The 138263-nt window shown below is 56.3% G+C and overlaps 3 protein-coding genes and 3 long non-coding RNA genes across 16 annotated transcripts in view; 3 read left to right on the top strand and 3 right to left on the bottom strand.

Moving 5' to 3' along the window:
- Positions 1-8154, bottom strand: part of MRGPRF (MAS related GPR family member F) — an 8291-nt gene extending 137 nt beyond the window's left edge. Inside the window, exons 1-3 of one of the 7 annotated variants that reach the window (XM_025451754.3) lie at positions 7888-8152; positions 4705-4812; positions 1-1719 (exon numbers count right to left, since the gene is read on the bottom strand). The exon at positions 1-1719 is cut by the window's left edge and continues 137 nt beyond it. In XM_025451754.3, coding sequence (XP_025307539.3) covers positions 736-1719; positions 4705-4752 — 1032 coding nt within the window. In that variant the 5' untranslated portion in view covers positions 4753-4812; positions 7888-8152 and the 3' untranslated portion in view covers positions 1-735. Of the gene's footprint in view, positions 1720-4571; positions 4818-4926; positions 5078-5542; positions 6148-7389; positions 7751-7887 lie in introns of those variants that run through there. The other 6 variants (XM_025451752.3, XM_035701848.2, XM_035701849.2 and 3 more) reach the window with 6 other exon arrangements.
- A 21497-nt stretch (positions 8155-29651) lies between these two features.
- TPCN2 (two pore segment channel 2) lies at positions 29652-62431 on the top strand. 5 transcript variants are annotated; one of them, XM_025451757.3, is made up of 25 exons: positions 30436-30597; positions 34331-34395; positions 35141-35217; positions 35809-35986; positions 37358-37474; positions 41166-41272; positions 41827-41899; positions 43107-43206; positions 44202-44267; positions 45193-45257; positions 45698-45795; positions 46394-46475; positions 46694-46780; positions 47562-47681; positions 47830-47889; positions 49723-49851; positions 50561-50610; positions 52007-52106; positions 54050-54121; positions 55223-55299; positions 55743-55824; positions 55914-55996; positions 56399-56480; positions 56914-57008; positions 57593-62431. In XM_025451757.3, the coding sequence occupies exons 1-25, from the start codon at positions 30486-30488 to the stop codon at positions 57669-57671; spliced, it is 2256 nt and encodes a 751-aa protein (XP_025307542.3). In that variant the 5' UTR covers positions 30436-30485; the 3' UTR covers positions 57672-62431. The 5 variants fall into 5 exon arrangements, 4 of the variants coding, with proteins under 4 accessions (XP_048952648.1, XP_048952646.1, XP_025307542.3 ...); XM_025451756.3 differs by having other exon boundaries at positions 43104-43206; XM_049096691.1 differs by lacking the exons at positions 30436-30597; positions 35141-35217 and adding an exon at positions 29652-29693 and having other exon boundaries at positions 43104-43206.
- LOC125752956 (uncharacterized) lies at positions 60678-66371 on the bottom strand. Its single transcript, XR_007403648.1, has 2 exons — positions 62658-66371; positions 60678-61421 (listed from the first exon to the last, which is right to left on the bottom strand). It is a non-coding gene; the product is annotated as an uncharacterized LOC125752956 (long non-coding RNA).
- Positions 66372-69244: 2873 nt separating this feature from the next.
- Positions 69245-81072, bottom strand: LOC112663180 (uncharacterized). Its single transcript, XR_003139034.3, has 4 exons — positions 80102-81072; positions 75513-75612; positions 72760-72953; positions 69245-72431 (listed from the first exon to the last, which is right to left on the bottom strand). It is a non-coding gene; the product is annotated as an uncharacterized LOC112663180 (long non-coding RNA).
- A 25545-nt stretch (positions 81073-106617) lies between these two features.
- Positions 106618-107843, top strand: LOC112663572 (uncharacterized). The gene is made up of 3 exons (XR_003139332.3): positions 106618-106774; positions 106863-107003; positions 107459-107843. It is a non-coding gene; the product is annotated as an uncharacterized LOC112663572 (long non-coding RNA).
- Positions 107844-108368: 525 nt separating this feature from the next.
- Positions 108369-112415, top strand: SMIM38 (small integral membrane protein 38). The gene has a single exon (XM_049096622.1). It carries the CDS (start codon positions 108577-108579, stop codon positions 108706-108708), a length of 132 nt encoding a protein of 43 aa, XP_048952579.1. The 5' UTR covers positions 108369-108576; the 3' UTR covers positions 108709-112415.
- Positions 112416-138263: the final 25848 nt, after the last annotated feature.

Here is a 138263-nt window from a genome sequence, read left to right as displayed (position 1 = left end):
GGGGCTGGAGCCTAGAGGCCCCGGACAGTCGGCCGAGTCTCGAGGACCGACACACCGTGCCCTCCGGGAGGCTGCCCAGGGGCTGGCCCGCGGGGAGTCAGAGAGCAGTGGCCTGCCCGAGCTGGCCAGAGCTCCTTCCTGCCCAGCTGCTGGCCGTGACCCGAGACTCCTCCACTGAAGTCAGCAAAGGATTCATCGAGACATCGTGTGCAGAAGGACGGAGCTGCAGGGCGGGTGAGCCAGAGCCCTCTCCCACATAGCACCATTTCGTTCCGGTCGGCTCGCCAGCACTGCTCGGAGGGCACAACGGAGAGACCGGTGCCCTGATGGGGCGAAGCTGCCGCCCTAAGGGGCGGTGGGGGCGGCTGTGTCATCTTCAAGGAGGGCTGATTTAAAGGGGCAGGAGGTGGATGGGGCCGGGTGACCCCCGCGTCTCCTTTCCTGACCAGCCTGGGGGGAGGAGGAGCCCCACCCTCCGGGGGCAACTTCCCAACCATGGGCCTCTGACCATAGAGAATTGCTGCGGGAGCCTGTCCGGGTCCCAGGGCCTGTTGGCAGGGGGCTGCTCAGTCCACCAGCCACCCCCAGAGCCTCCGGCCCACGGAGAAGGAGGCATGAGGGGCGGGAAGCAGACTCTCCTCCTTGTGCCTGGGCACCGGGGCACTTGCCAAGCTCCTGTCCTGTGGCAAAGGGTCTCTGGGGGCCACGGCCCCTGCCCCCTCCGGGTCCTGGCTCTCAGGAGGCGTTCCCGGAGGGGCACTGCATCTCCATGGTGACCGTGTTGGGGGTGCCACCCCCCGCCTCCCCCAGCTCGGCGCCGTCCCGCAGGGCCCGCTGGAAGACCACCCTGAGCGGCTCCCACAGCCGCTGAGACTTGTCCCTCCCGGCCAGGAAGTAGATGACCGGCTTGGCACTGCTGTTGATGCAGATGCATAGGTCGGTGACATACTCGGGGAAGGGGGCCGGGATCTGGAAGACCCAAAAGAGGAACCAGTCGATCCCCAAGTAGATGGAGGACACGAGGAAAACCGAGACCATGGCCAGGATGACGTGGTTGAGCTTCGCGGAGCGCTGGCGCCGCCGGGCCCGGCACTCGACGCGCAGGATGAGCAGCAGGCAGGGCAGCACCATCAGTGGGCAGAAGACCAGGAAAAGCAGGATTCCCAGAAAGATGTCCACGTGCCTGCAGGCCGCGCCCGAGCCCTGCCGGCCCAGGAACACGCACAAGTAGTTGTGGATGCTGGTGACCAGGAGCGACAGGGTCCAGAGCAGGGTGCACACCACGGCCGACAGGCGCTTGGGCCGCCGGCGCCAGTACCAGACCGGGAAGAGGACGGACAGGCAGCGCTCCGAGCTGATGGCCGGCAGGAGGCTTACACCGGCGACAAAGGTGCAGAGCCCCAGGACCCGGGACACGGCGCGGATGTAGTCGGCGAACGTGCCCAGGAAGCCCCCCGTGTTCAGGATGGAGAACACGGCCTTGCTGAAGAGGTAGCCGACGTCGGCGCCGGCCAGGTGCAGGAAGTAGACGGAGAAGGGGGTCCTCTTGATGGAGAAGCCGAAAAACCAGAGGACCAGCCCGTTGCCCACCAGGCCGCAGAGACAAAGGAGCAGGAAGATGTAGTTCATGACGGCCGGCGGTGGCAGCAAGGCGATCTGCTCGATGGTCAGGAAGCCGCGGCTGTAGAGCTCCGGGGCCTCACTCCCGCCGGGACACATCTGTGCAGGTGCAGAGGGGAGACACCTGTGATGCCGGCCGGGCCCCACTCCCCAGCCTGCACCTGCGTCCGGGTGCGCTGGTCCTGAGTCTGGGCTTGTAGGGTCCCTGGTCTCTGTAACCAGAGCCAAAGACAACCCTGCTCCCACGTAGTGCCACCACCCTGTGCCCCAGAGGCTGCTGCCAGCGGCCTAGAGGAGTGACAGTGAGAACCGTCAGTCCCCAGTAGAGGCACAGGACTGACCCCCAGTCAGAATAAACTCTGGTCAAAAAGTGTCCGTGTCAGGAAAGTTAAAGAACAGCTGAGGGACCTTTCTAGATTGAAGGAGAATGGAGAGCCATGACCAAGAAATGTGATGCTGTGTCCTAGATTTTAGAAGGGCCCTGGTGGTTGTTGTAAAGTATGTTAGCGGGGTGACGGGGAAATGTGGGTAGGGTCTGTATGTGTGTATCCTGGTCCTGCCCCAACGTTAGATGTTCTGAGCAGGAACATGCCCTGTGGCTCTGCACTGGAGGGTCCTTGTTCTCACAGGGCTACTTGGGCCCCAAGGGGCTTGGTGGCTGCAACTAATTTTCCAGCAGTTCTGGAAGAGTCTACCATGAGGTGCATAGAGGGGAAGCACAGGTGGCAAAGGCTAACGCTTGGTGAGGGGCATATGGGTCAGCCCGGGGCTGTCCTGGCACGTTTTCTGTACATTTGCCATGTTCCACACTAACACATGAAAATATTTATTCAAAAAAAAATTAAATAGGTGCACCTGGGTGGCTCAGTGGTTGAGCATCTGCCTTCCACTCAGGTCATGATCCCTGGAGTCCCGGGATCAAGTCCTGCATTGGGCTCCCTGCAGGGAGCCTGCTTCTCCCTCTGCCTGTGTCTCTGCCTCTCTCTTTCTGTCTCTCATGAATAAATAAATAAAATCTTTTAAAGAAAGTAAAACAATTAAGTAAAATAATTGACTAAAAAAATGGACGTTGGCCCTGACTGGAGCAGGAACCTAGGTGTCCCATAGCGGGATCAGAGAGACCTGGGGATGAAGAGGTGGTCCCTGCAGGGCCAGGGTGAATCTGGGTTTCTGGATCAAGAGGGATCTGGATGCACCTCGGGGCCTCCCTGGGGAGGTGGAGACCCCAGGCTCTGGGGAAGCACTTTGATACTTGAGCTGAGTATCCTGCCTGCAGGGTGTGGGCTGGGGACAAATGCGTGAAGGTGGGCCCTGTGCAAAGGACCATGGGGGGGCAGGCGGTGTTGCAAAGTGGAGAACACCCGTCCTGAGCACAGTGAGCAACTGCTCTGCTCCAGCCGGTGGGTGCTGGGGGGCAGGGGGGCAGCTTGGAACGGACCACAGGCTGAGCAGCCCGTCATCCTTCCTTCCCTCCCCAGAGAAGCCAGAACTCTAGATGGTACTATGAACTACCCTGATCTTTAAAGGGTCACATTTAGAAAAACATCGTGTAGGCCAAATATAACCCATCTACAAGCTGGATTCATTCTCGGGCTATCATTTTGACCTCCTGTTCCAAGCGACAGGGCTGCCCAAGCACTGTCACTCCCTCCCCTCAGCCTGGCGGGCGTCACTGGTCCCCCCAGCCCTCCTTCCCACAGAGCCTGAACCTGACGCCCCCACCCCCTCCGATACCCCCCGCCCCAGTCTAAGGCTAGGTATCATTCCCATCGCTCATGACTCTCCCCAGAAGAAAACAAATGGAAAGGTTCTTGAGGCTGGGACAGTCTGTCACCTTCCAGAAGTCTGCCAGCTTTGCCAGATACCCCATAACACGGGTGTGTGTGTGTGTGTGTGTGTGTGTGTGTGTGTGCTTCTATCAGGGGAGTCTGCGAGCAGAGAGTGGGGGTGTTGGCCAAACTTCTGTGAGGTCAGGGCAAGCACGCTAAGGGGGTCCTGTTAGCCCCCCATCTCCCTCTAGGCACACTTATTGGCTCGGCATCTCTGTCTGTCTATCTGTCTGTCAACCCCCCACTGGCTGAGGCTGCTTTTTACTCAGGCTTTCCTGTTGGTGGCTTTGACGACTCCGGCCACAGCCACGGAGCACCAGACAAGCCCACGCCGAGGGATCGCTCAGAGCTTCTCGCAGGCTGGAAAAAGTCTGCAATCCCCTCCTGGGAGTCGGAGCGGGAGGGCCGGGTGAGTCACTGGGCGTGTAGCTGCCATCCCCGGCCACATACTGCCTTGTAAAATGCGGGCTCTGGAGCCTGGCCCCCCTCCCGGGGCTCTGTCTTTCCTCCGGGGATTTCTGGAGACTTCTCCCCAGCCAGTCCCATCTCTGCCTCTTGTGGCTGCTGTTCCACAGTGGTCTCTGGGGAAGGAGGCCAAGGGCCACAGGCCCCGGGCAGGAGTCCAGGCTCTGTCCCCACCTCTGGGCTCATCCCAGTCAGGTTCCTATGCTGGCATGGGCCTCAGTTTCCTCAGATGTGAATAAGGCTGCACTAGACAGACTCCAAGGGTCCTTCCAACTGGGAGAGTGTTCTGCCCAGGATTTCGAAGGGAATCCCAGAATTTTCAAGGACCTCAGGGAAGGAGGGGGCTGGGAAGTCCAGAAGGGGCAGCGTGGCCTGATGTGATGTCAGGGTCTTGGCCACAGCTGGTGCCCGGATATATGCCCTGATCCAGACCCTGGCCTTGGGCGGGTGGTGCTCCGGAGGGCACATGACATCAGGGCCACTTTGGTGCCAGCTTCTCAGGCCTCCTGGCAAGGCCTGGCCATGGGACGTAGCTGACCACCCCACCTCTGCAGGGGGGAGACAGAACACGGGCCCTCGAGGTTGTAACAGCTCACAGGGTGGGCTCGGGAAGGGATCCGGTTGGGGGACCACATAGCCCTGAGGGTTGCTGCCCACCTCTTAGTCCTGAGACAGGGGATGGGCCCCGGTGGCAGAGTGCAGGGTGAGCAGATGCTGGGCTGAGCCTGCCCCTCCCGCCACACCCGGCCCCGCAGGGCTCCGAGCCCCCTCCGCTGCCTGGAGCACTTGCCTTGCCCCTGGCTCCAGGATGGGCCTCCCAGGAACAGTTCCCCACCATCTCCAGGCCTGGCCCGTCCAGACTCCTCACGGCTCTGCTCACCGTGCGCCGCCCGCACACCTGCCCTGGCAAAGGCAGAAAGGGTCTTGTCAGGGCAACAGGGTTCTCCACCTGCCCCAAAGCCCCCTCCACCTTCCAGACCCCTGTGCCCTCCGGCCCCCCAAGGGCTCTCACTTTGGAGGAAAAGCAGGCAAACCAGCACCCAGCTCACTCAGAGCCTCCGAGGCTGTGTGGAAGGCACGGGGACTGTCCTGTGGAGTCCAGGGCGGTAACATCTGCTGCACCACCCTTTCCTGCCTGGACTCCTTATGCACCCCTTCATCACACCCTAGATGCTCACTGATGCTTCCTTGGGCAGAAACCCCACTCCTCACCCCTTCTTGCTTGATCTGTGAGACTTCTGAAGCCACATGGCTTCTGGGGACATGCATTTATATACACACAGATTTGCCGTGTGCCTCCTTTGTGCCAGCCCTTGGTGGGATGGGGTTCCTGGCAGCCAGGCCCAGCAACCTGGTCGGGCCCTGTGTTTGTAACTCCTGAAGGTGTCTGGTCCTTCCACAACACGTGACTGCAAGGCAGGATAACCTGGTCATCCTCAGTATCACTGTCACCACCATTGACCCCTCAGATAGTGACTCCCCGCCAGGAGTGGAATGCCATGCCAGCCAGTCCATGGCCATCATCCCACTTGGTCTTCATTACCAGCCATGATGGGGGCGGGGGGGTTCCAAGGCCCAGGAAGGTGCAGTCACCTGCCCAGAGCTCACGTGGTAACAGTTGTACCCACCGTAGTTTGGGAGATTTGTGTATCATTGAGCCCAGAGAGGCTGTGGAGGAGGAGCAGCTGGAGGGAGCAGGCCGGGAGGGCACTGCCATGGCCCCGGCTCCAGGCGGGAGGAAGGGCAGCTGTACGCAGCTAGGACTGCAAGTCAGAAGGCCTGGGAGTGGTGACAGCCCCCAGGAGGGGCATCCCTGCCTGATGGAGACTGCTCCACCCTGGCCAGGCAGAGGTCACTGGCCCACGTGCTCCAGGTCCCCTTTGAATTGAGTCTGGTCCCTCAGTCTGAGCCCTGTCCCAGCAGGCAAGCCCCTAGTCCTCCCACTGTGCAGGTGGGGAAACTGAGGCTGAACCACAGTGTGCTGGGACTGCCCTCCACCCAGAGGGAATGCTGGGCTGCTCAGCCAGCCTCCCCTGGAGTTCCTTCCCAGACCACAGCGGCCCTGCGCTTCCCTCCACACCCCGGCTCAGGTGAGACCCAGGCAGGCATGCCTGTCATCAGCAGGGAAGGGTGGCCAATTGCACGCAGCTGGCACCCTCTTTAATGCTTGACCTTCTGGAGCCGAGGCAGGGGGTGTGCAGAGACCTGCACTTGCACCTGGACCTGCACCTGGACCCAGGCCCCCCACCCCCTGCAGCCTGGCTCCCCTCCTGGCCTTCCCCCCAGAGTGCTCTTTGCCCCTACTCTTGCACAGTGTGGCCATGAGCCTTGTGGGTGTGTGGCTTGTGGGTGTGGTGAGCGCACATGTATGCCCAGTGTGCGGGTCACAGCACCGCCTGCGGTGACAGTGTGGGCAGCACCAGTGGCCTAGGTGGCTGTCCACGGGGTGGGAGCCCTGGTGCCCCAGAGGAAGTGGGTGAGTCTGGTGCATGTGTAGTGTGTGCAGACAGATAGCATAGGCTACCAAATGTGTGTCTAGAGCCCCACGCCTCCTCCAAACATAATCTTGATTCCAGCCAGGCCACGGTCACCACTGCCTGGGACAGGCCTTATGCTCACCTGCACACTGGGCTGCAAGCTACTGGCCTCCACCATCCCTCCTGGTCCCCGATGGATTCCCACTGTACTTGGTGGCCCTTCTGGTTGCCCACCACCCCTAGGCCTGGGCCCTCAGGGATGTCCTGACTGCCGGCCTTGCCCTCTCACCTCAGCCAAGCTAGACACCCTCCCGCCCACCCCCCCACCCCCCGGTACAGAGACGCCTCCCGGGGCAGCCAGCTTAGGGTCGGCCTGTGATGACCAGCTGAGCCCAGGCATGAAGTAAGGGCTCCTACCTCACCCCGCCGATTGCTTCCATGTGTGGATGCCCCTAGTGTGTCCCCGAACTCTCCTGCCACCTTGCCACGGGTAGTCTGGAAGGCGATTGCCCTCATACAGGGATCTAGAAGCCAAGTGGACCCTAGATGGGCCACAAAAAGACCCGTGTGTGATGCGTGTGACGTGTGTGAGCAGCGTGTGTGAGCACGGGGGAGTGTGTGTACTCCCTGGGTTGGGATCTGGCCTATGACAGAAGTAGCTCCTACTAAAGCAAACAGAAAAAGCAGTCAGCTCTGCGCACTCCTGACCCCCCCTGCAAAGCACAAGGCCTCAAAGGGTCCGGTCACCTATCCACCTTCTCTCCTTTCACCCCACCGTACCACAGCCCAGTGCCAGATCTGCCGGGGACCCTGATGGTGACAGTGAACCTGACGGTGAAGGCGGTGAGGCTGTCCTGCAGGAGGCCTAGGTGGGCACACTCAGGCTGCAATCCCCCAACCCGGCTTCCCGGCCCCTCCCTCCCAGGTGTCACAGCCGCCCTCCACCCCAGGGATGCTGCGGTTCCCATTCCAGGGCCAGGGTCCCCAGCTCAGCTCACAGCTCCGATGGAAGAGACTAATCTGGGGACTCAAGAGCCAACAGCGCACCAGGCGCCTGGGACAAGGTGGGATTGCAGCCGCTCCGCCTCCTGTAGACGCGGCGGCCAGCGAGCTGCCTGCGCACAGTGGGAGCAGTCTCTCTGCACTTGGGATGCTGCCGGCTGGGTGTTCCCTTCCCGCCCTTCCAGAAAGCAGACTTGGATGGCGGGCGAGGGTGGGGGTAGGGACAGAGGGCGAGCCCCCACCCCTCCCACCGGGAGGACAGAGCAGGAGTGGGAGGTGGAGGCCAGGGTGGGGGACAGGCAATGCCAGGATGCCAGGGCCGGTCACCGGTCACCGAGGCTGGGGCTGTCAGAGCCTCAGAGCGTGCTGGAGTCTTCTCTGGGGCCTCAGGCTTCCTGCTCGGAGCCACGTGATTCCTGGGGGCTGAGCGCCCCGACAGCACCCACCTCCTTCTCCCTCCCTGCAGCCTTCCCTGGGCCCGGCCGTGCAGCTACCTGCGCTGTCCTGAGCGTCCCAGGTCTCCCCTTCACGGAGCGCGCACCCGCCTCTGGCCGGGGAGCCGCGGGGCGGCAGGGCAGCCCCGGAGCCTCAGAAAATGGGAGCTCGGGGCGGAGGACAGCCTTTGCCTGCCTGTCCGCCTGCCTGCCCGCCTGCGGAGGAGATGGCTTGGGGAGCAGAACCCGCCCCAAACCCAATTCCAGGCCAGGAGGGAGGGGGAAGGAGAGGAGGACAGGAGGAGGGGCTGAGCCAGGGCTGGGATGAAGCTTCGGGAAGGAATGCCGGGCTCGGGCTCGGGAGCAACCCCTCTTCCCCCAGCCTCACTGGGAACTCAACTCCCCGTCTGGTGACGTCATGTTGGCCCGAGCACTGCTGCCAGAGTCCAGCTGTTAATTTCAGTTGCATCCTGCAGCTCAGCTCCGCAGGGCTGCCCCCCAGAAAGCTCGGGGCTGTGCACTTGCTTGGTTCCTTCCTTCTGCTCCCACTGGGTCTTTCGGGGGCGTGCAGGCCACGAGGGACAGACCCCCACCCGCTTGTTTAAACGTCTTCAGGAGCTGTTACAGAGAAGCCGGGAGGTAGCAAGGTGAGGGCTCCATGGAGAGGGAGGTGTAGGCACTTTTGAGACGTAGACTGGCAGCAGGACAGCAGTGCCACCCAGGGGTCAGCCCATTCCCCTTCCCACCTGGAATCTGCCTAGGGCCCCCTGTCGGCTCATGGAACCAGGAACCCCCTTTCCCTAGCCCTAATAGCAATCAGATGGCGCAAGTGGAAAATCACAGCACTTTCCTTGGGGAGGGGGGGTGCGGTTGGCGGGCTGTGTGTGCCTGCTCCGCGGGAGGATGAGTCAGGCCTCCCCCCTACCCTGCGAGCCTTCTCAGGGTCCTGGGAGCAGCAAGCCAAAGTCTGAAAGGGGATTCAGGAGCCTCCAGGTGGAGGACGGAGGTGGTGAGGACTGGCTTCCCAGGATGCTACCTGGGAAGGCCCCCCCCCCCCCCAGCCCGGCACCAACTTTCTCATGGCCCCGGGGAGCGCAAGGGAATTCCCCTCTGCGCCATCCCTGTGGGAGCAAATAGTGCCCAGACTGGGGGTGGGGTGGGCATCTGGAAGAGAACCCAGAAACAGAGCTTCCCTTGCACCTGCCCGGGGAAATACAGCCTCCTGCCCCTGGAGGAACCTGGTGTCCCTGTCCAAGTGCAAACCTCAGAGTCGAGGGGGCAGTCTGGGACTGTTCTCTGCATGGTCCAGCTGGCCTTCTGGGGCCTTTGTTTTTAAGGAGAGCATGAGGGGAGGGCTCCAGGATGCTGAAGCTCTTGGCCCCGCCCAGGGCTGAGAGAGGGGCTGGGCCTGGAGCAGGCCGCGTGGTGACCCTCCCGCCTCTCCCCTCCTCTGGGGCAGGCCAGCTGGGGCCCAGCTGGATTGCTTGTTTACGTGGGGAGGCCAGGGCAGTGCGGGGGGGGGGGGGGGGGGGCAGGGGAGGCCGGGGGAGGCCGAATCCAGGCAAGTTCCAAGCGTAATTGCATTTGGACACTTAAAAGGAATCGTGTGAAGTGGGCAACGGCTCCCAAGTCCGCGCCTTATTTGGTCTGGAAATGTGTTTCTTTCAAAACTAATGAGAGGTGCTTGTACATGGGAGTGCCATCCTCTGCCTGGTTGGCTGGGTCCCATTGCCACGCAGCGTCCCCAGCCGGTGTCCCCGCGTGGAACAGTATGTCGGGGCCGTGGGGGACAGGTCTGCAGGCCCGGCTCCTGCAGGGACAGAGGGCCCCTGTCCCTGGCCCGCGAAGCCACCACCTTGGGCTCCGTGTGTGGGCCTCGCGTCATTCACTCATTCGTGCCTGTCTTTCCTCTGCGAGCTTTGGGCCTCCGTGCTGAGGTGACATGGCCACAATCCCCACTCCCTCACATCCTGTCCTCCTGCTGGAGCCGCCACCTCCCTGCCACCCTCCCAGGGGAGAGGAATTACAATTCCTTTGTAATCATCCTGGCCTCCAGCCTCACCATGCCACACCACACCCCACCCCACGCGCCCTCCCCGGGGGGCAGGCGGGGACCCTCCTCTGCTTGGGTCCCCAGGGGCAGGAGGCAGATTGTGACAGGACTAGCTCCTGACCCGGCCCTTCTGTGCTGCACCCTTGGCCTCCTGCTCCTGGATGGGGGGCCAGGTGTGGAACAGACCTCCTGTGGCCCCTCCTGTGGCCCCTCCAGCTCCTCAGGTGTATTGCCCTGCAGGTGTTCCCTGACCATATGCTAAGTGCTGGGCACCAGCCCCAGGCTGATGAACAGGACAGTCTCTCCCCTCAGGGAGCAGTAGTCAAGCAGGTGCAGATCCAGATCAGATGACCCAAACACGCATAAAACCTCACCTGGACAGGAGATCAGGTAGACCAGGAGCCCATGGGAAGGCTGGGCAGGAGTGACTCTGGTGGGAAGGGGAAAGGGAAGGGAGGCAAGCCCAGCAGAGGAAATGGCACGAGCAAAGGCCCTGGGGCAGGGAGATGAGTTGGGGTGGATGAGATCCCAGCCACCAGGCAGCTCCAAATGGCCCCTGTGGGCTCAGGACCTCGCCCTCCTTGTGCTGTCTTCATGTTTCTTCGGCCATTTGTGCTGTGTGCTCAGAAGACAGGTACAGGGCTGACAGTGACAACTACAGCTGCCCACCCCCCTCGTGTCCTGTGAGCCAGGGCCTGCCTCAGTTCCATCATTCAGTCCTCACAACATCCCTTGTTCTATGGATTCATCCCACACATCCGTAGGGCACTGACCAGGCACTGATCTCGGCTCTGGGAACCCACTGACGAATGAGACAGATAGTGATCCCTGTCTGCAATGGGCCCAGGTCCTGGCATCAGAGGCCCAAGGAGCCACTCCGTGTTTCCCTAGGACACCCGCGCCCTCACCGCAGGACCTGAGCTGGGGGCAGGGTCCGAGTCACCTCTGCATCCCCAGCACTGGACATGGAGGCGTCGGGGTGTGAGGAGAGGTCCAGAGCCCTGGGGTCTCATCCTGGAGTTGTCTCTGATGAACCGAGGGAAACCAAGCCTCGGTTTCCCCAGTTGTAGCATTGAGGGGTGGCGGGGGGACCTCTGCTCCCTGCCCCATGCTCACCCTTCACTCAGCTCTGGTAGGGCTGGTTCTTTTTCCTCAGCAGGGCTGCTGAGACATATTCCCCGTACCTGACAATTCCCTTCTTTACAGTGTACCGTGGTTTTAGCTTTTTCTCAGGGCTGTGGGGCCATCACCATGATCCCATCAGGGAACATTCTGTTGCCACCGCCCCCCCCCAAAGAAACCCGGTACCTGTGAATAGTCACTCCACATCCTTCCCTGCCCTCAGCCCCTGGCGACTGCGAATCTACTGTCTCCATGGATTTGCCTGTTCTGGACATTTCAGTGAAGTGGAATCACACACCGAGTGGCCTTTTGTATCTTGTGTATTCCACTCGGTATAAAGTCTTCAAGGTTCATCCATGTGTGGCATATGCCAGTGTCCCTTTTTATGGTGAGAGGCTGGTTCCTGGGGCCCATGTGGTCTAGGACCTGTTTTCTTCCAATTGGCTAAGATCCTCCAGGAGACAAGGCAGGTGTAGGCTTGGTCTGGGTCTCCCAGTCTAGCCCCATCACCCTTTTGGTTTCAGCTCTGGAGATTAAAAAAAAGGTCTCCAGGTCTCGTTGGCTTTCCTGATGGGCAGAGGTGAGTGGGGCCCGCTCTCCTTCCATTCTCCCCCTTCTCCAGCCAGGCTGGACCATCAGTGATGGAAGTGCATCTCAGGAATCTATGTGGAAGCCTACATCTTCCTCTGTTCTACATGTGGGAGATTATTCTTTTGTTTGTTCATTCATTCATCCATCTACTCATCCATCCACCCACCCATCTATCCATCCACCCATCTATCTACCTACCCATCCGTCTATTCACTCATCCATCCATCCATCCATCCATCCATCCATCCATCCGTCCATATTCATCCATCCATCCACCCATCCATCCATCCACCTACCCATCCATCATCCACACACCACCCATCATCCATCCATCATTCATCACCCATCCACCTATCGTCATCCAGCCAGCCAGTCTTATCTACATTTAGCACATATTTATTGAACAACAACAGTGGTGCTAGGAAGGAATAGTGGATAAACCAGAACAAGAGGAGGGGATTTGTTTCCTTGATAAAGGCCATTTTTCCTTGATAAAGGAAACAAATGAACACAAGAATTCCAACTGGGATCCAGGCAGTGAGGAGAATGAACAAGGGTGGTGATAGAGAATGATGTGGTGAGAGGGTGGAAAGGTGTGATGCAAGCCTAAAATGTTACACCCTAATACCTGGGTCTGACAATATGTGACCTTACAAAGCAAAAGAGAATTTGCAGAAATGATAAATCTAAGGATCTTGAGATGGGAGGAAATCCTAGATCATCCGCATGAACCTGCGTATTTACAAGGTCCTTATAAGTGGGAGGCAGGAGGCTCAGAGTGATGTGTGATCACCGGGGTCAGGGAGGACGAGGCAGGAGGTGTGATCACTGGGCAGGGTGGGGAGAGGCGGGAGGTCTGATGACTGGGGTCGGTGGGGAGACAAGGAGGGATCTTGAGCTAAGGTATGCTGGTGGCTCCTAGAGGTTGTAAAAATAAGGAAATGGGGTCTCCCTGAGGTGCTCCAGAAGGGACTGGCCCTGTCTCCTCCTTGGTGTTAAGACTTTCTGATCTCTAGGACAAGAGAATAAAGGTTTGTTGTTTAAAGCCCCAGAGTCTGGGGCCCTTTGTTGCAGCAGCCATTGGAAAGGAATACAGGTGGTATGTAGGTTCCAGGATGAGAACAGCAGATGCAAAGGCCCTGAGGTGGTAAGGATTTGGTGTGTTAGCAGAACAGAAAGGGTGGCTGGAGGGCAGGAGTGGGAAGGTGTGTGTGATGAGGCTGGGGAGGTGGGTGGCATCTCCAGCCCCCTGCAAGTCCAGGTGAAGAGCTGCCTCTTGGAGCCTGAGGTCACGATGCTTCCAGGCAGAGCATTTTGGCCAGCTTCCCATCTTTCTAGTTGGGTACTGTCTGCCCAATTTCCAAATCCTCACTTCTCCAGTGCCCAGAAATTTCCCACCTGTGTCCACTTCTCTCCCTCCTCATGGCCTGGACTTGGCACAGGCTTCTGGCAACTCTGGCCCAGGTTCCCTGCCGGTGGCCCAGCCTCCCCTGGGACCTCCCCTCCACTTTAACCATACTTAACATTTTGGGGCAGTGCAAGTAGTTGACTTGGGTGATGGTTCCAGGAGATACTGTGAGGAAGTGAGCTGGGAGGAAAGGGGTCATGAGAAGACCCCACCTAGTTGTCACTCACCATTGGCCTCAGCCTCTGTCATTGGGTTATTGTGACAATCGACACCTGCAAACACAGGCAGGAGCCCAGGACCAGTGGCTGGAGGGTGAAGAGAGAGGCTGAGACTAGCAAAGTGGCCGTCAGACCCTGGTCTGGGTAAACTGACCCCTGACTCGGAGGAATGGGAGGCAGGGAGGCTAGAGATGACGTCACCCTAAGTACCGAGGTCAGGGTCTGCGTTCCTGTCTGGGCGTGCCGTGGGTGCGTGTGTACAAACACAGTGACAGCACGTCCCGGTGTCCACATCAGACTGGCTACAGTTTCCCGGGGACTAGTGCAGAATCGCAGACTTGTTCTCAGGTCTGGGTGATCTGCTGTCTTCTGTGCATGGGAGGCCATGGTTCCTAAATTTTCTGGCACAAGTAGCTATTTTCCAGAGAAAACTCAAGATTGTTTTGCTCCTGGTACATCTGTTTGATTTGGAATTTCCCCTGAAGCCAGGTTCCATCTGCCAGCTGAACAGATCACACTGATAGGGGCGGGGGGGGGGGGGGGGGCGGGAGGGGGGAGGTTTGAGTCATTCTTTCTTTTTTTTTTAAAGGATTTATTTATTTATTTTAGAGAGAGAGAGAGAGCAGGAGAGAGAGAGAGCAGGAGGAGGGGCAGAGGGAGAGGGAGAGAGAAACCCAAGTGCACTCCAGGCTGAGCATGGAGCCCAATGAGGGGCTCGATCTCCCGACCCTGAGATCATGACCTGCGCCAAAACCCAGAGTGGGACCCCTAACCCTGGGCATCACCCAGGAGCCCCTCAAGTCATTTTTTAAAAAGATTTATTTATTTATGATAGAGAGAGAGAGAGAGAGAGAGAGGCAGAGACAGAGGGACACAGGAGGAGGGAGAAGCGGGCTCCATGCCGGGAGCCTGATGCGGGACTCGATCCCGGGACTCCAGGATCCCGCCCTGGGCCAAAGGCAGGTGCCGAACCGCTGAGCCACCTAGGGATCCCCCATTTTTTTTTTTCTTTTTAAGAAGTTTTCAATTCCAGGATATTCAAAACATTGTGGTGAAATGCACCTAATATAAAATTTGCCAGGGGCACCTGGGTGCCTCAGTGGGTGAAACTTCTGCCATCGGCTCAGATCATGATCCCAGGGTCCTGAGACCGAACCCCATGTTGGGCTCCCTGCTGAGTGGGGAGTCTGCTTCTCTCTCTCCCTCTGCCTCCCCCCCCCGCCTCTCCCCCCACACTCGTGACCGAGTGCTCTCTCTCAAATAAGTAAATAAAATCTCTTTAAAAATTTGCCATTTTAATTATTTTTAAGCGCACAATTCTGTGGCGTTAAGTACATCCACACTGTCGTGCCACCACCACCGTCCATCTCCAGAACTTTTTATCTTGCAAAACAGAAGCCCTGTCTCCATTAAACATTCATCCCCCAGTCCCACACCACCCTCCCGCTGGCACCTGTCATCCTACTTGCTGTGAACGTCACGACCCTAGGGACCTCCTAGAAGTGGAATCACACAGTATTTGGCCTTTCGTGACTGGCTGGTTTCACTCGGCCCAGCGTCCTCCAGGTCCATCGTGGGGTAGTAGGTGTCAGGATGTCCTGCCTTTTCAAGGCTGGATGATGTTCCAGGGCAGGGGTGGACCTCATCTTGCTCGTCCATTCATTCACAGGTGGACACTTTGTCTGCTTGCACGTTTTGGCTGTTGCCAATCGTGCTGCTGTGAACACACCAAGTATCTCTTTGCAAATGTCTCTTTGAGACTCTGCTCTCAATTCCTTTGGGGGTGGGGGGCACCAGAAGCAGAATTGCTGCGTCCTATGGTAATTCTAGTTTTACACCTCTGAGGACTCACTATGCTGTTTTCCATGGCAATTGCATCATTTTACAGTCCCCCCCAAGTCCCCTAAACAGTGCACGGTGGCTCCGGTTTCTGCACATCCTCACCAACACATGTTATTGCCTCCTTTTCCCTAGCGGCCTCCTGACGGGGGCGAGGGGGTATCTCACTGTGGTGACCTACACTTAACTTTTGAACAAAGAAACCAGTACTACCCTTCTACCTAATAGAACCCGACAGTCCCTTGACAACCAAGGACACTCCGAGCCTCCCTCCAGAAGAGGAGATGCAAAATCCTCTTGGCTCCTTACCCGTCTCTGGGTGGCGTCCATTCCTTCTAGCTGAGCCACACTCCCTTCTGGGCCCGGGACCTTGAATCCTAGACACTGGGCAGCCACTATGAACACATTTCCTATTAGCTAGAGCAGGAAGGGGAGGGGGGAGGAGCATACCCACACCTGCTCCAGCTCCTTCCTCCAGCTCTAACGAGGCGAGGCGGGGGGAGACTTCCTTCTCCTCTGCCCGTCCCAGACCACTCCCTTAGCTCTGTGCGCTCATCTCAGCTTGCCTTGGTTCTTTGCCTGGTGGGGTGAGGCAAACCTTCATCCCTGAATGTCCTGTGCCATCAGGGGGTCCACCTCTTTTGGGTTGCTGGAGTTTCCCCCACAGGCATACCAGGATATGAGAGTTCAGAGGGGAGCTGCAGGGGCTCTCCTGGGGTCCAGGTGCGGCTCCCTATGGCCTGGTAGGTTTCTGGTTTCTGCTTGGGACCAGGGCCAGTCATCCCAGACAGCAGAGTAAACCCCTTCTTTGCCTCTTGGTTCAGAGCCTAGGCTGCATGCTAGGGTCCTGCGAAGTATTGTCACTCAGCCATTAAAAGGCTGTCCCTTCACTCAGAAATACTTAGGATGATAGGCAACATGGATGAAGTTCAGTGGTACACATCACGGGATGCATGTTGCCTCCCAAATCTAAAGGGGCCCCTTAGGCATCGTGCTGCTTGCTCAGTAGAAGAAGCTGTATGGTCTAGCAACTGGTATGTCATCCTGGAGGGGACATAGCAATGTGCTCCAAACAACTGTAGTGCTAGAAATTTCACTGAGACCATAGGCCCCTGCGTTTTGTGGGGTTCGCCTCCCACCCTTTTTTTTTTCCCCACCCTTTGATATGTATGTATCTCACCAAGATTTCTAGAATATTTAGGCTTCTTGCTCATCAGCTCTGATCCACACAGAGTCATCAGTACAGGGAATAAGTGTGCTGTCCCATGGAATGGTGAGGTACCCAGGTCCCAGAGCACTAGATCCTGAGGCCGGGCTGGAGAGTTGACGGGCCTAAGGGAAGATGGTGCAGGTGTACTGCTGTCACTGCTGGGTGAGAACAAACTTCTCATTTGCATTTGTTTAATAAATAATGAATATGGGGAAGGAAGCATTTGACGGGTGTTGGGAGTGGTGTTGATTTGCTTTGGTAGATACCCGCACATCTGGAAGAACATGTGAACCTGGGCTCACCACCGGTTGAGTTTATGATATTCCTTTTGTTTCTTTAAAAAAAAAACATTTTGGACTTTATTTTTTAAAAGATTTTTATTTATTTATTTGAGAGAGAGAGAGTGAGAGCATGAGCAGGGTGAGGGGCAAGCAGACTCCCCACTGAGCAGGGAGCCCGATGTGGGACTCGACCCTGTCACTCCAGGATCATGACCTGAACCAAAGGCAGACGCTCAACCAACTGACCCACCCAGGTTCCCTCCTTTTGGTTTTCTATTTTGGGAGAGAGAGAGATTAGCAGTTCTGGGGCTCTACTCAGCTATCTCTGCCACAACAGCACACCTCTGCCAGCCAGGGAACTGCCACCTGCTGAGATTGTCTATTCCCCCCACCCCGGGTCTTCCAGAATAAGGGGGATGACTACAGGGTGGCTTGGGGGACCCACTGAGCTTGGTATGAGCTGGATCTGTATTGAAATCCTGTTAATTGCCTGACCTCCATAAGGAGGACCATGGGGGTGATGTAAACCTCCCAGAATTCACATCAGCTCAGACCCAGGGTCCCCCACATCTGGATCCTTCCTTTTCTCCACTACCCAGCCCAAGTAAATGGCCTCTTTTCGGGGAAGGCAAAGAGGAGATCTGTACATTATAAATTTTTGGTAGACTAGCAGGATCCTTCCTCAAGGGGTTCTGGATGAAATCTGGGGACTGGGAGATGAACCAGGTCTCTCTACTGTGGTAGTTCGGGCCACATCTGTCGATCAGATCTAGAGCATCTTTGCTTATTCCAGTCAAGGAAGTTCTTGGTAGGCTGCTCATCTGTTTGAGAACCGTGTTAAATTGTAGTTGTTCAGATAAAAAATGGTCGAATATCAGCAATTTTATGTGATTAAACCAAACATTTTGGTCTTGGGTACTTCACAATCAAGTAGCCAGTGCCAAAGATCGCCATGGGTCAAGCTATTCTGGTTATTCCTGTTTCTGTTAGGGTAACTACGCCCTCCTTGGCTCCCTGGCTCCAGCCACGTAGGGGCCATATCACCCCATTTGATTTCAGGAAGTCCAGGTTGACCACCATCTCCCGCTGTCATTCCCAGCAAGCCCCAACATCGCATTTCTCCCACCTTGGTCCAACATTCATGGGGTAGGGGCCATTGTTGTGCATATTCCCAAAGCTTCTGCCAATGGGGACTGAAAATACCTGTCACTTCCTCTGGATAGTACATCTTCCTGGGTCAGATTTTGTTCGCATGCTCCCGGAGCATGCTGGGATTTGCGTTTAGGTGCAGGTCTAGAAGCAGGAGGTCAAGGTGGGCTCCTGAGGACGTGTCTAGCTTGGGAGTGACCTTCATATAGTTCCTCCAAGCTAATGCCCTTTGAGAGGGGACAGGGGCTGCTTCGGCCAGCAGAGAGGTTCTATGTAATTTGGAGGTTCAACATCCTCAGCTGCCTTGGAGTCTTTTCAAATGGAATTCATTCCAGGGTTCAGGGTCCCCCCACTTCCCAACTGATGCCCTAATTTAATGGAGGACGGCGTGGCCATGAGTGGAAATGGTTGTGTTGCATGGTTCAGCTACCCCACAGGGTCAGCGTTTGGGTTCAGACTTTCAGAAATCTCAAATCTGTGCCTATAAGAGATGTGGGCTTTTTTTTTTTTTTTAATTTTTTTTAAGGGCAGCTATGGAAGTTTTCTGATACTTTAACTTGGCTGTGAGCTGAATATTTAAAGGTTTCAACTCATTTTCCCCCCTCCTAAATTTTCTATGCAAATGAAGAGGCCCACCAACTCCATAGCATGTACACTCTGCTGGGCGTCCTTGTCACTGTCAATAAAAAGCATGTGTCACCTGACCCTTTGTGGTACATGCTCGAAGGCCGGTTGGTTTAGGCAAGCACATCCTGAACGCCCCCGTTAATCCCTGTCTTGAGAAATCCCACCCTCCCTCTAAATTTCCATCAAGCAGGATGTGTAGGAGAATGTATTGTTCAGCCTTCAAGGTCAGGGACTCTGTGGGTGGCCAATCCGGAGCATCTCCCTTGTAACGAAGCATGTCCAGTGGCAGGCCTCGATCTCCTCGGAGCACTTGCCCTGGAAGGAGGAGCAGCCACAGAGAGTCACTCTGATATCAAAGCTTGGGTTTGCAGATCCCCGCAGAGGATCTCTCAGTGGATGCCGTCCCTGGACCCTTTATCCATAAGCTCCCCCAATAAACCTATGTCTCAATAGGTGTCTGCGGGTCTTATCTCAGTCTCACCGGATAATCACCCACCCTCGGCTGGGCCCCTGCTGGGTGAGGCTACACAGCCTTCAGGGGACTAATGGTGATTTTTCAGGTTAACTGTTTTGGCCCCATGCATTGCATAAACACCAGTGTCCCAGTGACTACTGGCAATAAGGTGCCTTCACATATAATCAGGCCAGAGACCACATTTCAGATGATCATCTCCAGACCTCACTTCTGTTACAGAAAACGGTATCCATCTGAGTTTGATCAAGAAAACAGAGCCTCGGGCACCTGGGTGGCTCAGCAGTTGAGCATCTGCCTTCAGCTCAGGGCGTGATCCTGGAGACCTGGGATCGAGTCCCACATCAGGTTCCCTGCATGGAGCCTGTTTCTCCCTCTGCCTGTGTCTCTGCCTCCTTCTCTCTCTGTGTCTCTCATGAATAAATAAATAAAATCTTTAAAAAAACAAAACAAAACAACACAGAGCCTCTCCATGTATTCCAGAAATAAACGTCTTAATATAGAAACCGGGGCTTCTCTGAATGTAAGAGAGGAGCATTGGGTAAAGGTCTGGAAATCCCAGAGGATTAGGGGAACCGCTATGGGCTGGAGCGCTGGAGCAGAGGGGAGGCACGGGCCAGGGGGACGTCCTGAGAGAACCACTTTGGCCACCACGGGCTGAGCTAGGAGCCAGGGAGGGGTGCGCAGAGCCACCGTTTCCCTCCTTCCCAGGGCCAAATGGAAGCTCCTGGACACATCCGTGAAGCTGCTGTATCTGGTTGCCACGACATCTAGAGAATTCTGCTTTACTTATACCTTACAAATCTTTGGAGAATTTGTCTCATTGGTAAACTTACCAGGCGCCGTTTGGAGAAGAGGATTCTGGGACACGTCATTCTCAGCCTTAGAGGGAGTGGCGGTGGCACACGGGGGTGTCAGACAACCCGCGGGCCAGCCTGGGCTGCGGGGACCCAAACCCCAGGCCGGGCAGCTCAAACACACAGCTCCGGAGGCTGGCGGGTCCAAGAGCCGGGTGCACAGTGCTTGGTTTCTGCTGAGAGCTTGTTTCCTGGCTTGTGGACGCTGCCTACCCCCTGCGCCCCACGCGGCCCACAGGGGGCCACCTCGGGTGCTGATCTCTCTTAGAAGGGCACCGATTCCTTCTGAGGGGTCCCATCCTCCTGACCTCAAGTAACCCTCACCCCCCCCAAAGGCCTGTCTCCAAATACTATCTGGCAGGGGGTTACGACTTCAACACAGGAATCTGGGACAGGTGCATAAACTTTCAGTCCACCACGCTAGCACACCCTCTGTGTTTCTTTTTTGTTTTTAGTGCATATTTTGGCATTTAGGACCATCGTTTTTGTGGTTGCCTCATAACCTTATGTAATATCTGCCGTCCCTCATATTTTTGGCCTTTGTCAATTGGTTTCCTAGCCTGGGTGGGGTGGTCTTTTATAATGTCCTCAAATTTTCTTTTTTAAATTTCTTGAACTATAATTTTTTAAAAGGTTTTATTTATTCATGAGAGACACACAGAGAGAGGCAGAGACACAGGCAGAGGGAGAAACAGGCTCCCTGCGGGGAGCCCGATGTGGGACTCGATCCCAGGACCCCGGGATCACAACCTGAGCTAAAGGCAGACGCTCAACCACTGAGCCACCCGGGGACCCCATGCTGCTCAGGTATCTCCCAGGGAGAGGAGTTCTTGTGACTATGCAGAAGGAGAGGTAGGCTGTAAACTGTCTGTCTTTTATCTGGACCTGCTTTTCTCTCCCTCTGTCCCTGCCCTGTCCCTGAGGGGCTTCCCCTAGCAGTTCCTTCTCAGTACGGGGCTTTGTCCTGGAAGGAGGTTTCGCTTTGTTGGCTCCAGAGTTCCCAGGGCCCGGGCTGCTCCAGCATGAGGACCTTGCTGCTCCCTGGGAAGGGAAGGCTGTGTGTCCCCTTCTAGATACTGACTCCTGCTCTCCTGCAATCCGATAGGGCCACTGAGCTCACCAGTGAGTACCCGTCAGGGTCTGGGAGGTCCTCTACTTCTCAGGCCCGGCAGGCCCAGCTGACTTCCCTCCCTGTCCTCTCCTGCCGTGGCTGATGACATGTGGGGTTGCGGCCCCTGGTGATCCACCCCCACCCACTTGCTCGCTCTGGGTGCCTAGCCGCCTAGTTTCACTGTGACTATTATCTGTGAGTTTTGGGTTTTGCCCTCCTAGGTGCTCTGTCCATTTTTAATGGGGAATTTTGGGAGATTAAAAAATTATGGCATCGCCATTCCTTCTTCCCCAAACTGCTTGTAAGCCCTACTTACTAAATAGCATCAGAAACATCTGCTCTGAAATCAAAGCGTTGATAACAGCCTGCAGCCCACCGTTTTTCAGCAGAAACAAGCAGTGCCAAAGACTGGAGCATGAAATGTTGGGGATCTGGGTCTTTCTAGGTCCCCGTTGCCAGACTGCAGAGGCTCTGTGAAGGGAGCTATAAGCAGGGCCACCATGTATTGTTGCTGGGTTGTGCACTGCTCAAGTACACCTGGGTGATAGGGTGGGGGTGAATTCCAGCTCATGCTGTTTGCTGAGCCCTGGTTTCCATCCTGGAGCTGCACCCCTCGCACCCTGAGAATGCACCATATGTGCTGGTGGCTTTGCCAACTGTGGGTGAGGGTGTGACTACATGTCTTCGAGGCCTCGTTCTATAGGGGATTCCCTGCAGGGGGGTCTGCAAAGCATTGGCTGTCACCCAGGTGAACGCACATCCTCCTGGCTGACGGGCACCAAAATCCCTTCCAGCAAAAATGTGGACTTCCTTCACTTCTGTCCTTACCTGTGGCGTCTGCAGCCTCATCTGGGAAGAGGCTTCACGAATTGGAAGCAGGTGGACTCAGCCAAGCCAGAAGCTGGGAGTCAAAGGAGTCCAGCTAGTTAGGGAGTGGCTGGACCAACCCAGCTTGGCTCAGCCTGAGGAGCAACTGGCAGAGGGACCCTAGAGCCACACACCTCCTGGAAGAGTCCCTCCACCTTCCATCCCCCTCTCCCCTCCCCCCCCCAGACAAGGACTGCTCAGTTCCCTGGTTGGTGCAGGCTCTTTCCAGCCTCTACGTCTGTGCTCATGTGGCTCTCTCTACCTGCTAGTCCTAGGAAAACTCCTATGCACCCTTCAGGCTCCAGCTCAAATGTCACCTCCTCCAGGAAGCCTTCCCATGAAGCCTTATTCCCCAGCCTCACTCAGTTTGTTATACTGCCACTGTGGCACTGCTCCCATTCAACGTGGATAGCTTCTGTCAGTCGTTCAACAAATGTTTGTTGAGCACCTACTGTGTGTTCCACCTCTGACATGAGCCCCCGGGGGCGAATGAGACAGTCCTGGCTCTTGGCCCTCAGGAGCATGCAGTCCTCTTGCAAGTGTTCGTGCTAGGCTGCCTCTTCCCTGGGGCGGCACCATGGCTGATCCTTGGCTGACCCCAATACCCTGTGAGGAGCCCGTTTGATGCAGGATGAGGGTCTCCGGTGTGGCATGCCCAGCCGCTCTGAGCACCTGCCCGGGTCCAGCTGCCAGGATGTTGTGGCTCTCTGAGGGGCTCCTATGGTAGCCACCTGAGATGGGCAGGGACTTCTCCTCCGCCCCACAGAGCAGATCTTGACCATGAACCTACAGGTCCCCTAACCCAGCTTAGACTCTTACAGGTCGAGGCAGGACCAGCTCTCCCCAGCCTGGATGACCACAAGTGCCCCTTTGGCCTTGAGTCCGGGAGGGGGGTTCTCCTTCCAGACCTCAGGCATTGGGTTTCCTGGTTCTGGTGTCTGCCCCTTAGGCCTGGGACTGGCCGAGGAGCCCTGGCCAGCTGGCCTGGCAGCAAGCTCAAAGGCCAGGCTGTTTCCTGGGTGGTTGTGGGGTCTGCCTCCCTCCCTGCCCCACTCCCTTGCTCATCCACTCTGGCCTTCCCTGCCGCCAAGACAGGCCTCCTGCAGAGCTCCCTTTCTGTGCTGTGGTCCCCCCAGACCTTTCTCTCTCTGCCTGGGATTCATCATCTGAGGGCAGGGGTGCTGCTAATACACTGCAAGATGCAAATGGCCACCACACCAGAGCAAGGTGTCCCACCCACAGCCCTCTAAGGCACAGGAGTGAGAACAGGTTTGTGCCAGGTAGCCCCCAGCACTAGTCCCCTGTGACTCCCTGGAACATCTGTCTCCTGGTGGCCGGGGTGGGGGTGGTGTCTGCCTCCTGCCCCCTCTAATCCACCACCCCAACCCCAGCCCATCGTGTCTCTCTCCCCTGCCTAGATCCTCCAGCAGCCTGCCCTGCTTTCAGAATGAGATCTGTACCCCTCAGTATGGATGCCAGGCCATGCGGGTCTGCTGCTACCCCCTCACTTTGCCTCGTTCTTCTCCCCTCAAGGTCACCGTCCTCAGCCTGTTGTCACTCCCCCTACATGCTACGCCTCCTCTTTCCCCCCTCTCTGGCCAACTCCTCCTTAACCCTCAGACCTCAACTAAAATGTCACCTCCTCCCAGAGGCCCTCCCTGACCATCTTATCTAAAGATGGCCCCACTAGGGGTGCCTGGGTGGCTCAGCTGGTGAAGCATCTGCATTTGGCTCAGGTCATGATCCCGGGGTCCTGGATTGAGTCCACATCGGGCTCTCCGCTCAGTGGGGAATCAGCTTCTCCCTCTGCCTCTGTGCGCTCTTACACACTCTCTCAAGTAAATAAAATCTTAAAAAAAAAAAAAATGAAGATGGCCCCACTACATGTGTGCTTTGTGGAATGGAGATATCATTCACCTACCATAAAATTTACCCTTTTATTTATGTATTTAATTTTTTTTGAGCAGGGGTGGGGCAGAGGGAGAGAGACAATCTCAAGCAGATTCCATGCCCAGTGAGGAGCCAGACGTGGAGCTTGATCTCATGACCCCGAGACCATGACCTGAGCCGAAACCAAGAGATCAACCACGTCAAGCCCCCCTTGGGACTGAGCCTGCTGCTACCAACTGGTGACATGCTTCTGTGGCTTCTTCCCTTTTCCTGATCTGCTTCTCAGCTCACCATCCAAAAAACTACTGCAACCCCATGTCCCGGTCTGTGCCTGGGACGCCCAGCCTCGGCAGATGCGCTGGTGCTTGGGCCTGATCCACCAGGGCCCCAGGTCCCAGCCCCCACCCGCGGCCTGCCTCTCCCAGGCCTTCTCTCCAGGCCGTCTCCCCAGGGCTTCACCCCAACCCTGCAGGCCTCGGCTCCGCCTTCAGCCCCCGCCCTGCTGACCCTCCTTGCCCTCAGCCTCTCCCTTGGCTGCCGCCCCAGGCATTTCGGTTCCCAACACGACAAAGGATCTGGGTCTCCCCGGATTCCTGTTGCTCGCGTCACGTGTGAGAGAAGTGGAAATAGCGAGAGCAGCCTGGCCTGGGAAGTATTTGGTATTTCCAGGGGGCTTGTCCCCAGGGCACAGGCAGTGGCGTTAGCTCGCCAGCGCCCCCGCAGGTGGCCCTGGACTTGGCGTCTGCCGTGTCCCCCACCCACTGTGTGACCCCCCCCATAAGGCACGTGGCCTCATGAGCCTCACTTTCCCCAAGCACAACGGGGAGATGATTGCTGCTCTGTTCTCAGCAGTAGTTTCAAGACTGAAGAGTGACACGGGATTTGGGAATTCACTTTGTTACCTTCAGTTGTTTGCTGCAGACGGGTGGCGTGAGGCAGTGGGGGAAAAGCCGGCGTGGGGACTGAGGCCCCCTCGTGTGTCCCTTCCCCCTGCACACCTGGGAGTCCGCATTGTCATTAACTCCACGTTTTGGGTGCAGAAGCTGAGGCCCAACGAGGTGTGGGGGTGGCCTGAGCTCATGAGGTTGGTGCTGCCCAGGGATGGGAATTCAGACTGGACCAAGCCAGAGAGCATCGCTGGATTACTGGGTAGCACCCAAGGCCGTCCTGCCTGCAGTAGGTGCTCCGTAGGAGGGATGAGCGAACGGATGGATGAAGCTACCTTTAGAAGGACCGACGGGGGGGCGCATGCTCACTGCTTGAGCAGTGAAGGAGGAATGGCCCAAGGTCCCCAGGAAAGCAAGGAGTATGACCCAGAAGCATCGAGAGCAGGCACAGGGTGCCTGACCTGTGGCGGTGGGGGGTCTGCAGGTGGCAGGGATGTTAGAGGTCCCCTTGGGATCTCCAATACACCCCTGCAGCCTCATGGGGAAGTTCCCATTATTCCCCCTGTAAAATTGGAACCGAACACAGAGGCGGTTGGCACCTGGCCCAAAGTCACATAGCTCTGGCCCGCATTTGGGAGCTGAGGGGGGCATTTGTGACATTCAAACCAGGTTTCAAGCAACCCCCCGGGGTGGATATCTTGGGAGAAAAGGCTCTCTGTTGAGGCGTGCCAGCCTCCGCAGTGGCCCTGGTGTCACATGCAGCGATCCTCAGGCTGAGCTTGAGTCAGTGTCCCCACCAAGAGGACACCTCTGTCCACTGCAGCCTCCGGGGGACACTGGCCACCAAGCAACATTGGAAACACAGCTGCACAGTGGTGGGTGGGCCCCTGGTTGCTGTGTGTGGAGGGGGAGGCCGGAGAGAGGAGGCAGCTGTGTCCTGGTGAATCTCAGGTTTGTTTTCTAGCCTGGGGGCAGGGCCGCGAGTGGGGCCAAGCACTCCCTTTCTCACCCACTCTGCACACTACCGGCTCTGACTTCGCTCCGTGCCTTCTCTGGGTTGGCCAAGTTTTGCAATCCAAGTCGTGCCAGGACCCAGCCCTGCCCTTCCCTGGGGCCTGATGTGCTAGGACCTGCCTGCCCGGGGCGCCTTCCTCTCCTGCCTGTGGGTCCCACGCCTGGGGACTGAGCGAATGGTGGGCCGGGGCTGTGTTCAGCCCACTGGGCGATGCAACCCCGAGTTGGCCGAGTGACAGCTGGTTGGGCTTCCAGGACGGATGTGAGGACAGACCATTGTGGTGTGGGAGATGACCTTATAGGCACAGGAATTAACATTAAACAAAGCCTTGTCACCTATTGTGGCAGGTATCCCTTTTTTTTTTTTTTTTTTAAGATTTATTTATTTTTGGAGAGAGAGTGCGAGCGAGGGAAGGGGCAGAGGGAGAGGGAGAGGGTCCCAGAGCAGACTCCCTGCTGAGTGGAGCCCAATGCAGGGCCTGGTCCCAGCACCCCAAGATCACGACTGGAGCTGAAATCAGGAGTCCGTGGCTTAACCAAGTGAGCCACCCAGGCACCCTGGCCTGTCGTCTAAGATGACCCCCACAGAGCCCCTCCCTTGACAGGAGGCTGAGGCCAGTGACTTGTCTCTCTCTGATAGGACACAGCAAGAGTGACAGGACTGGGTGAGATAGGACCGTGACCTCTACCTTGTTAGTCTTCTCTCTCTGGCTGTTCTTTCTTAACCACTCTGCCGAAGTTGGCTGCCCTGTTGTGGGCTGCCCTAGGGAGACGCCAATGTGGCAGGAAACTGAAGTCCAAAGCTGCTGAGTGAGCCTTGAGCCTCGAGAAGGCTGCAGCCCTGATGGACCCCCCTGATGGCAGCCTGGGAGAGACTCAGAGCCAGAGGTGTCCAGCCAAGCTGCATTCAGATTCCAGTCTAAGAAAAACTGGGAGATAATTGATGTTTTTTTACCCCATGACGTTTTGGGGTTGTTATACAGCCGTTGATAACCAATACACATATTTATCTTAATGTGTCTAAGGAAGAAAACACAAGTGGCACAATGTTTGGGTTTGCAGGCATTTGTTGATGGATCACAATGAAACTAGGGAAAATGAGTCCATTTAAGTCAACTGGAAGAGAATCATAGGATGAATAAATAAAAGATAAAAATAAAAGAATGAATGGAGGGGAATGGATATGACCAAAGTTTGATAAGAATCAAGATATTGATGGGACAGTAATTTTGATGCCACAGCAGGTGTATTCAATATTAGAAGTAACTAGAGTCATGTCAGGGCAGCCGTTCACAAGGTGTGGTGCAGGCTTCTGGTTCCCTGGCTCCTCCTGGAACCACAGCCTAAATGTGTGCAGTGTCCCCATTGAGGGAGTGACAGATTTGTGGCCTGGTTACCGCAGCCCCGTGCCCAGTGAGGATCTGGGAGCCCTGGTTCTAGGGCAGCACCTGACTGTGGCGGTTACCTTCCTTCTCAGGGCAGGGGGCCAGCGGAAGTTGAGGTACAAGAGGAAGGGGAGGGGAAGACAGTGGGTGTCAGATGAGGTCAAGTCATGCCTCGGCTCTCCTGCAGAATTGCCTCCCAGTCTGGAGCACCAGAAAGACCCATGGACTGGGCAGGCAGGTAGACTGGTGACCTCATCTAACCTCAGCTGTAGACAGGGGGGAGCTCAACAGAGTCCTTCTTCCCTCTGGCTGGAGAAATGCTGTCACTGTGTCATCTTTCCCAGTCCTGTCTCCTCCACTGGACCAGATGGACAAGGAGCTCGCAGAATGGGCTGGTGGGGGTGGGGCGGGGCTGAGCACTCAGAGCTCAGACCATTTCTGCTAGAAGGGCACCCCACTCACCGAGCACCTCCTATCTGCCTTGCCCTTGACCGGTGTCACCTTGCTTAAACCCTCTCAATATCTGTGTGGGGCTGGTGTGATTTTCTTCCCACTTTACAGATGGAGAAATAAGGGCAGTGGGGGGTGATGTGCCCAGGGTCTCAGAGTTGGGTCAGTCTGAGAGCAGAAGCAGCAGGAATGCACATGTCCGGAAGTGACTGTTCCCCCCCCCCCCCCCTTGTAGCCGCAGCACTTAGTGTCTGGCATGCAGGAAATGCTCAGGGAATACTGGCTGGGCTGGGCTGGCAGGGAGGTAGCTCCTGGGCAAACCCACAGAAGGCAACCGAGGCACAGAGAGGGGCTGTGACTGCCTGAGGTTGCACAGGAGCCTGGTTGGCATCTTTCTGGCTTTGCTTCCAGGCCAGCACTGCTCCCTTGGCCCTGTGCCCTTCAGCCAGGGTCCCCAGGAGACCCACACAGGGGACCACAAGGCTGGTTTGAGGACCCACTGCCCAGAGGACCTGCCAGCTGGTTCTCTCCCCGTTGGCGCCTCTAAGCACTTACTGAATGCTAGTGATGGACTCAGCCCAGATGCTGCCAGTGGGCACCCCAGGGACAGCTTGGCCCTACCAGGATGGTATAGCACACTGGCATCTGGGAAAGCTTATTTCTGTCTTCTCTTTCAAGAAACACGTTCTATTAGCCCCACCTGCATCCAAGCCAGCCTAGACACCACAGATTCCCTGTAAATTGTTAATCTTAAAAATAAAACTGTCACTTATTTTACCAGCGAAAGTAGGGTTTACCCGGAAGTGGCAGAGAATTGCAAACTGGACCAACACAGCCACAGCAAAGCCACAGGCATGTTCCCAGAGCAAAGGAGAGGACCCCTCTTTTATGGGGGTGGGGGAGGCAGGTTACTCTAAACAGAAAGTCCACTGGATCAGTTTCCAGGTATCGTGGTTTCTCATTGGTCGAGCTGTGACTGTCTCTCATTGGCCGGCCTATTGCTGGGTGAGGAGAAAATCTTCCTTTTTCCAGCAGGGGAGTAAGGTGGGCTCTTCCAGCAGGAAATGTAAGGTACCTGCTCTTCCCGTTTGGGTCTATAGTTGAATACCCTGAGTGGTGGTGCATGAGAGCCCCACCCCACCCCATACTGGCCTTCCCACTCCATTTTATTTTATTTTATTTTTTAAAATAATTTATTTTTAAGTAATCTTCTACATCCAAGGTGGAGCTTGAACTTGCAACCCAAGAACAAGAGTTGCATGCTCTACCAACCGAGCCAGCTGGGTGCCCTTCCTCCCTCCATTTTACATGAGGTTTCCTATAATTAATTTTCACAAAAGGCTTTTACTGCCTTGCATTGCACTTGGGCCTCCTGGAGTTTGTGCCCAAACATAAATGGAATTCTTTAATTGCAATAAAAAGAGATCCTTGGGGGATGGGCTGTTTTTACAAAGTTCTGCATGTATCTATTATTTTCTTTTTCCAGAATAAAAGCATCATACTTCTTTCAGGTAGTAAAATGCATGCTTCTTGTTTTCTTTTCTTTTCTTTTCTTCTCTTTTCTTTTCTTTTCTTTTTGTTGTTGTTGGTTTTGTCTTTTAAAATCAAACCCATAAACAAATTCTATGATTTCTCTCTACCCTCCTGGGATAGCCACGCTCTTGAGCTCCAGCACTTTTAAATATTTGCCAACTGATTCACTCAATGATTTTTATTGTTATTTTAGGTTGCATCTCTCTGTATTCTAATGAGGTGAAGCTTTGTTTTAAGCACTCTATATCAATATTTCCTCTCTTGAGAACTTCTGGTTCAAGTCTTTTGTTTCTTTCCCACCTGAGGAGAATTTGATCTTTTTCTTATTGACTTTTAAGAGCTCTCTGGGAGGCAGAATTTTGGTTCCTGGTACCTTCACCTCCCAGCACCGCTCCAGTGGTTAAAGTAGGATAGCTGGCAAAAGGGATGTGCACATATACTTAAAGTTACTAACATCAGCTGATCTTAAAATAAGGATATTATCCTGGGTTATCTGATGCACCCAATGTAATCACAGGAGTCCTTAAAAGGAAAGAGATGTGGCAGAGGGAGGAAGTCGGAGAGGTTGGAAGCATCTGGAGGCGTTTTGAAGCACCTCATTCCAAGCATAAGAGAGATTCAGTGCACTCTTGCGGCTTTGATGATGGAAGGGGCCGTGAGGGAAGATGTGGTGGTCTCTAGGAGCTGAGAAGGACCCCTGGTGACATCCAGCAAGAAACAAGGACCACAGTCCTGGTCCCACGGCAGTGAACCTGCCAGCCCTGGATGAGTGTGACCCAGGCCGGCCAACACCTTAACTTTGGCCTCGTGAGGCCCCGACATGAGAACCTAGTCCGGCCGCCGGACTTCTGATCTCCGGGACTGACCGATGATAAATGGCAGGTGTTTTCGGTAAATTTGCGGTAAGGCATCACCGCAGCAATGGAAAACAATCTATTTATGTGTTACTTCATGTATGTTGTAAATATTTTTTCCAAGTGTGTCACTTGTCTTTTTAAGCCTTACTCTTTTTTTTTAAATTTTTTATTTATTTATGATAGTCACAGAGAGAGAGAGAGAGAGAGAGAGAGAGAGAGAGAGAGAGGCAGAGACACAGGCAGAGGGAGAAGCAGGCTCCAAGCACCGGGAGCCCGACGTGGGATTCGATCCCGGGTCTCCAGGATCGCGCCCTGGGCCAAAGGCAGGCGCCAAACCGCTGCGCCACCCAGGGATCCTTAAGCCTTACTCTTAATTATACTTAATCTTACTAGTTTTAAGTTCCATTCTGGGGCGATGTCCTTCAGTCCTCGCTCCTAGGTACCCACCACTCACAAGCAAAGCAGATGCCTGGGCCCTGCCGCGAGTTTCTGCCTCAGCAGGTCCGGGAGGGCCCAGGAATCTGCCTCCTGACCAGCGCCCCGGAGCTGCCCACCCCGCCCACCCGGCTCTTTAACAAGTCATCCTCCCAGCCGCGGAGGGTCCTTAGCGCCCTTCGCTGGAGCGTAGGGCGCCGAGTCCCGCCCCGGGGGCGTGGCCCGGTGAGCCCCGCCTCCACGCGAACCCTCCGTTCTTATTGGCTGGTAGCGAAGGGGATCCCTGACGTCACGGCGCTGTCCTCTCCTCCCCCCGACCTCCGGAGGCGGGGCCGCCGCGCCTGCGCAGTGGGGTCGCGCGCGGGGAGCTGCGCTCCGGGGAGGGTCCGGCGGCCGCTGCCCATGGCGGACCCGCGGGCCGAGTCGGAGCCCCTCCTGGGCCGGGCCCGGGGCGGCAGCGGCCACGACTGGCCGGCGGGCTCAGCGGCTTGCGGCAGCGTTCGCGGCGACCCTGGTGAGCGGCGGGGGCGGGGGCGGGGGCGGGGGCGGCGCACGGGGTCCTGCCGGCCTCGAGCGCTCCGCTCTGGCCGCGGCGGGGGCTGCAGCCTGCGGAGTCGCGGGCGCCCGGGTCCTGCCTCCCCCGGGCGTCCCAGAGGCGGCCACAGCCCCGCAGCCCCCTGCGGCCCCCTCGGTGGGCCTCGGGTGGATCGCCTCGGTGGCTCTTAGAAAGCAGAGCTTTCGTTTCCCTCCTGGTTATGATAGGGGAAACTGAGTCACAGAGAGGGGCATTCCCCACCCAAGGTCACACAGCGGAGAAGTGGCTGGGGGGGGCGGTTAAGCTGTTTCAAGCCCAACTGGGAGTAGACGAAGGGGTCCTTTCAGTGTGCCCTCTCCTTCCAGGTGCTCAAGGCTCCCTGGAGGCTGGTCCCCCAGGCGTGGCGTGGGGGCAGGCGACCCCAGACCAGGGCAGCTTCCTCCCTTTGCCCTCTGCAGCTCCCGCCTGCCCTTCCTGTTTACCAGCAGAGAAATTGCTGAATCCCGAGGAGGGCAGGAGGGTGGAGTCCATCTGTCTCTGGCAGACACCAGGGTGGTTGGGTGCCGGTTTAGGCGTGGAAGGGCCTCAGCCTCATCTCACCGGGGAGAAAACTGGGGCCCAGAAAGTGTCTGGGACCTGTCCAGGCTCAGCCCTGGGATCTGCTGCGGCTGCTGCTAGTGCCACACTGGGTGTTCTCTCCAGGAGCACTTTCCCTTTCTGGGCTTGCTTTTATCCTCTGTCCGGGAGGGGCCCATAGTGTGTGCCCATCTGTGACTATGGGGGTGACGGTTTCCTTTTAGGAGATGGAAAACTAGAGGCCGAGGCAGCCACCTGCCTGCGCATCTCAGAGGCTGTCCTGAGAGAGTTCTCCATCCAGCCTGCGACAGGGCCCCACGCATCCCTGGGCAAGGGGCACAGAGCTTGCAGACTTTGTTTGCATCTGGAGGTCAGAGTACCTTTCTCGTGCCCCCACTTCTGGCTGTGTGACCTTGGCTGGTTGCCTGACCTTTCTGAGTTTTACTAAAAGGGAAGTAGTCTCAGGGGCTGACTTGAGTGTTGTGAGCATTTGGAGAGAATGCTGAGGATGCCCTCAGTGTGGGGCCCGGCCAGGTGGCAGAGCTGGTACAGTCGGTGCCGAGGGCCACTCTGGGTGGAGCACCATGATGGTCATAGGTCCCAGTCCTGGCAGAGCGGACAGCCGGCGGATGAGACCTGCATTGTAAGCTAGGAGCCAGGGCCAGACAGTGTAGACCATCAGAGAGGGCTCTTTGTCCTGGCGCCATGGCCTCCGTGAGGGCTCCCAAGAACGTGATGGGACGGTCTGTGTTCTGAGTCTCCCTGGCTAGGCTGCTTGGCCCTGGGGGCGGTGGGGACTGAGGATGGCTGGTCTGTGCTCCACTCCTGTGGAGGCTCCTAGGCAGGGCTCTGCACAGGTCTTGCATGTCCCACAGCCTGATCCTTCTGCCGACGGGTCGGGGAACTGTGCTGCTGGGTGCCCCGTGGACCCTGCAGCAGGTCCTTTTGACCCAGCCTCACCTCGCGGGCTGCAGGGCCAGGGTTGTACTTTCCTTTTCTTGTTCCTGGTCAGGGAGATCACCTTCTTTCTGGCTATGGAAGAGTCAGAGGGAGCGCTATGCTATGGAAGGGGCTTCTAGAATAAAAGCAGCAAATAGTTACAGCACCCCATTCTGTCTGCACATGTCCCATCGTGTGTGACCTGTGATGGGGAACTGAGGCACAGAGGTGGAAGGGCCTGTCCAGGGTCATCAGGGAGCTGGTTGGGGCCCCAGGCAGGTAGGGTAGGGTGGAGCCTGAAATAGGAAGGAGGGGGGCTTGGGGTGGAGAGACTGGTCCTGGGCTGATGTGGGACCCGGTGATGTCCTCTGCTTCCTATGGCAGATGCTGTACCCTGACACTCCGACCTGAGTGCCCACTTATTGCCACATGGGGTGGTGGTCCCTAGACCACCGTGTTGGGAAGCAGTGATCCTGGTAGGGCCGACAGCCTGGGCAACGGCTTGGAGTCTTGGGGAGAACTTGGCCTTGGCAGAGCCAAGTTCAGGATGAGTGGCGTAGAGGGCAGAGGATGGGGGAAGCAGCAGGATGGCTGGTGATGGGTAAGGTGGGTGCCCGTAGTGCCAGGTAGGGGCAATGTGGACCTTTTCCAGAAGCACTGGGCACACGTGGGAAGCTGTGACATGTTCATGACTGAGGGTTTGTGAGAAGATACCTCTGGCTGTTGGTGTCAGGGGCTGCAGAGCAGGTGGGGTGGCCTTGATGAGGTTTGGTGCCCTGAGACCCAGGCCAGAGGTCTGATGTGTGCTGGGCAATTCTCAGGGTGCCTGACACCCCTGGCCTGTGGTGGCTTGCCTGGGCGTGAGCCCCTTCAGCTGCACCCTGCATCTGGGCCTAGAGTGAGCCTAGAGGCTTTTGTCTGAGAAGCTTGTATCCTTAGATCTCTCTAGGCCGAGATCTGGTCTCTTACCTGAGGTTTGGGTAACCTGGGGCCCCTTGTGGGTCCTCAGACCACCCTGCCCTGCAGCCTCCCCTCAGGCTGATCGCTCCACAAAGAAGCTTTGAGGATACTATGTGCCGAGCCCTGTGCTGTCCTAGGCTCTGTGGGTATAGCAGGGAGTAGAACAGAGTGCTGTCATCACAGTTCCCAGGACACCGTCAGGGGAAGTTGGCAGTCACCATCCTCACAGCCTCCTTGGGAGAACTTCAAGGCTCCTCAGGGTGAGCATGGAGGTTGTACATGGGGGGAAATAGGCCCACACAGAGGAGGGCACTTGCTTTGGGTGACAGCAATGTGGTGGCAGAGCCAGGCTGGAGCCTAGGCTCCTGCCTCTGTCGGGAGTCCCCCGTGTCCCCAGTTGACCCCCCGGGCCCTGCAGTGGGAGTCCTGAGGACAGGGATAGTCGCTTCCCTGGGGGTGATGGGCAGAGCAGACAGTGGCGCACCCCCCGCTCTGCCTCTGGCTTTGGGACCTCTGCTCTAGAGGCACGCACAAAGCTGCATTCTCTCCGTGCCAGGTACGGGCAGTTTAGGAGCTGCTGGCACAAAGGGGCCAGATGTGAAAGCAGAATCTTCCACAGAAGCAGCTGTCCTCTTCATTTCCAAGCCCCAATCTGGGAAGTGCTGGAGGCTGCATGCCGGCTCTGCGCTGCCTCCCCATGGCGCCCCCCCCTTCCCCCGCAGCCTGGGCTGCTCCCTCCCTCACGGACCTCAGGGGTGGGGTGAGCCATGGCTCCTCACACCTTTCTTCTCCTTTGAGTCAAGCAGTGGTTTCTGCAATGAAGCCACAGAGGTGGCACTTGGCCCTGAGCAGTGGACGGAACCCAAGGCGGCAGGGACTGACCTAGTGTGTAGCTTAGGGCTGCTCCCTGGGCAGGCGGCAGGGGTGCTGGGCTGACGCTTCAAGCCGCCTGACTTGTCTTGAAGGCTGCTCAGAGTCGGAGCCTGCTGGGGTCCACGGAGGCCCCGTCCAGCCTCCTGTGCTCTGCCTCCCAAGTTGCTGGCTGCTGAAGGTGGCAGAAGGGTAGTGCCGGGCCTGGGGCTGCCTCGTGTGCAGACCTGCTGCAGGGAGAAAGGCATCTCATTCCAGAGCCTTGGAAAAGAATGTCTCCAGATTCTTTCCTTGATCTCGATTGTCCTGTAGCAGGCGAGCGTCACGTCATCTGCCTTGTCGCCTGATGTGTTTTCTCTGCCTGCAGGTGCTGTGTCCCGGTGGGATCTCTGCTTTGACCAGGCTACTGTGTTCATTGAAGATGCAATCCAGGTGGGCAGCACCTGCTCCTAGTGGCTGGGCCTGGGCTCGTCTCCAGGTTTTGTGGGGCCTGGGTGATGGCTGCCCTGCTGGTCCCCTCCTTGCTGTCCTGGGGCCAGGCCTGGGTGGCTGATCCATGTCATCATATAACTGTGATGATGGGGCCTTTGGGCCCGACTTGCCTGGAGTCCTCCCTGAGGCAGGGGGTTGCTGGGGTGCTGGGTGTTCTTCTTTTGAGTCCTAGCATCAATTGCTTGTTTTGTTGAGTTACCTCCTGAGGGCCTGTCATGCACCTGCATTGTCCCAGGTCCTGTGAAAGATGCTCAGAGATGGTCAGACCATCCCCGGCTGGAAAACAGCACTCAGGCTCAATGAGAGAAATAGCGATGGAAGGAAGCAACGTGCCATGTGGGGAGTTAGGCTAGGGTGTCCTGGAGAGTGACAGGGTTGTAGGGGCCTAGCACAGCAGAGGGGAGAGCCTCACAGGCAGGCAGTGGATACAGCTATACATTTAGAAGCATGTGTCCATGCAGGACAGGTTCCTAGGGTGCTCTGCCTCTCTCAGCAAACATGCCCCTGCAGGGTCCCAAGAGAGCCCTTTGTCCAGGTATGTAGTGAAAGTGGACTCTGGTCCACAGCCCGTCTGCCTGCCGAGGGCCTGTCCTGGGGTCAGTGGGTGCCCTGCATGTGGCTGGCTGTGCTGTGCAGCTCTGAGGGGACCCTCACTCACGCTCCCCTGTGTGATGTTCACTTTCAGTATCGTTCCATTAACCACCGCATGGATGCCAGGTCGATGTGGCTTTACCGGTTGTATTACTCGAACACGTGCCAATGGTGAGAAGGCACATGCATGCAGCGTGGGGTTCCTGCGGTCTGGGTGGATGGGGGGAGGCTGGTCTCAGTGTCCTGGCGGGCTGTCCCCTCCCCATAGTGGAGAAGGAGCTGCTTTTCCCTCCTCCGGGAAAGGAGCCCAGCCCAAGGAAAGAGGGGCTTTTCTGGTGATGAGGTTTAGCCTTGGAGATGGAGTGTTGGCTTGAGTTGCGCTGTCTGACCCCTTGAGAGTGGGCACACACCAGGAAGCATGGCCTTGCCTTTTTTTTCTTTTAAAGATTTTATTTATTTATTCATGAGAGACATACAAAGAGAGAGAGAGAGAGAGGGAGGGAGGCAGAGACACAGGCAGAGGGAGAAGCAGGCTCCATGCAGGGAGCCCGACGTGGGACTCCATCCCGGGTCTCCACGATCAGGCCCTGGGCCGAGGGCGGCACTAAACTGCTGAGCCACTGGGGCTGCCCCATGGCCTTGCCTTTTGAAACCGTGGAGTCTGTCCCGCTGTCCTCCCAGGGACCCTGCCTGCTGATCTAGTGTTTGGCCCAGAGCACGGCTGGTTCGTGAGTTTTAATTAGTTTTTGTTCCTTTTTTCAGGATATTGAGCTTCACCATTTTCTTGATCCTGTTTTTGGCTTTTATCGAAACCCCTTCCTCGCTCACGAGCACCGCGGATGTCCGCTACCGCTCGCCCCCCTGGGATCCACCATGTGGCCTGACCGAGAGCATCGAGGGGCTCTGCCTTCTGGTCTTTGTGGCCGACGTCTCTGTGAAGGTGAGGTGGGTGCCGTCAGGTGCCAGAGCAGGGACCAGGGCCCTCCCAGCCTGGTGCTGCTTTCCTGATTAGTTTTCATACTCCTGGAGTTAGCTGCCTTTGGCTCTGACTGTGCACTTTGACCATCTGAGCAGAGGCCTGGGTTGGTGGAGGGTTCTGGGCTTTGTCAGCTCTCGGCCCTCTCCAGATGAAACTGAGTCTTGGGTTCAGCCCTGCCAGGTGCATGGCCTCGCGAGGCCTCTGGGAGTGGCTGAAGGTCTGAGGCCCCCTTCCCCTGTAGGACGAGGGTAGACCAGTGGTCTTGGCCCAGCCTCCTACCCCCAGCAGAAGAGGAACACAGGAGGAGGTGGGCGTGGGGCCTGTAGCCACATGGTGTGCGTCTGACTCTAGATTCTCTCTGACTTGAGGCCTTCTGGAAGCTGGAGGTGTGCCCTGCCTTGCTCATTTGAGCTGAGCCGTGTCAGAGGCTCAGAGCCTTAATGGCTTCCCAGTGAGATGCAGGGGGGCTGAGAGGCCGGGTCCTACTGTGGGTCACACGTTGTTACTTTTGTCAGACGGTAGCAATTCCAGCGCTCCAGTGCTGGGCCCTCCGGACACAGCGGGCCGGGTGGCGCTGCAGGCTGTCCCCAGAGTCACTGGGCAGGGCCTTTGCCCAGCACATGCTGGGCTGTCCTGCGGGGGGTGTGGCTTCAGGCCTCTGCTGCTGACTTTGAGGCCCGTGGGTGAGGGCCCTGGGTAGCTTCGAGGTGGTTCTTTTTTAGCTCTTGTGTTTAGGGGCTTTGGGGGTTTTTAAACTGGAACTGAAACTAGTGAGAAGGTCTCATTAGTATTTTTGAATGGTTGGTACGTTTGGGGAGTCTCAAAAGTCAGAGTGAGTGCACATTTTTATCTGCACGCTGTGACCTCTGGATGTCCCTGCCGCCCATGGGCCTCATGATGACTGGCCCCTGGCCGTAGAGGCAGACCTCAGGCCTGGTTTATGGATGGTTCTGGGTGTGGGCTAGCCCTAACCAGAAGTGGACCATGTTGGGTGGTACAGCCTCAATTGGCAAAGCCCCATTTCTAGAATGGCTCTTTTCCAGTGGTTCCTGGGCATGAGCTAAACTAACGGGTGGGATGGGCAGACGGCTCAGATCCTGTTGCCCCTGAGGAAGCAGGACAGAGTGGTTAAGTGCTGAGCACAAGGTCACTGGCTGCCCGAGGTCACCAGCAGGCTGGCCAGGGAGTTCAGCTTCATGTTCCCCAAGTCACGTGAGAGCACACTGCTGGCCGAAGCTCCCGGCTCTGGCTGCCCCTGCCTCACTTGGGGGCATTGACGGCCGCAGGCTGGTGACTACTGGGCTGCCCGCTCACTCACCGCCTCTCTTGCAGAGCTACCTGGTTGGCTGGGCCCAGTTCCAGAAGAACCTCTGGCTGCTGGCCTACATGGTGGTGCTGGTCGTGTCTCTCATGGACTGGATCGTGTCACTGGGTCTGGTTTGCCAGGAGGTAGGTGGTGCTGCGCTCTGAGATGGGAGCTAGAAGCTCTGGTGGCCTGCGCCCTGCCCAGCTCTGCCCACCCTCCTTCAGCCAGCCGTCGGCCACGGAGCCTCGTCCCAGCTTGTAGAAGAAGACACTGAGGCCTGGGGAGGGTGCGAGGACTCCCAATTCCTGCCTCGCCACCTTTCAGCTGAGCATCTCGACTGGTCAGGTCCCCCCGCATCCTGGGGCCTCACCGTGGCCATGTGGCCCACGCTCTGGGAGGGCTGCCATGGGAGAGCCCATGTGAACTGCAGCGTCCCCTTCACCCCCCTCCCGGATGCACTGCCCAGTGCCTGGAAAGAACAGAAGCAGGGAAGTAGGTGTGGGGACATCTGTGTCCATCAGGGCCAGGCAGGGACACAAGCCTATTGAGTGCTTTAGCTAAGAGAACTCACGTTGAGGTTTAAGCAGGTGTTGAGTAACTGATAAGGCAGAAGGACAGGGTGGGGGCGGGCCCAGCAGGCTCCAGAACTGCAGGAAACTCAGGGGAGGGGCCCCCAGAGCTGGCACCCTGCCCTCCAGGCCCTGGAGGGCTGCAGATCACCAGGACCCCACCGGAGACTGCTTGGTCTGGCAGGGCTGAAGGAAGGGGAGACTGGGAGCTCCTGGTGTGGGTACTGCCCAAGGGACAGCAAGGGGACAGGTGCGTGTCCCCCCACCCCCGCCCCACAGTGTCCTCACTGGCAAGAGTAAGGCTTGCTGAAGGGGAACCGATGACGGCTGGGGCCCACGGCCCGCCTCCTGCTTCCTTGCAGGAAAGAGCTTAGTTAACATCTACGAACCCACATCTGCGCACTGAGCAAGGGAGGCTGCTCGGAGTGTCTCACGTCACGCTTTGCTGTTGGCTGCGGCCCTGACTCACCCTGAGAGCTTCCTCCTGCCCAGTGTCCCGGCGCCCTGTGGCTCCCCTGCTCCCCAGTTCCCCTGGGTCTTCGCCTTGAGCGGAGACCCAGATCTTTGTTCCTGGCAGTCCGTGTCCTTGGTGGTGCTGCCTTTTTTGATTCCCGGAGTTTCCTGATAATCTTTCTGCTGGCTGTGCCTCAGTGTCCCTGACTGAGGCCTCCCTGACCCTCTGGGCAGCAGCACCCCCTGCCTGTCCCCCACTCTTGCCTTCATAAGACTTACAGCGTGTCCCCGAGGGAACACCTGCCCCCCGGAGTGGACGTTCCCAGAGTAGCAGGGCACCGAATTGTGGGCTGTTTTATCCTGTGCTCAGAGCCTCTGGTGCCTCTTCTGGTCCCATAGAGGGCTGTCCTCCAGCACGGGTGTCACCCAGCCTGCCCAGGGCCACCGAGCCCCTGCCATGGGTTGACTGCTTCTGAGGCCTGGGTCGCGGTCCTGGGTGGTCCCAGGCAGAGCCCTAACCCGCGTGACTGTTCAGTGAGGACAGCCAGCGTCCTGCCTGGGGAAGGGGCCCAATGCAGTCACCCACCCATCAGGGGGCCACATCAGGGGGTGGGCTGAGTGCAGATGGGCTCTGCTTCTGGAGGGCAGGCCATCCGTGGTGGCCTTGGGGGAAAGTCTCTGATGTCACAGGACATGTCATCTGTCTCTCGAGTGTTCACTCTGCCCACCCACATGCATGCTTCTCAGACCTTGTCCCCAGTTGTGTGCTGTGTTCTTTCTGTGCCCTGCCCCCTGCAAAGCTTTCCCTTTGGCTCCGCCACTGGAGGGTTTTCCTGATGGAGGCTGTAATGCCACACGTGGTCCACTTGTGAGTAGGGTCAGCCTATCACCTAGAACCATCTACAGACCAGGCCTGAGATTCTTTCCTGTCCAGTTGGCCAATCACAAAGACCTCACATGGGTGCCGGGGAGGGAGGGCGAGGAGGACCAGGGGCCCCCACCTGCTCCAGCCCAGTCTCTCTGTCTGTTGTCCTCGTGGGCCAGAGGGTCAGGTCCCACGTGGTCTGCCGCTGGATAGACCATGGTCACAACTGTGCTGTGGCTCTCTCTGCTGGGAGGCGGGGTGTCTGCAGGTTAGTTGGTGGGCTGTGATTCTGTGCGGGCCTCACCAGGGGCTTCACTGGCACCGGGCCGGCTTCTCCTTGGCGTTGAGGCTTGTGTCTGCCTCCTTATCCTTAATAAAGGCCACACATCTCTGTGTCCATGACCCTGATGGGCCCCAGCGTTGGGAGGGCTCTTGGCAGGTTGAGTTACTACAGCTGGGAGAAGCTGCATTGCTGGTCCGTGTCTGATGACAGGTGGGGGTCCCAGTCCCGGGGTGCGGGTGCCAGTAGGACCTTCAGGCCCTGCTTGACCTGGAGGGATGGCTAAGAGACTCAGGTTACAGGCACTGAGACGGGTTCCATCCAGGGCAGTGGAGATCGTGGGTGAGCTGGGGACGCTGGCCCCTCAGCCCACAGGGACGGGGAGGGGGCAGGGCCCTGAGCATACATTTATTGCTGTTTCCTTTGGCTTTCTTGGTCCTGTGTCGGGACCCGGGCCCCCTTTTGAGAACGTGTGCAGCCCAGGGAGGTTGAGTTAGGCCTGGGGATCACATGTCCTGTGGACCATCCAGAGGGACCAGCGCTGGTAGGACCTTGTTCTGTTGTAAGAGAGACCCACAGTATGAGGAAAGCCCAGATGCACCGTGGCGTTCCAGAATGCCATGGGTGTTGTGCTAGAGGAGGTTGGATGAGAGGGACAGGGACAGCCTGCCAGCTGAGCAGAGGGGTGGGCAGGAGGGCGAGCAGTGGCCCCTGGATGGGCCAGAGAGGGCCTTCAGGCAGTCCTTAGGACTTGGACAGGGAGGGGATGTGGTCCTTTTGGTTTCTAAGACAGTGGGACGGGAGTCGAGTTAGGAGCTGGGATGGGCTGCGGCATGTGAGAGTACAGAGCATAAGCATGGTGCTTAAAACTGCATGGGAGGCCTGACAAGTGCGCCAAGGCATGAGGTCGCAGAGGTGAGGAAGGGGATCTGGGTGTCAGCACTTGGGGGTCAGGTATGGGGGAGATAGCCTGAGGCGCTGGGCAGACTCAGGCCTGGTCGTCCCTGAGGCTGGGTCCAGCAGCCCAGACGGGAGGACTGGCTGGGTCAGGAGCAGGGACACATGGAGCAGGTGAAGGGCATTAGAACGTGTGTGGTATTGCTATGGAGGAGGGAGGAGGGGCTCCTGAGGGAAGCCCTTGAGACAAGCCCTTGAGACGGCTGGGTGGTCCTGAGGACGGGGTTGGGGGGTGAAGGTGGGGGGGGCCTCTCCTTGGTTCTGACAGGAAGGAAGAGGGGAAGGAGGAAATGGGGGCCTGTGTGTGGACCCATGTATGTGTGCTTGTGTGTAGAGGGCGTGCATGTGTCGGGTAGGCGCACAGAGGCTGTGTGTGCAGGTGGACACACGTGTGTGAGGGATGGGGCCGCAGCTGGGAGGGATGGGGACAGGGGAGGAGCCAGGAGCTTGGAGTAGCCCCCTGGGTGTGTTTGTAGAGAGGAGTGGAGTCCCCATGGTGCTGAGGCCGCAGGGCTGATGGGAGTGGGGTGACCCGTTGGCAGGGGTTGGGGGAGGATGCGGAGCCTGCGTGAGACCGGGTAGGGAGGCCAAGGCTGTGAGCAGGTGGCCGGGGCAGGGGGGGGGGGTTCTGAGTGGGGCTCCAGGGCTCTTCTGCACCTCTGGTCTCGGGCCTGGGCGGAAGTGGAGGGCCCCTTTCTGCTGTCTTTCAGCCCCTGCGGATTCGTAGGCTCTTGCGCCCCTTCTTCTTGATGCAGAACTCGTCCATGATGAAGAAGACGCTCAAGTGTATCAGGTCATCACTGCCGGAAATGGCCAGGTGGGCTCTCGGTGCGGGGACTTGCAGGGCAGGTGGGGTTTCCTGCCATTGGGGGTGCCAGGACTGCACCTTGGGGTGTGGCCAGTGCCCACCTGGGGGGAGGCCAGTATGGGGGTGTTTGGGGGCCTCCTAGCAGCCCCTTGGTGGTCTTGTGCCCTCTGATCAATAGCTGCGGAGCCCTGCAGATGCTCCCCTTCGGTCCCTCTGTGGCCGTGACCACCACCCCCCTCGTTTCTCTATCCCCTGGCCTCTCTCTGCCTCGCATCCCCTCCCCTCGTGGCTCACATAGTTGAGCCCTCAGTGTCCAGCCCAGATGGAGGGATGTGGCCTTACCCCTCAGAGAGTCCAGGGGCATCCTTAGGGTATGCCCCTGGGGTCCCGACTGTCCCTGCCAAGGAAAGAGCTCCCTCAGGACAGGACCAGTAGCTGAGTGCATGGCAGGTTCTGGGGCAGAGGGTTCCCCTGAGCAGTTGGGCCGGTTGCCCCTCAACCCCCATCCCCTTTGGCTCGTGAGGCGTGTGCCCTGTGCTGAGCACCTGCATCCGTCCCTCCAGTGTCATGCTGCTGCTGGCGCTCCACCTGTGTGTCTTCACCATGTTTGGGATGCTGCTGTTCACAGGCGAGAAGGTACCACACTCCTTTCTGTCCCCAGCCTGGATCCCTTGGGGTGGATGGACAGCTTGGCCCTCCGGGTCACTCTTGGGCTGCAGAGGTGGAGGAGAGGTCAGGCTGCCGCCCTGACCTCGTGACCAGGGTCAGCGATGGCCTGCCTAGACTGCAGTGTCTCTTCAGATGACCCGTCGTCCCAGTGCCCCTGCCAAGCCACCCCTCGTCGGCCTGGCTCCTCCCCACGCCTCCCTCCATCCCTCCCTCCTCTCCCCTCCCTGCCCTGTCGCTGACCCAGCTCTCCTTGCACCTCATTAGGTAGAGGCCCCCTCAGACGGGCACTGGGGGCCGTCGGGGTGGACTGCACTGCTGTTCGCTCCCCTCACAGCACCTGCCTGTCTCCGCTTCCTCTTCTCCAGCTGGGCCTTCTGCCCTCCTCCTGGGTCCCCTTCTCTTCCAGCTCTTGTTGCTGCTTGGCCCCCGATGGCTTGTTGCTGTGTGGAGGTGTCTGGCACCTCTCACCCTGGTCTCCTCCCCATGCATCTGTGGTCCAGTGTGTCTGTCCTCACATCCTGACCTGGGTCCCTGTCCTCCTCAGGGCAGGAGCTGTCCTGCATCTCTGTCCTGGGAACATGGGGTAGTCAGTGAGGCCAGTGTCCCTTGAGTTTGTGGCAATACTGGGTTCAGGTTGTACTGTCCGTGAGGGAGGACTGGACTGTCCCTTCTGACTCTGGAAGACCTGGAGCTCCCTTTGTGTGTGTGTGTGTGTGTGCACTTCCCTGTGAAAGGAACCCATGTCTGTATCTCTTGAGTGTGTGTTTGTGTCATTGTGTGTGCTGGATGTGTGTCTCTGTACCTGGGTGTGTGCTCTGTGTGTGTCTTTGTACATCCGTGTATTTGTCCATGTGGTTGTGTGACTAATGGTGTATGCTGTGTCTGTGTCAGCCAGTGTGGCTGAGAGCTTTTCACCACAGTTCTGAGCAGACCTGCTTCGGGGTCCGGTGTCTCGGGGGCTGTGCAGCTTTCCTGGCACTGGCTCTTGGGCTCAGAGGCCCCGAGTTAGGTCTTGTCTGGCCGTGAGGGCAGAGTCTGGTGGGAAATGATGGGGGGGGGGGTGCAGGGCAGGGGATGCTGGCCCCGCAGTGGACGGAGCTCCAGTTGGCCTTGGGCCTCAGCTGGTGGAGCAGAGGCCTGGTGACCCCAGAGCTGCCACATTTGCTCTCAGCAGGACCATGGGCAGGACCGGGAAAGGCTGATCTACTTTCGCAACCTGCCGGAGGCTCTGACCTCCCTGCTGGTGCTGCTGACCACTGCCAATAACCCCGACGGTGTGTGAGGAGGGGGCATGGGGCCTGGGGGTGGGTGTGCTTCGTGCGGAGCCTCAGCTCTGGGCTCTGGGAGGCAGCAGTGTGGAGGGCTTTTTTTATCGCTGGGTGGAGGATGAAAAGGAGGACGTTGGGTTCTCTCCCTCGCTCCTTCCTTGTTTTTCTTTCTCTATTTGTCTCTTCTCTTTTCCTTCCTGTTTCCTCTTTTTTTGCATTATTTCTCATCTCCTTTGCTCCCTCCCCTCCTTCTTTTTTTCCTCTATTCCCTTCACCTTGTCTTTCCCGTCTCCTGACTCTACCGAGAAGCTAAGAATGAACAAGGTGACAAATGGTGGTGTGTTTGGCGTGTTCCCTGGTGGGTTCATCTTTGAGGCCCAGCCACTTTCCCTGTCGCCACCTGGGCCCAGCTGTGGGGTGTGGCTCGGCCCTGAAGGTGACCAGCCCTGGGTCTTAGGTGGCTGTGGTGCTCATGTTTGGGGTTGTGCTGGGGCCTCTCTGCTTGGGCCAGGCTGTGGCCAGGATGAGGTGCTGTGGGCCTTTAGGGCCTGGCTGTGGCCTCGCCACCCTGGCTCGAGACTTTGGTCTTGGGCTCAGGGATGATCCCCCCATCAGAGAGACCTTCTCGGGAGGGCAGGCCCAGCTTCCACACCCAGAGAGAGCTGTGCAGTGGGACACCCTGAGCACTGTCCTCACGTGTCCCGTGAGTCTAGCAAATCCCCCAAGGGAGAGCTGAGCTTTTGGGGTGCGGGGGGTTCACAGGGAAGCAGGTTTCAGCTTAGTGTAAGGAGGAGCAGCCTGGAAAAGCAGTGAGTTCCCCACTCCAAGGGTGTGTGAGCAGAGGCGTGAGGGTCAGCATTGGGGCAAGAAGGCCTCCTAGGTCTCCCAGTCAGAGCCCTTCTTTTTGTTGAGAGGGCAGACTGTGTGGGGCCGTGTTGGGAATTAGATTGGAGGCTGAGGTTGTGAGCACGTTTTAATTTCTCCTAATTTCTTTCTCTCAGTTATGACTCCTGCGTATTCCAGGAACCGGGCCTATGCCATCTTTTTCATAGTCTTCACCCTGATAGGTAAGTTCCGGTGGATCTGTAGGCGTCACTTGGGACAAGATCCTGCCCCCAGTGGCAAGATCCTGAATGCTCAGGTGTGAGTGTGGCGTCCCGACCCCATGACTTCACCTCGGTGTGCCCTCCTTGCTGAATTCACCTCAGTGTGTCCTCCCTGACCCTGCGTCTTCACCTCAGTGCATCCTCCCCGACCCCACATCTTCACCTCAGTGCGTCCTTCCTGACCCCATGTCTTCACCTCAGTGCATCCTCCCCAACCCCGTGTCTTCACCTCAGTACATCCTCCCTGACCCCACGTCTTCACCTTAGCGCGTCCTCCCCAACCCCGCGTCTTCACCTCAGTTCGTCCTCCCCGACCCCGCGTCTTCACCTCATTGCGTCCTCCCCGACCCCGCATCTTCACCTCGTTGCATCCTCCCTGACTCCACATCTTCACCTAATTGCGTCCTCCCCAACCCCGTGTCTTCACCTCAGTGCGTCCTCCCTGACCCCATGATTTCACCTCAGCGTGCCCTCCCTGCTGACTTTGCGTCAGTGTGCCCTCTTGACCCTGTGACCTCATCTCAGTGTACCCTCTGACCTCGTGACTTCGCCTCACTGTGGCCCGCCTCGTGGTTTTCAGTCTGTGGCCACCGATAGCCTCTGTCGTCAGTGGCCGTGGCTGGGCAGGCCCGGTGGCACGCGTATTCAGTAGATGAGGACAGGGAGGCCTGCATGTGGACCAGGCCCCTGGCGGGACTGATGGGCTCCCCCTGCTCTGAGGTCGTCCAGGCCCTGCTCACCAGCCCCTGTGGGTCTGCTGTGCCTGTGTTGGCCCTCTGGCACCCCTGGGTGCTGCCCCTAGCCCTGGGCCCCTGATGCTGCTGCTCCTTGTGGACTCTGCCGTCTGCCTGTTGCTCCCCACTGACTGTGGCTTTTTCACGTGAAGGAAGCTTGTTTCTGATGAACCTGCTGACGGCCATCATCTACAATCAGTTCCGGGGCTACCTGATGGTGAGCCGGGCTGCCGTTTCTGCTCCTCTGTGAGGAGCCGCCCCTGGAGGCCCAGCGGGGCACGGCTACCGGGTGGGCCCAGGGGGGTGGTGGTCCCGGGGGTCTCTGCACTGCCCTCTGGCTCCCTCCTGCCACATCCTCCCCCGAGGGGCCATTCCCTGCTCCCTCTTCTCTAGAGGGAGGCCGTGAGGTCGCAGCTCCACCGTGAGTGGCCCCGAGCCCGCCACGCAGGAGAACTGGGCACCCCAGATAGGCACCTTAGTGAATCCATGGGCCATGAAGAGTCTGGCTGTTCCTCTGGTGACCGAGGGGGTGAGAGCTGCTCCCCAGCTGCAGGCAGACAGGGTGCCCCTGGAGGCCGCTGGGCACGAGCCAGGGGCGGGGGGGATGTGTGGCAGGGGGAGGCCCAACACCACCACTCAGAGCCATTTTCCTTGTAGAAGTCTTTCCAGACCTCCTTGTTCCGGAGGCGGCTGGGAGCCCGGGCTGCCTATGAGGTCCTCTCCAAGACCGCGGAGGGGGAAGCCCATCCTCAACGGTGAGTGCAGGGCTCCCGGGGCCCTTCTCCCTGGGGAGATGGGGGCCGCTGTGGGGAGGGAATCCTTAGGTGCTCCATGGAGCGTTTCCTAGCTCTCTGGGGTCTGTGCCTGATTTTAGCGCTGCCTCGGAATCACGAAACACCACATCCTTGGCACTGCAGGGCTGTCATTCTCTGGGTTGACTCATTTGTCCTCATGACCCCTGGAGCCCGTGGGTTGATGAGGGCTGGCTGGCTTTGGCCCTCCCCTCTGGCTCACGCCCTTCCTGCACCACTGTGCTTGGCTGCTGGAACCTGCGGGGCCTGGGACGTATGTCTTTGCCTCCGCCTGGTCTGGAGGTGGTGTCTGGAAGGTGATGATCCCGATGGCTCATGAGCTGCCCTGTCGTATCTCTTTTGTGCTGCGGACCACTTCTGAGCCCCGTGTGCTCCTCTTGAAGGCAGGACAGTAGTGTCTTTGGGGGTTTTTAGATGACGGAGGCCCTTGTCATTGCCCAGGGCCACTCAGTCACATGTGGCACAGCTCAGGTCAGAGGTGCGGGTGCCCTGGTGGGCTGTACCAGCTGGGCTCACTGGGGCGTGGGTGTCTTCTTCGCAGAGTTGGGGTGAAGCCCCAGGACTTCCTGCAGGTGCTTCAGAAGGTCCAGCTGGACAGCGCCCACAAACAGGCCATTGTGGAGGTACCAGAGCCCCCTCGTCCTCTTGCCCTCCCCAGCCTGGGCTTTGGGCCCCTCCTGATGGTCACCTCAGCCAGCTGCCCCCTTTCAGCACAGGGCTGTCATTTCAGATCACCTGGGGCTGGCCCAGGCCGGGTGGGGCCGGGGATAGTGCACCTTCCTGTGGCGGCCCTTCCTCCCCTCCCAGCTGAGCCCGGCTGACTTGCTTCCCTCTTTTGCAGAAGGTGTGTTCCTATGGTGATGACCTGCTGTCAGCTGACGAGTTTCAGAAACTCTTCAATGAGTTTGACAAAAGAGTGATCAAAGAGGTAACTGGTGCCAGGCCACCTGGGGGGAGCTGGGAAGGTTACAGCACCTATTGGTATTGATCATCTGGGTGACCGTTAATGGTCAGTGCCAGGATCTGCCCTCCTGGGAATTTTGGCCCCTAGGATGACAGATGGGAACAGAGAGCACTTGGCTCTTAGAAGCTGGGATGGTTTTGTCAATCATGAAATTCACGGACCACAGAGAGTGGCCTGGGTCACGTCTGACCTAGAGGAACCTTCTAGAGGATTTTCCCTGTCTCCATGACAGACTTATACTACTTCCATGTGTCCTTCCCCAGGAGAGTCCTGAGTTTGTCCAAAGCCCTCATTTTTTTGTTGTTGACACCAATTTGTGAAGTCACCAGATGAGCCTCGGCCTCAGCTCAGCACTGCATCTGCAAGAGCCCTGTTCCGTGTTAAGCTTTCAGTTATTAGTGTGTAATTGTCATATTTTTTCCCAGAATAGTTTTTGTCGTGTAGCACTTGGTGTCCATTTAGATGGCTGCCTTATATTGTGGTTTCCCTGAGCTGTCTGTGGCCATTTAGGTTCTCTCTAGCTTTCTTTGGTGTTAAGAGACGACTGCGATGAACATTTTAGTGTGTGCAACTGTTTCCATTGTTTGAGATTATTTTATTAGGCTGGACACACTTGGATAAGACAGGAGGTAGGAAAAAAGTCGAATTCCAGAATAAGGTGGTATGGGCAGTGGCGGGCTCCCTGCAGCCACAGCCTCCTGCAGACTCGTGTTTCTGAGCCTGGGTGTGTTCCCTCCCTCCGTAGCACCCTCCGCGGCCCGAGTACGGGTCTCCCTTCCTGCAGAGTGCCCAGTTCCTCTTCAGCCACCGCTACTTTGACTACCTGGGGAACTTCATCGCCCTTGGGAACCTTGTGTCTGTTTCTGTGAGTGCGGGCTTGCCCTCGTGTGGACGTGGGAGGCACCTCGCTGCCCACCCCCTTGGCCCCTGCCCCTCCTCCCAGCTCCCTGACTGGCCGTGGCACCCCGGCACCGGCCTGGGCTGGTGAGCTGCCTGCCGCTCTGGCTCTGCAGGTGTTCCTGGTGATGGATGCAGATGTGCTGCCCGAGGACCGTGACGACTTCGTCCTAGGGGTGAGCTCTGGGGCCGCGCTGCTCTCAGGCGTTCGCCAGGGTGATGGAAGAGTCAGCGGGAGCAGAGGGCACAGCCTCCCCCTCCCTGGGGCCCTTCTGGTGCAGAGCCACTCCTTCCATCATGGGGTGCTGCAACAGGAGTGGGTGCTGGGCCTGGGAGAGGCTGGTGCGGTGCAGGCCGCAAGTGTGCCAAGGCGTCTTCCGGGCTTCTCTGGCCCTGGGATTGGAGCCTCCCCCTCGGGGCTGCTTCTCAGCCAGTGCTCAGCCCTTTCTGGAATTGTGAGCTCTTTTCTTAACATTACTAGGTCTTGTCAATCTCCTTAGGAATTTGAAAACCATTTTTTTGTTTTGGATTTTTAAGCAAAATAGCAACACCCCTATGTTATTTAATGCCAGAACCCTAACAAAGCAGGTATTTTAAAGTTATTTTAATGAAAGATCTTGTGAACAGTGTTAAAATTGATTGAAGTGAGTGAATGGTCTTTAATTAGTTATGTAGGAAACAGCTTGATTTGTCTGATGTAAAACTGTCACAGAATGTCACGTGTATTAAACAGAGAGTAGACTTTATCTAGCATCAAAATGGAAAAAATGGTTTTCCTGACCTGATGCTTGAAATTCCTTTGTTTTATACTTTAAGAAAGTCTTATTTCCGTTGTACTTTATTTCTGGATGACACTGGAATGCTTCAGTCTCCTAGTGAGTAACTCACCGTTGGTTTTTACTCTTGACAAAATCAAGTTGGATGCAGTTGACCTATATTTTATCTTTTTTTTTCAAAGATTTTATTTGAGAGAGAGAGAGAGAGAGAGAGAGAGTGAGAGAGCGTATGAGCAGTGAGGAGAGGGAGAGGGAGAAGCAGGCCCCCCCGACTGAGCAGGGAGCCCTGTGTGGGGCTCAATCCCAGGACCCGGGATCATGACCTGAGCCGAAGGTAGTCGTTTTCACCGGTGGAACCCCCCCAGGCGCCCCTAGAGTCTGTCTTCTTTAGCAGTAGTTGTTAAGCATCATGGTCAGCATGACTGTCTGTGAGGGGCTTCTGGTCTCGGGAGTGCCGCAGGGGGTTCTGGGGTGCCTGCAGAGTTCCATCCTGCTCTGCCCTATGGTAATGGCTCAGGACGCAGGGTCAGAAATGTTCTTCCTGCCTTAACAGCGACCTCTTCATGGGTGTGGATGGGGCAGCACTAACAATGGGAAATTTAGGCTGGACCCCTATGCGAGGTGACCGCAGTGCTCATCTGACCCCTTGTGCCCCCACCCGATCCCCCCCCCCCCCACTGTGGCTCTGTGCACCCCGGGGGCGGTGCCGTGAGGCCTCCATCAAGGGAAGAGGTCCTCTGTATTTTACTCACTGGCTTCAAATAAGACAAGAGACCCAGTGGCCTGTGGTCACCTTAGATGCTAGACCTCCTCTGACACTCCCTTCCCCCGAGGGAGGCCCCTGCCCATGTGCGTTGTTAGAGGTCGCCCTGATGTTCCCGTGGAGATGGGGACTGGAGGAGTGAGGGCAGAGCACCGGGGGCGTGGGCTTGGGTGGCAGCCACGGGGAGGGAGCCACTGCCAGAACAGGAGCTGGTGGGGTGGGTTGGGGGTGACCCAGGCCTGCAGGCACAGAAAGGATGTGGGGTGGGAGATGTGGGGCCAGGTGAGCATGCGCTGGGGGTGCAGCTGTGTGGGTTACCACTGAGGCCAGTCCCCTGACGAGGGCATGGATCAGGAAGGGGGGCACTGGAGACGCCCCATGTGTGTGGGGGTGGGGACGCGGGCGGAGCAGCCCTGAGAGGCCCATGGTGCAGGTCGGGACTGAGCACTGGGTAGCTGTCCTCCTTTCAGATCCTCAACTGTGTCTTCATCCTGTACTACGTGCTGGAGCTGCTTCTGAAGGTGTTCGCCCTGGGCCTGCCGGGGTACCTGTCATACTCCAGCAACCTGTTTGATGGCCTCCTCACCGTCGTCCTGCTGGTAAAGTCTAGGATAGGCCAGTCTAGGATAGGCCTCTCCGGGTGGGCGGCGTGCTCTCTGCGTGCTCTGTGCTGTGTCCATCTCAGGCTGGCCCTCGGGAGCTGAGGGCCCCAGGACCTTGGGCTCCTGCCTCCAGTGGCAGAGGGCTGGCATTCCTGTGAGCGGCTGTAGGAACCGGGTTTCCACCGTGTCTGAACGTCGGGAGGCAGGCTGCCTCTCCCGCCCCTGAGAGGGGCCTCGCTGGCTCACCAGCCCCGGCCACAGAGCTCAGGACCGTGGGACCTTGTTGTGGGTGGCAGGAGAGGCAGGGGTCCAGGCACCCTTTCCCCAGAAGCTGTGGGAGTAGAGGGTCACGCGTGGTGTGTGTGTGTGTCAGCAGCCATGCTGGTGCTGCATTCATTCGTGTTTCTAGGAACTGCGGGCCCCTTGGGACGGGGGCCTTTGGTCTGTCCTCGACCTGGGCCCCCGCCAGCCTTTCCGGTATCCCGCCCTCCGTATGTGCGGGCTGCTGCTTCCTGATACCTGAGAGTCTCTCAGCTGCAGGAAGTCCCACGTTTGGAACCAACCCATGGGGTCGAGGATAGAGCTCTGACTTCTCCCCAAATCCCCCTTTGCGGGGAACATGTTACACACGAGCTTTATAATTCATTGGAAAGCCGCCTAGATTAACGTTGCTGTAGCGATGCCTTCTCTTCTTTTGTAATTAAAGGTTTTGGAGATCTCAACTCTGGCTGTGTACCGATTCCCACACCCAGGCTGGTATGTGACTGCAGAGAACCGAGGGAGGCTACAGCAACCAGCGCCCTGCTAGGCCCCAAGGGGGGGTGCGCTCTCTGTGGGCCTGCCTGCTCGGGCCGCTTGACTCCCGGGCCAAGCGCCCTAGTGTTAGGAGAGCTGGCGGCTCAGAGCCTGGCCGCTGAGGACTGTGGGTGCAGACCCCTCTCGTCGCTCTTGGGGAACGTGTCCTAACTCGCTGTCAGAATGATAGCGTTCCTAGAGCCTTGACAAGTCTCTAGGGGACAGCGGCCTCGGCACCAGCACCGGGGTGGGGCGTGCGGCCCCCAGTGCCCTGGGGAGTGGAGATGCCCAGCTTAGGGCTGGCGGGATCCCTGAGCCCTGGAGTCGGGCTGGGAGCTGTGTCACCTTGGCCTGTCACCCCCCACTCTGGTCGTCGGGTTAGCCCCCTGTAAGATGATGGAGGCTGGGGCTGCTGTGAGTCCCACCACCCCTGTTATGGCCACATAGCAGTCTAGATGTCTGGGTGCCTTGAAGTGTGGTGGCTGTGAGGTCGCGGTGCCCAGGACATAGCTGCCCCTGCAGTGTGTGTGTGCTGGCCTCACTGGCCTTGGGCCTCTTGGCCGCTCTGGTATCTTGGTATCTCTTTGGGATAGAGATGTTTTAGTGGGGCAGCTAGAAGGTGCTGGAGATGGGGAGTGGGGCTGAAAGACTGGCTGTTTAGGGTCAGCTGCTGCAGAGCCAGCCGGGAAGGTTTTATGTCAGGCAGACAGTTGGGCTGGCGCTGTCCTTGGCGGGTCCCTCGTGGCCTGGCGGGAGCCCCGGCCTCAGGAGCAGTGGTCCCCTGTGCCGGGCAGCTAGCTGTAGGGCTGGCTTGTCGGTAAAGCTCACTGAAAGCCCACCGTGTACTTTTGTCTGAGAATCACAAGGGGAGTGTCCTGTGTGAGAGTGAGTTTCAATTTAAATAGGAATGAGAGCCCAGTAAGCCCCTGAGAAATACCAAGAGGGGCCGGGACATAGAATGGGACCACAGGACAGGGGATGGGGTCAGGAGCCAGGGTCAGCCAACAGGGATCTCAGATGAGGTCAGAAAAAGGGGTGAAATAGGGCTGGGGTCAGGGGACTGGCTTGGGGAGCAGGTCTCTTCTACTTCTGTTGGGACCTGAGCTGGGTGTTCCGGGATCTGGAACCTGAGTGGCCTCCTTTGTAAGGTGGGGGGTGTGATAGCCAAGGTGCCACCATGAGGGGTTGTGCCCTGGCCAGTGCTGTCCTGGGCTGCCAGGGATGTACCATCCAGACTTTGTCCTGTACCTGAGATGGAGCACCCCCCCTACCCGCCGCCTCGCTCTCTGCATCTCTGTGTCTTCCTGTTGCTGGCATGTTGAGGCTCTCCCAACCAGTCTCTTGTGTGTCTCTCCAGGAAGCCAGAGATGCTGGGCCTGCTGTCGCTGTGGGACATGGCCCGGCTGGTGAACATGCTCATCGTGTTCCGGTTCCTGCGCATCATCCCCAGCATGAAGGTCCGTGGACGTCTGACCCCTGCCTCACCTTCCCACTGTCCTGCTCCCACTGTGACATTGCTCTAGAGAGTGGCTGAGCCTGACCAGGGAGGAACTGAGACCAGGACTGTCCCTCTGGCTACCTTGGTCCCCTGGGGATGTGTCCCCTGCCCTGCTGCTGGGTGATCCAGCCCTACATTTATGGACGAGGAGAGAGAGGGCTGGGGCTGGAGCTCTTGGAACCACCTTGTTCCCAGGTGTCCTGAGGTTCCCAGAAGGCCATTGGCATAAGCTCTTCATAGCTTCTAGTAATGAGGGGCAGAGGTGGGCTTGGCCAGGGCCCTCTACCCCAGGCCCCCCAGTGGGAGTGGGGCATATGGTTGGCTGGGGTGTGCATCTTCAGGACACCCAGTGCAGGAACCCAGTGGCTTGTGACCATCTGCGAGCCTCAGTTTCTCTCCCTATACACGCAGGGAGTGACACTTGAGGAGAGGGCTTGAGGAGAGGGAGGCCAGGTGAGCAGGGTATTTAGGCCAAGTGCCCACTCAGCACAGAGGTAGAGTTATCTCCTCCTGTTTGTTTGCTTAAGAATTTTCCAGAAGAAAAGAAACCCAAGGACATGAGACCCCTTCCTATTTGTCCAAGTCCCTCCCCTGTGCTTATCTGTTCTTTCGTGTGCCTGTGCTGCCCGGGGCTACCTGTCACCTAGCAGAATTTCCCATGTGAAGGTGGCCTGGGGACCCTGGGTGCAGATGGGATGCTGCACCAGGGACTTTGTGCATGCCACATACATGCATGTGATCACACACATGCACACATATACCCACATGCATGCATATGCCCTTACATAGCCACACACACACGTGATCATGCATATGCACACACCCACACATATACATGTGATCATACATGTGCACACATATGTGATCAGTGTATAAGTCACATATATGTATATGATCACAATGTACTCTTACACACATGTGGTAAACACACATGAGCACATAAGCTACACACGTTCACATGCATGTGGTCACACATGCATACACATGGGCACATATGCATGTGATCACACGTGTGATCATAACCGCACATAAACACACATGGTCATAAGTACATGTAACCCCAACACAGCCATGCATATCACACAGCCATGCGTGTAACCACACAATATAATCACCCACTGGTAACACATGTACACACTTAATCACATGCGTACATATGACAAACGTACATGATCCAGAAGTACAATCTCACATATACACACAGCACGTAACTATACTATATACGTGCTGTACCATGTGTGCACATGTGCTATATCCACACATAACTGTACCCACACACAGTTACATGTACACATGCAAGCGCGCCTGTATGCTTGCACATAGTAACGTGCATACACACGTGCATCGTGGTGTCTCTCTGTCGGCATCTAGCATTATGATCTAACATCGGGTGCGGTAAACAGGCTAATTAGAAAGCTCAGGTTTACGTGTCAGGGGAGCAGCCCTCTGGAGCTGGGGTGCCTGGGTGGGTCTCTCAGGTTCCCTTTCTCAGACCTGATCACTAGGGCTGACCTGGATACCTCAGGCCTGTGCTGCTTTGGAGCCTCCAGACCAGAGAGGAGCTAACGCAGCCTTAGTGGGTCACTGGGCAGTGTGATCTGAGCTCCTGCAAACTGTGGCTTCACCAAAGGGCCTTAGAATTGAGACACATCTAGTGTGTGGGGTGTGCATGAGTGTGTATGGGTATGTGTCTCTGCATGTGACTGGGTGGGTGGATGGGGATGTATGAATGTGTGCGTTCCATGTGCATATGATCATGTGTGGGTATTTATGGGTGGCTGTGGGGTGTGTGGGTTGGTAGTTCGCTGGTCCTGCCCTGGTCAGGGTCAGGGCAGTGGGCAGGGTTGGTGTCTCCTCGGTGGGACCAGGAAGAGTAGGGCCATGCTTTCCTTCTGTCCTCAGCTAATGGCTGTGGTGGCCAGTACCATCCTGGACCTGATCAAAAACATGCGGGCTTTTGGCGGGATCCTGGTGGTGAGTCTGGGTGGCAGGCTCTGGCTGTCGGGGTGGGGCGTGGAGCTGGCTTTCGATTCCGGGGAGTCTGGGCTCTGTGGGAGGCTGCAGCTCCCAATGGGTGATTATATAGTGAGCTCGCGGCTGGCGGGTTGCTCTGGAGGAAGGAGGGCACTGTGTTGGGGTGGCTCTCATGTTGTGTAGGCCCGGGAGGCCGGAGTGCCCCCTGCCGTTCCCGAGAGCCGACCTCTGGGCTGGTCTGTAGGAAGCACTGCCCAACCACGCTCCCTTTCTTTGCCAGACATCCTGTTGGTCACTTTTGAGTCCCTCCATTTTTTGGATCATGGGTCATAATGAGACACTGACTTTAAAAAGTGTGAGGGGTACTAGGGGGCCCTGAAGCCCACACAGACCCAGATGGGGCTTTGGTCAACCCGCCTTGCCCTGAGCCATTGCAAGACCTCCTGCCGTGTAGGCTGAGAGAGAGCCATGACGTCCCCTGTCTCCAGAGCCAGGCTTGACCTGAGGTGCTGTTGGCTCTGCTTATAGCCCAGCCCGGGTGAGCCCCTGGTGCTGCTCTAGGCTCGAAGCCCAGCAGAAGAAACAGATGCCCAGAAGGGACTGGCTTTGCCAGGACATGTGCCCCTTCCTCTTCCCCTGGCATGTTGGGGATAGGTGGGGACAGGTCGGAGGCCATTGGTAGCCTCTTCTCTCTGTGACGTGAGGCTGTTGGGTGGTGCTCCTTGGGCATCACCTCCTGAGGAAGCCTACCTGCCCCTCCCCTGGGACCTCTTACCCTAAGACTGCACAGGGGTCCTTCTCCCCCCTCTTCCTGCCACACCTGTCCTGGAGAAGGACAGATAGCCTCGCTTCCTTGGCTGCCTTGGTCTTTCCCCTTGGGTTCCAGTTTACCTCTGTGGCTCCCCTGGTGGTGGCAGCTCCTCCCTCCCTTCCCTCTGGGGGAGGTTGGTGGCCAAGAGGGGGTACTTGGGAGAAGCCCCAGTGTTCCCTGCGGGAGGCCAGCAGTGCCTGTAACTGGGAATAGTGTTGAGGGCTGGGAACCTGCTGGCTCTGTGGGTCCGTCTACCATGGCGCTGAGCAGCCCCGGTGCTGCCTCCCTAGGTAGTGTACTATGTCTTCGCCATCATGGGCATCAACCTGTTCCGTGGTGTTGTCGTGGCTCCTCCTGGAAATGGCAGGTGAGGTTGGGCCCGAACATGCCAACGGAGTGTCTCTAGGGGTGCAGAGGAGCATGAACCTAGGTGGGGCTCCTGGATGGGGCTCCTAGTCCCTCCTCTGCCTCCCCTCCCCACCCTGCCAGGTGCCTTCACCTAGAGTCTGTACCGAGAGTTTCTGAAGCCTACTCGGCACTGCAGCCCCCACCCCTCTGCCCCTTGGGGACCCTCAGGCCAGGCCCACACAGCCAGACCTGGATGGAGGCTCTATTTCCCAGGCGTGTCTGTGCCCCTGGCCCCTAGCATCCTTCACAGCACCCCCAGAGATTGGGGGCCCTGGCTTCTCCCTCTGACTTCTCAGGGCCCACACACAAGGGTTCTGGCTGTGCAGGGGCTGAGGCAGTGCTGGGGCGCCCGGGTGTATGTGTCCTGGTCCCTACCTCGACCCGGCTTGTCCTGTCCCACAGTCTGGCCCCTGACAACAGCTCAGCGCCCTGCGGAAGCTTCGAGCAGCTGGAGTATTGGGCCAACAACTTTGATGACTTTGCGGTGAGCCTGGTGCCCCCTGCTCCTTGAGACCCTTGCCTTCCCGTCGCCCTCCCCCTGCCCCCCTGGACCCTGCATCTGCCGCCCCTCAGGCCGCCTTGATCACCCTGTGGAACGTGATGGTGGTGAACAACTGGCAGGTGTTCCTGGATGCCTATCGGCGCTACTCGGGCCCGTGAGTGACCCCGGCTGGGAGGTCCTCCACCATCGCGGTGCAGGTTGCACGTCCTGTGTCCCCGCCGGTGACCTGGGGTTTGCCTCTTTTGGGGACTGCTGGGAGGTGGGTTCTAGAGAATTCCACTGCACTGGGAGCCCTGGAGGCAGGCTGGGGGAAGGAGAGCCTGGAGCTTGGGGAGCTCAGCCCCGGCCCAGCAGATGGTCCTGGGTTCAAATCCCAGCAGCACCTCTCAATGGCCATGCTACCTTGGCTACTCATTGACCACTTCTAAAAGCCTCTGTCTGGGCATCTTGAAAACGGGAGTGGGAGCATCACAGAGTTCCCGGCTGGACTTGCAGTCCATGGTGCTCCAGCTCACACTGCTCCCCGAAACCACAGGTGGCCTTCTTGCCTCCACAGGTGGTCGAAGCTCTACTTTGTGTTGTGGTGGCTGGTGTCATCTGTCATCTGGGTCAACCTGTTTTTGGCTCTGATTCTGGAGGTATCCCAGATCCCTGCCCAGGTGGCCTGAGGGGTGGTTTCTGAAGGGCTGATGGTGGCATGAGGCTGCTGGCTGGGCCCACCTGGACTGGGGTGGGATGGGCTGTGCTGGGTTCCATCAGGTGCTCAGTTTAGGCTGGGTCCTGCCCTGGGGCTTGGCGAGGCTCACCCTGGCTGCTGGGAGCCTCTTTGAATGCTTGTGACATTGGACCTGGGGGGGCGGTGGTTCTCAGCCTCTGGGGAGGGATTGGGGCAGGGCTGTGGGTGCTGGGGCAGGGCTATCAGGCATCTGGTTCCTGCAGGAGTGGGCCCTGGATCCCAGTGTCCGGGTTGGGCTCAGCTCTCCCTATGGTGGATGCCTGGCCGACCCTGGAGGGGAAAAGGCTGGTTCCTGTGGGATTCACACACTGGCCCCCTTTTCTCCTGTTTGCCAGCATTTTCTTCATAAGTGGGACCGCCGTACTCACCTGCAGTCTCTTGCCGGGGACCAGGAGACCAGCTATCAGATGAGCGTGGAGCTCCTATTTAGGTGCATGATTGAGGAGGGGGCTTCTGCTTGGCCTCTGCAGGGAGGGAGGGTGAGGCAGGGAGGGGTGGGTGGGCGAGCATCCTCTGTGACCCTGATGCTCTCTACGAGCTGCAGGCATCTTGCCGCCCTTCTGCAGCCCTGAGCTGGGGTCAGGGTCTGGGCTTCCTGTGCCCTGCTGCTGGGGGTGTGCACTCCGTCCTGCTCTCTGATGAGCACCTTGAAGGCAGTGTTCTCACGTGCCGTTAGTCTCCAAGGGATTCTGCTGGTGGGTGTAGGCGGGGGGCCCTCGCTTCCCCACGGTGACCTTGAAGTCCGATCTTTGCTAGTGAGGAAAGTGCTCCCTCTGCAAGCATGCACTGTGTTGTAGCGGCCCCTCTGCACTGCCCCACGGGCCAGCGTGCAGGGGCATCTTCCCGGGCTTTTAGGGAGGCCGTGCACACATTGCGGAGATGCTTCTAAGCCCCCGTGTTCACTAGTGCACATGCCTGGTGATTGCTTTGTGGGAAGCAAGACTGCATGCCATCCCAGAGGTCCCCAAGTGCCCCCCTGTCTGGAGCTCCCTGGACATCTCCCCAATCCCGCAGGGACGTCCTGGAGGAGCCAACGGAGGAGGAGCTGGTGGAGAAGCTGAGCCACCATCCGCACCTGCAGCTGTGCAGGTGACACCCAGGTGCGCCGTCCTGGCAAGGGCGGCAGATGGCGATGTGGCCTCAGGATGATGCCAGTTGTGGGAGGTGGCTGGCTATAGCCCAGGAGAGACTTACCCTCAAACAGACGGACAACGATGGGAGCTACTCCACCCGCCTGAGGCTGGGGTAGACGTGCAGGCCCTGGTTTGCTGCCACTGAGCAGAACCACTACTCACCACCAGTTTTTCTTTGCAGCCCCTCGGAATGGGGCGCCTGTGCTTTGGGTGGCCTCTGCGCCATGCTGCTCTCTTATAAGCTGCTTTGGTGGGACTTTGACTTTTCTAAATGCAGAAGAGAGTGACTCCGCAGGGACCTTTCAGACCGTCTGGGAAGCCGGAAGCAGCGGCCTTCCTTTCGGGCCCTGCCATTTCTGTGGTGCCTTCACTGTTGGTGGCCTTCAGGGACCAAAGCCGCCTGCCCCCCCCCCCCCCCCCCAGGGACCTACATAGGCCAACTGGCAGCTTTCCAGGGCATTAAGTTGGGGATCCTGGTGGTTTTACGTAAGGAGAATCTTAACTATTTTATTATTTTATGGCTCATATGAGTGTGATTGGGTGTATGTCTTCATGGGTCAGAATGCCAATAATTTTTATCCTGAAGTCTTGGAAAGAATGAGGTCGTTGTTCTTATTGGGACACAACTCCAATCCTGCTTCTTTCTGGAACAGGGTGGCCAGGTAAGGTTGTTTAGGTTGTGCACTGCAAACCTGGTTGCAAGGGTGTGTCCAGCCTTTGGGACATCTCCAGGGTGAAGGATACTTTTTTCTAATTTGCACAAAAGCACGTGTGAGTCAGTGGTGGCTCTCCCTATAGGTCCATAGGGTGTGTGGCAGAGGAGGCTAGTAGGTCAGGGAGGAGGGAAAGTGAATACTGTGTGAGAGGCCACATTGGTGCTCGAGCTACCATGGGTCCAGGTTAACAACAAATGGTTGTCTCTTTATAAGGGCTGACTTGAGTGATGGGTGGGAGCTCCTGGAGGTCCCTGTTGAGGATTGGGATCCTCATGGGAGTAACTCTGGGATTGATTAGTGATGTCTGCTCTGGGCCCTCGCTGGGGTGGGGGATGGTGGTCATGAAAGCACAGGCACTGACTCCAGTCGGGGGAGAAGTCATCTCTGTCTTCCAGCTTCTCAGGGAGTGGGATTGGAGGAAAGTGACTAGAAAAAGGCACCCCGGGGCTCGGTTGTGTCACGTACCTGCGTACATTGCACTTTCGGACTCTGGAGTTTGGATCCTGGGTGTTGATGTGCTACCCCTCGGGTTTGGGGGATCCTTGGGCGTAGTGAGGCCACTCTCAGACCTGTCCCCTCTGCAGGCTGCCTTCCGGGAAGGCTGGTTGGGTGGGGACGTAGCAGCCTGCAAGCCCTGGGGACAAGGGTGAGGGCCTGGCAGCTGTGTGCACTCTACTGCCAGCCCCTCATCCCCTACCCCCAAGGTCTGAGCGCCATCTGGTGGCAGGATCAGATTCACTTTTAGTGCAGGCTGGACCCCCTGACCCCCAGGGCTGGCTCATTGCTTTTCCCAGGCCAACTGGGGCCATGGAGCGTGGCCTCTCGGCCTGGGCTGCAGGCTTGTCCACCTGGAGCAAGCAGTTGCAGTGGGCGCTTGCCAGGTAGGATGTCACGCTCCCTGCCCTGCCTTGTGCAGGGCCCAGCTCTGACTGAAGGTTTTCTGCCTTCTGTTTCATGGCTTGTGTGCAGAGGAGCCCCCTCTGGTGATTACTGTCACGTGGCACAGAGTTCTGGAGGACCCACATTGCACTCTGGGAGACTGTGCTGTTCAGAGGCTGGCTCTGCCCTTGGGATGGGGTAACTGAAGCTGGTGGTGTTGCACTGGTGTCTTCTGACCACAAGCTGGTGTCTCTTGGATACTCGGGGTGGGGAGGGGGCACTGACTGTCCCCTTCCATCAGTTTCAAATGGTATCAGCTTCCAAGCCTTTGTCCCCTTGAGAACCAGGGCTGAATTCATGGTTGAGCTGGAGCTGAGCTTTTGGTTAAGGAGAGCGGGTCGGGTGGGGGGCGTCTGGCCTGCAGCTCCCAGCTGGGTGCTGCACTGAGAGAGAACATGCACTCACCTCTCAGACAAACCCTTGCAGCTCTGGTCGGGGCTCGTGTTTTCTGTGGCTGCGGTGGCTCCCTCAGCATTCTGGCTGGCTTGAGGTGCAGGGGGCTTAGCCCTGCTGGACTCTAGAGTCACCCAGGGCCAGGCAGGAGTCTGGGACACCTGGAGTGGCATCACTGCCCCAGGGGAGTGGGGAGGAGGTGGGAGCAGGAGGCTGCTGTGCCCGGAGGAGCCCTGTGGTTTGGGGCAGGCTCCAAGGAGGGGCCTGTTCGTCCACAGGCTGGGGAGCCCTGGCTTGCTGTCAGCAAGAAGCTGAATGGAGGCAGGTGGCCTGGTGGAGGGGGGAGGCCCAGGGAGTGAAGGGAAGGGGCTGGAGTGCCCATTGGGGCAGGCTCGGAGGAGGGCAGGGTGGTGTGGGTGCCTGTGGGTGCCGGTGGGCTCAGAGCTGCACACACCCAACAGCAGGGCCTTGGGTCCTAGTCATCGATGGCCCTGGGGTCGGGTTTGGGGGCAAGGCAGGTGCGTGGGTGGGCAGCAAAGCCCCAGCCTGCCTGGGAGGCCTGAATGCTGCCCAGCTGGCACTTGCAGCCTCCACATTGAAGGGTTCTCACCTCCCCTCCTGCCCAGCTCAGAGCCACCAGCTGCCCTGGGCCTCTGCAAGTGAGCTCCTCAGGGGTCTTGGTGCCACCTGCCTGCCTCCACTGACCAGGAAGGGCTGCAAAGAGGCCACTTCCTCTCCCCTTGAGGATCCCCATGGAGGCTTTTGCCCCCACCCCCTGCCCCTGGGGAGCCCCTGGAAGATGCAGTTGCCATTTCTGAGGCTGAGGAGCACAGGGGTCACGAGTTTGCTCATGTTTAACATGGAAGCAGCCTCAGACTTAGAGAAAAGTTGCAAGTAGAACTTTCTTCTGGAATCACTGGGGGGGGGGGGGTTGTGGTTCCAATCCCCTTCACACTCCGTGCTTAGGAAGGGCCTCCAGCAGACAGGCACACGGGAGAGGGGTCACCCCAGTTCCTGCTGGCTGGCACTCCCTCCACTCATGACCATTCTGAGCTTCCAGTTAGGTCCCTCAGGCCCCAGGGTTGCCTGTAATCTTCCCGGACAGGTGACCCCGGCACTTGAAGGTCAGCCAGTGATTGTGTAGGAAGGTCCCCAGGTTGGGTTCATGCGAGGTGTCCTTGTGAGCTTGTTTCTGTTGTTTCTGTAGGAATATCACAGAAGTGCCTCCTGGCAGGTGGCATGAGATTTCAGTTTGCTCCATGGCTGGTGCCCACCCTGTCACTTGGTGTCAGCAGTGGTGGCTGGGCTGCCTGGCATAAAGTTACTCCTCCTCCCTTTGTAATGAACAGGGTGCCCCGAAGCTATGTGAGCATCCACCTCACCAAATTTCCTTTAGTTTCTCCTCCCTCCTGTGCTCATCTGTGCACACTGTGCTTTCTTCCATTCAGTGGGCTCCATGCAGTCTGTTGCTGTATTTTATTTCACGCTCAAATTCTCCTTTGGCCAGTGGGAACTGCTTCATCTAGCTTTTGCGTCCATTTGCTAGGTACCTGTCATCTTTTGAATGCTTCTTTGCTTTCTGGCAGGAAAAGATGTTCTGGGCTCATGTTGTGCCTTCTCTGCCCCAGCCCTGGACGCTGTTCCTTTAAGCAAGAATAGCATCTAGGAACCAAGATGTAGGTGTGAGGTGTGCCTACTGCATGGGTTTTGCTGTGCCCAGGTTCTCTTGGTAGAACTAGGGTATATATACATGCATCTGCCTATGTGACTGTCCATCTGTCCATCCATTGGTCCTTCATCCGTCTATCCATTGATCTGTCATCCATCCGTCTGTCTGTTCATCCATCCATCCATCCATCCATCCATCCATCCATCCATCTGCTGGTCCATCTGTCCGTCCATCCATCTGTTGGTCCATCCATCCATCCGTCTGTCTCTCTCTGTTGGTCCATCTCTCCATATGTCCATCTATCCATCCATCTCTCCATTCATCCATCTGTCCATCTGCTGGTCCCTCCATCCAAATGTCCATCTGTCCATTGGTCATCCATCCATCCATTAGTCCGTCTGCCCATCTATCCATTCATTCACCCATCTGTTGGCCCATCCATCCATCTGTCCATTGGTCCATCCATCCATCCATCCATCCATCCCTCCATCCATCCAATCTATTGACAACTATGAGATCATGCTGATACTCCATTTTCAGACCAACGCCACAGGGCACATCTGGTTTTCTCTCTCTGTGGTTGCTAACCCTTTTTTTTCCTGAATGGTTTGCATTTTCCTTCATCTGTGAACTCACTTGCTTATTTCTCTTGTAAATTCTCGTCTGCCACTGCCACTGCCACCTCCTCCCCACAGAGATGCCCTCCTCACCCCATGTGGGCTCCCTTTGGATGCCCTCCAACCACAAACCTCCAGAAAAGAGCTTTCCAGATGGAGAGATGGTATTGTCAGGCCCTTTAAAATTAGGAGTAACAAAATTAGAACCTGGCCAGCTCATTAAAATCAAATAAATATGTAAAAAGTGTAAACATTAAAAGAAATATCTCTTTATTCATAAATAACATGATTGTCCATATAGAAAGGCTACAATCATTGAACAGTAAGAATTTGGCAAAATGGTTTGCTGTAAGATTGATACACTGAAATAAATTGTTTTTATAGAACATTAGCAACAAACTCTCATAAATCTCTTTTAAAAGATACTGAAAAAAGTATTATTTATGTGAGAGTAAAACCTTCAGGGTCCTTAAAGGTAACATTGAACAAGTGATGTTCAAGGTCTTTATACAGAAAACTATAAAATGTCATTAAAATCCAGGACTGTGGGCTTGAGGGGAGAATGCTGAATACCCAGTTACCACATGGCAGTCCCAGACACTCGGCGCTTACCTGCTCTTGGCTCTGCAGGCCGCACTTCGCTGGGTCCTCTTCACGGCTGGGCTCTGGCTGGGCTCCTGGGTTCTCCGGGAAGAGCCCATGCCTGCACTCATTCTGGTTGTCAGCCGAATTCGGTTTCCAAGGTGAAAAGGCTGGGGCTGTAGGTGATAGCACTTGACCTGATCCCATTTCCTTGTTGGCTGTCCGCAAAGGGCTGCTCGTAGGACCTGGAAGCTGCTGGAAGCTGCTACGTTCCCTGCCACACGGCCCCCAGCCCTCAGAGTTAGCGACAGAGAACCTGCTGTGAATCTAATCCCTCACCCTTTGTGCCTCTGCTGCAGGAAGAGCCCTGACCCTTTATGGGTTCACCTGATTAGGTCAGGCCCACCAGGATACCCTCCCTTTCTTGAAGTCAGCTGTGTCATAGTTCAGCACCCAACCCCAGGAGTGACTGTGGCATCATAGTCACGGGTCTGCCCAAGCCTGGTGGGAGGGCCATATACAATGGTGAGGGTCACTGGGGGGCAGCTCAGAATTCTACCACAGTTGTCCTGTTCGTGGCCAGAAAGTTGATATTATCAATAGGTCCATTGTCCCCTGACTAATCCATAGATTTGTTAAAGTTCTAAACATAATCCTATTTTTTTCATTAAGGTTTGATAAGCTGATTGAAAAATTTACATGAAACTTACGTGCAAAAATAGAGAAGCGTATGGTTGAGGATCTCGGTTTGCCAGTGTTCTGGACTCACTGTGAGGCTCTGGTGACCAGGACAGTCTGGTGCAGGGGCGAATGGAGGGATGGAGTGAAGAGCCCAGAACTGCCGGTGGAGAGGGGCTGGGGCAGCTGGGAGGCCCTGTGCACCACGGGGGGCCAGAGTGGCCTCGGTGTGCGTCTGTGTGGGCTCTCCCCCCGGACCAGCAGGTGCACAGCGCGGTGGCTGTGGCAGAGCCGGCAGGATGGGGCCCTGGACCTGGACCTAGGCCTGATCTGTTGCCGGGACCTGAGAGTGGGGTCTCAGCAAGCGGTTTGGGGCCTTTCATGTGGTCTCCTCCGCTCAGCACAGCAGGGAGGAATCTTGTCTTTCACCAAAACAGCCAGGTTTCGGTTTTCTGCCCTAGAGATAATTGGTGGTTCTTATTAAAAGGTTAGCACAATGCATTGGTTTTTTTTTTTTTTTTAAAGTGGAAGGTAGGCACACCGCACTGCTCTTAAAAATTTAAGAAGGGGGCGTGTGGCTCGACAATGGCCTTCACATCAAAGTGGCCAGCAGACGCCATGGGCAGTGTGCGGGCAGCCCACCCCAGCCCACTGATCGCACTGGGGGCCCTGGCCATTCTGGTAAGACAATCAGAGCCGCCCCAGGGTGGTGAGCCCACACCTGCAGGGACCTGGGCGGCCTGGCTGCTGCCCCGGGTTTGACAGCAGTTGGCTAATCCGCGTCTGGGCCCCGGCAACACCTGTCGCCAGGTGAGCCAGACCTGCCTGTCCCGCCTCCCTGGCCTCCACTTTTTCTTCTCAGCTAATGGGCAGGGCAGGTGGATGGGGGCCACTAACACGAGACTGTGGTAGAGGAGAGCATCCCGTGGCCGGAGGCGGTGGGCCAGCAGCTCTCAGAATCCCCGGAGGAGGCTTCCTCAGACAGATCCCTGGGCCGCCCCATGCCAGGCGGTCTGGTTGGGGTGACCTGGGGGTTGGGGGAAGCTAGGCACCTGCGTTTGTAATCCATTCCGAGGGGATGCAGCTGTGGATCCAGAGACCAGGGTTGGAGAACAGCTGGCTCAGTCAGTTATCTTTCCTCCCTCCTTGTTTGCTTTCTTCCCAATCGTCGTTGCTGTGGATGGATTGTAAAACAGTCCTTCGAGGGAGCAGTCACAGGTGGGACCCCTTTCTGAGTGGTCCCCTCTGGGCAGAGGAGTCAGGAAAGGTGCTGGCTTCTCAGCACTGCAGCTGCCACCCTGGTCTCTCCAGGCAGATGGAGTCTGAGCCTCTCGTCCTCCCGGCTGTCCCAATCCCTTTTCTGTTGCCTGGGTTCTGGGTCTGTGCACAAACCACACAACTGGACACGGAGAAGCTGGCTGGACCCTGAGCAAGATGAGAGCTCTGCCCCGGCTTGGTGGAGTGGGTGCCATGGGCAGGGACACCAACAAGGGCCCCTGGTCCTGCCCCCGGAGGTCCAGCCGCCCTCCCCCAGCTCCATAAGCCGATGCTCTCTGGGGAGATCCGGAGCTATCACGGCCATTGAGTGCTGGGAAGAACAAGGGTCTTACCTCAGACACTCGCGTCCCCTCTAGAAGCAGGCACTGCGGGCTGTGCTGTGCCAGGCAAGGAGGTAAAGTGGGATGAAGACAGAAGAAGCCGGGGCTGGGAGCAGGAGGAAGAGGCTGCGGGTACCCTCGGGAGGACCCACCACTGCTGCAGGCCAATGTGGAGCTCCCTGGCAGCCTTAGAGAAAAAGGGAACAGGTGCCTGCTGGAGGAGGCAGTGGGCTGCTGGTTGGTGGGAGGCCTGCTGAGTGGGGCTGGACCTGCTCCCTGGAAGTGAGCTGCCACCCACAGCCTCGGTTTTGTCATCGTGTTTCCAGGTCTCGTGGTGGGGGCCCCGGGAGGCAAAGGATGTGCCAGCAGCAGGCACGTGGAGGGATTCTTGAGAGTCCAGGGGAGCAGCAAGGATTGATAATTAGGAGCCACAATTTGAGGCCTTGCTCCCCATGTGCTTTTCTGAGCACTTGACAAAGTGGGATGTTGACTTGTTTAATCCTGTTTAATCGCGGGCTGGGGCAGCTCTGATAGATGGGGAAACTGAGGCGCAGAGGGGCTGAGGCCACTTGGCCGCTGACAGCATTGCCTCCTCCTGGCCCAGCATCTTCTCTGTGTCCCTCCTCATTCCCCGGCACATCAGCCTGGGGACGTGAGCGCCGCATGCCTGAGATAAATATTTGTAGAGCCAGCACCGCTGCGTCAGATGTCAGACGTAACTTGCGAGACTGTCCTTCCCTGCACATGGAAGGGTCCCCACAGTCCCCATGGGATGTGGGAGGTGACAGGAGTGACCAGAGGTGCTTCGGGGGCAGGCTGGGCTCCTCGTGACTTTGTCCCCTCTTGGCCACTACAAAAGAGGCTCCGGGCACCCAGGCTGGGCCCCACCGCTGCACGCCGTGACCTTGGCAGGCAGCCAGCCTTCCTGCACACCAGCTCCCTTGATCGGAAAGGAGGTGGGTGGCCGGAATAATGATGGGGCGGGGGGCTGATGTGCTGACACACATCACAAGTTTGTATTTTCAAACTTCAGACCTGGGGTTCAATCTCGGAGCACCACATAAGTGAGGAAACTGAGCCCTGGGATTTTTTTTTTTTCCTTTGGGAGCCTGTGCTGATGGGCGGCAAGGTGATGTGTGAGCCCAAGGCTGTCATGAAGGCGGGGTCCCTCAGCCCTGCGATGCTCAGCGCCAGGCTGGACGGAAACCCTGTTTTTTATAGGATGCGCGGACATGCAGCTTGCTCGGCGCACGGGCCTGCGGGTGGTTCGGGCTCCCCAGCTTCGGCGGGCGCCCCGGTTCACAACAGGAAAGCAAAATCTGTCCCGTTAGTCGGTCTGCAAGTCCTCACCTGTGTCCCACTCCTCGAGTGTGGGGAAGGAAGGAAGATGTGTGAGGGCAATCCAGGGCCTTCTGGGCAGGGTGGCCGATGGCTCAGGGCTCACCCGTGGCGGCCCCTGGTGACCTGCGGAGCAGAGCTGAGTGGGGAGGGAGGAGGTGGGCGGTCACCGCACAACGGGGTGGTGGGGACTGTGGCCCTCGTCCATAGACGCCCTGTGGGGCCCTGGCAGCCACCCAGAGGAGAGGAGATTTGGGCCGAAAGGTGTGGTTTCCTGGGAGGACAAAGATGGCACATGTTCAGAGCTGACTCGGGTTCTCTCTGGGTTTGTTGGCCGCTCCTCTGCTGTGTCTCCTCTGACAGGTGCTGGGCCTGTCCTCGGGTGTGATCCTTCCTGCTGGAGACCCTTCGGACAGGTCTCTGAACAGCTCCATCCAAGTGTCCCCCCCCCCCCCCACACACACACACCTTGCTCCATGTGACCTGCATCCGATCCCAAGGAGCTTCAGGTGTTCTTGCCCTATGACTGGAGGCTGGGGTTGCTGTCCTGCTACCCTGGCATTGGCCCACTGTCCCCGTCGTGGGGCACACCCATCAGCCCTCAAGGTGACCCTGAGCCTGGCACAGCATGTGGTGTTGGCAGTTGGGGGGTTGGGGGGAGGGTGGCATAGTGGTGAAAGCCCCCTCTTCCCCCCTCTGGGCACTTTTGGTCTCCTGGGAGTGAGAGGGCTTCAGGGTCAGGAAGCCGGTTTTTATCCATTTCCCTTGTCACTTCTGCTCCTGTTGGAAGGGCTCTACCTTGGGATGTCACGTCTCTTGCGTTCTGGTGGAGGGTCATTTAGAGCAGCCCGCTGCGGTGTGTTTGCAGAGAAGCAAACCCAGAAGTGCTTGAACCTGTTGTTGATCTTTCCTCCCAATGGCGCCAACATGGGTGGCTTGTCCCTTTGATTGTGTTGCAATATTTCAGACTATTTTGCGCTGAACTCTTACACTGGGGGAGATGTTTAAGGGAAGACCAGGACGCCTACCACGTGCCCCCATGCCCTGGCAGGAGGCGGATTGTGGGAACCATAGGCTTTAAAATAAGCTGGAAAGTTCTTGATTGGCCAGGTGGTTGATATCTGTAGCCCTGGTGGTGCCAGGGGCCCTTGGGCATTGGCCAGACCTGTGGCCCCTTCTTAAAAAAATGTCTGTAGGCTGTAACCCAAAATATGTGGAAGTGCAAGGAAAATCATTATATTGAAAACCTGCTCACAAAGTATGAACAAATCCAAATGTGGGACAGAGGAGGTCTGCCACCTGCCCCAGGTTCGAAACAGCACTCTGAGACGTCGGCGCTGGCGCTCACGTGATGGAAGGTACCTGTGGTTTCTGCTTGGGAAGGGCCGGAAGCCTCACTGACGCCTTGGTTCATGGCCTGGTCCAGGCTGTGGTTTGGTTTTCCCACCGAAGGCCCCAGGTCCCTGGAACCAGAACACTGGAGGTCCCTGTGATTCCCTGCTGGGACTCCCCCTACCTTCACCGAGTTGTGGTGACACCTGTAAGGTAACTGATTTTGGCCAAGGCTGGAGGTGCTAGTCCCCCCCCCCCCCCCGCTGCCAGGAGGCCTCACTGGTGCCCCCATCGGAATGAACCCCCTCCCCCTCCCACCACTTTTTCTGTGGCCCCACCCATGTCCCAAGTGGCTGTGGGGCTGTGAGCACTCAAAGTTCTGGAGAGTCTCAAGCCTCCTCGATCCCAATAAATGAAGTAGATCCCAACGGACATGACACCCGATCCAACCCAAACAGACTGTAGTATGAATGGATCTGTGAGTTGAGAAGGGCCGTTTTGTGGTTTCATTTCAGTGGCTCCCAAACGTGAGCGTGCATCAGATCCCCCGGAGGGCTCGTGGAACCCAGATCGCTGGGCCCCTCCTCGACGTTCCAACACGGCCAGCCTGGGGAGGCCAGCCTGGGGTATGCACTCGAAGCCTGTTCCCCGGTGATACTCAGGCTGCTGGCTAGGGCTGGGCTCTCTGAGAACCGCCGGGGGTGCCCCTCTCCCTGTACCACTGTAGGGGAATCAGCGGAAGCCCCCCAAAGGCCGAGTCCTAACCCGCCGTGTCCGTGAATGTGAGCTTACGTGGAAATAGGGGTAATAGGGGTTGGCAGGTGTCATGTTAGGGCTCTTGAGACGAGATCATGCTGTCTTTAGAGCGGGCTCTAAACCGAATGACGGATGTCCGTGTAAGAAGAGGAGAGAACAGATGTGGGAAGCAGCACGTGACCATGGAGGCGGTGGTTGGAGGGATGCCGGGAGGCTCCAGATGCTGGGGCAGGAAGAGCCCCAGAGCCTCCGGGGAGGGCGCCCTGCCCACACCTTGATTTCTGACGTCTGACCAGAAGTGGGAGACCGACCATTTGTTGCTTAGAGCTGCCTGTTTGTGGTCATTTGTCCCGGCAGCCCCAGGACACTCTCACAGCCCCTGATGAGTGCTAGTGGTGGTGGCTCTTGTTTTTGGTGAGTTCAACGAGGCCTCAGGTGACGAGCTCCAGACGCGTCCAGTGGGACCAGTGCTCACAGGAAGGAGCAACCCAGACCATGCCACGTTCCTGTTTCCCGCTGTTCTCCGTGAGGTGACCCAGAGTGACTTTGGGAACCCCCGTGGGCTGCACTGCCTGGGTCTGGGGCTCCTGTTAGGGCTGCAGCCCAGGGACTGCCAGAGAGGGCATCTCTCTTGGGCTTGTGTGGAAGTGGTGTCTCCAAGGCTCGGCCTGGCCGGGCATGGAGGTGGGGGAGATGCCTGGCATTTTCCCACGGTGCTGCGGGGGCCGACGGGGAGCCAGCGCTACTGACCAGCGCCCCGCAGCTCTGTGGCCTGTGTGCTGCTGTTTTCAGGGGTGAGGTGGGCACCTTCTGAGGCAGCCCCTGGATGGTGCCGAGCAGCACCCCCTGGCCTCCTCTGGAGGCAGTGTGCAGAGAGGGGCAGCCTCTGTGTGCAGCCCGGCACCTGAGAGTGGGCTTCGAGGCCCTGGCTGCGGTGGGGCCCCCGTGGGCCTGGAGGGCCACCTGGTCAGTGCCCCAGACACTGTGAGCCAGCTTCGGTGACGGGAAATGCAGGCTCTTCATGCTGCCCCTGCTGCCAGTGGGCTGTGGGCCCCAGGGGTGATTTGCATACAGGTGAGGGCCCAAGACGAGGCCCTGTCCAGCGGCAGGGCCAGGTAGGACTCACACCTGGAGGGCCACTGCCTGGTGCACACGCAGTACTGGAGCCGGCCGGCGGGGGGCAGCAGAGCTCCAGCAGCAGGTGTCCCCTTGGGCCCGGGCCTCCCTCCGTCCCTCCCTCCCTCGGCCCCAGGCCAGGTGGGGGACAGGGGCAGTCACCCTCGTCTGGAACTTCCTTCCTTCCCTTCTCTGCAAAGGAGCCTCCTCCTCCCACAAACTTGACCCCAAAGCCTGTGCCGGGGACGTCCCCCCCGCTGCCGCGGCCCTGGCTGCCTCCGCCAGGGGCTCTCATCACTGTTTTTTATGCGGCTCAAGTGACACCTGGGACCTGTGCGCCCACACTGCCCTGGGCCTGCTGAGTCCGCACACATGTTTGCTGAACTGTAGGTTCTGGCGGGGGCGGCCTGGCCCACGGTGGGCAAGTGGAGGTGGGCCGAGTCCCCACTCTGGCTGCGGGGACCCCTCCGGCTGGGTCTGGAGTGGTCTTGGTGCCGGCCCCACTTACCAGCCACCACGGAGCCCACTTGGAGCTGCTTCTCCCCGGGTGGGGACACTCTTGTGACCTTTCTCGTGCCCATACCTGACATCTGCAGAGGAAATCTGGGTGCTGGGGGGTGGATGGGTGACATGGGTCTCTCCTGGGTGATCTGTTGTGGCTCAGCAGACCTTACACTTCTATGGATGCTCTGTTCATGCGGCCCTGATTCCCCAGAAGTCTGCCTCTCTGTGGGCGTCCCCCTCTCTGCCCCACATCTCTTCTGTGTGACCTTTCACCACAGCTCCTTGAGCATGTGCCCCAGGGCCTTTACACATCCAGCACCCCATCCTGACAGTGTCAGACCCCGCCCCGCCTTGCCCCACCTGCCTTGACTTCCTCCTTGTCCTGTCCCGTTGTCTGTCTGGTGTGGTGAACACTTTGTAGCATAGATTCTGTTCACAGCTTCCCCTTACTGGACTGTAAACTCCACCAGAGCAAGGACGTTATTTTATTCACTGCTGAGTCCCAAGTGCTCAGAATACTACCTGGCATGTGGTAGGTGCTCCGTAAATTCCCAGCGGCTAAGTGAACAAATGAATGAGTGGATGTCTGACCCTGTGCCCAGCCCTGAGCCTCCCTGCTCTGCTTCTGAGCAGCCAGGGGTGGGGGTGAGAGGGCAGAGTGCTCTGGCCATGCCTCGCTTTCCCAGGTTCCCCCTTGGGGTGTGTGTGTGTGTGTGTGTGTGTGTGTGTGGCCACCTGGCCCAGGCAGGGTCCAGCCAGGAAGGGCTGCGTGATCTGCACCCAGCTGTGGGGTGTGCTGAGCCTCATGCACAAGGGGTTGTTGTCAGCTGGGCCTGGGGCTCAGACCCCATAACACCTGGTTGGCGGAGGGACTGGAGGGAGCCTGGCTACTCTGATCCCCTGGGTGCCAGACAACAGGTGGCCCAGGAGGCCCTGGGGGTCCTGATGGCAGCCTGGCTGGCTCAGCTCCTGTCGCCTTCCCCTGCTGGGTGGGAGGGGGCGCTGTGGGGGTGCGCCCAGGCCCAGGAGGAGGGACTCGGGCACTTCGGGCATAGCTAGGATGACAGGCCTTGAGGGGACAAGGGCACAGATCCCATCTCTTCTGTGTGCAGAGCCAGCCCCTCCTGAGGACAGGTGCAGCGGAGACGTTGACAAGGAGGGCAGCGGAAGGTGCCTTAAGGCCATATCCTTGGGAAAAAGTGACCAGATACACCTTGGGGTGCAGGGCCAGCCCCAGAGCTGACCCTGAGGGACCCCTGGCGCCTGCTCCTTCTGTGGGGCAGTGCACCATGCACGCTCGTGCCTTCTCATTTCTGTCTCACAGAAGGTAACTGAGGCTCAGAACATTCTGGAATACCCCCGACCTGCTCTGGCCCCCATGCATGTCTGGGCTGCCTGCTTCCACAAGCCAACATGCTGGCCACTGTAGCGGACAAAAGGAATTAGTTATTTCAGGGCCTGCCTGGGGCTAAGAGCCACCCCAGTGAGGACAAGGAGAGCCATGTGGGCTCAGAACCAGGGGCGTCGTCAGCATCGGAGGGTCTGCAGGTGGCGTGTGGTGACGGAAAACAGGCGGGTTCTCCTTCCAGGGCCCTGGCAGGCTGGCCGCAGGCCGGAGACGGTGACTCCGGGCCGCTCGCAGGCTCCAGGAAGGCCTCGCAGGCCGCGCTCACTCGGGGAACAATCTCACTCTGATCAGATGCCTTTGGCATTTTTTTGAGATGCAAAGAATGTGTTTGGGGGCCCTGGGGACCCAATGGTCCTGCTTGTCCCCGGGCACATAGTTTGCCGCATAGCTAAAAGGCAGTGACTCTGCTCGACCACATGGCAGTGAAGGTATGCGGGAGGGGATCTCTGCTTCTCAGCTCCAGCCTGGTGGAGGTGGCCGGCGGTGGGGTGGGGGTGGGGGAGCTCCAGGCTGGACACTAGGGTGAGGCAGGGTCGGGGGTGGGGAGAGAAGGGCCGGCTGGCTGCGGGCTGGGAGCCCGCCCCGAGAGGTATCTCCAAGGCCCCGGGATCTGTGCTGCTTAAGTGGAGAGTTCTGGCACCTGCTTTTCTGTTTTTCCCCCCAGAACAAAATTTAGCCACATCCTCAGTTTCCAGATAACGTGGCCAGAACAGGAAGTTCACATGGCAGGGTGGGATGACCGACACGGCCCCTCCCCCAGACACGGGGGGGCTGGGGTGTCTTACTTCCCAGGGCGGCTGTGACAAAGTGCCACGAATGGGGTAACTTTAAACAACAGAAATTGGGTCTCTCCCAGCTTGGAGGCCAGAGGGAAGTCCAAGGTCCAGGTGTCAGTAGGGCCACCTCCCTCCAGAGGCCCCAGGGGAGGGGTGTCCCATTTGAGTTCCAATCCTGGTCTTGCCAGTTGCTAGCTGGTTGGCCTCAGGTGAGTTATTGCACCCACTTGGGCCTCGGTGTCTGCATCTGTGAAATGGGTTGTTGCTCTCCACCACACCGGTGTCAGTTGCTGATTCCCTGAAGCAAATAGAAAGGATGGAGAAGAGATGGTTGGAGTGAGACCAGGAGCAGAGTCTTTGGGAAGAGCCGAGGGTCCCAGTGCCGCTGCCCACTGGCTGCACAAACCCCTTTTCATCTTGGTTGCTTTATCTCGCAGAAGGGGATAGTCCCTACCTGGCCGACTTGCAGGGAGGACAGGGAAGAGGTGAGTGGGGAGATGAACGTGGGGCCAGCCCCCTCGGAGATGGCCAAGGAGAGTCTTGAGGATTTAGTCCCACCCCCCACCGACTTTGGTCCCACACAGGTTTTATTGGCAATATTCATGGCAGGTGCCTTAAAGATGAACCTGGGGGTCAAGCATAATGATCAGTCATGTCTGGAGACGAAATCTGTCGCAGGTGGGCAGCAGGTGAGTCAGGAGGGGCAGGTGCAGGGCTTCGTGGCACAAGCAACGTCTCAGCGTCTTTCTGTCAGATGCGGGGGCTGCCAGGATGCCGGGCCACCCAGCGTCCACGCCAACGGGGCCACCACCAGACTGGTCTGCGGTAGGAAGACAGACATGGGCAGTGTGACAGCCAGGCTTCCCTGTCTGCCCCGCACCTCGAAAAGTATGCGTTTATTCGGGACAGCGCTCCTTGTCCCAGAAAGCGGGTCCCAGGGTGGGGGATTAACTTTTTGCCTTTTAACTTTCAACTTCACTTTTCCATGGGAATCCCTCATCCCCGCGTTGGCCACCTTTCCTTCTAGATGCTGACGCCATGTCAGCTGGCAGGGCCTCCCGTCCCCCCGGCTTTACACAGCCTTGCTCTGGGCCTCTCCATCAAACAGCTAATGATCCCTGAACAAACATCAGTGTCCTGGGGGAGCTCCTGTTTAAAGGGACCCCCGCCATGGATCTTTTGTGATGTGGGCGATCGGCAGGGCACACCTGTGGTCAGCCCCCCACCGCCGTGCCGTCGTCTGGGTGAGCAGCCCCGGCCTCACCCAGCCGCGGGTGCCCACGCAGCGTGCTCACCTGGCACAGAGAAGCAAGGATAACCAGGAGAGGGACTTTTGATCTCAGGATGGCTGGCGCTTTTGCCAAGAGCCCCCAGATGTCTCTGCCTGGCTCAAGCCCAAGCCGGCTTCGCAAAGGGCAGTTCCTTCCAGAGAAGCTTTTGGGAAACACCTTTGACAAATGGCTTCATGCAGCGGCCCAGAGTGCTGCGGACCCAGCCCCAGGGCTCCTCCTTGGCTACCAGCCTGGGTCCCGGGACGCAGGGCCATATGGCAGGTTCAGAAAGTGAGCCAGGCCCCGACATTCCTGCGTGGCAGCCCGGGGGCCCCCTGCTGCCACAGCCCACTCCCCATCTCTGCCAGCCCGGGGTCCTCGGGGGCTTCCAGTGCGCTTGGGGTGGGAGGGGCCCTGGGCTCCCCCACCTGCCCCCTGCCCCTGGCCCACTTGGAGACGTGTGCAAGTGGTAGGGCCACGCAAAGTGCTGCAGAGCCCTCCGTGACCGCCGCTGCTGCGGTGTGGCGATGTCCACCCGCCACTGATGGGGCTCCCGGGGATGTGGCTGGGCCTGCAGTTATTTTCGTGCTGCTGAGCCAGGCCGCTGGTCTTTAATAAGGCCATCGTGAACATTTCCTTGTAAGCTCGTCTTAAGGAAATGTTTGCGTACCGAGCACTTTCCCACAGCTGTGGGACAATGCGCTGTCCCTTGCCAAGGATCACTTTTGCCATCCTCGTCTTTCCTGTAGCTGGAGGTGGGCCTGGAGGCCCGCCAGGCCCGCGCTGCCAAGCCGCCTCCATTGATCATTATCAGGATGCGTTTGATTAATATCTGACGGAGCAAGAGGCCTGCGCTCCGCCGGTGGGAGCCGCCCGCTGCCCCACTGCCCCGCTCCGCGTGCCGGTCCGGGGGGGCTGCGGGGCGGGCGCCGGGCCCGGGGGTGGGCGGCGTGGGCGACTGTGCGGCCTTGGCCGTGGCCGTGTGAACCGGCAGCCCGGCCGCGCGCCCAGCTCTTTGAAGCGCTTCCAGTTTGCCCAGCTCGGTCGCCCAGTGAGGGCCTTTGCATTACCAGTTCATCCAGATCCAGGCGCAAAGCCGCTGCCCAGGCCCCCGAGGCCCGCTGGCCCTGCCTCCCAGGCCCGTCCCCCGGGGAGGCGTTCGTGGGAAGGTGCCTCCGGGCGGTTCTCTGGGCCTGTAACCGCCTCCCGCCCGCGGTGGCCACCGGCCTCCTGCTCACCACCGTCCCGCTCGGGCCAGCGCCCTGCGGGGCTGTCAGGGTGGGGACGGCCGTGTGCGGCTGCGTGGGGTCTGGCCTAGGTAGACCGGCGGGGACGGCGAGCGGCAGCCTTGGGGGCTGGGGGATCACAGCCCCTGGGTGGAAGGAAGGGGGTCCCGAGCAGGACGTCCAGGCGGAGAGGACGAAGGGCCTGGTGTGCGTGTGGCCGGGATGGTGACACGGGGAGGCGGGAGTGGGCTGACGCGTAGGGAGGGGCGGGCAGGCCCCTGGCTCCTGCTGCCCAGCGAGTGGACGACCCGGTGGAAGGCGCCGGGCAGGCACGTTCTGGACGGGGCGTCCCTCATGTTTTTGGAAACTGAGAACTTTACACAGGAAGTGCCTGTGGAGGCCTCTGTGTTGAACCCCCTTGTCCTGGGGAAGCTAAGACCCATGGAGGCAAAGAGCAGCCTGGGCTGTACGGGGAGAGGACCCCTGGGCTCATTTGGGGGAGGGTCCTTGGATCTCTCACAGAGCATACTTCGGGGCCTGGGGTACTGTTTTCGTGCTGAGGAACACTGAGAAAGACCCTGCCACTTCTGCTGCTGTGTTTGCTGAGCACCAGGGTTTGCTGAGCACCACATCGGCCCAGGGATGTGTGGTGAGCATGGCCGGTGCAGGCCCTGCCTGAATGCTGCCCCTGGTCATCAGCCTCCTCCATCTCAGCTCATGTCTGTGAGGAGGGGTCTCTTCAGCCCCCACTCCTCAGTGCCATGGGATGGTCATCCCTGGTCACACCCACCTTCCTCGTCAGGGCTTTGCCCAGGACGTTTGTCGTGGCTCCAGAAAGATCTGTGCAAGTCCCAACCCCAGAACCTGTGGACATGACCTTACTCAGGAAAGAGGGTCTTTGCGGAAGTCATCAAGTCCAGGGATCATAAGATGTGACCGTCTTCGCCTATCCGTGTGGGTCCCACGTCCAATGCCCGGTGTCCTTATAAGAGACAGAGGAGGAGAGAACACAGAGAGGAGGGGCCACGTGACCACAGAGGTGAGGCTGGAGGGGCGCAGCCAAGACACCAGGGCCACTGGAGCCCCAGGAGCTGGAAGAGCAGGCGAGGCCATCCCCCAGCACCTCCAGAGGGAGCGTGGTCCTGCACACACCTGGGTTCCGGACTTCTGGCCCCCACGCTGGGAGAGAATACGTTTCTGTTGTTTTGAGTCGCCCAGCCTGCGGTCATCGGTTACCGCTGCCCCAGGACATTTGCACACATTTTTCTGCCCGAGGCGCTCCCCACCTGTATGCATCTTTCAGGCGGCAGCTCAGCTTCCTGAGAATTGGTCCTTGGTGCTCATCAGAGTGCCTGCTCCTGCCCCTTTAGGAGTCCTACCATAACCCACAATCACATACTTATTGTTTATTGATCAATGTGTAGCCACTTATTGGTCACTATGATCACTGTTAATTATTATTATTACTAAGTGAATGGATATCTCCTCATCCATCCATCCACTCAGTCACCACTTACTGAGCACCTGCTGGGCGCCAAGAACAAGAGAACGGAGCCCGGGTGGGTAAGTGGTGAGAACCAGGGAGTGTCTGCTGGGCCGGATGGTGGTGGGGCTGTGGTGGGGGCTCAGGTTGGGCCAGCGGTGCTGCCGCATTTCCAGTGGGTCAGGGAAGGCCTCTTGGATGAAGGGCCCTCTCAGCAGAGACCTGTAGGAAGGAAGGGATGGGGAAGCCATGTGGCGATCTGGGGGAAAAGCTTTCCGGGCAGAAGGAGCAGCTTGTGCAAAGGCCCTGAGGAGAGCCTGGCCCAGGTGCCCAGGCTCGTGCAGGGGGCCGCATGAGGGGGCAGATAAGGTGCTGGTGGGGCGAGCACGTGGCCTTGTAGACCAGCGCAGTGACTTCACTTGTGTGTGACTGAGCGGAACCCCTGCAAGCTTGAGCAGAGGCGGGATGAGAGAAGATGCCTGTTACTAAGGCTCGCCCTGACGGCTGTGGCATCCGTGGCCTTTGAGCTGGACAATCTGGAGATGAGCACTCACTGGAGCCACCCCTGACCTTGGGCTCTGGAATGGTTCTGAGTTTGCAGGAGCTTCTGGGAGACACCAGGGCAATCCCTTTGATGAGGCACCACCAGTTATTGAAAACAACCGAGAGGGGAGGCCGGTTTCATTCACTCAGTGGGGGGCTAAGGCTGAGCAGCAGCCACGAGTGGAGATGTGGTCATGGGACTCTGCTGAAACGGCCCTTCATCCCAGAGGGGTGACAGGAGTCTGCCTTGGCTCCCCCCCCCCCCCCAAGAGTCGCTGCTCCCTTTGGAGGCTCTGCTGAATCGGTCGATGAACACGCCCGTTGACTGCATGTTGAGCATCTCATGTGCCAGGCGCTGCACACACTTTACCACACTCAATCCTTACCGCTTCCCCAAGGGATCCCCTTTTAACACTTACAGACGCTGAGGCTCAGAAAGGAAAGTTCTGCCCCTGGGTCCCTGTGCTGGGAGGCAGCAGAGCCTGGAAACTGCTTGGAACCTGGTGGCCAGAGCCCGCATGTGCCCTAGGGCAGGGCAGCTGCCCATTCAGTGCACCGAGCATGAAGTGAGGGGTGATAGGCCGGGGCACCCCAGCCTCTGCTCCGGGTGTGCGGGTGGAGATTAGGGTCCTTGGGCAAGAGGGCTTTGAGCTGGGGGTGGGGTTTGGATGTGGGAAATGGTGGTACAGGCACTCTAAGGGGGAGCTATGTGAGCGATGCCCAGCAATGAGAAATGAGGCCAAGAGGGTGCCTCCTGGGAGCCTCTGCTTCCCAAGACAAGGAGAAGGAGACAGGGCCTATTAGGGCCTGCTGAACTGAGGTACTTGCTTGGCTCTAGAAAATGCAAATTATTCTACCAAAATTAGTTATCTTTTTGGAGGGTGACCAATGTTATCCATCGATCTATCTACCCACCCATCCATCCAAGCTCTCATCCTTCCTCTGTCCCTCCCTTCATTTTCTTCTCTCTTCATCCAAACATCTATCCACTCACCCATCCATCATCTATTATCCCTCCCTCCTTCCATCCTTCCATCCATCCATTCATTTAGCCATTCATTATCCATTCATCTATCCACCCTTCCATCCATCCATTATCTATCATCCATTCTTCCATCCATCATCTATTCATTCATCTATCCATCCTTCCATCACCCATCCATCCATCCAACATCCTTCTACTCATCTTTCCTTCCTTCCATCCATCCATTCATCCAGACATCCCTTCCTCCCTCCTTCCCTTCATGTCTCCCCCACCCCTACATTCTATGGCAAGCATTCTTCTAAACTGAGGATATAGGATAGACTTGGTCTCTGCTCTCGCCATTGAATGTCAGCCACAGACCCTGAACAAATCATCATATAGCTAATTCCACTAGAATTGTGAGGAGCACCAGGAAGGAAAATGCAGTGCCATGGGGTGTTTAGCTGGGGCCTCACCACATCGGATGGTCATGGTGGGCTTCTCTAAGCTGAGATGAGTTGGAGTAATCTGGTCAAGGGAGTGAAGAAGAGCAATTCTGGTGGGGGGAACAGAATGTGTGCAGGCCTCTGAAGCAGAAAGGTCTTGGGGAGGTGGGAGGAACATCCAGAAAGCTGATGTGTTTGCAGGGACGGTGGGGGCCACGGGGAGGCTGTCCAGGATGCCGGGGGCTTAGGTCTTGGGTCAGGGGATGACACTGACATAGCCTGAGTCTGTCAATCACTCTGGAGGGGTGCGGACTCGGTGGGGACCCCTCCACCTTCTCCTGCAACGTTTGTTTTCTCAGAAGGTTACTCTGAAAGGGGACCTCAAGGTCAAGATGGGCACTTGGAGGCTTTAGATGCCGAAGCAGTTTTACTTTGACCAAGTCAGCTGAAGGAGCACGTGGACCTAAAATTAGGTGTGTGTGTGTGCTGGAAGTGAGTTCACACGCTCAGAACTCCTGTGGGCAGGATCCGCGCGGCTTTCCCCTGTCTGTTCATGGTACAATCTGTTCGGACCTTTGGAACATTCCTCAGCTTTTATTTAATGTAGGAAGAATCATTTCTGGAATTAGCATATAAATTGGCAAAAGTCAGCAGCTCTGGAGAAGGTGCTTTCCCCGGGTGTCAGGGCAGGGTGGAGAGGTTGTGGGGCTCGTGAGGATGAATCCACTGCCCGACCTGATGCGCCTCCAGCTCTCCTTCAAGGGGCAGAGACCTGCTCTGTGTCAAAACCTCTAGGCTCTCTCCCCAACCATATGCAGCTGGGGAAAGTATACGTGTCCCAATGGCCGCAGGGGGACGGGGGCCCGGCCGTGGGGCAGGAGGGTGATCAAGTGCGTGGGAATCTTCCCCAGATAGATGGCTTGCTGAGGGGAACTTTTCCCACAGGCCCACCTTGTAGAACAAGGTTAGGGAAAGGGGAAACCCAGAAACGTTCCCTCCCTGGTTGTCATGTCTGGTCTGGTCGGGGGCAGATATTTTACACATTTTATAGCGCTATTAGTTCTAGGGCTTTTGGATAGGGGTGACCGGTTGATCATTAACTGTTTGCTACGTGTGGCATTCCAAATTCTGGCCCAGGAGAGCTCCGTGCAGCGTGCCGATTCCGCCTACCCATTGGGCCATGGCTGGGGCGGCCGCTCCCCCGAGGCCAGGGGCCGGGCCCGGCGGGGACGCGCACTGACACTCTCGGGGGTCCCGGCGCCCCTCGAGCCCCCGTCCCCATGGTCCTCCCTCCCGGGGCTGGGCGCCTGGGTCCGGGCCATCCCCACCCCTGTGCGCTGTGTGTGCTGGGCAACCCCGGGAGGGGGTGCCCCTCCTCCGTGGCTCGGGGACACCACTCTGCCTTCCCTGCGGCCAGCGTCCTGACACCCTCTCCCTGTGGAACATTCCTGCCGGAGTCCCACCCCGGGTGGGGTGGAAAGTCTCCCAAATGGCTCCTCGCACTCCAGAGTCGGGCCCCTCGGCCGAGGCGAGAGTGAAGGGGCCGCCCTTGCAATCACATGCTCATTTTTTGCATTCACTGAATTTTCTGCCAAACTGCCAGAAATGTCCTTCTCTTGCAGAATCCAAAGGCAGTTGCAAGACATTAAAAAAATGTGCTCCCCAGACCGCTCCCCTCCTTTCGCCGACCCAACCTCCCCAAGACACGCGTCTCTCCAGCCCACAGCCCCTCACTCAGCTCACTGCTCTGCCTCCCTCCTCCCCGCCCCGGCCTCAGGCCCCTGCGCCCCCCACCTCTTCTCCTTCCGGGCACTGTGGTCTCCACGGGACACTTCCAGATGGCAAATCTGATAACTCACCAGGGGCTTAGAACTTTCTATGGCTCCTCAAGATAAAAATCTAAGAGAAAAGCTCCAAGTCCTGGTCGGATAAAAGGTCCCACACAGCCTGCCTCCTTCAGCCAGGTGGCTCCCAGGACCCCCCGGGGCATGGCCTTGCCGGTCCCTGCTCTGTCCCTGGGTACCTGCTGTCTCACCTGGCCGGTGCACCCGGACTCCTTGTCTTCAGGAAGCCTGCTCTGACGATGGGTCCACATGCATCACTGTCTTCCTAGGGACCTGTCTTCCCTGTCGAATGGGCGCTCCCAGGCGTCTTTCCACCTTTGAGTGCTTTGGGGCCGGAGTCAGCTCTGAGTGCTGCTGTTGAGGACGAATGGGTGGGTGCACACCTGGTGGTGTACAGAGACACACATGCCACCTCCCTCGGGAAGATGGGAGCCAGGTGTGCACGGCAGAGACAGGCGGGAGCAGCCGAGAGCAAGTTCAGGGAAGGCAGCCAGACCTGGGCCTGGGCCTGCACCACCTGCTGTGTGGCCTCGAGCAAGTCACCTGACCTCCCTGAACCTGACTTTTTTACTCATGGAGACAGGAGATGCAGTAGCATTTGCAGAGGGACTGGGAAGCCGCTGGTTGGCGGGTGGGGCCCAGAACCACGATGGGGAGTAAAAAGACCAACCTGCTCCAAGACGGGTGTTGTGGGAAGATGCTGTTCCATTCCTCTTCAGCCCTCACTCCGGATGGGGTGGGGAGGACCTGTGTCAGGCACTGGGTTCCCGTTCTGCTCTGTCCCCCTCTTGCTGGGTGACTTGGGGCCAGAATCTGGCCTCTCTGGGCCTGTGTCCTCACTTTTCAAGCAGGGGGCTGCTTCCATGCCCTTGGGGGCTCCCTTGGAGCTGCCCAAGCTGATACACTGGGGTCCTCTGGGGTCCCCGGCCAGACAGTTCCTTGGTCACTTTGTGATGACAGCAGGACCTGTGGGTGTCACCGGTGACCTCCAGCTCCTCTGGAACAGAAACCCCTCTGCCTGGGAACCTGGGCTCCAGCAAGAAGCCACGGTGCTGAGATGGGCCCGAAATATGATTTCCTTTCACTGGCACCAGAATATAGGTAAGAGAGAAAGTGCCAGAAACAAAAGGGCTGTGTCACAAGGGTCCCAAAGCAGGATTGTTCCACAGTGAAATTTTTTTTTAAAGATTTTATTTATTTAATTAGAGAGTCAGAGATAGCCACAGAAAGCATGAGCAAGGAGAGGGAGAAGCAGCCTCCCTGCTGAGCAGGGAGCCTGACGTGGGACTCGATCCCAGGCAGATGCTTCATGACTGAGCTGCCCAGGGGCTCAGTCAGGTCTGCCCTCAGGCCTGCCCTTCCCTCCTTGGACCCCGACTCTGAAGACGCACCTCCACGTGGGGCTGCTGGGCACGCAGCTGCCGCTGGGAGAAAGCGGGAGCTCCGGCGCTGGTTTATCGAGGGTTTATCTCGGGAGACCTGAGCCAAGAACGTTCTTATCTGAGCGGAGCCTGCCCGAAAGTTCCAGCGACACCCGCCATCCTGGCGTCACAGTTAGCTGTCCCCCCGAAAAGTGCACAAACAGGGTGTCCCTATTTGGATGAGGAAAAACACGGTTTCCTGGGGTGCAAGCCCCGGCAGAGCCGTGCGGAATATTCCCATTCTGGGGATGAGGAGCCTGAGGCTCGGAGGAGGAGAACCTGCCCAAGGTCAGCAGCTGGCTTCTGGGATTCAGCATCTCCTGGGTGGGATCTGAGGCCGGCGGGGGCCGACTCTCCAGCCCGCCTGGGAGCCCGGCCCCACAGCTGCCCAAGCCAGGGGCGCCTCGTGGTTTCAGGGAACGTTGTGTGAAGGCCGAGAGGCCAGGGTCCCTGCAGAGGCCCCGTGGGCCCAGGATCCCTCACCGGCAGCCCACAGCCGGGGTCCCAGGAGGAATTCTGCCGAGAGAGAGCTTTTTCCCCTTGAAGGAATAAAAAGCACACACACACACACATTCCTCCGAATCAGAGGTGTGCCAAGGGGAGGCGGAGGGCAGGGCCCCTTGACCGGCCTGCCGCCAACTGCCCGGGCACATGACAGCCCTGAAAGCTGCTGGCACCAACTCAGGCCGGGCGTTTGCAGTGGGCGGCGGTGCCAGGGGCGGGAGGGTGGCCTTTCACCAGCTTGGCACCTTGGGCATGTGACAGCTGGTGCGGCCCGAGAGGTGCCCGTGTCTGCAGAACCTTCCGGGCCTGGGTCTGCGTCCACAGCCGTGCGTCCACAGCCGCCGTGTCTGGTCGAGGGAGCTGGGGGAGGCAGCGTGAGCAGGGAATGTGGGAACCTTGTCACATCCAAGACTCAGGACCCCAAGTGGCTTTTTGTGACTACCACCATTTAGTGGGCAGAGGCACTTCAGTTTTCTGCAGCTGGGTTACCTCGTGTGGCCTCTTGGCTGCCCCACGGAGGAGGCGCTGCCACTGTCTGACTCCACGTTAGCGAAGGGGCAGCGAGAGGCTTTAAGGGTTGAGTTACCCCCAGCGTCACACAGTTTCCTAGGCACCGTGGTCCGGAGTCCTGGCCCCACTGACCAGGGCTTTCAGGGCAAGGGGGCTGCCGATGTGCGCACTGACATTGGTTCCTTTAGGAGTCATACAAGGAACGAGCCAGCATCCTGCTAGGAGGTGTCAGTGTCCTGGGGGTGGCTGTAACAAAGGACCACCAGCGGGCCAGCTTAGCACCACAGAAATCCATCTCTCCCAGTTCTGGAGGCCGCAGGCCGGAGCTCGAGGAGTGCCAGGGCCTCGCTCTCCCTGGACGCTCTGCAGGGAGGGTCCTTCCTGCCTCTTCCAGCTGCCCACGGGTGCCCGCAGTCCCTGCCAGTGGCTGTCTCTCTTCTTTCTGCCTTCTGCCCTTCTAAGGACACTTGTCACTGGGTTTTGTGCCCTCTAGGATGACCTTGTCTCCAGACTCTTCTTTTAGTTCTCTACCTGCTGACACCTTTTTTCCAAATGAGGTCATATTCACAGGTTCTGGGGATTAGGAGTTGGACATGTCTTTTTGGGGGCCATCGTTCACTCCACTACTGGAGATTTCACAACTAAGTCTAGATTATATGCCCTGGCAACACTGGCTGGCACCTGTCTGGCGGTGAAGAGGTGCACGCCCTTTAGGTGGGGCAGGCCTTCACCAGAGTGCTCTGGTGCCCCTTCTTCCCCAGCCCGGCCCGGGGGGCCCTGAGCTGGTCTAACTATCCCATTTCACAGCCAGGCAAACTGAGGTAGAGGAGGGGATGTGGAGGGTGGGGGTGGTCCTGGCTCAGCAGGAGTTATTGCCAGGCCCCGGGATGCCCGGCACAGCTGGCTTCTCGCTCTCCCAGGGGGGCGGCTGGGCGGCTCAGGAGCGCAGCGAGCTTTCTGCTCTTGTCACACGCAGCCTCTGCACAGTTCCGGGGCCGTTCTCTCTGCTCCCGTCCCCAAGGCCAGCAGGTAACGGAGGTCCTGCTGAGTGGTCAGTACGGGGGTCACACAGCCGCTTCCCCTCATGCTGGAGTCAGTGCCGACCCCGAGAGCTGGTTGCCACTTGCTGCCCGGGACGCCTGGGCTGGAGGAGGAGGTGGGTGTGCAGGGCTGGTGGGGCAGCGGCCTGGGCCTTCAGGGAGGCTGTGCGTGGGAGCCGGGCAGGCTCTGAGTCCAGAATGGAGGGACGGGGTGCCTGTTGGCGCACTGCCGCTGCACTGGACACTCAGGGGGAGGTGGGTGGCGGGGCCTTGGTGGGCCAGCTCGGAGCCTCCATCCTAGCTGTTGCCTCAGCACCTGGGGGCACAGGGATTGAATCTCTCTGGCAATGAGCTGGGGGTGTGCACTGGGCCTGTCTTCTGGGCTCGGTGGGGGGGCGGGGGGCAGGCCAGAGCAGAACTGGCCTCTGTGAGCGGCGGGGGCTCCTATCCAGCCTGTCCTGACCTTCACTCTCCCCTTCCTTTTAGACACAGAAACCCTTGTGGGGGACTTTGTGACCCAGTTAACAGGTTCTATTGCCCAGCATCTCTCGGCTGGAGATATGAAACAGCTAGCTGTTGCCGTGTAACAAAGCACCCCCAACTGTGTGGCCTAACACGGCGCAGGATCTGTTATTTCCTGTGACTCTGTGAGCTGGCTGGGGGACTCTTCTGAGCTGGCCTGGTTGGGGCTGGGTGGCCCAGGTGGGCCTTGCCCCTATTTCAGGGACTGGAATGCTGGGGGCAGCTGAGGCGGCTTGTTCCCATGCTGGCAGGGGGTGGGGGGTCCCAGGACCAGGAGAGTGAGCCTGAATGCATAAGCTCTTTGCAAACCTCTGCCTGTATCGCTCCTTCTGTCCAGAGATAAAGCACAAGGCAGGTCACAGGGCCGAGCCCAGATTCAGGGGTGGAGAAATGTCACTCCGAGAGCAGGCACACAGAGAAGCATGAACAATCAGGAGTCACTACCACCATGATCTACTGCTGAGTGTGTGCCTCAGTTATGGCCAAGGAGGTCTAAGCAGAGTGGGTCTTCCAGGATGTGTCCCTAAAAGGAACCCCTGTCCTCCCTTCCTTCAACCTGCTGCTGGGAATGTGCATGTGAGGGCTGGAGCTCCTGCAGCCACCTTAGACTGAGGATGAGAGCCACACCCTGGGGCTGGTGTATCAGCAAGTGCAAAAGAGGCTGGGATGTGGCTAACTCCTCGGAGCCTCGGGGTGACCAATCTCCGATCTGCCTTATGTGATAGCAAAGTCACATGTGATCACGCTTCATCCTAACTGATACAAATGGCAAAGGCTCTCGTCTCCCAGATCATGAGGGTTTGGGCCGACTCTCACCACTGCCTGCTCAGGTGCCTCTAAGGGGCCCAGGCTTCTTGGGGCAGGCAGTCGGGGTGCCTCTGGGCTGGTGCTGGGGGCAGGATTGAGGGAAGATGGGCTTTGAGGGCCCGAGAGCCAGGGGGAGAGCAGCACTGTGTCAGCTCTGCGGTAGCCCCAGCCAGGTCCTTGCTCTGCGGCTAGCGGAGCTGACGCCTCTGCAAGGCAGGCCATCCAGCCGCGGAGCCACATTCAAATGTACAGACCTGGGCCTTGGACCAGCCTGGCACTGACACCTCTGGTCGTTCACTCCTTCATTCATTTACTCACCCGCACACTCATTCATTCGACACTCTCTGAATGCCTCCCCGGGGCCAGGCACCGCCCCTCGCACCCTGGACCGCGTGAGCAGAGCAGACCTTCTGCACTTGCTGCTCCGGACTCACGGGCTCGGAGCCTCGTCAGTCAGCCCCTCGCAAGCCAACTCGGCCCCCTGGGGGGCAGGTGTGGGTGAGCGGCTGCGACTTGTTGGTTGTGAGACGTCGAGCATGCATGCTGTGTACCTGAGGCCTTGGTCTCACCCGTAGAGTGGGGACACTGGTGCCTCAGCTGGGGGCTGGTGAGAGGCTACGGCGGTCCCACATTCGGAGCTTCATGCTGGGGCCGCTCCCCTGCGGCGACGCGCTCTCCGGCCAGCGCCTTTGGGCCACCGCATGGGGCCGTGGGCACGGGGCTGCCACCGGGAGTCCTCCTCTGGCTGCCTTAGCAGCTCTGAAGGGCGCAGGCAGGCGGGCTCCTCCTGAGGCTTCTGCGTGTGTGGACGGCTGTCCTCTCCCTGGGTCCTCAGGGGGTCGCCCCTCCGTGCGTGTCTGTGTCCTGATCTCTTGTCATAAAGATTAGCACCCTGCCCACCCCCTGGGACCTCACTGTCACTTAATTTCCGTTTTTTTTAAGATTATTTATTTATTCATGAGAGAGAGAGGCAGAGGGAGAAGCAGGCTCCATGTGGGGAGCCAGATGGAGGACTCGATCCCGGGACCGTGGGATCACACCCTGAGCCAAAGGCAGAGACCCAACTGCTGAGCCACTCAGGTGTCCCCTTAATTTCTGTTTTTAAGACTATCTCCTGAGAGGTGCTAGTGGTTCCAGCTTCAACATATGAATTTCTGGGGAGACACAATTCAGCCCATAGCAGGCGCCTGGTGGGGAAGGTGTCAGGACGTGGACAGGGAGACACTCGCTGTCCACACGCCGTCTGGAAGGCCCCCACCTGCCTGGGCCAGGACGGTAAGCGCTGAGCGTGAGCCTGAGCCCTCTCTGGGGATGCGGGTCCTGTTTAGGGAAAGGGAAGGATGGGAGCTGGTGACAGGACTCTCAAACTCTGTCGTCTGTTTCTTCTCCCCCTTGCTCACTGCCACCAGACATTCTCTGAGTCCCCGCTGTGTGCCAGATGAGCCCGGAGACCCCTGGGGGTCAGAGTGCTGAGCAGAGCAGGACGGGGGATGCACTGTGGTCCAGGCAGGACCCCAGACCCCATCCTGGCCAGCCGGGTGCCGGCTCTGTGTGAGTGACAAGGTATTTACTTCCCTTTGCCTCAGTTTCCTTGTCTGTCAGGCGAGCCGCCATGGAGCCTCCCAGGGTGGATGAGCTGGCGTACACAGGCTGGGAACGTGGCCTGTCCTCTCGTAGCTGACAGCAGAGAGTGACGAGGATGACTGAAGTCGCCAGACCCCACGTGACTGGGTGGCTTGACCCCACACACAGTTACACTACATTTGTCATCTCAACCCTCAGAAGGACACTCTGGGTGGGGAAGGGCCCCGCTATTCCCATGGCCTAGCAGGTGGAAAGACAGGGTCTGAACAGGTGAAGTGGCCTGCCCATGGTCCCCTCTGCCCCACCTGTCCGTCGGCGGCAGCCCCACCCAGTCTCCTGGTCCTGCCCTTCTTGCCTGGGCCCAGAGTGTCCCTAGGGGAGTGGCCACCCTGGGCTTCTCCCCAGCGGCTCAGTAGCCTCCTCCCTGACAGCGGCCCATCGTCCTTGAAGAGAAGAAGCAGAAAGGGCCCTTGGGCGAGTCATGAGGCCCTTGCCTGTCTCCCCAGATGGCACTGTGGCATGGCCTGGGTCCCCAGAGCCCTCCCTGCCCCAGACACCCCTCATCCGTCTCCTCCCTCACCAGCAAGCCCACCCTGGGTTTCTGCCCTCACCCACTCTGCAAATTGGTGGGGCTCCGATTATCTCTACTGGCCTGGACCTCACAGTCACATCTCTGTCCTCGGGGACATTTAGGGACAATAGGAACATCCTTGTCGTGGGTCCCCATGCCCTGGCCTTGCCCAACCCCCTGCTCCCCATAGCTTCTCTCTGTGTCCTTAGCTCCTGGTTCTGGGTGTCTTTGCCCTTGCTGTGGCTGGCCTTGGCTGAGGGAGCCTCTCTTTCCTTGGCCTACTCCCCATGCTGATCTGCACCCCAGTGTATCCCAAAGTCAAGGTTGGGCCTCAGTGGGACCCCAGATTCTGCAAGCATTCCACCTGAGACATGAGGTTGGCTGGCACCTGTGCCCTCTGGCATGGGGTGAGGTGGGCCGAGGCGGGGGCATGGCAGGAGCCAAGAAGCAGCTGGTGGGAAGGGAACCCCCACGCATCCCCAGAGACCCTGGTTGGGGGGGGGGGGCGCGGAGGTGATGGCTGGCAGTGCTCAGAGAGCAGCTGGGTCAGTCCTTGAATCCAAGGGAAGAGGGAATTAGGGAAGAGGATGATTCCAAGTGCCTGGAGAATTTGCAGTCAGGGGCAACAGGCCCAGCACACCAGAGGACACAGCCCCTGATTCCGTCTGGACTTGAGATGCTAGTGGGAGATGGGCGAGGCTCCCAGGAGGAGGAGGCTTTGAGGCTTTGAGGCTTTGAGAAGCAAGTAGGAGTTCACTAGCGGGACTAGAGGTGGGTTTAGGAAAGAGATAGAAAAATGATCTTGGGGCCCTTTGGAGCCCTGCAAAGGCAAAAGGATCTCCACCGTGGTGGGCCCTTGGCACGTCTGCTCCAGGACACGCAGCTAGTTTGAGGCAGAGCCAGGTCTTGAACCAGGTTTATCTGCCCCCGCATCTGTCGTGCATTGTTCCACGGCAGGACACTGCCTCTGAGCAGCCAGCCCAGCCCTCCCACGCAGTTAAAATGCTGTTTAATGGACAAAGTTCAGTTTACATACAAAGATGGCCATGCCTGGGCAGTGCTGGGCGGCTGAGAGAGAGCACTGTGTCAGGAGCCCAGGGTCCCACCCTGAGTCCCCAAGTGACCTTGGGCAAGTAAGTGCCTTCCCCTGCTGGCCGGTGTGCTTCCTCCCCTGGGCGCTGGCCAGGCCCTAGACGATGACGCCCGCCCGAGGGCTGGTTCCAGGCTGCTGTTTACCCTGGTTCTGCATGGAGGGTTTGACCTCACGCCGGCTCCCCACCCTCCAGGCCAGCTGAGCCCGCCTCCTCTCTGCTGCTTAGCTGACTCACAGCTCTGCTATGCGTCGGAACCCTCACCCTGCAGCAGGCAGGGCTCTGTGTGCTGGCCGGTGACAGGGCCGCGCTCAGGGCTCCAAGGGAGAGGCACTTGGGTCCCCCAGTCATCCTCTGTGTGCCTCTCTGTGGTGACAGCGTGCTCCCAGATCTGTGACCTCAGAACTGCAGTTGGATGCCCTTCTGGGCCTCCCGTGGAAGGTTCTCCTTTGCTCTTATGCAGACCTGCCGTGAGTGGGGCGGAAGGAGCCAGAACACCTGCATCCCATCCCTGACCCGCTCCTGCAGGCTTGGGACCTGGGGCAAATCAAGCCACCTCCCTGTGAGAGGAACCAATGGTTTACAGAAATGGTGGCTGCAGAGCCCTGCTGCTGACCTGACCTCTTCTGTGTGGCCCCAATCTAGGTGGGTGGAGGAGGGATGCTCTGGTTGAGTTTGGGGGCTGGAGAGCAGAATTGGCTTTTGACTTCCCATCCTGCTGGGGCCTTGGATCACCTGCAGCGAGAAGTCACCCTCAGAGTGCCCTGCCATCTTCAAACCCGCTCCCCATGCTGATCTGCACCCCAGTGTAGCCCAAAGTCAAGGTTGGGCCTCAGTGGGACTCCAGATTCTGCAAGCATTCCACCTGAGACATGAGGTTGGCTGGCACCTGTGCCCTCTGCTGGAGGCCAGCTCTGTGGGCTTGGGGACGAGGGTGCGCATGCAAACACAGAGCCTGGTGCATGCAAGGCGCTCGAGAATCCTTTGCCGAGTGAGGGAGGACATGTGGGGTCCTTGTTCGTCCTCCTGTCCTCGCTCCCATCTTTTCTGGAAGATCTTCCCATCTTGCTGTGTGACCCTGGGCAAGTTACTTAAACTCTCTGGGCTCTGAGAGGGGATCAATGTGACCCGTCTTGTCGGGGTGCTCGGGGCATTCAGGAGAGAGTCAGCTAGCGCTTTGCACTGAGCCTGGAGCCTGCTGAGGCTCTGCTCTCACTCAGTAGCATTACTTTATAGGCGTCCTCAGGGAGAGCAAACTAGCAAAGGTTAGGAAGCCTTCTGAGGCCGGGGGGCGGGGGGGACGAGGAGGGTGCTGCAGCTGCTTGTACCCTCGTGGGCCTGAGGGGAGCCCCTCTTTCCTCTCTAGACCAGCCCCACCCAACAGAAATAAATTACGAATGTGTGGAGGATAATACCTTTTTTTTAGTAGCCATGTTGACAAAGTAATGAGAAACAGGTAAAATGGATATTAATCACATTTTCTTTAACTCGAGCTATCCAAAATATTATTGTAGCATGTAATCAGATCAAAATTATTAACAAGATATTTTACATTCTTTTGCGCGGATTTAATTCTCCGAAATCCGGGGTGTTATTTTTGTACTGACAGCACATCTCAAATTCAGATGCTAAACCTTCCATGTCCTGCCAAAGCAATAAACTTATGTGAAGCAGAAAACCATTTTACATTGCTCCGGTTTTCAAATTTAAATTAATCAAAGTGAAATGAATTTAAAAAACAGGTTTTGGGGGGTCTCATCCCCAAGTGTTCCCCTGCTGTGTATGGCCAGGGGCTGCTGTGTCAGATGGAGCCCGTCTAGAAGCATCCATGTCCTCCTCCTCTGACCTGTCCCGTCCCCTCCCCTTGGGCTCAAGTAACCCCTGGCTCAGTTGAGATGCTTACCTGTTGGAGGATGGAGTTTTGGAGACATTCAAGGGGTGATAAGATGGGGTCTCCAGGCTTCATGGGAGGCTGGCAGGGGAGAAGGGATGCCCTTTGGTGCCCTATTCACTGGCTGTAGTGATGAGAAGGGCACAGGCCTGAACGGGATCTGTCCTCAAGCTGGTTGCATCCCCTCTGGGGATGTTTGGGGGGCTTGAAGCCCCTTCAATTTAGTCTCTATCTTGTACTATCGCCAATACTTGCAAGTCAGGGAACCACAGCTGGGAAGCTGGTGTCACTGACAGTGGCTTACATACAGATGGCACTTAATAGCGGGTTGGTGCATGAACAATCCAGGTGACGGCCTCACCAGGTAGAGCTGCCTGGCACTGCCTTGTCTTGTTCCTGCCATGGACCTTGTCTTGTTCCTTGCCACTCAGGTCCTCTGCCATTCCTGGGCTGTGCATCCCACATGCGGTGACGCTGACTTGTCGCTGGGGCTTGCTTGTTCCCATGCATGGATTAAATCCCGTCATCCTGATGGTGCCCTTGAGAAGGCTGCCACATTACTCCCATTTTGTGGGTGGGAAGACCGAGGCCCGGGGTTGTCCAGAGTTGCAGAGCCAGCAAGTGGTGGAGGTGGGCTGTGGCCCCAGCCAGGTCGGCTCCCACCCTCCTGACGACCGCCGAGTACCTGTCTCTTCTGACAGCCCGGGTCCCAGTTCCAGTCCTGGCTCTGTGGCCTCTTGGCCCAGGCCTCGGTTTCCCTGACCATGCCCCCCAGAGGGCTGGACCTTCTAATGGCGAAATTCCTTCCAGCTCTGGGTCTCTGTGTCTGTTCTTGGGTTTTATTTTCGAAGCGCTTTTACCTTGGTGATGGGGCCAGGGAGTGTGGGACCGTGGGGCGGGGGCGGGGGGGGGCAGGAAGCCCATCACACGGCGCAGCCCCTGGCGGAGGGGAGGCCTGCGCACGGCTCCCAGAGCCCAGGCCAGGCAGCCTGCCCAGCCGGATCCCGCCGCTGGGAGAAGCCCGCTCTGCGTCTTGGCACTCAGGCCTCGCAGCTGCCGGGGGCTGGCCGCGCGCTCGCGGTCACTGGGCTGGCGCGGGTGGCCGGGTGGCCGGGGTGGGCGGGGCGGTGGCGGGGGCCCCGCATCCATCACTGCCAGCGGCTCCCGCGGGTCCTGCCAAGTCGTGGTGGAACTGGGCCCAGGTGCCAATGCGCTTGGTAACTGGATTGCTATTTGAAAAATTAAAGCAGCGCCCAGAAAATCCAACCTTCGCGTTTGTATCGGGAGCCTGAGCCGGGCGGGTGGCAGCCCAGGCGGAGGGTGGCAGCCCGGGCGGGGCCGTTTGTGCAGGGCGGCCGGGGGAAGGTGCCCGGGACGGAGCCGACTGCAGCAGGGAGTATCATCTGCCCGGCTTGGGGCGGAGGGAAAGAACGGAAGCACCGGCGGGGCCTGTGCTTGGGGCTCACGGGAGTGGGGGGGTGAGCCGGGGGCTTGGGGGCAGCAGGGATGGGGGGGACGTCTGGGGGGGCACACTGCTTGAGCCCAGAGAAACATTTTAATATCTTTAAAAATCAGATTTAAAAAGATGAACTTTGGGGTTGAAGGAAACGTTTTCACATATGTACTGGGTTGAATAGCGCCCCCCTAAAATTCATGCCCACTGGGAACCTCAGAAGTGATGTTATTTGGGAACATGGCCCTTTGCAGAGGTGATTGGTTGACATGAGGTCACAGTGGGCCAGGGTGGGTCCTGATGCAGTGACTGGCGTCCTTCTAAGAAGGCCATGCAAAGACACGGAGGGAGGCCACAGAAGCGGAGACTGAGGGGCACGGCCACCGCCCAGGAGCGCCCGGAGTCCCCGAAGCTAGAAGAGAAGAGTGGGTTCCCCCCTCCCAGAGCCTCCAGGGGGAGCGCAGCCCTGCCCACATCGCAGTTGCAGACTTCTGGTCTCCAGAACCGGGAGGGAATGAGCTTCTGCTCCGTGGTAATTTGTTATGGCAGCCGCAGGAAGTAATGCAATATATAATGTTAATTTGTTTTCATTGCGATGCCATTGTAAATATAAATGATTATTATTAGCAGTATTTTATGGAAGAAGGAACCTTTGAAAGCAAAGGTCCCAAAAGCCCATGGCAGTCCTAATTCAAGATGACAAGCCTTGCCTTTCTTCCAGGAATTCAGTTCCTGGTCTGGGGGGCCATGCGGGGCCACACGGTGGGAGGGGAGCGCTTCCTGAGCAAGTGGACCCCGACATCCAAGTGGGTGGAGGTTGAGAGGGGAGCTGGAGCTCTGGAGCAGGAATCTGGGGTTCCGTTTCCAGCTCTGCCATCCCCTCCTGCTGACCTCGAGAGAGGACGTGGCCTCCTGAGCCTCGTCGTCCTTATCCGTGAGCAACCTCCTGTGGGGGGCACGGCGCTACGTGGCCCGGTGTTGGGGTTTCAGAGCTCAGGGGTGGTGAGCACCCTGCGCTGTGTCTACCACCTGATGGGGCATCCCGGGAGCGGGAGGCCTGGTGCGTAAGGACGTGGAGGCCCCGGAGGCCAGCTCCCCGCTTCTCTCACCCAGACACCTCTTCCCTCTGGGGTGGCCGTGAGTCTAGGCCAGACCTTGGGCACAGCAGTGGGGGCAAAGCGCTGTCCCAGCTGCCAGCAGGGGCCACAGAGGTTCCCGGGCTGGGCTGTCTTGGCATCTCGGCACCGCTGCCTGGCCTGAGTGGGAGACCCCAGACTTCCAGGCAGTGGGGTCCGGGTGCAGGCAGGCTCCGGGTGTGCCAGGACTCCGTCACCGGGCGTCCGTCTATCATCACCGTGACACCACTTGCAGAGACTGGGATGTAGGCAGGATTTCAGTTCTCACGGTAAGGAGGAGGAAACCGAGGCACAGAGCAGCTGGCTGGCTTGCCTGTAGGTGGCACAGCCAGGATAGGAGCCCAGGAGGAGGCCATTCTGGGAGCTGGGGAGGAGCAGGTCCTGGCCCCCAGGGACAGGCCCTGCTGGGAAAGCTGCAAGGCTGGCAGCGGCCACGGGGACCCGGTGGCATTCCTGCCTCTAGGTGGGGTATTCCGCACGCACATTCCTGGAGCTTTGAACCCTGAGCTGGGCAGGCACAGAGCTTCCTGACTGCTCCACTGCTCCTGCTGGTCAGGACGCTGGGCCCTTCCCGCAGACCCCTGCGCCACGCTGCAGGGTGCAGTGTGGACACAGATTCTCCGGCTTGGAAGCACAACGCCCCTCTCCTCCCCCCTTCCTCCCTGGGGCCAGGATCCCTCCCAGACAGGCCTGAGATGTGGCCACAGCTCCCTCACTCTCTTAGCCGGTGGCCTCCCTCCCCCTGGGCCCCAGCAGGCAGCTCGAAGGAGGACCTGCCGGAGGATGTCTGGGCAGAGGTGTAGGGCGACGTTGGGCCAGAGGAAGCGGTGAGCTTCCTGAGGGCAGAGCCTGGCTCAGCGCACCTGTGTGCCCCCAGTCCTCAATCCTGCTCTATCTCCGGCCTTTTCCATCCTCAAGATTGTGTGAGGGATGAGTGTTTCTGGACCATGGCGACCTCCCCCTCATTCTATTTCTCTCCTTGTGAGCTTGGGCAGTCGGTTCCCCTGAGGCCTCACCCCTCCCTCTGGAAAGTGTGCGATGGTGGCAGCTGGCTTGGCGGTGCCCAAGGAGCGCCCCCAGGACAGCCTCAGGGGCTTGGGGTGTGGATTGCATAGAAAGCCTGACTCCATCACTTCCTTGCTGGTGATGCCAGCTGGCTTTACTTTTCCAGGCCTCAGTTTGCTCTTCTGTAAAATGGGAAGAAGACAGGACCCATTGGATAAGTGACCACTGGGGACACAACATGTCCATCGTTCGGCACTGTACCTGCTACATGGGATGTGGTCATTCTCTGACTGCGACTTTATCACCCTCATTGATGAGGATGATGAATTTCAAGGAGAGGTTAGGAGCTATACTTAGCATATGGGAAAAGTCACCATTTTGACGGTTTGATGCCTTTTGTTAAAGGTATATGGTTGTGCAACCAGCCCCAGAGTCAGGGCACAGAACAGCACCTTTGCCCCCAAAGGTCCAGGCAGTGTCTCTCCCCATCCCAGCCCCTGGAAAGCACACACCTATTCTCTGTGCCTACAGTTTTCCCTTTTCCAAAATGTCGTGCAAGTGGAGTCACTGAGTACGCAGCCTCAAGTGTCTGGTTCCTGTCAGCACAATGCATTTGAGTTCACGCACGTTGGTCTGTGTGTCTGTGGTTAGTTCCTTTCACTGCTGAATATTCCTGAATGTTGCCCAAATGCTGAATTGTATGAATACACAGTAATTGGTTTTCTATCCAACATTTGAGTTGTTTCTGGTTGTGGCTAATTTCAATGAATAAGGCTGCTATGAACATCTGGATTCAGGTCTTTGCGTGGACGTATTTTCCTTTCTCTTGGGACATGCTAGAAGGTGGGATTGCTGGATTTATGTGAAGTGAATATTTAACTTTACAAGAAACTGCAAATTCTTTTCCAGAGTGGCCTCCTCATTTCTCGTTCCCACCAGCAACATCTGAGAGTCCCAGTTGCTCCTCATTTTGTTAACATTTGGAGTCGTCAGCTTAAAACTTTAGCCATCGTCAGAAGTATCTAGTGCGATTTAACGATGTGGAACATTGCTTCACTTGCTTATTTGATGCCCTGTTTAATCTTCTGTGAAACATCTGCTCAAATTTTACTCACTTAAAACACTGGGTTCTTTTTGTCTTGTTATTGAGTCCTAAGAGCTCTTTGTATATTTTGGACATAAGACATTGATCAGATGTGTATTTGCAAATATTTCTCCAGGTCTCTAGCTCATCTGTTCATTTTATTAACAGTATCATTTGGGGAGTGGACGTCTTTCATTTTGACGAGATCTAATGTACGATGTGTTCTTTTAGGTCCGTGCATTTTCAGTCCCTTCTAGGAGTTCTTTGTCCGACTCAAAGTCACAGAGTTTCTCCTCTGCTTTCCTGTACACGTTCCATAATAGTAGATTTCACATTCAGGTCTATGGCCCATGTTGAGTTGACCTTTGCCTGAGTTGACCTTGTGGATGGTACCCTCACACCCGGCCTGCAGGGCGCCCCCGGTGGCTGGCCAGGCCTCTCCAGCAGTGGTGACCCTTGTCTTCTCGGGCAGTCTCAGTGGAGGCTGCCCGGCCCTCTGTGATCACCAGATGTGATCCTGAGCCGCCTCGGGGCTGGCAGTGCTGACACGGCCTTTGCCCAGGTTGTTTGGCGTCCAGGCAGGTGGGTGGACTCGTGCGGGGGACACAGGCTGGGCTCCTTCCCACTGCTTGGAAGACACTGCTAGAGGAGGCAACGCCACCTTCCTTTTCTGCTGGGGCACCTTCCCCATCAGTGCTGGGAGCTGGGCCTGGCCCCACGCAGATATTTCAATCATGCTCTACAGGTTCCATTTCTCAGGTGGGGAAACTGAGTTTTAGACGGATATGTTATTTGTCTAAGACCAACGAGTGGCAGAGTTGAGAAAGGAACCAGGACTTCACAATCTCCCTTGACACCATGTTGCTTTTCTCCTTCCAGATCTCTCCATGTGGCTGAGGTACATCTACACAGGGACCTGGGATTGATTTTTCCAGTGATCATTGGCACGTGGTTGTTTCTGAGTGAGGGGGTTGCCTCCCCCCCGGAGTGTAAACTTCTCCTGGTCAATGATTTCTCTCGTTTGGTGTCTTTTCCCACGAAGCATGGTCTTGTACACAAAGGGTCAGCTGCGTGTGAGGATGAGCCCGTACTCGAGCCTTTTAAACACGGTCTCATCTCCCCACGATGTTCCTCAAGGTAATGGGTAGACCTGCCAGGCCCCTGATGGATTTGGGAATCATAGCATCCCTGTACACAATGTTTGGTATACAATAGGCACTCAATAAATGTTTGTAGTGTGAACGAATGAACTTGGAGTCATTCATCTAGTGGATATATAATCAATTCTAACAAAACCCAGTGGAACACAAAAATCAGGGTCAAGGCTGAGTGTCCAGGGCATTTGAAACTTCAATGACATGGTTTTGGTCACCCAGGTTCTGGGGTTGGGATCTTGAGGGGAGATGAAGAGAGGCTGTTGGGGCAGGGCCTGGAGTCTTGGGAATGTGCTGCTCCCCAAAACCCAGGTCAGCACCACCCAGGGCTGATGTGGGGTCTGGGATGAGCTGGGGCTGGAGGTCTCAGGACCCTCGCCCATGCTATCTGTCACTGAGCAGGTTTTGTTGCCAGTAAAGACAAGACTACCCTGGTGCAGGGTCTGGTGTGGCCCCGTACTCTGTCCATGGCAGGTTCTTGGTGGTGAGGAGGGGCCTCCAGCAGGAGCTAGCCCCAGTGCAGACTTCCATCCTAGGGACAGGGGCAGGGAGGCAGGCTCTCAGTCAGAGTAGGCTCTTGGCCTCAGGTCAAGGGTAGGACTCCTGCTGAGACCTGATGCTCACAGTGAACTCTTGGCAGCAAAAGCAAGTTTGTCGCCCTGTTTTGTTTTCCAGGCTTAGAATCACACAAAGCACCAGAGTTGGACCTTCTGGATTTGAGCTGGAACACTCCTCACGTGTGCCCTCGTTGCTCCCCTCTTCAACCCAAACGTTTCAAAACCAGAGTCGTTCTGGTGGGACTGGCACCTGGAGACAGAGGACACATGCAAGGGGCCACCCAGCTCCTGAGGGAAGACCATACTCATCAGCTGGGGAGGCCAGGAAGGCTAGGGTGGCAGTGGCAGAGGAGGGTGGCCCAACCTGGCAGAGGAGAGGCCAGACTCCTATTGGTTTCCCTATGAACTCTGGGCAGCAGGCTGGTAAGGAGGGGCCCAGTCGGTTTATTCCTGCTCTGTGACCTGGCATTGGGTCCAGGGGCAATGGGTCCCTTCCCCGGCTCCTGAGGGACAGGCAAGCTCTGCCTGCATCAGCTGGCCCAACTTCTGGGAGCCCAGAGGGCTTGAGGGTCCTAGATCCTGCGGGAGCCCCAGAAAGGAGAAGAGAAGGGGACCCTCCTGTCACAGGCTGTCCACATGGCAGGCTTAGTGCTGCAGCCTCTCCGTGGGCAGTCTCACCAAATTCTCAGTCAAGGTCCCTCCCCTGCAGCACTAGTTTTGGGTGAATCATGTCCTGTGTGTGGCATGTTGAGCAGCATCCCTATGGCCTCCACCCACTGGCTGTCAGCCACCAACCCTCAAGTCCATGTGTTCAGATGTCACCGAATGTCCCTTGATGGGCAAGGTCACCCCAGCTGACAGAGGAGGGATATGCGGGCCCAGAGAGACCAGCGACTCACTCTTGGTTTACGGAGCAGAGCCCAGGGGAGGGCACGATCCATGCCCTGAGCGCCAGGACAGGCTTCTTGGGAATGGGAAGGAAGGTGAGCTTGACCCTGGCTCGGAGGTAAGGCCTCCGGAAAGCAGAGGGCTCAGTTATCTCTCACTGCACAACAAATTTCCCTAAGAATTAAGGGCTTAAAGCAACCATAAACACTGTCTCTCAGTCTGTGGCCCAGGCATGGGAGGGGCTTAGCTGGGTGGCCGTGGCTCAGAATCTCTCCGCAGGCAGCAGTCGGTGTCTGTGGAGGATGTGTCCCCGGGGCAGCTCCTCGGGTTTGGAGAGCCTCACTCAGCACCTCGCCACCCCTGGGTGAGCGTCCTCGATGCAAGTGGCCGGGCTCACCACGGTGAGCCACCCCAAAGGAAGCCACGGTGTCTTTTAGGGCCCTGCATGGACCCCCACAGACACATTTCTGCAGTGCCCTGTGGGCTCCCACGTTGGTCCTGTGAGGAGTGGGAGAGGCGTGAGCTCGGGAGGTGAGGATCATGGTGGAGGGGTTGGGGGTGCATCTCGGGAACTGGCTACAACCAGCAGGAGAGGCATCCAGGTGGGAGGACTGTGAGTGAGGGCGGTGTGTCTGGGTAGGAAGGAGAACAGCCTGGTTCGTGTGAGTGATGTGCATGAAAGGGATGAGGTGGGGGGACCTCGACGGCCAGGCAGGGGTTTGGGCTGGATCCTGTGGGACAGTGCCCCAAAGACCTGCGTTCCCCATGTGGCACCTCTGGTCGTTGTGGGGTCTTTGAGGGGGCTGCCTCAGTTTCTCCCTCTGCAGAATGTCGGGGTTGCAAGGGTTGACTGCAGGAAGAAGAGCTGGAGGTGCTTGGTGGTCATTTAAAGAGCAGAGGCAGTATGGGTTGCTCTGTGCCATGTGGGGCTTCCCAGACAAGCCCAGCGGAGGACCACAGCCTGGGGCCCAGCCGGATGAGCCAGCGGTTCTCAGTGTGGTGTGGGAGGGCCGAGGGGATGGGGAAGTGCTCCCCCTGGTCCCACCACTTGCTCTGCTGCAGTCACCCCTCAGATGGGCTCCGTCCAGCACATCCTTCCAAGAGGTGGCCAGGAACAGGGGCCTGCTGCTGCTCGACACTCTCCCCACCTGTAGCTGATGCCCCCTCTTCCCGCTGCCTTGGGGGGGAACAGCAGTGCCCAGTGGCCTGTGGCTTGTCACCTTCCTCAGTCCCAGCACCCAGATGGACACTGGACTTCAGGAGTTTTGGGGCTGACGTGTGTCCAAGGGGAGCCCTGTCAAACCCCAGACATTTGCTCAGCAGGAAATATTACAGGGGAGACAGGCTGCCCTTGCGAGGGTTATCTTAATCCCAGGCTTCCTTTGGGGCTCCTCCTACTGCCCCTCCTGCTCCAGAAACAAAGCTCAGAATAAAAAAAAACAAAAAACAAAAAACAAAAATCAAAAACCAAAGAAATTTCAGGAGCCAGAAGCACCCTGGGCTTCATAGACTTCCCATTGTGCCTGATGGAGGGGCGACCATGCTCTGGGCCTGACGTAATGCGGCCTGGCTGGGGCGCCCCCAAAGCCCCGCACCTGTGGCCACAGAGAAGCACGTTGGCGGGCCGGTTCCCTGGAAACATTAGATGCATCATCCAGGCTTAGTGTCATTTCAGATCACCTGGTGAGAATGTCGGAAATGAGGTGGGGGCTCCTGGGGGGGTGGCAGGAGGGGTGAGGAAGCAAAATCCCTCTTGGCAGGGGTGCTTGTCAGTGATGGCCGGATTTCCCAACAACGGCGTGGACTCTTGTCTCAGAGGGGGTTCTGGGCACATCTGCACTCTTCTACACCGGCGGGCTTCAGGCCGCATCCCCCACAGTGCCACATGCATTCTGGGCAAGGGATGGGTATGTGATGGCAGGACTGGCCTCCGGGATCTGTGGGGTGTCCCCTGCACACGGGACTGAGATTAGCTGGTGTCCAAGCCCATGGGCCGGGCCAGAAGGTGAGGAAGGGCGCTTCCTCCAAGGGCAGCGGCTCAGCTCAGCTGATACGGCGGCCTCGGGTCAAGGAGCCAGGGACTTGGGTCAGGCTCCATCAAGGTCACACAGGGGCAGAACAGGCATTTGTGAAGATCGACTTAGGAGAAAACTTTAGGTAACATTAAAACCATCTTTGGACAAGCTGACAGAGCAGAAACCAGTGAAAGGGCTTGGAGACCCCGTAGTGGGGTCAGACACACTTCCCTGTGCTGTGGTTTGTTAGAAAGACCTGCCTGCCCCCCTCCTCCCCACCGCCCCCCCACCCCACCTGCCCCAGGAATAAATGCAAGACCATCTGCAAAGCGCTGAGCTTTGTTTGCCCTGGGCTGGGAATGTGTGCATCGAATGCTCTGGCGCTGTGCAAGCGATCACGAAGGGGCGACAAGGACTGATTTGGGGAGTTTTAGCGAGAAGGCGAATTTGCAAATACGGCACCCATGCATAATGAGGGCAGACTATCCCTCAGCCTCAAAGAAGAAGGGGAGCTTGAGGACCAGTCCTGGACAGGGAGGTTGGCAGAGGCCTCTCTCAGAAGGTGGAATTAAAGCCAAAACCTGAAGGTCGAGGAGGAGACAGCCCATGAGAGCCGTGTAGGGGTCAGCACGGTGTCCTTCCTCAAGGTCAAGATCAGAGTCACTGTTCCTTTCTGCACAGTTGTGGGGCAGCAGGCTTTATCTCTGCCCTTTATTTCGAGTTTGCCACGCGACCTGTCTGTTCTTTTTGTAACTTCCTTTCAGATTGTGTATTTTCCTTCTCATTTGAATCTCTCCCCCTCTACCACCCTGGACCTCAGGTAATCTCTGTTCTTTCCATGGTGACTCCAGAGGCTTTTACCAGGCGTCATCAACTTTTACACGCCTAAGTTAATTCATATTTTATTCCCCTTCCAGTGATGGGAGGCTTTAGAATATGTCACCTCCCCTCTGACTGATGACTGATGGGCAACTGTGTCATGTATTTTATTTCTAATTTTAACCTCCCCAACTTAGACATGATTTTTCTTGTTTTATGCGGTCAGTGTTTGTTTATATTTACCCAAATGTTCCCCAATGGCTCCCATGGCTCATGATTTCTCTTGCATCTTGCCTTTTCCTTCTGGGGTTATTTCTCTTTGGCCTGAAATATATTTTTTGAGATGTCTTTACAGGCCGAATCTTCGTGGCAAACATCTTAATTTTTATTTGCCTAAAAGTGAACTGATCAATCTTTTCTTTCATAGTTGGTACTTTTGTGTGTTGTTAAGACGCCGGCGCTGCCCTGAGGCCATGTCGATGTCTGTCCTTTGAACGTTTTACGGTTTTGCCTTTTGCGTTGAATGGTTCAACGACCTGGAGTCGATTTCTGTGTGAGGCGTGAGGTAGGGGGTCTGTGGTGGGCATCAGTGTTCTCCACCAAATATTCTGGGGCCTAAGTACCTCAAGGCACGCGGTCAGATGGCAACTCTCCACCCAGATCTGTATCTGTTACCCACACTGAGTAACAAATCACCACTAACACAGCAGCTTAAAGCAATACCCGTTGATTAGGTCACAGTTCGTTAGGGCAGAAGTCCGGGTGGGCTTGACAGTTCTCTGCTCAGGATCTCACAAGAGCCCAGCGTGAAGGTCTTACTGGGAGGCTCTGGGGAGGAATCCACTTCCACGCTCATGGTTCTTGACAGGATTCACTTCTTTGCAACAGTAGGACTGAGTTTCCCCGTCTTCCCACTGGCTGTCGGGCCAAGGGGCCACTCTTGCTCTTGGCTTCTAGGGGCCACCCTCAGGCTCTAGCCATGTGGGCCCTCCTCTGACAACATGGCAGCTCACTTCTTCAAAGCCGACAGGAGAGTCTCGCTCCTCTCTGCTCCGACAGACACGTCCATGTATGACCCACCTGTGGGAGTGACCGCGCCATTGCATTTGTGGTGACCCCAAACATGCGACTTGTTTTTGGCCAGTGATGCATGAGCAGCTGCAGGGATGTCACCTCTGAGAGAAGCTTTAACAGGTGTCTGTGTGATTTCCCTTGGCTTTCTGTCCTTGGTGGGGTCTTTGCTGTAGCTGATACATTTGATTGCATTTGTGTTTACAACTCATGTTTCTCAAAATGCCACAGAAGGCATGAAAAGACCACCTGTGGACTGAGGAGATGTAACATGTAGAATGGACAAAGAATTAGTATGAAGAGGATGGATGTTTTGATACAAGTTTTACTATTATTAAGGTACAGCAAGGTCAATGGATCAGGAGGCAGGAGCCCACTGCACCATGGGGTCATGCAGGCAAGTACCAGAGTCGGTCAGGAGAGAAAGGGAGCTCGCAGAAAAACGTGGGCGAGGACTTTACTGCAGGTTTCTGTGGAAACGAATAGGTGGGGCAGGGCAAGCAGGCTGAGGATCCGCTAGTTTGAGTAATTTCAGCAGGCTCTGGGGTACTGAGGCTGTCCCTGGTTGTGTGGCACCTGCCCTGGAGCGATCAGGCCCCAGGGGGACAGTAGCTCAGAGTGTGGAGGCCTGATAAAGCATAGAGTTGGGGTATGGGCTGGTGTGTATGAGAGGCGTGCTCCTGGGCGAGCCGTTTGCTGTCTCTAGGAATGGGCTGACCCTGGCAGTCCCTCTAGGGACAGCCAGGCCCCAGATGCCAGAGCTTCAGAACACAGGATATCGATGCATGGTTAATTCAGTGAAGAATGCCTATAAATCAGTAAGAAGCAGCTCACTGGCCAAAGCCTAAACTCTAACTTCATAGGAGAGGAAACCCAACATGGAAGATTAAAAATAAAACTCTAAGACACTGTTTCTCACCTGCCAGATTGACAAACATCAGAAAGCCAGCGTTGCTGAGGATGAGAGGAGCCAGAGCATCTGCACACCGCTGTCCCAAGTGTCACTTGGTGCCACCACTTTGGAAAATAAATCAGCATCTTTCTTGCAAAGTTAAAGATATGTGTTCTTTAGGACGCCTGGGTGGCTCAGTGGTTGAGTGGGTCGGCTCAGGGCATGATCCCAGAGTCCTGGGATTGAGTCTCACATCAGGTTCCCTGCGGGGATCTTGCTTCTCTGCCTGTCTCTGCCTCTCTCAGTGTCTCTCATGAATAAATAAATAAAATCTTAAAAAAAAAAAAAAAGATATGTGTTTCCTTTAACCAGGCACACACATCCATAGACAAACTCCCCAAACCTTAGCGTACGTCCTTATTCACGTGTTTGTGGTTGGACACATACAGTTTTAGGTGATTGTTTTACTCCTAACCCCTATGATACGCAAAGGCATGGTTTTCTGCCTCCCTGTTGCTGTGGGGAGGCCAGCGGAGGGTCCCACTGTCACCTGGACTTCAGCTCTGCCTTGCTTCTCCGGCCGTTTCCAAGATACTCTCTTGGGCCATAATCATTCCTGATGCTCCATAATTGCTGATTTGGATCCTTGAAACCATGACTGCTGCTGCTCCTGACCGGCCCCGGGCCTGTCCCTGTGGCTCTGCGAGGTGGCAGTTACAACTAACATGTTCTTCTTTCAAGGCAGTGCTCTCTGTGTCTGTCATCTTAACATACCTGATTAAACGCAAAATCTAGGTATATTTTAATAGACTTGTCTGACGGTGGACTCTGGGATGTCTGGATCTGTGCATGGATGGCTTTTATCAGCTCTGAAGAACGCTTCTCTCCCCTCATCTGCGAGCCTTTGCCCCACTCTGTCCTCTCCTCTGGGCTGCTGTGGCCATGAGTGCCACCGTCATGGGGTGGACCCGAGCACAGCAGGGGAAGCAGCGAGCAGGAGAAGCAGGGGGTGGAAGAGGACAGAGCGCTGTGCTTGCGGACAGGTGCCGCTGCGTTTTCCACAAGCGAGCCATCGCCTGGGGCAGGCCTGGGCCAGCCTGAGCTATCTATCCCGCCCCTGATCATTGAACACCATCTCCCACTGGTGACAGTGGGGACTCCAAGAGGCGTGCGGACACAAGCCCCTTTGGGGGGGGTTGTGGCATTTCCGAGGGGCAGGCAGTTCTTGTGTGACACACATTTGGTGGCAGCAGGGCCCTTTCTTGTGGCTCAATCCAGCTCTGAGAGCCCACAGCGTCTTCCTGCCTGTCGCTCTGCAGCCCGTTCCAAGGGCCTTGCCAGCATTTCCCCGATCCCCCTGCCTTCCTTTTTAAATTTAGAAATAAATAAGAGAAACAGAATCGAGGCCCAGTCACGCCTGGGAAACTGCTGAGATCTCCCCCCCACACCCCCGCCCCACTCACTACATTTCTTTTATCTTAAAAAAAAAAAAGTACCATTAGGTCATCTCCTCCCCCCCCCCCCCCCATTTCTGGGAAAATCTTTATTTTGTGTATTTCTCAAGCATCTTGACATTCCGTCTCAGACTAACGGAGGATCACTTCCTTCCAGTTCCCCTCAAAATTCCTGCCAGTTTTATCTTTTGCAAGGGCCTCAGTGCTGCAAAGCAAACCCCCCTCCCTCTGCCCCCCCTCCCCCTCGCCTCCCTGTGAAGAAGAAAGGGCCCCTGGCTCTCTGAGGTCTTTAGGCAAAGCAGATACATCCCCACAGAGCCTTCAAAGGTGCCTCCTCCAAAGCCGCAAAACTTCTGCCGGTTAACTCTTTCAAAGAGCTTTAGTGGGCCTGTGAAAGCCGTCTGGGTTCATTGATAAAAAACGAAAGAAAAGGTATTGTTTTTAGCACTGTGGAAGATATTAATGAATCGTATCAGAGGACAGCGAGTATTTGCAAGGGGCTCTGGTTACCTTCACCTACTTGTTGCCCTTAAAACACGGAACGATGGCAGAGTAAAGCTGCCCCTGCCACGACGCCGGAGCAGACGCCTCTCCCTCCCACACCCCAAAGAGTTAAGCAGAAATGGTTAATATTCCTCCCTTTGGCCCCCACGTCCCGTATTCTAATGTATGAACTCTCTCATTCAGACGTGAGCGAGCCGCATATGCTTCCCGGGCTTGGCGACAGCTCGCCTCCTCTACATGGCACGTATGGACTCCGCCGCAACGTGCGTAAAACCACAATTTTATGAACACGCAATGCTCACCTACACCGTAGGCCCCCGCCGTGCATGCACACATGTGTAGCCCCACGTCCCGAGTGGGGCTCGCTTTGTCCCCCTGCCTCCGAGGGCTCAGCCCGAGGTGAGAAACAGGGAGCAAGGTTATTAAGAATTCTGACAAGGTAGGCTGAATAAATTGTGTTTTCTTTGTGTGCCTTAATCCGGTGTTGTATTGGCTTCTCGGACATGGCTAATTTATTTGGAATTTCATTCTGTTCCTGACAGCGTCCTTGACTAGCTGTTTGATCACCTCGAGCAAAGTTACATACCAGCTTTCAACTGTTGGAAGGGCAGCGGTATAATTTTTCTCAAGTGCATTCTCCGGGGTCCGGCTTTAAGCTTGCAGCGCGACGTTTCAGATGGCTGGGGCCGGCCCTTGTCGGGGAGAAGCCGACCGCGCGGGGGTCTCCCTCAGGGAGGAAGCTCTCCACTTTTACCCACTCATCCCACTGTTTGGGATTTTAATCTGCTTTTGTGGGGAGGAAGAAAGAAAATTAATTTTCGCCCGTCTGTGAGCACGGAGCATTTTAGTAGAAACCGAGTTTGAAATGCTCGTTCCGTTGACTTCACGGGTCCCCACGCCGGCTGCATTTTTCACATGCAATCTTCTCAGGGGACGAGGTGATTCAGCCACAAACCTTCCTAGGGGGCCGACCGCCGGTCTACACGGCTCCTCGTTTCTCCAGCAACTTGTGCCTTTCTAGGCAGAAATAGGAGTTGACATTCATTCTCCCTTAATTCATATGTTTTCTGTAATGTTTGCTTATTTTTTGGTATAGCGAGCATGTCTGCTTACAGAAAAAGAAAAAATAATGATGATTTTCAATAAGCCTCCGACGCCTTTGCATGCCTCACTTGTAGCACAGATGTGGCCGGTGGTCTTATAATTTGGCCAGAACAGGTCTAACGGAAACGGGTGCTTCTTTTACTTTGGGGTCTTGAGTCCCTTCCCACCAAGTGCCTTTTAGGTGCTGGGAGCTGAGCTAAGTTCCTGAGGATGTGGCCAGAGCTCACATGCTGGACAAAGATAGAGGATTTCAGAGACATCAGTGCCATGATGAAAGTAAAAAACAAAATCAACCAACCAAACAAAACCAGGGTGATATGTTGTATGGATCCTGGGTGAGAGGACCTATCTTCACTCACTGACTCCTGCCCTGGGGTCCCTGAAGTCCACCGGATCCTGTGGCCTTTGGCAGTGATTTATTTCCCTGGCCTTGCTGGCAGACATGCGAAGGGGCTATTGCGGAACACTGCATGACACCCAGCAACTCAAATGAGGCTCTCGGGGCTGGTTCTGGTGCTGTCACCCACAGTGACAGCTGGTCCTGGGTGGGTGCTGGGCAGTGCCTCCATCCCCAGCCCTCCTCCTCTGGCCTCCCCTGAGGAAGGGGTCACCTGGCATTCTCTTAAGGAACAGTGAGAGAGGACTTGCCCGATGTTGCTTCAATGGTAGACCACTGGGGTGTAGGAAGACCGTTAGGCTCTTTGCTATAGATTTGTCCTCACCTCACTGTCTTCGATGGTCCCGGGCTGGAGCCTCCCCCTGCACAGCTCTGTCCATTGTGGAAAACTCTGACTCGCTTTGATGGGGATACTCGTCATCTTTGTCAGGGGTTGCATTTGGGGCAGGTGCTTTAAGAGGTGGTGCACTGGGAGAAATATGAGTTTGGTGGGGAGGGCAGGAAAAAAGGGAGAAGCCGAGAAGAGGTATGACTTTGGGCATGGTCTCAAGTCCATGGTGATCCTGAGCAGAATTATGGGGCCTACTTTTGGCCTTTGAGTTTGCACTGACTGTCAGGGGAGCTGGGCATTCACCCCCACCCAGCCCAGTTGGTCCTGGGCATGAAGGTCCCCCTAAGTGCTCCCCAATTCAGAGCTGCGCAGCCCCCACAGCCAAGCATGTCCCCTGGAGGAGACTTATGTTGGGAGCAAATGGACATTGAAGTCTGGGATCGGGAGCACAGAGATGGGTAGAGGGTCCCAGGGGTCAGGATGCAGCCCTGGCCATGCTCCAAACCCATCATCGCTGCAAATTACAAAATGACTAGAACAGGGAGCACGCAGTGTCTGCTTCCCGAGGGACGGTGGGAACTGAGTGACACCTGCACTGCGTGGCCTGCCTGCTGTACTGTCTCATCACCGAATTATTTTCTCCTTGTGGGCAATGGCCACCTTACCCATCTAAGGTCTGCTGCACCTGCAAGTCAGGTAGACCCTTCTCAGGAGAAGTCAGTGCTGGGCACAGCCGTGACCCTGTCCAGGGGATGGGGCATCTGCTTCCTCTCCTGAAGGGCGTGCTGACTCCGGGGCCTGAGGACATCTGTGCTGGAACGAGGAGGCCTCTGTGATCCTAAGGAGTCTGGGTGTGTGGATGCCATGTGACCAGGGTGCTGTTGACTTTGTGTGTCCCATGGTGTGCTTGGCAAACAGAGAGATTTACCCAAGGCCACCTCGTTGCCATCTGCCAGGTTGGGAGCTTTGGAGCAGGAGGCAGAGGACGGGGCTCTGCCTGGCATGCACTTGCCCCTCTGGCTCTCCTGGGGTGCCCACCCAGAGATGCTGGCCACGCAGGTAAGCAAAGTGCCCCGCTCAGGATCCAGCCTCTTTTCTCTCCTTAAGTTCGTGGCAGCTTTCTCCTGGGACTTTGTTCCATGTGCAGATGGGTGCGTCCAGGAAGGCGACTCCGTATACCACTGAGGACTTCTCTGCAACACTCTGGAAGTCTTTATCAAGGGGTTGCCCGTTCTAGAATACTCTATGTGATTGCTGCCTCCACATCGGGCTCCCATTAAGTTTTCACGTAAGTTTGAAGATCACTTCATGATCTCATATACTCTGCATGAGGCATATAAGCCCAGAGCTTAGTGTCCCCCGAGAGAGTCCTGGTCAGCAAATGTGCTGGGTCACCTGGCCAGATCCACTGGCTGGTGGCTTGCTCCATGGACAGAGGCAGAAAAAGGCATCTGCCACCCAGACCGCAAAGAAGGGCACAGTGCACTGTCAGTCTGGGTGATGGCTGAGCTTGCAGGGGTCAGCACAGAGGGGGGGATGCCACTGGGGCTCATGGTGGGTGGGACTGGCCCACGGTGAGTGCCCGGTGCACGTTCACTGGGATTATCATGATGAGAACCACACTCGAGTGCTGCCATCCTACTCCACTGCCCATCTTGGGTTGTGCTCCTGGTCAAAGCCATTGCATTTGGTCCTTAGGTAGAACCTTCTGGAAAGGCTAAGGAGCACATTCTCATTTTGTAGGTAAAGAAAAAATTCAGGAACTGGCTTCAGGTGGCCCCTGAGCCATCTCTCTGAGGAGGAGGTACCTGCGGGTGGACCATTACCCAGGTGAGAATGTGCTTGGATCCCAGGACCGGGAGTTCAGGGACCTCGGCTCTTCCTGGTGGGGCCCCTTGAGCTCCGACTGGGGCTCGCTCGTCATTTTGTCGTGGGTTGCATTCGGGGCAGGTGCTCTGTGTCATGAGGCCGTAGAGTGGGAGTGGGGGGAGGTGACCCAAGTGTCTCTTCTCCTGGAAGGCTTGGCTGGGAGAGGCCGGAGGAGGGGCAGGAGCGGCCGCGGACGGGCCTGCGCGTGTGCGTGGGGGTGGGTGCGCGGGGCCCGCGGACAGGGGCGCAGGCTGTCCCTGCGGAGGCGGGGGGGGGGGGGTGGGGGGGGCCCTTCCCGGGACGTCGTCTGCTCCCAGCGCAGGAGGCCGCTCCGCCACCGCCACCGCCACCGCCACCGCCACCGCCACCGGACCCCACGCCTGCGCCCGCGCCGCCGGCCTCGCCCTCCCGCCCGGGGGCTGAGCCCGGCCTGAGGCCCGGGGTCGCGGCGAGGGCAGGGGGCGCCGGTGGGGGGAGGGGCGCGGGGGGAGGGGCGCCGGTGGGGGGAGGGGCGCGGGGGGAGGGGCGCCGGGGGAGGGGGCGCGGGGGGGTGAAGGGGCGGCCCCGTCCCCCGCCGCCCCCGCCGCGCGGCAGCTAATTGGGCCGAGACAGGGCCCGATTGTGTGCGCGCCGGAAGCGCGGGCGTGGGCGGCTGGAAGCGCCGGGCAAGGGGCCGCCTCGCCCCGCAGCTGCCGCGGGGCCGCGGGGTGACGTCAGCGGGGGCGGCGGGGGCGGCGGGGGCGGCGGGGGGCGCTCGCGGGCTCGGCTCGGCCTCCACAAAGCGCCCATTGTCGGCCCGGGGCGGCGCGCGGCGGGGATGGCGCCCGGGGCTCTGGGCCGCGGAGGCCGCTAGGCTCGCCCGCCGGGGAGGCCCGGGATCGGAGCGCGGGGCCGGGGGCTGTCGGGGGGGGGGGGCTGGACGCCCGGAGCCCCGACCCCGCGGCCCAGCCCTCTGCACCCCGGCCCCGGCCCCGGCCCCGGCCCCCGCCCGCATGGGCCCCGACCCGCTCCTGGCGCTGCTGGTCGCCGTCCTGCTGGCGCGCTTCCTCCTCTGGTCCTGCCTCGGCACCTACATTGAGTATAAACTGGGCCGGAGGCAGCCCCGCAAGCCCAAGGAGGACTAGGGCCCCTCCCCGTCGGGAGGGCCGGGCCGGGCTGAGGCCGAAGGTGCGCGGGCCGCGGGGCGGGGCGGGGCGGGGCGGGGCGGGGCAGGAACCGTCCCCTGTGCCCCGCGCCCCGCGCACCTGGCAGGCTGGGGCACGACCCACTCACACGGACCAGGGCTGCCCTGGCCACGGCCCGGCCCGCGGCCCGCTCAGGACAGAGGGGCCACCGGGGTCTGGGCGCTGTCACTGGGCGCGCGATCGTGGGAGTGGGTCTTGCTTTAGGGCTCTCTCTGCCTCTAATTCTTTGTAAACATGTTTGCAGGAAAACGTGGGGATGAGCCAGAGGGTTGGGGGGAGGTGCCTAAAGGACAGATGTGGTCACATCACAAGCCGGCCCCACCACCAGAGCTGCCCTGTGTGTCAGCTTCCTCTTGCCTCCCCCCGGGAAGTAATAGCAAGTTCACACAACTGCCTTGGTCTTCCCTAAAGCAGACCCCTGGAGGGTCTCAGGACAGGTGTGTGACACCCGAGTTCACCCAGCTCTGGCTGGTGGTAGGGAAACTCTCCCCATGTCTAAAACGGGCGCAGTAAGCCTTGCCTCCCTCAGAGGGGGATGACGACGGTTGGGTCACCTGCACGCTGCTGGACGTGTGGAGGACAGTGCAGGAGAGAAGCCGGGGACCCAGGGCCCTCGGTTCCTTTGTACTCTTCATGGTGTGGCTGAGACGTACCTCAGAAGGCTGACAGGTGGGAAACTTGACACAAGCCAAGCACCTGGCGCCTCCCTGCCGCCCACCTCCCCGTCACACCTAAGGAGCAGCATGTGGTAACTGCGTGGTTCTCAACCTGGTGGCAGATGCGAATTGCCCTGCAGATTTTAGCAAACGTGACCGCCAAGTCCCACAGACCAAGAAGCATGGGCAAGGGACAAGGTGTCTCCAGGAAGCTGGGACCTGGTTGCACTGTGCCTTCGCACAAGGACTGGGGGCTTGTGTCAGAGCAGAGTCCCGGGGAGCTGGTGTCGCTGACCCGGGTGAGCAGACTGAGGAAGCCCCGGCCGGAAGCTGCCCACCTAGCCTTGCGGCATCCTGGCAGACGGACCTGAGCCAGGCGTGCAGCGGGGCCCGACAAGCTCATCGACACGGAGATCTCTTGCTCCTGGACGACCTGCCACGCTTGAGACAACCGCGGGGACTGGGGAGCCGGTCAGCCAAAGCAGTGACCTTCTGAAGGTGGGACAAACCAACCCAAGAGACTTTTGATGGTGGGGTGTCTGGGGGATGGTTTGCAGATGAGGCTCTTCTCTTGTGGGTGACAGTCTGGAAAATCTGCACAGGGTGGGGTTACCCTGCATTGATTCATCCAGGTCTGGGGGTGGCTGTCCTCTGAGCAGTTGTATCAGCCAGTGGCCCAGCAGCACCGCATCCTCCCCGTGTCAGGAACCTGACTAGCATTAGGGAGGAGGTGCTCTCATCATTCTTCAGGAAAGTGCCTTTCAGTTCTCTTTAAAATGCTGGTGTGATTTTACTGATCTAAGAAGAATGACATTCATTATCAGGGTCATATGCCGAAGAGGTTTGCCTAGGATTGTCCATTTTAAAATGGAAAGTTCCGTGTCCTGGGAGACTCCTCCATCCAGGGCAAAGCAGTCCCCCAGCCCCTACTCAGATGGGGGAAGTCAGCTCAAACAACATGTGGCGGGCCTGCCCGTAAGCTGCGTCCCGCCTGTGTGGGCACATGGCTACGCGGAATGGCATCCCCACACGTATTTGAGGTTTGCCATTTGGTCCCGTGAGCCAGAATTCTGGGGCTCTCGCAGCAACCCCTTCCGTTGAGGCTGCCTGGCACAGAGGACAGAAGCAGGTGCAGCTGCCAGCACAGGACCCTGGAAGAAGACCAAATTCTGTAGTGTTACTTGAATCACTTTCCAGTTACACTAGTCAAGATATTACCCCCCTTCCCCCGCCCCGCTTAGGCCAGTTTACGTTGGTTTCTTTATTCACAAATGACAATTCTGATGAATGCAGGCCTCTGCATCCGCGCACCAGCCATCCATCTACAGCCTCACGACGCATGCCTGGCTCAGAGCAGGCCCTCAAGCCACGGCGGCTGAGTGAATGAGAGGCTGTGCCCTGGCCTGATAGCAGGCAGCGACTGCATCCAGCTGCAAGTAACGGCCAAGGGAACAGTCACTTAAGCAGGAAGAGCTTGTTTTCCTCTTCAATTTTCTTCTTTTCACGTAGCAAGAAGTCTGGCTTTTGTCATTCCCAGGCCGTGGTGTGGCAGCTCCGGGATATTATCAAGGACTTAGCCCCTTCCATATTTCTGTCCTGCCATCCTTCACACGTAGCTTTGGTCTTCATGGTCACAAGAAAGCTACTGCTACTCCGGGCGTCTTGAGTGAGTTCCAGGCAGGAAGAGAAAGAAAAGGGTGATAGAGGGGGGAGAGGCTTTCCCTTGATGTGTAAAACCCTTAGTTGTACGGCTCACAAACTAGAATCATGTCACCTGGCATTCCTAGATGCAGAGGAGGCTGAGAAATAGAGTTTTTTAGCGGGGCTCACTGCCACCTGAGACGTCAGGTTTCTCTTATAAAGGATGGCTACCTGGATATTAAGTAGGCAACTGGCCACCACTGGCCTTATTTTTTTTTTTTTAAAGATTTTATTTATTCATGGGAGAGGGAGAGAGAGAGAGGCAGAAGCAGGCTCCATGCAGGGAGCCCGACATGGGACTCGATCCCTGGTCTCCAGGATCACGCCCTGGACTGAAGGCGGCGCTAAACCGCGGAGCCACCCGGGCTGCCCTGCCACTGGCCTTTTGCCATTCTTTTTAATTGTCTTCATTCAGAACACTGTTTTGGGTATTTGGGTGACTTTTGTGGTACCCTTATGTGCCAGCTTTGCCCTTGTCTGCTCTTTAGGGACAACAGCTGTGCTCAGCTGTCTTTTGCAGCTCCACCCTGGAGTCGGCCCGTCTTCTTGGGGCTCCTAAGAATTGTTCCAGTAAGAATGTCTGAGGCTGAAACAGACATGTTCCTTCTGAGAGATACAAGGAAATTCTCCTTTGCCCACAGTGGGTAGCAACAGGCCCAGACTGTAGCACATGGAAGGTAGACGGTGAACAGCTGATGGATAGGTGAATGGTAGTGATGGCTAGTGGGTGGATAACTGGGTCTTCAACTCGGTAAGCATGGGGGAGTGGAGGACTCATACTAGGAGAGGCAGCGTGGATACAACGTGTAAAACACAGTGCCTGCCCTCAGGTAGCTTCCAGGCTGGGAGCTAAGAAGTGGGCAGAGAGACCTGGAAATAGATACTAGCTCTGCACTAGGCAGATGGTTATTAAGCACCAAAAGTGTGGTCAGTGCAGGGATGCCTGGGTGGCTCAGCAGTTGTGCATCTGCTTTTGGCTCAGGTCATGATCCCGGGGTCCTGGGATCGAGTCCTGCATCAGGCTCCTGCAGAGAGTCTGCTTCCGCTGCCTATGTCTCTGCCTCTCTCTCTCCATGTCTCTCGTGAATAAATAAATAAAATCTTTAAGCAAAACAAAAAGTGTGGCCAGTGCAAATTAAGATATACTGCCGGTGTAAGATACACACCAGATTTTGAAAGCTGGATACAGAAAAATATTGTATAATCTCATTAATAATGGTCTTACATTGATCATGCATGGAAATGGTAATATTTTGGTCATAATTGGGTTAAATAAAATACTAAAATTCATTTCAGCTGTTTCTTTTAGTGTGTTTTAATGTTGCTATTAGAAAATTTAAAAGTACGTATGCAGCTTACAGTATTTTTATATCGTACAGCATGGTGCCCAAACTGTATAATGTAAAGAAGTGCCCGAGTGGGCACACTGTATTTTACAGGAATGCAGAAGAGGGCTTTCTGGAGAACGATTTGAAGTGATAATGTAAGTACTACACACCAGAGCTTATGAGATGCAGCTAAAGCTGTTCTTATAGGAAAAGTCATTTCTTAAAATACTTACATGAACAAATAAGGGAAAATGAAAATTGGTGAATTAAGTACATGACTCAATAAATTTAAAAAAGAATGATAGAACAAAGCTAAGAAACACAGAAGAGACGCAAAGAGAAATAAAGGTAAGAGAAAATTAGTGGACAGCCCGGGTGGCTCAGCGGTTTAGCGCCGCCTTCAGCCCAGGGCGTGATCCTGGAGACCCGGGGTCGAGTCCCACATCCGGGCTCCCTACATGGAGCCTGCTTTTCCCTCTGCCTGTCTCTGCCTCTCTCTCTCTCTTTCTCTCTCTCTCTCCCCTCTCTGTGTATTCTCATGAATAAATAAATAAAATCTTAAAAAAATATATAAAAAAGAGAGAAAATTGGTGTAATAACAAAGTGATAGAATTAATAAATGTCCCCAAGTCCTGGATTTTTAAAAATAACATTTCTTATAGGTTTCCTTCTCCTTTTTCTTTTTCAACATTGTGTTAAAATACACAATGCAAAATTTACTATCTTAAGTTTTTTTTTTTTAAGAGAGAAAGCGCAGGCGTGAGTGGGGGGAGGGGCAGGGGAGAGAGAGAGAGAGAGAGAGAATCTCAAGCAGACTCCATGCCCAGCGAGGAGCCTGACATGGGGCTGATCTCATGACCTGAGCCAAAGTCAAGAGTTGGGCTCTTACCTTACTGGTTGAGCCACCCAGATGCCCCCAGTAACCGTTTTTTTTTTTTTTTTTAAGATTTATTTATTCAAGATAGACATAGAGAGAGAGAGAGGCAGAGACACAGGGGGAGGGATAAGCAGGCCCATGCCGGGAGCCCGACGCAGGACTCAATCCTGGGACTCCAGGATCGCGCCCTGGGCCAAAGGCAGACGCGAAACCACTGAGCCACCCAGGGATCCCTCCATTAACCGTTTTTAAGTATATAGTTCAGTGGTAGTTTTGAGGGAAAAAAGCTAACAATCAATCCCATTCTTATGTTTTAAATTTACCAGTGAAGAGTGAGCTCGTGAAACTCTAGGCCCCCATGCTTCATGTGAATAAAAGCAGAATCCCAGATCCAGGTGCTCTGTCTCTCCAGCTGTGACCTTGCCGTGTGGCCCCAGGTGTGCTGTGTGATTTCCACGTCCAAACCTTCATTTTTTCAACGTTTCCTGACAGTTGCTACTGAAGACCATCTTGCAATCACAATAAGAACCACAGGAGCCAGTGTGGCCACAAACTAGGTTGTTGGTAGGCTGAGACCACACACAACACCTCTTTAAATCAAGAAAGAAAGCATTGAAAGGCCCAGAATGTTTCAAAGAAGGACCCCTACTACACCAAATACTCAATACTATTTATACTGCTCTAGCTCATAAAAGAGGGAAAGCTCCCAATTTTTTTTATGTAGTAAGCATCTCATTGATACCAAAATCTAGCAAACATAGCATGAAAAGAAGAAATGCATGCTGATGTCACTTAGAAATACCGACACAAAAACTTGAATCACCAAATTAAGCATCACATCAGAGGGCTAAAACATCATGACTAAGTGGAGTGGGTTCCAGAAATGCAAGAGTGATTGGATACTAGAAAATCAGTTAATATGATTTCCTGTAGTAATAGCTCCAAAGAGAAAAAATAATTTCACAATTTCCTTAGCTGTATTTCCAAAGGCATGTGGATAAAACTCATATCCAATCTCAACAAAACTTATCACAAAACAGAAATACATAATGTGTTGGTGTGTTTGTATTTATTTATTTATTTATTTATTTATTTATTTATTTATTTATTTATAAAAGATTTTATTTTATTTATTCATGAGAGACACAGAGAGGCAGAGACTCAGGCAGAGGGAGAAGCAGGCTCCCTGTAAGGAGCCCAATGCAGGACTCGATCCTGGGACTCCAGGATCACTCAGGCAACCCTGAGCCCGACGCTCAACTGCTGAGCCACCCAGGCATCCCTGTTGGTATGTTTTTAAGCTGAGAAGGTAGTTCTCTCTTAACAGAGAAGGTAGCATCACGACAGGTAGGGAGGCGCCAGCAATGTCACTGTTAAACCCCGGAGTCGAGAGGAAGATGTTCACAGCTGCTGGCACCGGGCCATCTAGACAGAGATACGCTGGCACAAAAGACCCCATTTATAAGAAGCAATGTCAAGGACAGAGCACATGGGAGCAAACTTGATGAGAAATGTGTCAGGTGCTCGGAAGGCCAAGTTGCTCCCTTCTGTTGGTTTTGGGGTGCACTTTGGATGCTGCAGAGGAGATTTCCTGCAGACAGGAGACCCTGGGAGTGAGGGGGCTGATGGGGGGGTGGCTGGGGTGGGGTGGGGGGGTCAAACCTGCCCCTCCAGGACAGACCCAACCATGTTTGTCTGTCTCGCTTATTCCGATTCCCTTGGGCCTGTGGGGGCGGTGGGAACCTGGCACCCCACTCGAACCTTCAGAGCCCCAAGAGCTGAGGCTGCTCCATAGCTGCCTTCTGGGCCACGCTCTCTGGCTATTGTCATTGCAGCTTAGCCAAGACTGCACAGAGCAAAGCCACTACCTTTTTTGGGAGGGTGGAGGGTGCTCACGTGTAGGGTGGCTCATTGTCATGGGTCCGAGGGATCCGCTTGGGTTCGGGGGTTCCCTGTGACACATTTGCAGTGCTAAAATCAGGAGCGTCTTGGGCGTGCTGGGATGGTTAGTCATCCTATTTGTATGAAGTCCTGGGTAGTAATGAATTAAACCATCCAAAGAGAATTCTGGTCTTTGCCCTGGGAGGGAACCTTAGGCTCTTGGAATGTTCCTCCGATCAAAGTGCCCTGGTTTTCCTGGGACCTTGGGCCACATGGGACAGTCTAACCATGTGATTTGTTATAGGGCCATGCGGTTTCTTCTTGATCTCCAGGTGGGCTGGAGACTGAAGCCTGGATATGTGGGTGGTCAACCACGTCTAGGGGGTCCAACCCAACAACAACTGCACACCGAGGCTCGTTTCGGGGAGAGCGTCCTGGTTGGTGGCACTTTGCATGTGCCACACATTCCTCTGGGCTGGAGCTGACGCTGTCCAAGGCCCCACTGGGAGAGGGCGGCCAGAGGCTCCATGCATGGAACTGACCTAGACTCTGTCCCGTGCACCTCTGTCCTTGGCTGGTTGTGATCCCGATCCTCTTGCTGTAATAAACCACCACGGTGAGCATGGAGCCTCTGGTGAGTTTGGAGTCCTTCTTCTTTTTTTTTTTTTTTTTTTTTTTTAAGATTTTATTTATTTATTCACGAAAGGCAGACACAGAGAGAGAGAGAGGCACAGACAGAGGCAGAGGGAGAAGCAGGCTCCATGTAGGGAGCCTGACATGGGACTCGATCCCGGGTCTCCACTGAGCCCCACTGGCTGCCCTGGAGTCCTTCTAAGGAATGATGAACCTGAGCGTGGGTTGGGGACTCTTGAACTTGTAATTGGAGTCAGAAGTGAGGGTGGCCTTGGGGATGTTCCTGCACCTTCCTTGCCTGCCCCCTGGTGCCCTGAAAACCACAGAAGGGCATCCCGGGAAAGGCCGGCCTGCTTTCCACCTCTCCCCCAGCGACCTAACCCCCACCTGCAAGCGCTGCCCATGGTGTCAGTTTCTTGTATCTCATCTGGAGCTGTTCCTAGTACTTTCGAGAAGACACATATGCCTTCTCCTACCCATGAACCTTCTTATTCTATTGCTCCATATCGGCTTTTGAGTTTCTATTTTTTCTATAATGTACATGTACTTTTTCTTTCTTTCAATTTATGAAAGAAATAAAGAAACAACTGGGTTATACATATTGGGAAAGCACAGCAAGTGAGAACCCCCGAGGTGAGGGTCTGGAGGGGCTCAGGGAGGGTCTGTGTTTGGGGGGGCAGGGGTGAGTAGGGGAGGGATGCCTGGAGTGGGGGAGCAGGCGGGCGGACGGGGTGGCCCCATGGCCTGTGCACTAATCTCATCACTAGAAATGCTCCCCCCACACCCCATGCAGTGTGGGAACTGGTTCATTCTTCCCGCCCCAGGGACTTGGCACCCGGTCTTTCCCCTGGCCGAGGGTCATTGAGGAGGACACAGCCAAGGCTGGTGCAGGGACACCTGGGCAGCCTCCGTGGCCAGCCTGTGTGGGGACAGGATGGGGAGGCAAGACCTTTAGAAACAGCTCACTGGTCCTGACATCATTCCCTGGACGGGACGTGACACATGCCATCCTCTGTTCAGCCGCCCTTTCTGGTGTCCCGGGCATCCTGAGATGGGATATTTTGGAGGGGCAGGTGGATGGGGGGTGACCGCCTCACCTCTCAGCTGGACATTGGCCCCTGGGTGCGGCAGGCCAGCCGGCCCCCTGCCCCTCTCCCCCTAACCCCGCTTGGCCGGGGAACAGGCGCTCAGCCTCAGCAAGCTCCCCCGAGAGCAGGCTGCAGAGCCTCCGCGGTGCAGATGAGTCACCCATTCTAAAAATAAGAAGAGTTAAGTCATGAAAGAGCGTATTTCCTTTTTAAGTCAGATATGTCTGCTGAGGGACCCCCAGCAGTTTGGTGCTGCAGGGAGGGCCAGGAGCCTCTGCTCTACGGGTCACTGGGGCTCTGTCCCCCCCACAGTGCCCCCATTCACACCCACTCCCTGCTATTAGCACCCGCACAGGCTTGGCATGGGGCAAGACGGATGCAGATGGTCCCTGCCTCCTGCACCTCCCGGGTGTGGAGAAAATGAACTACGTAAATAATACCCACGTCGGGCAGGTGGTCCTAAGGGCTATAAGAGACGGGTGGTGTGCCACAGGGATATGCATAGGGGAGGGGTCCTTAACTCTCTCTCAGGGTCTGCAGAAGGCTTCCTGGAGGTGTCGCCAGAGTTAGGACTCAGGGGGCTCAAGGGGCAGATAGTGGAGGAGTGGTGTCCTAGGCAGGAGAGACCGTATGAGCAAGGGCACTGAGGCTAGAAGGCTCATGGCAAGGTTAGGATCCTGAGGAGGACGTCTCAGATCACCTGGTGACACAGGTAGATTCCTGGGCCCTAGAACAGGACCAACAAGCCAGCAGGCAATTCTCAGACTCTTTAAAGTTTGAGATCCATTAGTCTGGCCACTGGGTATGTAGAGGAGAGAATGAAGAGGTACAATGGCAGGGCAAATTAGGTCCAAGTTATTAGGGCTTTGACACTCACCTAGGAGTTTGACTTTATCATACTGGCAGGAGGGAGCTTTCAAGGGAGTGACACTCCTGGATCTGTGCTTGGGAATGGTCCCTGAGAGCAACGAAGGTGATAGATCAATGGAATGAAGGATTCCAGGGGTGAGGAGCCTGGTCAGAAGCCTGGGCAGGGGTCAGGGGGCCTGGACCATAGAAGTAATGTGAGGGAAAGGGTCGGGGTTCTGGGAGACAGCAGGGACAGGACTTGGGCCACTCCCTTTGCCTCAGGCTTTGGGGGAAAGCCCTTTGGTGGGCCCCAGGAAAGTGTGTGCGGAGTATGAGCACATGTGGGAGAATTGGGTGGTTGTCATCGCTGGAGGAGGAAGGGAAGGGAGAGGAGGAAGGGGAAGGGAGAGGAGGAGGGGAAGGAGGGGGAGGAGGAGGGGGAGCCAGCAGTCGTCTGGGTTTGAATGCCACATCCTCTCCTTCTGCCCATGTGACCTGGGCACATGTTTTAACCTCACCAGGGACCAGGTTCCTGTCTACAAGATGGAGACAGGATGGCCACGGCCCACGAAGCTCGTAGAGGAGGACCTGTGCACAAAGAGCCCATCTGTGCCAGGTTGCAGGAAGGCCCAGAAGCTTCCCTGGGGGTGCATGCACCAGTGTGTCCGGGACTTTTCTGGTCATCCCAAGAATTTGGCTGATGCCACAAAACTGAAGATGAGAGGTGATAAGAGCCCCGTATGCTTTTTCTTTTTTTAAAAAAAGATTTTATTTATTTATTTTGAGAGAGAGCACACGCACGTGTGTGCACGAGTGGGGGTGGGGGGCAGAGGCAGAGGGAGAAGCAGACTCTTCGCTGAGCAGGGGGCCTGACTCTGGACTCGATCCCAAGACCCTGGGATCTTGACGTGAGCTGAAGGTAGATGCTTCAGCCACGGAGCCACCCCAGCGCCCAGAGCCCTGCATTCTTGAGAGTTGTGGCTCTCCTGGTGCCATCAGACTGAACGACTAGGACTGTCAGCCCCGTCACCATCCCCAGCCTGAATGGGACGGGGAGATGGGACTGGTGCCTGAGGGTCACGGCAGCACAGATGATTCAATCCAAAGTCAGGAGGGGGCCCCAGTGAAACTACTCAGAGGCTGGGGTGCCCACAGGGAGCGAGGAGCGACACGTACTGTGGTGTGGAACTGCGGCCACGGCTCCTTCGGGCCCAGACCACGGCTGGTGGGTGGGGTCCCGGTTTCTTGGACCTGGTGGCCACACGTGAGTGTAGTGCCTGGTGCCTGCTTTTCTCCTCGTGAGTTCAGGAGGCTGGGGCCTGGCTGAATGACGAGCCATGGCAGAGGGGCCACCTGCTGGCCCCACAGATATGTGTAAGCAGGGCAGAGACTCCTAATTTTCCCAGAGGGTCAAGTCATTGCACCTCAGTCCTCTCTGGTGTCACCCTTCTGAGGCTTCGCCATTTCCTCAGCTCTCCTGTGGCCGGTGTGGTCATGGGATTGAGTTGTGGTCCATGGGATGTGGGAGGAAGGGGTGCATGCCACTGTCAGCTGCACCCTGGGGAGGGATGTGTTTTCGTGTCCTCGCTCCTCCCTGTTGGGCTAGATCACAAGCCACAGGGGACAAAGGAGAGGAGGCTGATGTCCTTGGTGATGGGGGTGCAGCAGGCAACGTGCTACGAGGATCCCAGCTCCTTGGACAGCCCTATGGCGCGGGATCCCTGCCCCACTGTGGGCCACCCTCAAGCTCCAGGCTCTCACGAAAGAGAGACATGAACTCCTATCTTGTGTGCGCCATTGTACTGGGGGCTCTTTGTTACGCAGCTTTCTCCGTATCCTAACTGGTATGCCCTTTCAATACACCCGTTTTGTTCAGTCTTCTCATTTGTGAAATAGCCCCGATTGCCCTCCCCACGGCACAGAGCCAGGAGGTGCCAAGGACATGCACACACCCTCGATGAGGTCTCATGGGCTGTCCCTTTTCCTGAACACTTGCCCCTGGGATGCCTGCCTTCTGCTCAGGGTGTGATCCCAGGGTCCTGAGATCGAGTCCCACATCAGACTCTCTGCACAGAGCCTGCTTCTCCCTCTGCCTGTGTCTCTGCCTCTCTCTCTCTCTGTGTCTTTCATGAATAAATAAAATCTTTAAAAAACAATAAATGCTTATCCTTCTTCCCCACCTCCCTGTAAGCCTTCCAAGGCCAGACTGTGGCCTAACACTGCACCTCCGAAGAAGCATTTGCTGCCTGTCAGGAAAACAAACCCTCTCTGGCCATCAGCTGTCCCCATCATGTCCTCAGAGGGACATAAAGCAGCAGGAGAATCAGAGAGAAATGACCACCCTCTGCCACCCGCTTCTCCTGTCACAGGTGATAACAGGGCGGGTGGAGGTGGGCTTGGAGGAAATATATGCAGGAAAGGTTGTTATTTGATGTGTGTGTGTGTGGAGCATCTTCGTGGCTGGTGGAGAGTTCTGGAATCTGCCTTTAGGAAAGGCCTTCACTCGCAGGAGTGCTCAAAGCCGAGGTGGGCTGGCTTGTCCATCCCTGGAACTGGTGGTGTGGGCTGGGGCAGCTGAGATGTTTCTGTAGGGCCGGAGGTCTTGGGCCTGAGTGAGCGGTGTCCCCCTGCTCAGGTGGTCCTACCAATGGGCAGCCAGGCAAACGGTGCCACCATAGCCAACGGCAGGTTCCTCATGATGCCCTTGGAAGCCATCCTTCCTGGCTGTCTTCACCCCCGCCTTCAGGCCTCCCAAAGTACCTGGCAGGTGCTCACCATGGCGGTGTGGACAGCTGTCTGATTGTGGTCTCCGCAGTCCCTGAGTGTGCATGTGTCACTCTTGCTCGGGACACTGTGGGCTGGCCAGGGACCAGTGGGAAGGGAAAAGAGAATCCTCCAGAAACAGCCTGGCCTGGCTGTCCATCCTCAGCTCCCAGCACTTCGCAGAAAGAGCACGCTCTAGAAGGTGACAGATACCTACAAATAAGAAGTCAGGATGGAGAGACAATAGGCATCAACTAAGGAAGGAGGAACTGGGGACAAGGCCGGGGTAGGAAACACACGTGCTGCTCACGACATCCTCCAAGGTTGTGAGGGCTGAGCTGCAAATTCCTGGCGGCCAAAGTGAGCAGGGAAAGAAGAAAAGTTTCCAGTTTATAGAGTCCTTGGAGGAAACACACTGCTCCTTAGTGACAGTAAATGTGTCCTTAGCCCTTATTATTTACTTATTTTTCCTTAGCCCTTGTTTGTAAAATAAATTGGTCACGAGGGGCTTCACCTCAAAATTATTGGGAGATACACTAGCAATATGTGTCCTTCCACTCCATGAGCACAGAATGTTTCTCCATTTCTTGGTGTCTTCCTCAGTTTCTTTCGTGAGTGTTCTATAGTCTTCAGGTCCTTGATCTCTTTGGTTAGCTTTATTCCTAGGTCTCTTATGGTTTTTAGTGTAATTGTGAGTGGGATCGGTTCCTCGATTTCCTTTCTTCTGCCTCATTGTTAGCATATAGAAATGCTACTGACTTCCGTGCATTGATTTTATATCCTGCCACTTTGTTGAATTCCTGTATCAGTTTTAGCAATTTTTTGGTAGAGCCTTTGGGGTTTTTACATAGAGTATCATGTCACCTGAGAAGAGTGAAAGTTTGACATCTTCTTTGCCAATTCGGATGGCTTTTATTTCTTTTTTGTTGTCTGATTGCTGAGGCCGGGACTTCCAGTGCTGTGCTGAATGGCAGTGGTGAGAGTGGGCATCCCTGTCGTGTTCCTTACCTTAGAGAGGAAGCTCTCAGTGTTTTGCCATTGAGGGTGATACTCGCTGTGAGTTTTTCGTGGATGGCTTTTACGATATTGAGGTATGGTCCCTTTATCCCTGCATTGTGAGAGTTTTATCAAGAAAGGATACTGTATTTTGTCAAACGCTTTTTATGCATCCATTGAGAGGATCATATGGTTCTTGTCCTTTCTTTTATTAACGTGATGTATCACATTGATTGATCTGTGGATTTGAACCACCCTTGGAGCCCAGGCATAAATTCCAATTGGTCCTGGTGAACCAGTATATTGGATCCTATTGGCTAGTATCTTGAGAATTTTTGTATCTGTGTTCATCAGGGATATTGGTCTGTAATTGTTTTTTGGTGGAGTCTTTGTCTGGTTTAGGCCTCCTAAAATGAGTTTGGATGTTTTCTTCACATTTCTATTTTTTGGGAACAGTTTTAGAAGAATAAGTATTAATTCTTCTTTAAATGTTTGGTGGAATTACCCTGGGAAGCCATCCGGCCCTGAACTCTTGTTTTTTGGGAGATTTTTTTTGATGACTGATTTAATTTCTTTGCTGGTTATGTGTTCTGTTCAGGTTTTCTATTTCTTCCTGTTTCAGTTTTGGTAGTTTATGTTTCTAGGAACTTATCCATTTCTTCCAGATTGCCTAATTTGTTGGCATATAATTGCCCATAATATTCTCCTATAATTGTATTTGCAATGACATGGATGGAACTAGAGGGTATTATGCTGAGCGAAATAGTCAGAGGAAGACAAATACCATATGATTTCACTCATCTGTGGAATTTAAGAAACAAAACAGATGAACATAGGGGAAGGGAGGGAAAACTGAAATAAGATAAAAACAGAGAAGGAGGCAAACCATTAAAGACTCTTAATTCTAGGCAACAAGCAGGGCTGCTGGAGGGGTGGGGGTGGGGAGATGGGGCAACTGAGTGACAGCATGAAGGAGGACACTTGATGGGTGTTATATGCAACTGACGAATCACTAAATTCTACACCCGAAACAACTAACACACTATATATTAGCTACATTGAATTTAAATAAAAAAATTAAAATGTAAAAAAAAATTATTGGGAGATACGATTATAGCATTAGCCAATGTTCTCCAGAAAAAAGGAACCAATATGATGTGTGTTTATATAGAAAGCTATTTATTATAAGGAATTGGCTCCCACAATCATGGAGGTTGGCAAGTCCAAAATTTCTGGGATGGGCTGGCAGGCTGGAGCCCTAAGAGAGCTGATTTTCTCGTTCAGGTTGGAGAACAGTCCGCTGTACAGCCAGGAAGAGCTAAAGTTGCAGAGAAGTCCAAGGGCAGTCTGGTGGAGAATTGTCTTTTTGTCCTTTCAGGCCTTCGACTCATTGGATGAGGCCCACCACATAGGGAGAGCCATCTGCTTTACTCGTTCTACCAGTTCCTAAAAACACCCTTGTAGGAACATCCACGATAATGTTTTTTAAAATTAATTAATTAATTAATTAATTTTTTTACACGATAATGTTTAACTGAATATTTGGGCACCCTGTGGCCCAGCCAAAATTAGCCATCATTGTGATGGCAGGTATCCCCCATCTTTACAGCAAATGCACTCATGCATTGACTGGGTTGGTCCCCCAAATGCACTCAAGAAGGCACTTGTGTGGGGAGGTGGCCATTGTTCTCATGGAGGAGAGATGAGCCCACTGCCCCTTTCTACCATGGGCCTGTCTCCAGGGCTGGAGTACATGGCGGTGGGGGGTGGGGGGAGCGCTGAGATTCTCTGACCACACTGTTGACCACAGAGCCATGCAGTGTGCTCATTTGTTTATTTATCTTTTCATGGGGGAGGGTGTGTGTATATGTGTGTGTGTTTTGGAAAAGAAGAAAATGAAGGAGCCAGATGTGTGAGGACCCATCAGGAAGAGTGATTTCAGGGCCATAGCCTCGGACAAATGTCAGTGGGGGATCTTTAGCTTCTCTTGTCAGCCGCAAGTAGCATCTCACTCACAAGAGCAAAGGAAGCAGAGCAGAAGGAGGATGGGCAAAAGATCCACCCAAATTTGGGAAGGAGGGAAGAGAAGAAACAGCTGAAAGAGAAGTGGCACCTTGCTTCACTTCAGAGCACTTACGTTGTAGTGACTTGCAGCCTCTCCTCAACTGATACCCTGGCTGTCACCTCCAGAAGGGAGTCGATGCCCAGTGGAGTCAGAGGGACACGGACAGGAGGCCATGCTGCCAGAGCACCGACCAGCAGAACCAAACTGTGCTGGGGAGCACCTGGTAGGAGCTGGGAGCACGGAGAGGGGACGGGGGAGAGACTACCTCAGCTTCCCCCTCCTCTCGCCCTCCACTCTTCCATCTGTCCTGCTGACCAGGACAGTCCGAAGCCTGAGGGCAAAGGCCTCTGGGACATGTAGGTGCCTGCCAAGGATAACCTTCCCTGACACCGAAACCATGTCCTCACACCCCCACCCATGTGGGCTGGCTCAGCACCTTACCCCCAGGCTTACCTGCTTTTCTTTTTTTTTTTTTAAGATTTTTAATTTATTTACTCATGAGAGACACAGAGACAGAGATAGAGAGAGGCAGAGACACAGGCAGAGGGAGAAGCAGGCTCCATGCAGGGAACCCAATGTGGGACTTGATCCCGGACTCCAGGATCACGCCCTGGGCTGAAGGCAGGTACTAAACCGCTGAGCCACCTGGGGATCCCCCTGCTTTTCTTTTTCATCTTAGAACTTAGCACTAGCTGATGTTGCTTTGTGTATTTATTTATTGGATTCTTTGGTTCTACTTTTTATTTATTAGATTACCTAGGATGCAAGTCCAGGAGGGCAGGGAGTTTGTCTGCCTTGTTCACTTGAGAACGGTGCCTGGCGATTAGTAAGTGCTTAACCCTCATTTCTGAGTGACTGATGCTTCCCCATGTCTTCTCTTCTTTGGTGGCATGTCCCCAGTTCCTCCAGTCATCCTCTGGGTCTGAGTTTCTGGCTGGGCGCTGGGTGAGGCTGGGCCAATGGCTGGGATGGTCCCAAGGTTGCAGAGCATCCTGCCTCTTACCCAGCCAGCTGAGCAGCTTCCATCAGCAGACATGGCCTTGTCTCAGCTCCCTGGCTGCTGGTCAAGCTCTCAGGTCTGTTCTATGTGTAATGCGTCAAGTGCCAGGCTCCAGGCCATTGCTGGTGAGGAGGGTGTGCTCATTGCCTGGGGGTTAATGAGGCATCGCAATAGCCAGATTCAGGGACAACCATCAGAGCCAAGGCTTCCTGAATGACCCATATGGGCCGGTCACCTTTCTAAGAACATTCCATGCATCTTTAACTTTATTCTCACAAACCTTCTACAGGCAGGTGCTGTTATAATCCCAGCTAGCAAGTGGGCATAGGCAGCCTGTGGGGTGAGCTGAGCCCTTCACCCCTGGGACATGCTGTCCTCTGGGTACCGTGAGGCAGACTGGAAAAGTGCTACAGCAGACAGCTGACACCCTGGAGCGACGCGGGACCAGTGGTGAGTTCTGGCCTGGTGACATCTGAACTCAGTCTTGAAGGTAGTAGAGGATGTTTGTGGTGTGCGTGTTGTGTACGTGTGTGCTTTCCGAGGGAAATGGAGTTGAGTAGGTTAGGAGTGGGGAGGGTGGATTTGCAGAGCCGGGTCACTGGAAGGGGATGCCCTATTGCTGGCTCCTGCCTGCTCTTGGAGAAATGAGCTCTTGCTTGCGAAGAAACATCTGTCTGGAGGGCTGTGTGTATCGATGTTTTTACGCATGCCATATATAACGTGGGAGAGGCCCACTCCACATTCCCTACATGTTTATTGCAAAATAACTTTATCCTAAGAATTACAGGAAAAATATCACCCACATCCCCACTACCCTAACAAATCAACTGTGCATGTTTCACGTTCCCCTCCAGGCCACGTGCCGGGGCAGACACGACTTTGAAACCAAGCCCAAGCGGTCTTGTTTGTTCATTGATTTGTTCAGCAAACGTTCACTAACTACTTACCTACTCTGAATGAGGGACTGTGCGCTGAAAAATAATTGCTTAGATTTTCCTGGGTTTCAGCACTCATGCGAAGCTCCCTCACGGATCAGGGTACTAATCAGGGTATGTTGACAGTGGTAACCATCACTCCCCAATTACAGTGGCCTCATCCAGCCAATGTGTAGTTCTTGTCCATGGCTGTGCGGTGCAGGTAGTGTTGGGGCTCTGCTCCATGCAGTCACGCAGGGACTCAGGCCTCTCCATGCCAGAGCTCCTGCCATCCCTCAGGACCCTCCATTTGGTAGCCTGCACTGGGCTGGCAGAGGATGAACAGAAGGAAAGAGCAGGGTGGGTCGCACGGGCCTCGCCTGGAGGTGGTGCACATCATTTCCAGCTCATTCCATTGAGCGGGGCTTGGTCACATACCTGCGTCTACCTGTGAGGAGGGCTAGACAGCACGTCCAGCTGGGTCCCTAGAAGAAAAAGGAAACAGGTTTGGTGACCATCTGGCCAGTGTCTGCCACAATCCTTGACAACACACTGTTTGGTTCTGAAAAGTGGATTAAGAAGCACAAACCGAATTGTGGAAGGAAAAGGTGATATCATCATCACATTTGAAGGTCTCTGGGAAAACGTGAGCTACAACGGCAGGCTGAGGAGAATGTCTGGGTCAGAGCCTGGCTTTTGGAGGATCCTGCTGTGCGTGCAGGTAAGCTCTTCCCCACCGCCACCCACCAGTGTGGCTGAGCTTTCTTAAGCCGTTCTACACAGCCAGAGATTTACCTGCTCATTTTCTGCGCACCTTCCAGAAGTGGCTACTGCTCTTGCCTTTCTGTCCTCTGCATCCCTGTGGGTTTATGTCTTTCAAATCCCTTTGTTGTAGCTTTGGCCCAGCAAACTCAGATAACAGTGGTTAAGAACTATCTTCAGGACCCTGTTTGGCTTCTCCCGGTTTAACATCATCTTCTGGTGTCATTACGTGATCTTCATGATGATAATTTTCATGGTGACATTAAGAAAGGAGACTTTTCTTGCAAAGAGCGTGTTCCACGGAGCATTGGTAGGTGTGCCAAAGATGAAAGGTGCTCTGAGCTGAAACTAGTTTGGGATGTTTGGGATTTACGAAGGTAACCGCAATCAATTCCAAGGACTATACTTCCAAGTATATAATCAATCGCAAGGTCTTGGTACATTCAAAGACCTACATCCCATCAGGCCATAGTGCTTCCGAAGAGATTCTGGCCTTACCTCTGTTTCCTTCAGAGCAGTAACGAAGATCCTATTTGGGTCCCATGGGTGACTGTTCCCTGAGCCCCCGGGCCCGGGCTGGGTTAGATGACTCCCCGTGGACCCTCATAGTCCCTGCCACCTGTCACATCACCCGTCATCATGTATTGCAATTGTCTGCTTGAGTTTTCTCTGGCCTGTGAGCCACCTGTGGGCTGCAATGGAGGCTTGCTGACTGTTAAAATCCTACCATATAGTACAGGTCTGGAGCAGAAAAAGCATTCGATCTATTGGAAGGAAAGAAGGAAGGAAAGGAGCAAGGGAGAAAAGAAGAAGGGAGGGAAAGAAGGAAGAAGGAGGGAGGGAGGGAGGCCAGTCGCCCAGGCACCGTGTGAGTGGAGCATGGCCCTCCGGGCCACCTGTGCACACAGACACACGATCCCGTGGGAGCTGGTGCCCAGCACTGCTGTGTGTAAACAGAGCCTGCCCCCTCTGGCGTGGCCCCATCTTCCGACACTGGCCTTCGCCTCCCTGTGGAAACCCAAGATCCAGACTGGGACAAGGGTTGGCAGATGTCTGTGAAAAGGACCGTCTGCCTTTGCAGATAAGAGTTCCCCAGACAATGGGATGGCCTGGGCCGGGAATTCCCACTGGGCTCCAGTTGAGAGACTCCGATAGTCCTGGGTCACAGTTCCCTTGCCCCTCAGGGCCGTTTCTGTGGGTTGGAGTATCCCCACGAGGCAGCTCCCCTCCCACCCAAACCCACAACCATCTCAGAGGACTTCTCAGAACCAGAGATTTTTCTCTGATGGCCCTGCATTGGGACGGTTGGCTTTGTGGCCTCGGCTTGAGCCACCTTCTCTTGGATCGTTGGGGTCTGTTCAGTGGAGACTGGGGCCTTCATGTGTGGGGCACACAGGGATGATGAATAAGTGGTTAAGGCTCACCCTTTTTGGGGGTTAACCATCCCCAGCTTGGGGCTCAGAGATGGAGAGCTCCATGTGGTAGGTAGTCCTCTCTAGTGCCCCCAACAAAAGATGGCCATGGGGGAACCAAGGCGGTCAACAGGGTGCCCCAGTCCCCTTGTGGGCCTGGGTGTGACTCCCAGCTCTGAGCCACGACCCTTCCTCATTACGGTGCATGCTTTGAAGAGTGGAAACCGTGTGCGTGTTTGTGAAGGAACAGGGAGCAGAGGGTACGATGGCCAAGGCGCCCTCCGGAAAGCCCACACCCCTAACCCCGCTTGCATTTGAGTCATTGGGGACCTGTTCTGCGGGAACCCACCCTCCCTCCTGGGGAAGCAGGAGTGGCAGAAAGAGGCCAGGGATTTCTGTCCTGTTCTCTTTTCAGTGCTGTCCTGTAATTGGCCTCGACTCCCTCATGAAGCTTCTAGTCAGAGAATCAGACCACCAAGGAGGCTGGGCCAGCTCTGGCGTCCTCTCATAGTTGTAGCCCTTACCAGGGCTTTAACTCCAAGTCTTGGCTCAGGGCTGCTTCTTTCACAGAGGACATTGTCACGAGAGCCCCTCTCTGTGCTCCTCCTGGCCATGCGCCTTCCCTGTCCCTTTCTCCAGCCTCAGGCTCTGGGCCCCACTCACCGTTACTCAGATGAGAAGTGTGTCTTTCCTTCTGCAGATGTAATTGTCACCTAACTGCTTGCTCTGGACTCCCCCCACCACAGAAACAGACCATGAAGTTCAAGGTCAGAGGTGCAAGCACTCTTAAGAAAGGGGCTTGTGCCGATTTAAAAAGTGAATGTGAAATGAGGGGGTCAGGTGTCCCCGGTAACCCCTCTGTATCAGTCAGCTATGGCTGTTACACTGTGTAACAAACTGCTCTCAGACTCCAGGAACACAACCATCAGGATGTATTTCTTGCTGGTCCACGGACTGGTCGAGGTTTGGCTGATTCACAGTGGGCTCAGCTGGGCTTGGCTCTGGGCCAGGACATGCTCCGTGTGTCAATTCTGCAGGGACCAGCAGGCTCCCGTGGGCGTAATCTCCTCACAGCACCAGCAGAGGTGCAGGCGATGAGCCCACTCACAAGAGCATCTTTCAAGCCTTGGTTTGCCCTTGTCAGCTGATATTCTCCTGTTCAAAGTGAGTCAGGTGGCTGAGCCCCCATCTGGGGACAGGGGTGCGAAGAGACTGTAGGGTGGAGCTAAGGACCCTCACTGTGGTCTACCGTGGCCCCTTTCTAAGGGCTTGGAGCTGAACTCTGTCCTGAGGGAGGGGTCTTGCCAGTGTGGATGGGATTGGGACTTTGGATGCTGAAAATTGTGGGTTTGGGTTTGCAGCCTGTCGGGTCACTCACAAGCTGTGGGATGGCGGGTTGAGCCCTGGTTTGAGTGTAGAATGGGAGGTGATATTTGTCCACACTTGTGCTTGCAGCAAGAGCTGAGTCAGGTGGGCTGAAGCGCTGACCACACAGCAGCCGCTCTGAGTGTCAAGACCGGATTCCCATGCAGGGTGCATCTTCCTCAGTGAAGCATTTCAGACATTGGCGCCCAGAGGAGTGCATGCCCCCGGAGTCACTGTTCAATATGGCTGAGAAGTCACATGGTTGGGGACGCCTGGGTGGTTCAGTGATTGAGCGTCTGCCTTTGGCTCAGGGCGTCATCCCGGGGTCCTGGGATCGAGTCCTGCATTGGGCTCCCCGCAGAGAGCCTGCTTCTCCCTTTGCCTGTGTCTCTGCCTCTCTCAAGAATCAATAAATAAAATCTTAAAAAAAAAAAAAAAGAAGTCACACGGTTCAAGTGGTTTCAAACTAGTGGCAGCCCCAGATTCAAGCTTGCCCTTGAGAGTCCTGGCAAGAGACTCTGACGTCATAGCACATTCCTGACGTCATAGCACACAGACACCCTCGGGCTGGCTCTGAGGGGATGGGGGCAGCGATAACCTCACTTCTTCTCTTCTGCGCTGCAGGGAAGCTCCTCTGTGACCTGATAGAGGCCCCTCCTACCACCTCGTCACTGTCACATGGAGCTGAGAAAGGAAAGCCCATGTCCTGGGGCCACCTGCTCTGTGAGCACGGTTTGTGCTCATTTGTGACCTGGAGGCAGCGGGGATAACATGGACATGTCCACCCAGGCCTTTATTCCAGAGTCTCTTTGTCTTCTTGTGGGGAGGTGACAGTCCCTTTGAAAATGGAATGGAAGCTATTGGACCTTCACCCCCTCACAATACACGCAGACATGTCATCTTTTGGGTACCATTTCAAGCAGCTTGTACCCTCCCTGAAGACTACTTATTTTTATTTTTCTGTAGATTTTATTTATTTATTTGAGAGAGAGAGAGAGCATGAGAAAGAGAGAGCGACCACAAACAAGGAGGAGGGGTAGAGGGAAGGCCACACTCCCCACTGAGCAGGGATCCTGATGTGGGACTCGATCCCAGAACCCTAGGATCATGACCTGAGCCGAAGGCAGATGCTTCATCGATGGAGCCACCCACCACCCCTGAAGACCATTTATATATGAGAAGTGAAGAGCCCCATCCAGGGGCACATCAGAGGACAGGGGCCACTTGAGCTCCCATCAGACAAGGCCAGATGATTCCAGCATCATAATGGACACTGCCAGTAATGGATCATAACCCCATCATGAGGATGTGAATCCGGAGTCCACACTGACAATGAATTAGCAGATGGATCAATGAACAAACAGAGGAGAAGAGAAAGTCTTTAGAGTGGAACAGCAGCTAACAAATGTGGACGGAGTGATAGGTCAGAAAATTGCAATTTTGCAATCATCTGAGCAGCAAGTGATTTGGGCAAGAATAGGGTCCTACTCATGGATGGATGTGAAGACCGTCTGGTGAAAGTTGATTTTTTATGTATTTATTTTTATTTATTCATGAAAGACAGAGAGGCAGAGACACAGGCAGGGGGAGAAGCAGGTTACCCACAGGGAGCCTGATGTGGGACTCGATCTCAGGACCCCAGGATCACACCCTGAGCCGAAGGCAGAGCTCAACCATTGAGCCACCCAGGTGCCCCTGGGAGAAAGTTAAATGAAGAACATGTTATTTAGAGTGTCTCAAAGTGTCTTTTCATGGGTGACTTGTGACATTCCAAGGGGCGAATGGAGCAGCCTGGAGCCCACCACCCCTACCAAGCAATCCGAGTCAACAGTGCCATTGCTGGGACCGGTGACAGCCTGTGTCTCCTGACAGCACGCACGAAGGACACAGCCTCAGTTCTGCAGCTGCCCTCAAGATGCCGGAGCCATGAAGAAAAAGGAAGCACTGAAGAATCGTCCAGAATAAAGGAGCCTCAAGAAGACCTACTGCTAAATGCACTGGTAGATCTTATTTTGAAATGAAATGCTATGAGGAACGTGACGGGGGTGGCTGGAAAAATCTGAGAAAGAATCATGCATTAAGTGATAATGTTTCAATGGTCAACTTTTAGAACTTCTTAATTGTGCTGCGGTAAACCTCATTAAAAACCCTATGCATTCCTAAAAATAATCGTGTGGTGGCAACGTGAGCAAAACATTCTTGTTATTAAAACATACCTGCCGGGGGCGCCTGGTTGAGCATCTGCCTTTGGCTTAGGTGGTGATCCCAGGTCTGGGTTCGAGATCCGTATTGGGCTCCTCGCAGGGAGCCTGCTTCTCCCTCTGCCTTGTGTCTCTGCCTCTCTCTGTGTCTCTCATGAATAAATAAAATCTTTTTTTTTTTAAACCTACAGGATTATTTGAGGACTGCTGTGGATTGAATTGTGTCCCCATCTCCACACCTCCAAATCCACATATGAAGCCCCAGTGCCCAGCCCGGTTGCACTGGGAGTGAGGAGGTAATTGAAGTAGGATGCAGTCAGGAGGGCGAGCCCGATCCCATGTGCTTCAGGTCCTTGTAGGAACACCTCCGGCGCGCTCTCTCCTACTCCTCGGAGTGAGGACCAGCGGGATGTCAGTGCCCACAGCCAGCAAGCGGGCTCTCCCCTGAGGCTGAACCTGATCTCGGATTTCCAGCTCCAGAACCATGGGGACTAAATTTTAGATAATTAAGCCACCTCGTCTATGCTGTTTTGTTACGGTGTCCGAGCTGGCCAGACAGGCGCAGAGAGTCAGGTTGTCAGCAATTCGGTGGTTCAGAAGAAAAGATAAGAATATATGAGAGATAGAGTGAGAAAGCAAACTGGCAAAATGAACGTTGATGGTTGGTGAGTCTAGGTGAAGGGTGTCATTTGCATTATTTGTACAGGCTTTTTGTACATTTGAGATCATTTCCAAATATACAGTTAAACCAAAAAAGAGGCTCCAGCTCTGTACAAAAACAAGGAAAAAGCCAGGCCATGCTCTGAGGGCTCAGGATTGATTCTCCTGGTGCTGAATCACTGAGTGCATCTGCGGATAATCCGAGGCAGAGGGGGCCCAGGAAACCTTGATGGGGCGGAGAGGAAACAATAGCCGGTTGAATTCTAGGATTCGTGAGGCTCCTGGGACCAAGCTCTCCTGAATATCAGGGATGGGCATGAACTGTTCCCAAAGTGTGTTCCTTGGATCCCTATCCTGAGGAATTCTTTACCCAGGAGGGTTCCCTGGGCAGGTACATTTGAGAAAGGCAGCGTGCGTGGTTCCCCCTCCTGGGTATTGGTGAGTTATTTTATTAAGGCACATTTATTTAAAGCCTCTGAGGAAAAATAAATAAATAAAAAAAAATAAAGCCTCTGAGGAGTTGTCTTCAGGAGCTGCATGGGACTTCATATAGTGAGGTGGAGAGGTTCTTGAGAATCTCTCATGAGAGAAGTAGCTGGAAGAGGGATGCCTCGGCCTCCCGGGAACCGTGTGGGTGGCACAGACCCTCCAGGCACCTCTGCCATTTCCAGGAAGGGAGCAGGGAGAGGGGTATGATCCGCCTGTCTACAGGGGTGCAAGAAAGTTACTTGGGCAGGTGCTTGTGATGCCCTGGGATGCCAGGCGTGCCGGCTGAGCCAGGACCCAGGTGTCCTGGTAGCTGGCTAAGAATCAGGCCCTTCCCTTTCTCCTGTTTGGCCCAGGGGCCTGGGTGGCACCGGGCTTGACTGAGCCACATTCCTCATCCACCAAGTCTGATTCCTCTCCAAACACTTGGGGCTCTGCTCATCCTGCCTCTTCCTCGGCTCTGGCCACCCTGCCAGGCCCCGCTGGTGCCCCCTCATCCCCTGCATCCCAACGCACAGTCCCAAGGGGTTCTAAACTGCTCAGCGGCCTGCACTGTCCACCTTCGCTCTGCTCAGAGGTGCGGGGCACAGCTGCCCTGCTGTGCCCAGAGCCGCACACCAGTAACAGAAAGAATCGACGTGATTGAAAGCACTCTGGGATCCGTTCCACTTTTTTCGTGAGATGCTGTTACATAGACACGCAGAAGATGTAGTGCCAACGTGGTGCACCCAAAGTCTCAGCCTGTGCTTCTTAAAATCTCTGAAGGCCTCACTGATCTTTGGAGTGTGGACAGTTCGCTTTACCCAACTGAGCTCTCAAATTTCAAACCACGCGGCTCCTCGTTTGCGGCAGGTGAGTTTCCTTTAAAACCCCTGGCAAGTGGATCCCATCATCCCTGCAGCATTAACGAGGCCCAAGGGAGCTTGGATTTGGCTCAGCAGACGTGTTCCGTGCATATCTCGCCACACAGGCCGACAGCTGGTCTCCGAATGCATTATCAGCAGGCTCATTACATATTACCGACCGAGCCGGGGACACATCATGTCATTCATGATGTCCTGCAACATTTCAATCTTGCTTAGTTCCGTGATTTCATTTCAAATCTCTGCATTTTTGCAGGAATCAGCTGGTGAACTCATATGTCAAAACATGTCTTTCCTTTTATCTTTGACTCCGGGTATCCGGGATCTCCCCAAATTGCCTTATTCATAGACGAAGCAGACCATTTCCCCCTCTTAACAGTAAACAGTGTTTGCTAAGAAATGAGATCTTTTAGACGATGAATTTTAGCCATTTTCAATTTTCCTCGACCTAATTGAGTGAGCAGATGCTTTGGTCTGCAACAAAGTGGAAACTCGCCCCACGGTTTGGGGGGGGGGTTGGCTGCCAAATGCATTTTGCTTCTTTAATGTTTTCTGATCGTTTCCAGAGCTTCTTTTGTCATGAGGAGCCCCGTGCATGGTGGGTGACTCTTCCTGATAACTAAGTTTTTGTTCCCGGGATGACCGGCAGCCGTGGCAGGAAGGAGTATGGTTCCAGGCGTTGGAAACTTGAAAGAAAAGTCCCTTCGAGTGTCACCACCTGCCCCGCGAGGGAAAATGTTGTGGCCGTGGTCCGCCACTTATTTTCTCAGATTTCAAACCATGTGCTGGATTCCTACCGAAAATGGTATCATTCTCCCAATCTGTGTTGACCCCAGATGTACCCCGATTAATTATTGATGATAAGGAGCCCCCCGGCTGCTCTACCCCCCAGCTCCTGGCTGGCTGCACTCTGCAGGAAGGCTTGGAGCATTCTCCGTGGGGCTGCAGGCCTGGGGGGTTGAGGGGGTTGCGGGGAGGTGGAGACTCAGCAGGTCGAGCTGGGATCACTGGAGGGTCACGGCCGGCCGGCTGAGTTGTACCCAATGTCACGGCTTTACTTTTGTTTCAAGTTCGCTCTCGGTGAAGAATCTGCTCTTTTCACATAGCCGTGGAACAGAGAGAGCTTTGACCCGAGTTCCGTAGTTCACAGGCCTGATGTAAAGTGGTTGTGATGATTTTATCGCGGTACCGATAATTTGGGGGTTGGAGGGGGAAGGGGTTTCCTCTGGGAAGTGGGGGTGTACAGCACTCTGATCCCTCCTCTCTCTGAGTGTATGGGCTGGGAGTTTGAGGGGGTGACAGGACGAGGGCAGCCAGAGGGGGTCAGACAGGGTCAGGACTTCGTCGTGCCAGCAGCCGGAAACCACGGGAAAGTGACTTGGTGGGGGGCTTGCAGGCTCAAGCTGTCAGGGCCCTTGAGCCGGCCCAGGGGAGGTGAGAGCTTTCCTAGCAGTTCCACAGCCCACACGAGGCATCTGGGGTTAATCCTGGATTTTGGCACCAGGCTGGGGAAGTGGGGTGGGGGAGCTGCCACATTTGTCTCTACCCAGGGTGACCCCTCAGGTGATCTGGCCCAGGGGCATCGAGAGGTTTGGCAAGGGGACCTGCAGTCATTTTGGGATCTTCTGGGTCTTAACAGCACAGACTTTGTTCACCAGATTCCAGCTGCTTGAACCCACACCCAGAGCACAGGAAGATCTCCCCACACTGGTGGTTTATCATGAGCGCCAGCTCCAGAGCCCCCACTGTGCTCACACCGTCATGCATATTTCTTTGTATTTGAAAAAGTGAGTTTTTTAAAAAAAGATTTATTAATTTATTTTAGAGAGAGAGAGAGCGTGCATGAGCAGGGAGAAGACAGAGGAGAGGGAGAGAGAGAATCTCAAGCAGACTCCCTGCTGAGCATGGAATCTGACAAAGGGCTTGATCCCAGGACCCTGAGATCATGACCTAAGCTGAAAATGAGAGTCAGTTGCTTAACTGACTGAGCTGCCCAGGCGCCCCCACAAAAGTGAGATTAAAAATTTTTTTTTAAAAAAATTTATGTATTCATGAGAGTCACAGAGAGAGGCAGAGACATAGGCAGAGGAAGAAGCAGGCTCCCTGCGGGGAGTCCCATGTGGGAATCCATCCCAGGACCTGGGGATTGTGACCTGAGCTGAAGGCAGATGCTCAACCACTGAGCCGCCCAGATGCCCCCAAAGTGAGATGTTTTAATGGCAGTAGGTACAGCTGCTGTGCCTTCTCTCTCTGACTTGCCCTTGTGTTGGGTCCAGGTGAGGGACAGTGGGTTTGGTGGGATGTATTTGTGTGCTTCCAGTCACTTTCCTAGACAGCCACTTTCCACTGGCTGCAGGCTCAGGTTGGCTTCCAGGGATCCACCTGTGCCCACTTGGGCGATCGCCTGGGATGGGGCCGACGCTGCACTGGGCCTTCTTATGGCCCCCGGCCAGAAACTAGTCTCCGAGAAATGTGTCCAATCATCATATCAGTCACGTTGTGAGTGGAGGATTCAGTTCCTATCAGATCCAGTAAAAACGAAAGGTTTCCCTTTTAAGAATTTATGTGGTAATGGAGGGCATATGATTACAAATAGACCACCATATATGTATTTTGTACTTCTTCTTCTTCTTTTTTGAATGGGAATCCTGGCAAAATAAAGCACAGCAGGATCCTAGATTTGCAGGGCACAGCAAACAAGCAGCTGAGCACCTCTGTGTGATTGAGACACACCTTATGCACCTCGAGGTTTCAGATTGCTTGTTAGAGCTCAAGAAACATCTTGTTCTGACAAAATCTGGTGCTTCTCGATAGTGGGGGACAGGAGGTGCCCAAGCGCAGCACAGTGGCCTGAAGACACTGGGACATGTGGCCATTAATAACGCATCGTGCAGAGGAGTGAGTGGGTGTTGGAACTGTGTAGCTCAGTGCAATGTAGCAACAAGTGAAAAGTGCATTTGGACCATCAGGGAAATGTAAATCAAAACCCTCTGCCGTTGGCTCAGGTTGCAGTCCCGGAGTCCTGGGATCGAGTCTCGCATCGTGGTCCCTGCAGGGAGCCTGCTTCTCCCTCTGCCTGTGTCTCTGCCTCTCTCTCTGTGTCTCTCACAAATAAATAAATAAATAAAATCTTAAAAAAAAAAAAAGAAAAAACCAACATCCATACCGGTTAGGAAGACCGCAGTCAAGAAAAGAGAAAATTGACAAGAATTGGCGAGGATGTGGCAGGAATGCAACTCAGCGCAGCTGCTATGGGAAATGGTACGGGGGTCCCTTGAAATTTTAAACAGAAGCACCATATGACCTAGCAATTCTACGTCTGGGTCTAGACCCAAAATAATTGAAAGCAGGTCTTGAAGAGCTATTTGCACACCCATGTTCACAGTAGCATTAGTCACAACAGCCAAGAGGTGGAAGCCACCTAAATGTCCACTGATGGGCGAACGGACAAGCAAAATGTGGTCCATCCACACAATGGAGTATTACCCAGCCTTCAAAAGGAAGGACGTTCTGACACCTGCTACAACATGGATGGACCTGGAGGACACAACGCTGAGCAAAATAAACCAGACACACAAGGATAAATGCTGTGGGATTGCTCGGTATTTATAGGAGGTACCGAAGTCATCAGACAAGACGGAAGGTAGAATGGTGGTGGGGGGCTGGGGGAAGGGACTGGGAAGCTGATGTTTCATAGGGATGGAGTTTCAGTTTTAGAAGCTGAGGAGGCTCTGGATGTGGATGGGGGTGGTGGCAGCACAGCAAGGTGAGTGGATTTAGCACCACTTGAACCGGACACGTGACAATGGTTCAGAGAGTAGATTTTATGTTCTGGGTATTTTACTGCAATAAAAAAAGGCATAAACATTCATTTGAATTCCTTTTGCATCCACCTTCATTTCACGTCATGTCTATTATTTTCGGAGTTATTGATTATTCTAAAATTAAGTGTGACGGGAGGGACGATCTTCGCAGAAGCCTAAAACAAGCTGGACGAGAGCAGGCTGGCAAAGACTGCAACCTACCCAACCCCCCTGCCTGCATCACAACAGAAACAAAAACTCTGATGGTTAGAATCACGAAAGAAACACACGAACTCCAATTCCCTGTGCTACGGCAGGACCTAGTCATCTTTCTAGTCTTTTTTTTCTTTCTTTTTTTTTTTTTTAAATTCTTTCTTTCTTTCTTTCTTTCTTTCTTTCTTTATTTATTTATTTATTTATTTATGATAGTCACACAGAGAGAGAGAGAGAGAGGCAGAGACACAGGCAGAGGGAGAAGCAGGCTCCATGCACCGGGAGCCTGATGTGGGATTCGATCCTGGGTCTCCAAGATCGCGCCCTGGGCCAAAGGCAGGTGCTAAACCGCTGCGCCACCCAGGGATCCCTTTCTAGTCTTTTTATAGAAAAAATAATAGGATTGCAGAAGCACAGTCGTGTTGAGGCGCGATGAAACTGGTGCGCAGCCCAAAATACAGAAAAACTGCATCACAGACATGGGCCGGGCAGCTCAGAAGGAAAAGCGTGGGCACTCTGCTATGTGTTGTGGTGTTTACAATCTTTGTGAGCTTTGTGATGTTTGAATTGTGAGTTCCTTCCTCATCCTAATTCATAGTCGTGAGCAGATCAAGTTTTGCGTTTGCCGTTCTGTGGGAATTTTCTCCTTGGCGTCTGACTTCACCCCTCCTCTGTGTCCCCACCAGGTTGCTGCTTTATGGGAGGGGAGTGGTGGGAGGTGTTCCTATGTCCTCCCACGGGATGGGGTGGCATCCTCCTCGGCCCTCTGGGTCTCCCCCAGATAGGTCTGCCCCTCTCTCACACCCATTCTTGAAGTGCCAGGCATCACCCTTTGCACACACGCCCTCATTTTATCCCCTCATCAACCGGCTGGCTGGGGTGGTGGCCACGTTAGGTGAGGGATCTGAGGCAGGAGATGTGAAATCACTTGCCCAAGTTTCCCTGCCAGTAAGTGGTGGATCTGGGATTCAGACCCGGG

Source organism: Canis lupus, chromosome 18, assembly GCF_003254725.2.
Source record: "Canis lupus dingo isolate Sandy chromosome 18, ASM325472v2, whole genome shotgun sequence".
NCBI classification, from domain to species: Eukaryota; Metazoa; Chordata; class Mammalia; order Carnivora; family Canidae; genus Canis; species Canis lupus.
The sequence above is the reverse complement of the archived record's forward strand: the minus strand, read 5'-3'. Positions and strand labels throughout refer to the sequence as shown.

Excerpts from the sequence above, each read along its gene's own strand:
- TPCN2 (XM_025451756.3), top strand. The coding sequence starts at position 30,486 with ATGGCGGACCCGCGGGCCGAGTCGGAGCCCCTCCTGGGCCGGGCCCGG. Across the intron at positions 55,997-56,398 it reads TATCGGCGCTACTCGGGCCC|GTGGTCGAAGCTCTACTTTG; the intron begins GTGAGTGACCCC and ends TTGCCTCCACAG. Across the intron at positions 57,009-57,592 it reads AGCGTGGAGCTCCTATTTAG|GGACGTCCTGGAGGAGCCAA; the intron begins GTGCATGATTGA and ends CCAATCCCGCAG.
- SMIM38 (XM_049096622.1), top strand. The coding sequence starts at position 108,577 with ATGGGCCCCGACCCGCTCCTGGCGCTGCTGGTCGCCGTCCTGCTGGCG.